Genomic DNA, 144,179 nt, shown 5'->3' with positions numbered 1-144,179 from the left:
GTGAGGCAGACCAGGGTGGTGGAAGGGTGTGGTGGAGCAAAGCTGCTCAATGCTGGCAGCCAAGAAGCAGAGAAGACAAGGCACCAGAGACAGAATGCAAACCCCAAAGCATGCTGCTAGTGACCTACTGCCTCACCTGCCAGTCAGCACCCAGCACAGCAGCCCCCACCCCGAATCGCCAATCCATGCAACGGACTGATTCACTGATCATGTCACCATGCTCATAATACAATCATTTTACCTTTGAATATTCCTGCCTTGTCTCACCCATGAGATTTCAGGAGATACCTCAGTCCAAACAATAAAAGGATCCAAGATTTCACCTAAGGCAGCAAGAACAGAGAAAGTAAATGTGAGACATCTGAATTAGTAGGTAAAAGTTTTATTTTGTGGCTGGGTTGGCAGTAACTAAGGAAAAAGAAAGGAAAACTACTACTTTGATTTTGAGCCTGTGTACCTAATGTGGAAAGGGCAGAGGAGGTACTCCCTGACTAACACTAAGACAGAAGAAAGCGGGGAAACTGCATTCACTTTTGGTCACTTAAAAGTTTGAGTGAAGTCCTCTGTGCTCCCAGTACTCTTGGCATAACCCCGTCATTGAAATGTTCTGTCTCTCTCCATCACTACACTAAAAACTGACATGAAATCACCCTTCTCCAGGTCAGAGACCTAAGTCCACAGGGCCATTCAGCTTCACTGAGAAGGCTCTCTGCTTAGCCGCCTTTGTGGTTCCCAAGAGACAAGTCCTGCAGTGCAGGTCACACCAAGTCTAGAGCCCACGTTTTCAGAGGATCAACATGGTTTCATATATGGTGTCCATCCCACATACACACTCTCATCCTCTTTCCTCTTCTTAACTTAATGATAAAGACTGACTTGATAAATCTCCTTATATTTATACCCCATTTCCAAAAAGAAACAGACGACAGCAATATCTAAAATCTGGTAAGACAACCAAGTCAAAGTAGGTAAGAGACAAAACCAAATAAGCATAGGGGCAAAAACAGATGCAGTAATAAGGTTACCAAAAATGCATCTATCAAAAATCCATACACCTATCATAGGTGGACCACAAGTTTGGCACCAATTTTCTGGCTTTTATATAAAAGGAGAAATTTGATCAGCTAGACAAGTTTAAAGATAAAAGCAAGCAAACTGTTCAGGAGAAGTACACCATATCTAATGCTAACAGACAAATTCCTCCCAAGGGTCCTCATAAAGAGGAGAGAGTAATATAATGAACATCTTTTCAGTAGTCACAGCAATGAGTTCTGTGGGGTTGTTTCTCCCAATTCCCTCAACACAGAAAGAGAACATCTCACCAAAGCACATTTCAGTGAAGCCAATTCTATACTGGGAGGATATGCTAAATTCCAAGTAAGAGAAAAAATTTTGCAAACAAAAAACTTCCAGGTGTAGATTTTTAAATAAAACCATAATTTTAAACCTGGGTTATACACTGGCATCAGCAGGATATTTTCTAAAAAGTTACTGATGCCTGAGCCCTATTCTGAACCTCCCTGGGGGGCAGGCCCTTTACTTCTTAATGATGAAGAGTCCAGACAATTCTAAAGTTTCACCAGAGAAGATCTTACAATGTCTGGGCACTTGGGCCAATTAAACCAGGATTCTGGGAGGAAGACCCAGGCATCAGTATTTTTAAAATATCCCCACTTGAGTTCAATATCCTACTAAGGTAAAGAACCATCACTATAGAAAGATGGATGTACTGGCCTGGCACATTCTTCAGGTGCTGCATAAAACCCAAAATACCTTAACAATGAAGCTAGGGGAGGGTGAACTGTCTTTAATGAAAACAGAAGAACCTGCCTGGTGGTCATCCTGCCACTGTCTGCAGGGGAACTAGGGAAACCTAAAATGAGAGTCAAATCTATTCTTTTGAAAGTATACTAGGATCTACTGTAATGATCAGGAAAACAGCTAATTATGTTCCATAATTTTATTTCCAAGGCACATACTTTTATCAAGATAGGCTAAACAAGTAGTTATTTAAGCCCTAAAAAAACCACTCATATTTTAAACAAGACTACTTTCTAAGGATTTGTAAAATAACTGAAATGACCTGTCACATGTGTTTATCTATAAACCAATGAGAAATCAGTAAACATGTACCAAAAGAAATTTTAGTTTTTGAATGGCTGCTACATGGTCCCACCTAAATATAATTAATATCAGAACTAGGAAGATAGAAAATCCCAATCACCTGTCTATTAAATGGGGTATTGAAAAGAAAACCTGGGCAAGGCCTTCCAGAAGCAAGTTATAGAGGGCTGACGACATTCACTTGTGGACATTCACTGATGACATTCACTTGAAAGAGGGTGGTTTCCACCCCTGGCTTTTATGCACATATTTTATTCTAGATTACCAAACAGTTTTAAAGCATCTACCTACAGTCTGCAGGTATGATCTGGTAGGAGAGGTACTGTGTCTTCTCTTATTGCAAAACGAGGCCATGGACTATGATGTTCTGCATTTTGTAGTTAGAGATGATGGATGAAGCTGGTGTGCTAAGCAATAAGGACCCCCTCTTCCAGAAAGGCATAAGACACCCATCACACACCCACTGGCTCAGGAGAAATCTCTAAAAGAAACTAAATCTTTTTACAGGGCTTCGAGGAATACATGCACTGTACATTCGAGGCCCAGGTCTAGACAGTCAAGCTTTATTCTTTGCTACCACTGATAACCTGTCTTTAACATGAAAAAAAAAGTGTGTGTGTGCATTCCTATCAATTACTTCCCAGCCCTCTGTAACAAGAATAAATGGGGAAAAGTGGGGGTAGAGGTTGCCCAAGAGATGGGTCATGTGTTTACAAAATGATAAGGAAATGATAAGGCCTGCTTTGAAAACTGGGTTTTAGTGTATAGTGTGAAGAGTCCAACTCTCTCGGTTTTCTCTAGAAAGCAACTATGACCAGGAAGATGGACAACCTATTGATTTGTTCCAACTTCAAACTAAGCGTCCCACACTAGGCATTCCACAATTACTTGTGGGACTTGGGGACCTGCGTACAGAGAGGCTAACCACAAAAAAACATGGAATTATTTGTGCTCTAAGGCTATTTAGTCATCCTTAACCCTGCAGAGTTGAAAGCATCATACCCACAAACCGACCACAAGTCCTTCCACTAACTATAGGTCTAGAAGCCTGAAACGCAGACAGCCAGGACACAGTGACTGTCACCACGTCTTCCTGAGACTTCTAACCGCCTCCAGCTAACCCTGAAGAGGGAGTCCTGGAACCTGTCCCAAGGCAGCCCGAGGTCCCCTTAGGCAGGTCCCTGACACAGCGCGAAGGTCCCCGACAGCACCAAGGCGGCCGTCCCAGGCTCGCGACACGCCACTTTTCGGCCCTGGCGCGCCGCTGACCACTGGCCAAAGGGCCCCCAGGCGAGTCCCGGGCTCCTCCGGAGGAGCAGCGGCGCCACAGCTGGGGGCGACCCTGGAGGTCTGGGGCGTGCACGGGGAAGGGCCCGTCGGGGAGCTGGGGAGCCGGGGAGTGAGCCGGGAGCCGGGGAGTGGGGAGCCGGGGAGAGGGGGAGCGGGAAGCGGGGAGCCGGGGAGAGGGGGAGCGGGAAGCCAGGGAGCCAGGGAGCCAGGGAGAGGGGGAGCGGGAAGCCGGAGAGCCAGGGAGCCGGGGAGAGGGGGAGCGGGGAGCCAGGGAGCCAGGGAGCCGGGGAGCGGGAAGCCGGGGAGCCGGGGAGAGGGGGAGCGGAGAGCGGGGAGCCGGGGAGAGGGGGAGCGGGAAGCCAGGGAGCCAGGGAGCCGGGGAGAGGGGGAGCGGGGAGCCGGGGAGCCGGGGAGAGGGGGAGCGGGGAGCCAGGGAGCCAGGGAGCCGGGGAGCGGGAAGCCAGGAAAGCCGGGGAAGCCAAGGAGCGGGGAGCCGGGGAGCGGGAAGCCGGGGAGCGGAAAGCCAGGGAGCCGAGCCGGAAGCCGGGGAGCCGGGGAAGCCGGGGAAGCCGGGGGAGCCGGGAAGCCAGGGGAGCCGGGGGAGCCGGGGGAGCCGGGGAGCCGGGGAGCGGGAAGCCGGGGAGCGGGGGAGCCGGGGAGCGGGGAACCGGGGAGCGGGGAACCGGGGAGCGGGGAGCCAGGGAGCTGCTCACCTGGTCTGCGCAGGGCAGCGGCCACAGCGGGCTCCGCTCGCCATGCGGGAACACCAACTGCACCTGCTTCAGCTCCAGGTGGCCGCGCGCCTCGGGGCGCAGCTCGCCTGGGGCCGCCCGCCGCGCGCGCAGACAGCAGGCCAGCGCGGCCAGCGCGCCAGCCGGGGCCCACAGCCGTGCGCCCAGGGCGCGAGCCGCCATGGGGCCTCCCCGAGCGCGCGGGGACCGCGGGTGAACACTCCGGCCCACCCGACGGGCCACGCCTCGCCCTTGCCCTAGCCCTCGAGTTCTCAAGCCCGCTTTCCAGTCGGGTCCCTGCGCTCCTGAAGGAACAGGCCCCCGGCACGAATGGCGGACACCCCACAGATGGCCGGCTCCACTGGCCACAGCTCCCAGCCCTCTCCCGCCCCGAACTGTCTCTGCCGGCCCCGCAGAGGAGCACGGGAAGTGGAGTCCCCAGGCGCGCTTGGCTGGCGCCCTCAGCCAGCGGGAACTACAACTCCCACAAGGCCGTGCGCCGGGACTCCGCTGGGCGGGGCGGCGGGAACCCTCCTGGGCAGGCCTGGGCGGGGCGGTGGGAACCCTCGTGGGCAGGCCTGGGCGCTGGGGCGGCGGGAACCCGCGTGGGCAGGCCTGGGCGCTGGAGCGGCGGGAACCCGCGTGGGCAGGCCTGGGCATGGGGGAGGAGGCCAGCTCCAGGTAGAACTGAAGGACAGGGAGTGGGACTTTGAATCTGGCTTTGAACTTGGGAAACTTATTCCAAGTAAGTTGTGGGGGGCTGTTGCTGAGGCCGAGCCCAGGTCACCGGTGAGTGGCGACCCTTGCAGAGGTGGGCGCAGTGTTGTACTGCCCACTCTTACCATCCAGCCTTGGCTCACACACTTCTAGGGCATGAGTCCTCGCAATCTCATGTGGGACATTGGTGCTCAGGGATGTATTTACTTACTGTTGGGTCATTGTCGGTGACTTAGGAACAAAGCACCAAGCAGCCTGCTGGCGGGAAAGAAACACCAATTGGGTGCCAACGCCTGTCAATCAGTGGGATCTCCTGGCTAAGGCCTGTCAATCAGCAGGATCCTGGAGTTCAGCCAGCTCGGCCCCCCCCAACTCCTGCGGGACAAGGGACTCTAAAACACCTTTTCTGTCCCAAGCCCTTCCCTTCCTGCTGTAAGCCCCATAAAATTCCAGTCCTGTGGAGCCCCCACGCAGTCTTTCCTCAGACCCTCCTCCTGTCCACTCTGTTGGTCTGATCAAGTTCCACCGGAGAGTGACATCTCAATAAAGCCTTGTTCAGTGGCCTCTTAATCTGCCTCCTTTGGTCATCGCTATTGCCTTACCTTACACTTACATCCAGAATATTTCCTGTGGGAAAATCCAGGCCTTGCCTGTGGGCAACCCAGACCTTGATCTGCCCTGACGCTGGCTTGTCGGTCTCTGTGAATACACAGGCAGCCCCACCTGAGTCTTGGGTTTTTGCCCAACACACAGCCAAGACCACACGTGTCTGGCTCAAGGAAAAAGCCCAAGTTGAGAGGAAAGGTGTTGTGAGGAGTTGGAATAGAAACCTTCCAAGCCAGTCTTTGATCATTCTGAATTCTGCCCTTGAGTCAAACTGGACTCAATGCAAAGACAACTTGTGCCTGGAGCTTGCCCCTGACCTGATGCCCCTGGAAGGCTCTGAGTGAGTCTGGGGGCAGGGTGTCATCTTGTAACCCTGCACATCCTCATAGCTTTCCTGCTGCCCAACCCATGGGCTCACTTTTCTGAGTTGTGTGTTAAAAAATTCTGTTTACTACCAACTGAGTTGTGTTCCCACAAAAGTCCTATATTAAAACCCTAAACCCTAGGCTGGGGACATAGCTCAGTTGGTAGAGTGCTTGGCTCGCATGCACAAGGCCCTGGGTTCAATCCCCAGCACCACACACACGCACAAAGAGACACAGAAGGTCAGAAGGTTAGAACTGAATGTAAGAAATCATTTGAGAGACATTGCAGCTTTGCAGGTGAGCTGAAGGAGGGCACAGGGAGAGGGCAGCCTGGCAGGCCAATAAAGAATAAAAAGTCTTTAAAAAGAAAAGGAAAAACCTCTAAACCCCAGTGTGATTGTATTTGGAAATAAGCTTTTAGGAGGTGATTTAAGTTAAGTGAGCTACACAGGTGTTGGCTCTTCATCACCATGAGTTTGGCTTACAGTTTCAGTTTTCAGTCCAGGTGGAGTGACCTCGTTGCTCTGGGCCTGAGATGAGGTGTAGAGGAAGAGAAAGACCAGGAGGAGGGGGCCAGGTACAGATGTACTCTTCAAGGTCACAGCTCAGGATCCGGGTCCCACCTGCCTACAGTTTCCACCACCTCCCAAACTGCTCATCCACCAAGTGGATTAATCCAATGATGGGTTTAGAGCCCCATGATCCAATCATTTACCCAATGCCCCACCTCACTGATTTGGGGACCTAGCCTTCAACATGAACTTTTGGGGGACGTTCTAGATCTAAACCATATCAGTGCCCTAATAAGAAGAGAGAGAGAATTCTCCCTTCATGCCCATGTACCAAAGAAAGGGCATGTGTGCACCCAGGGAGAAGCCAAGCCAGGAAGTAGCTAGTAGAAATGGTCTCTAGTAGCTAGTAGAAATGGTCTCAAATAGTTGATTATGTGAGCCGGAGCTCGTAATGAGGAGGAGAACCCTCACCAGAGAACCTTGACCATGCTGGAACCCTGATCTCAGATGCCAGCCTTTAGAGCTATGAGTAAATCCATTTGTTTTATGCCACTCAGGTTATGGTGTTTTTTTATGGCAGACTAAGACAATGACTTATTCTGATCTCAGTAAGGCATCCAGGAGATCAGACGGCACCGCTTTGACACTTGTGTAGTGAGATGTAACCTCAACAGTTCAGGCTTTTCTCAACAGTGGGCCAAGATGGTTCAACTTCAGTGCAGAACAGCCTGGTATTGGAGCGCTTCCATTTCAGCACATGAGAACGCCTTCAAGGCAAGTTGTGTTGGCAGTACCTTCTGCAGTAATAGGCCAGGCACCTAACACACACCTTGCACACTAGGCCAGAGTGAGAAAACAGGCCAAACGGGTCTGGGTCCAATGGTTGGAAACTGGGCAAGTGAGAGAGGCTAAGGTCTCCAAAGCCGCCTGTTCTGCCCATCCTAAGGAATCGTTAAAAACTCCCGAGCAGACGGGGACCTGCTCATTAGGTCCTCCCCGGCCTCATCCCACCTGCTCCCCACCTTGTGGCCATCCCACCAAGCATCTCCTGGGCCGAGTCACACAGGCAGGAAGGAGAGAGAAGAGAGCAGGAGAAGAGAGGAAGCCTAAGACAATGACAGCAAGTCAGGACGCCCTCACCTCTTGGGACACCAGGACACCAGCTATGCCCTCCCTCCCTCCCAGGAGAAGCCTGTGTACCCCTTCTTAAATAGACCTGCTTTGTATGCTTGCCTCCATCTGCTGCTCTAACTCCTAATCCAGCTCGAGTGAGAGCAGGACTGTCCGGAACCCGCAGGGACTTGGCGGCATCATGGGCAGGTCTTCTCCTGCGGGAGCAGTGGCAGGGACCGTCCTGCAGAGCAGCAGGGGAGGGAGATGTGTGTAGGAGGCCAGAGCAGAAGGGGTTGGAAATGACAGATCCCATGTGGTGATCAAAAGTACCAATTTTTTTTTAAGAGAGAGAGAGAATTTTTAATATTTATTTTTTGGTTCTTGGCGGACACAACATCTTTGTCTGTATGTGGTGCTGAGGATGGAACCGGGCCGCACGCATGCCAGGCGAGCTCGCTACCGCTTGAGCCACATCCCCAGCCCTGGAAAGTACCATTTGTCAGCCCTGAGCCAGCCCTGGGGAGTTCGTAAATACTGTGTGTGTGCATCCTGGATCCTGGTGTAGTAGTTGATGAGCTGCCATTTAAAAGGAAGGAGAGAATCCTGAAAACACGGTCTGGGGACAGACTGAGGAGGGGAAAGAAACTGAGCAACTGTTATTCTGACCATGATTTTACCACCAGACAGGGATGGGTGGCTTGAGAAACAAGCCCTCCTTCCACCAAATTGTCTTCAGAGATCATATCATGCATTTAATATCACGCAAAACTCAGGTTTTTAAAAGTCGTCCCTTTGGTCACACAGGATGGTAGGGTGTATTTTGGCAGATCATAGGTTCAGAGTGTGACTCACTCTGTTCAGGATCCACCTCTGTGGCCGTCCTGAGGTGGACTCACCCTGGTCACATACTCAAGTTCAGGCCAGGAAAGTCATGGCCAGGTAGCTCTGTCTTCCTCCTCCCCTCTGTTCAGCAGGCTTACTGAACAGAGTGAACTCAACTGTTCGGGCCAGGCTCATGGGTCTGCGAAGGGTGGGGCCGAGAGGGAGGCTGGCAGTAGGGAGGCCACCCCACAGCAAGTCGGCTTGCTGACTAGGGCTGATGTGAGATGACAGGGTCACGTCTTCTGATTGGCCATTTCCCGTCTCCTCAGCCAGTGGAAAGTCCCACCTGCAGCCGCCCTGTAAGGGGAGGGGGAAGGGGAGCCTGCAATGAACACCCCCCCACCCCCCCACCCCTCCATTTCCCTTTGTCTAATCCAGTGGATTCTATTATTCCCTCCCCAACCTCCCTTGTTTAGGATTAACATCCACAAATTAGAGGGAACATTTGGCCTTCGGTTTTTTGGGATTAGCTCATTTCCTTAGCATGATATTCTCCAGTTCCATCCGTTTATGGGCAAGTGCCATAATGTCATTCTTCTTTATGGCACAGTAATATTCTATTGTGTACATATACGCCACATTTTCGTTATCTATTCATCCATTGAAGGGCACCTAGGTTGTTTCCATAGCTTGGCTATTTTGAGTTGAGCTGCTATAAACATTGATGCAGCTGTGCCACTGTAGTACGCTGCAAATCTCAATCACAAGATTAGATAAGAAACAAACATGTCGACTGGTCAGTTTCCAGTGAGGACCACAGTACCAGGCTCTTATTAAGTACTCCATAAATACTTGCCAAGTGGAATTACATCTCTTATTGCTTCCTATATAAATCTCTTTCTGAGGAATTTGTTTTACAGAAAAGTATTTACTTTATCATAAGCATTGAGAAATACGAAGGTTAATTTTCCTTCATTTCTTACGGTTGTCAAGAGGCATGGAGTCTGATTTCAAGTTAACTAGAGCAAATATCTAGAACCTAGCGGTCGTCGTAATGGTGATACCGTGTGGTATCATTCTGAATTAGAAGGGAACTAGGCGGGTTAAGAGGCTGTTGCAACCTAGGAAACCTAGGGGTCATTCATGACGTGGTTGGGGGGTCAAGGGTGACTTGAGTCTGACTTCTCAGGCGGTGCCATTCACCTGGAAAGGTTAGGCAGAAGTTAGAAGTTAATCTTGAATGAGATCCTTGTAGGCAGCTAAGTGACCTGTGACAGCTGGCCGTGGAGTGGAGCGCAGAGTAAGTTTGGGCGAGGAGCATGCGTGTGGGACTCCTCTGCACATAGCTGATAACTGGAATAACAGAAGTGAAGTCTCAGAGCGAGGGAGAGATGGGAGGAGAAACATGCAGGTCCTAGGGCGGGACTCCAGGAAACCACCATTTATGGTAAGGGCAGAGAAAGACCGAGGAAGAACAGGGTGATAGAAAGAAAGTCAAGACGTGGGCGCGCAGGAGGAAGAGAACGTCTTGCTTTTTTTTTATAGTATTTTTTAGTTGTAGTTAGACACATGCCTTTACTTTATTGTTGTGTGGTGCTGAGGATCGAACCTGGTGCCTGCACATGTAGGTGAGCGCCCCACACTGAGCCCCAGCCCCAGCCCAGAAGAAGGTTTTAAGAAATGGACAACGGCATCAGTGACACTGAGGAATCAGGTAATACCAGGCCCAGGATCCACCTAGTTTAACATCAGAGGAATCACATACAAGTGGGAAGTCTATGGGAAGTCGGTGTAGACGTGTCCAGGAAGGAAGACTGAGAGGAGGTGTGTTAGGTGTAGTCGTTGGAGGCTCGTGGTTCACGAAACTAAGGGAGAACTATCTTTTGAAGATAAGAGAAAACTGTGTATGTGTTTAAATATTGACAGCAGGCTGCAGACGGAAGTGGAAAGAGCAGGAGAGATGAGAGGCCAAGTCAGAGGAGCAGTGCGTGGCTTCCCACGGAGAGAGGAGGGGACCTGAGTGGAGGTGCTGTAGTACAGGAAGCTGGGCCTTTGTTCTTGGATGGTCTCTTTCCTTTCTGTAAAATGAGAGAATGACTATTTGTGCAAAATGGGGTGGTGAGTGGTGAACTGACAATTGGAGAATTGAGGTTGAATTAACTGCAGTATGACCAGAGACTTGCCAGAGACCACAGAGAGCCCAGCAGAAGAGTGTTCTCCAGCGTTTTGGTGACAACATCACCAGGGGGTATTTGTTGGAATACAGGAATGAGCGCCAGAATGTCTTACTAGATCTGAGGTGAGAGCCCAGGACTGGACACTGACAGGTGTCAGTTAATTCAGACATAACACCTCTTCAGATGGCACTCTGAGGATGACTGATGGACAGTCAACTGGTCATCCCTCAGTATCTGCAGGGGATTGGTCCCAGGGTCCCGATGTCCCTGGCCTGGGGATGCCAGACTCCTGTACAACCAAGTCCTCATATAAACAGCCTAGTCTTTGCATATGACCAACGTGCATCCTGCCATACACTTTAAAGCACCCCAGATCACGCATAAAACCTAACACAATGTAAATAGTTGTTACACACCTTATTGTTTGGAGATTGATGACAAGAAAATAGTCTGAACTTGCTCTGTATAGATGCAGCTTTTGAAAACAAAGTCTCTCTGCACTTCGGTTGTGAGTGTGCTGTGATTTGGTGAATGTCCTTAGAGGTCCAAATGTTAAAGGTTTGGTCCCCAGAGTGGTGCTGTTGGGAATGTTAGAGCCTTTGAGAGGTGGAACCTTACAGGAGGTCCTAAAATCACTAGAGTCATGCCCTCATAGGGGATGAGCAGACTCCGGTATCTTCCCGGGCTTGGGAGGTGAGCGGTTTGCTCACAGTGCACTCCTGCCATGATGTCTGCCCTCACCAGAGGTCCAAAGTCACGGGCTAACTAATTTTGGACTGGAACTGAGAAACTAATGTGACTCCATTTTTGAGAAACCAGCCTGTACCTCAGAGCAAAGCCTGTCCAAGGAAGGGGGCATGACCCTTGCCCTAGGAAAAACCCACAGAGCACTCCTAGGCACATTCCCACCTGCTGAGCCAGGTGTCCCTGACTCAGTCAGGCTAGGTGAGGGCCCATAGCAACCCCCTAGCAACCACCAATCAGCATGAGACGGAAAAAATACCTGGGATGCCAGATGACCCCCCAGTAGTTTATGGTGGTTGATAACATGTTGAGAAACCATGTAGTTTAGCACATACACCCCTCGTGCCTAAACCAATCAGTTCAAAGGAATCCCTTTCTTGTACTAATCAATCATCCCCACCCAACTTGTTCCCACCAGTGAATGTGCTAATCAATGTTAAGAGTTGTTGTTTGACTTTCCCTCGGTGTGAAATGGTTTGCTGTGTGATGTTGTGACATATAGAGGATCCCCTCAAAACCTATAAAATCTCACTGAACAAAGGACCAGGACTCACTCCCTGGGACCGCTGCGTCAGAAACAGTTGTGAGTCCAGGCTTTAGAGCTTGCAATAAAGACTCTTGTGTGATTGCATCAGATTCGGCTCCTGGAGTGGGGTCCCGCGAATCTGGCATTACAGAACCTCCAAAACCATCAGTCAAGATAAACCTTTTTTATCCCTCTCTCTCTCTCTTTTCTTTTTCTTTTTTTTTCTTTTTTTGGTGCTGGGGACTGAACCTAGGGCCTTGTACATGCAAAGCAAGCACTCTACCAACTGAGCTACATTCTCTCTTTATAAGTTAATTAAGTTAATTGCCTCAGGTATGTTGTTATAATAACAGAAAGTTGACTAGTACAGTCCAGAACCCACCGGTATGGCGTCTGGCGAGGGCATTCTGGCTGCATCATAACATGGCAGGGAGCACCCCAAGGTAAGGGGGCAAGAGAACAGGTGAGTGTGCTTTTATAACCAACCACTGCTGCACTAACTAACCCATTTCCAGAGGTGACCTTAACCGTTCTTGGAGGTGAAGCCTCCTGTCAGGAGGCCCCACCTGCCAACTCTGCTACGATGGGAGTTGAATTCCCAGCACACAGACCTTTGGGGACACATTTAAACCGCGGCCACCTCTCTCACCTGTGAGACTGGAACTTTGTCCTTTGGGACTGCTCTCCAGGGAGCCTTTGTCCCCCATTACCTCACTTCGATGGATGGCTCCCTGATTTTTTTTCTTGAAAATCATTTAGGAATTTTTCTGATGCAAGTGACACAAAAATCAGACTCAAGCTGGTGTACCTGGAAAGAACTGATCGTCCCCACACTTTCAGGAGAGCTGCCTCGTGGCCTAGCTGGAGAGACGTTCAGACGATACTGGGTGCTCTTTCTTTTGTAACCCTGGGCTCGATCTCCCGCTCAATAGCCTTGATCCTCAAAGCTCACTGATGACTCAAGCCTGGCGCCTGCATCGAGCGCCTATGCTGTCTTTATTACTCAGTCTACCCAGAAATGGCAAGCCGCGTCCTCCCACCCCTCACCCACAGAGCCCCGGGCCTCAGAATCAGTTGCCAGATTGAAGACACGCGCTTACTTCTCATTTCCAACCGACCCTGGGGCTGGGGGGACTTAAGTCTACCACAACATGTAAGCTGTGAGGGGTTCAGGCAGTTCTTCGAAGGGGATTCGCAGACTGTTTTTACTAAAAAGGATGAAGGGATGTCAACAGGTGTTTGCAGGCCTCTTCCCGCCTCCCTCCCCTCATCAGCCAACCCCCAAGGCCTTCCCCGGACCAGGGGACCAGAGGACCTGGGGACCAGGCGGAAGCTGCCGACCTCTCACAGCCCTAACTGGGCCTGTCTTCGCCATCTCCTGGTTTAAACATCCTGACTCCCACAGCCCACAACAGAGTGACTTACAACATGGGCGCTTGATGCTGTGCTATTTGGGTATTTGCTGTTTTACATACTGAAATGCTGGTGTTTCTGTTCGTGTGATGCTGTTATTATAGTTTAAAAAATCCGAATTTGAATTTAAGTTTTGAGACATATCAGCGATATGCTCAGTTAAAATTTGGAATCAAATATAAGTGGATTTGTTTAAAAAGCTATCTTTTATACTTCCGTAATTCTCAAGAAAAAGAAGAAGATTGCAACCAAACAAAGCAAAACTCCTGATGCAAGAATAATCCTTATCTATCACAAAGACTTTCCAGCAAATGGAATATGAACAGGACCCGACTGGCACTAATATGGCATTTGCATCAGAATTTCTGTTCATATAGATGACATAGGAAAATGAAGACAATCAGAGATACTTTTTTTTTGAAGCAAAGAAAAATAATAATTGTCTTAGTTCATTTGGGTGCTATAACAAAATACCTTATGCTGGGTTAGTTTTAAATAATATGATTTTATTTATCACAATTCTGGAACATGTGAAGTCCAAGATGAAGGTGCCAACAGTCCTATCATAATCCTATCCCTTTTTTAATCTCAAACTTATTTGACATAGGATTTGTTTTAAATAGCATTTTATTTTTATATTACAATGTTATGTTTATATCTAGTTAAGTGTACGTACATCTTCTTAAGCTTATGGATTTTTGTGTTTGAAAAGCATTAAATATCCTCATCAGCAAGATGGCAGAACAGGACTTCCCCGTGCCGCTTCCTCACAGACATGGAGTTTAAAGTCTGCCCGGTGAGAGTGCACTCCACAGGAGGAGACCCAGGGTGCGGCACAGAGGAGTACAGGGGAGGCAGGACAGTGCTCACTCACACCCCCTTCTGCAACCCGGAGCAGAGCGCACAGAGGGCCCTTCCAAGAGAATTGAAACCATATGTCAAAAAAATAATTACTATGGTTGAAGGGGGAAGTCTGGGGGCTGGTAGAACCTGGGAAACCAGACTTCTTTGGGGGTGATGAAAACATTCTATATTGATTGTGGTGACAGTTGCCATCTCTGCAGACACCGTAAAACCACTGAGTTCTGTACTTTTGGCAAATTGTCTGACATGTGAATCATATCTCAATAAAACCACCATAAAAACTCTAGACAGTGTCCCCGACAAGATCTAATCAGAATTCTGGGTAACTGTTAGAAAAATCCGAGTGGATTAAAATCAGTATGTGGGTTTACCACCTGCCCAAGAAAAGAGCCTTTAAGATGAATCAAAAGGGGCTGGGGTTGGGGCTCCGTGGTGAGTGCTTGCCTAGCATGTGTGAGGCACTGGGTTTGATTCTCAGCACCACATAGAAATAAAGGCATGTGTCCATCTACAACCAGATAAAATATTTTTTTTTAAAAAAAGGATGAATTGAAAGCTTGTCTTCAGACCGTGAAGGGTGTCAGTGCCATTTTTGACTCATTCTTTTCAGGTTCTTTAAGCAGTAAATGAGTTCTCGGCTCTCTGCAAGCTGCCTATAGGAAATTCAACCAGAATGTGTAAAAACAGCCACCAAAATGGGGGCTCAAATCAAACCCCATGCATATATGATTTTGTTGGGTTGAGCCCAACTTGTACCTATGCCTACAATGCTCTAAATAAAATTAAAAGAAATGAAGATGGTGGTGCACACCTGCCATCCCAGTGACTTGGGAGGCTGAGGCAGGAGGATCACAAGTTTGAGCCCAGCCTCCACACTTGATGAGGCCCTAAGAAATCTAGTGAGACTCTGTCTGAAAATTAAAAAAAGGAAAAGTCCTGAGGATGTGGCTCAGGGGTTAAGAGTTCCTGGGTTCAATTCTCAGCACTCCTTACCCCCTCCAAAAAAAAAAAAAAAAACCCCACAAGAATTACACTGTTAAACTAACTTTATTAATGTAAACCAATATTCTGCTTCTATTTAGAGGAGAGGGCCTACTGTGTGCCAGGAGTGTTGACTGCTTTGCACACATCCTATGGAAGCCCCATAAACCTATTTTACAGATGAAACTGAGGCTTGGAGATTTTATGCAGCCATCACCATTCTTGGTGATGCTTCCCAAATTCACATTGCCCAGAAGGGCCAAACCTCTATTCTAGAATTGTGATCGTTACTTTAAAAGAAACACCTGAGAAATGTTGAAATGATTGGAGTGATTGCATTATTTGGTGGCCCAGAGTGAGAGATCTGGCTGGAGAAACTCTGATGCACTCAAGTTAGGTTTGATGTCATCTGCTATGTGGGGACCTCTCAAATTGTCCTTTCTCTGTCTGTCCTGAGATTTTTACCTGCTACGCTGGGGACTGATTTTTATTTTACCTCCATACTGTGGTGACTAGCCTGTTCTTATATCCTCTCCAGCACAGAGATGGTGAGATCAGGTCTCATGGCTTGGACCTGAGACAGGGATTAGAGGGCAGGTCCTTGGACAAGCTTGGTTTTATGAGAATTTTTTCCTGCTACCCAGGCACACGGATTAGGTCCTCCTACGTTAGGGATAGAAGGGGATTTCTGTCAAGGCAGTAGGGAATTTTACATGAATCTCTGTTTGAAAAAAATATGGTGGAGAACATTCCAAAGAAGCAGAGTTTAGACTCTTCTTGGTTCTGATCGGAGGTTGCTGATGATTCAGAATTTTGAAGGTGATTATTCTCAGCCTTTTACCCTGGGGCCTCTGTTCCTCTAACTATTATGGAAGTCCCATCTTTTTAAATTAATGACCCGGGTATGAAATTTCAGAGCCGCTAAAATTGATTTGTCTATTTAGTTACCTCTTTTGAATGTAAAATAAAATTGCATTTGTGTGTAAAATCCCCCAGCACCAATGAAAAGTGCAAGCCTACATTTGCCGAGAAATATCTTTATTTGTCCTCTGGGAGGTCTTAAGCTTTAGTTGGCTTCTATTAAACTTTTATGAGAACAAAACTAGCAGATGACTTTGGCTTCAAATAGGTACTTTTTTTGTTGTTGTTTCAAAGAAAGAACAGGCATTCCGGAAAACAGAGCTCATTCTTTTCAATAAATTATTTTTGCAGAAAAAAATTGGGGTGTGGGGGGATACATGCAGACAACTACCAGCACCCCTACATGGCAGGATATTTAAATGAGGTCATAATTAGGCTTTATTTGATTTATCGAAATGGCGCTTCGAATATCTTCCCGCAGGGGGCCAAGCGCTATCATTATTCATTTCTGTCTTAATGGAAAGTATTTTTTTCTGCATTCTCTGTCCTAATTTAAAATGCAAATGTTCCCAGGAAGCTTGGTGGATAATGGACGCAGAGGGTCCTGGAGGGAATGGTGGCCCTCGGGGTGGGCAGCTCTGAGTGGAGATCCCACTCAGCCATGTGTTTTTAACTTGAAATCAAACTACTTGTCTAAAACCCAGAAAGGGGGGGGAATAGAGAGGGGTTCAGCATTGCAACAGATTTTGTAACATACTCCACCTAAGTTCTTTATTTTTTTTTTTTTTGGTACCAGGGATTGAACTCAGGGGCACTTGACCCCTGAGCCCCATCCCCAGCCCTATTTTGTATTTTATTGAGAGACAGGGCCTCACTGAGTTGCTTAGGGCCTCACCATAGCTGAGGCTGGCTTTGAGCTCGAGATCCTCCTGCCTCAGCCTCCCGAGCTGCTGGGAGGACAGGCATGCGCCACTGCACCGGACTCGTCCACCTCATTTCTAAGGTACACTTGGAGGTTGGAGGAGGGTGAATTGTGAGCTGCCAGAGATGTCCAGGTACTGACCCCTGGAACCCCAGAAGCTGTTTCTTGATACAATACACCTGATGAAGGCGCAGATCTTTCCTTGGGAAGCACTTCCTGGAGTTCCCAGGTGGCCGTAAGAGGATATAGCAGGAGGAATCCCAGAGGGCTTAAGATGTCACACTGCTGGCTCTGGAGATGGACAGAGGAATCTTCTAGAACCTGGAGATGATGGATGCCCCCAGAAGCCTCTACAGTGAACCTGTTTTCGAGTCCTGACCTCCAAAACTGTGAGATGACAAATAGATGTGACTTTAAGCCACTGCATTGGTGGCGATGGGTCACAGCAGCCTGAGGACAGCAATGCAGGCTTTCCTCTCCGTCCTCAGTGACTTGCCAGGCTCCCCTCCTCCATCCTGGCCCTCCTCGGGGAGACCACAGCCCCAGCCTCCTACTCGGGCCTTCAGCTCCTCTGGGCAGCCAACTTGGGAAACTCCAGCTTTGACAAACCTTCAATGTCCAAGATCCAAATGTTCTCATGTGAAGCGCCTCGCCCTGCCTGGGCTGGTGCCCGGGACACCTCCAAATCTTTTTGGGGTTCAGTGGTAGGTTATTTTTTCTTTTCTTGTATTTATTTCAAACCTCAATCTTTTCCCCCCTTTCTCCATCACTGACCTACACTCCCAGTCGGTGGTGGTTTTGAGTCAGAGTGCTCCTTACACTTCAGGTGACCTCCCACAAGTCAACCTCTTCACCTCCGTTTCCTGTTCTGTGGAACTCCTGGGGGGTGGGTGTCTGTCCATGTGCCATGCAGGTTCACGCCAGTGAGCTGCCTGGTACCCATGGAAACATGGTAGGGGCGGGCACCACCTCAACCCAGCACAACGTACAGGAACCAGTGGGCAGTGGGGAGCCCCATCTGGACACTGGGTGCCTAGACACAGGACCTAAGATCTGGCCCAGTTTGAAGAAAGATGGAAGATCTTTTAGGGACTCTAACAAGTACTCAGGTATACTCAGAACAAGCACTGATCAGGAAATTTTTAGATACCCAGATTTGGCTGGGGTATCTAATAAATACCCAAATATACACACACATGAATATGTATGTATATAAAGTTTTTTTTTCTGTTTCTTTCTTTCTGTTTTTTTTTCTTTGATACCCTTGAGTGCTTAACCACTGAGCAACATCCCCAGCACTTTTTATATCTTATTTTCCTTTTTTCTGGTCCTGGGGATTAAACCCAGGGCTCTGTACCTGCAAGGCAAGCACTCTACCAACTGAGCTAGATCCCCAGCCTTTATATTTTTATTTTTTTTAATGTTGAATTTTTTATTTGTTTATATGGTGCTGAGGATCAAACCTAGTACTTCACATGTGCCAGGCAAGTGCTCCACCACTGAGCTACAGCCCCAGCCCCTTATAGTTTATTTTGACACAGGGTCTTGTAAAGTGGCTTAGGGCCTCGCTAAGCCGCTGAGCCCGCTGAGCAAGGCTGGCTTTGAACTTGTAAGCCTCCTGCCTCAGCCTCCGAGTCTCTGGGATGACCTGCGTGTGCCACCATGCCCCACCTATAAAGGTATCTTTATTCTCCTTTTCCTTCTTAATGTCATGGTGCCTTTTAGGTGAAGAATGTTCATGGTGTTGGGAGAGAACAGCAAAGCCCACCAGCCCCCAGCAGTACTCTGTCCATGAGCGTGACTTTGGGGCATAAAGTACTTACAGAGAGATGTGGGATTTCTGTGTAGCAAATGCAAGTCAGGTTTTATTTCCCTTAGTTATCAAAGTCCCATCTTTGGGGATAGATGACCCAGTTTGAAATTCCTGGTCTTGAGGAGGAGATAATCGTAAGCATCTTGTGCGGAGGAGGGAGGACCCTGTGTGACTTTGGTTGTTCTCACGATCTCCTGGGGGTTTCAACTGGGCTTTGTGTCCACAGAACTCTTCTACCTTTTCATTGAATGGCCTCAAATCTCTTTGTTCCACTTTCCTATACGAATAATTCAATAATTGAATTTATTTGATTAAGCATTTCTTTAACTGTTTAAACCATGCTTTAAAAAATTTCATGTTGCTTTTTCATATAAAAATGTAATTAATTTTGGGATTAGATTATTTTGGGGTATAATTTATGCAATGCAAAGTTCACCCTACTTGGCATACTATTATGTGCATTTTAACAAACCCACAAAATTAAACTATAGAACAATTCTGTCCCCTTTTCCTCCTAAATCCTCCTAAATCCTCCCAAGGTTCTTTGGTTGTGAACTGTTCTCACCCCCATTCTCTTGCTACAACTGATCTAGTCTCACCCCCATTCTCTTGCTACAACTGATCTAGTCTCTCTCTACAGCCTCTGCCTGCTCCAGTTGTCATATAAATCATTATTTTGTGGCTTGTTGAATCTGGCTTTCAGATTCCAGAAGTTGAGAGACAAACATATTGTTGTACATTATCAGTTGTTTGTTTGTCCTTTTTCATTGCTAAGAAGTATTCCATATCCCAGTTTGTTCATCCGTTCATTTTTGGGAGAAAATTTGGATTATTTCTAGTGTTGGGTAATTATGAATAAAGCTATAACCATTCAAATACACTTTTTAGTGTGAATGCAAGCCTTTGTTTCAGGTAGATATCTAGCAGTAGGTCTGCTGAGGCATACAGTAAGTGTATAAGAAACTACTACAGTAGTTTTCAAAGCTGCTGTTAAAGTTGGTGTTCCTACCAACAGTGTATGAGTGCTCTACCTCCTCATCAGTGTTTCATGATGCCAAGTGTTTGGATTTCAAACATTCTTGGAAGCTTCCCTCCTGATAATACCAAACATCTCTTGTTTTCCAACTATATAGATTCTCTTGTTACATTTACTGCTACATAGAATTTACATAGAATATAAGCAGTATGCAGATTTAACTTCCATATTTTTGCTGCTAGTTTAACAATAAAATTTATTTTTGTAGGTTAACTGTGTATCCTAAACTGTTCTAACTTTACTTACTAGTTTTAGTAGTTTTTTTGTTGTGTCTCATGGTTTCTGTGTTAACCATCACATCCATATGGAGAGAATGGCCGTAGCTTCTTCCACGTTTTTAACTTCTTTTTCTTAGTTTTTTTTTTGTTAATGGTGATGAACTATAGTTACAGGTTGAAAGTCAGTGGTTAAGTCTGGACATCTTGGCCTTATTCCTGATATTAGGGGGAAGTGATCAAAATTTTAACATGAAGTCTGATATTAGATGTACTTATTTCTTTAGAATCTTGAGGAAGTCCCTTTTAAGTCCCTTCAGTTTTTGAACACTTTTATAATGATGGGTGTTGAATAGTAAGTACTCTTTCTGCATCTATTGGGATGATCATAAAAGTTTCTTTTTAGTCTGTTAGTTTGTTGAATTACATTAATTTGTTTTTGAACATTAAATCCAGCTAGCATTCTTTGGATTTGCAATAAACCCAGATGGATAATGATGAGTTCCCTTCCTATTTTGTTGGATTGTTTGCTCACATTTTAATTTTGTTTTCTATGTTGGTAGGGTAAATTAGTCTGTAAGTTAATTTTTGTAATATTTATTTCATGTTTGCTATTAGGATTATACTGGCCCTAAGATGAGAAGTATTTTCTCCATTTTCTGTACAAACTTTGTGCAGAATTGGTGTTATTTCTTCCTTAAGGGTTTGATCATTTTGAACATAGAAATCATCTGGGCCTGGAATTACCTTTGCAGCAAGTTTGTTGAACACAATTCAGTTGAAAAAAAAATGATAAGGGCTATTCATATTTACATTTCTACCCCATTTCAGTTCTAAGTTATCTTTTTAAGTAGAATCTGCTCATTTCCTCCATGTTGTCAAATCGGTTAGCATAAAATTGTCCTGTGTAGAGTAACAGGAGGGAGACTTGGGAGAGAAAACTGAAAGGACTGGGGCTTTCCTTGCTCCCTTAAGGTTTTAGACTGAATCAAAGTCGTGTCCCTGAATGTCACCTTGGAAAGTCTGGTGCTTATAAAATTGGGCTACCCAACACTCCCTAAGGGCAAGAGACCCGGTAATAACAACCCAGAAATACCATGGCATATGTATTTTTCTCTAGGAAAATTAACTTGAAAGTTGCATTAAGACTCCCCTCCCCAATACCCCATTTAAAGGACTTCATGGTCTTTGCCACCCTCTCTGCACTTTGTGCCTTTAAAAATAAAAATGGACTGGATCCAATCCAGGTTCTTCACTTTGCAGCTGAGTAGGCCCTGATCACACAAAGCAGGTGGGAAAATACAGTAATTTCACAGGAGCAGGAGGCTGAGGTCCTGAGTCTCTGAAATCCAGCGCGAACCTCTCTGCCCACTTTGCAAGCCTCCAGCAGCACCGTAGCCTCGCGAGACTTCCAGGAGCCCGTGAGGAGTCGGGCTCTGCGTGTCGCTGCGTGGTGCGTAGGCAGGAGGGGAGCGGAGAGCCGGGATACGCCCCGCCCACATCCGTCCGCGGCTTCCTATTCGCTGCCGGCCCTCGTGCGTCGTGACATCACAGCGTACACCTTCCCGGAAGTGCGTGTGGCGAAGAGGCGCTGGTTCGGTAGAGTGTTGCACCGTGGCTGCGGGAGCGCAGTGCGGAGAGAGGTCGCTCTCTGCGCGGGGCTGCAAGGCCGCAGCGTGGAGGTCGCGTCCCGGCAGCGTCCCTGAGGTGTTTCTCGACCCTTCCCGCCCCGGGTGGTGGGGTCCTAGGACCAGGGGTCACGGCCAGGGTCCCCGGGGGTTTCCTTAGGCGGAAGTGCAGGTCGCCGCATGTGGCCCGGCGAAGGGAGCTTGCCCCCATGGGAAACGCCGCTCCTGGGTCCCTGCTTTCCTAGGAACTGCGGGGTCCCCTTGCAGTCACTGAGGTCGGGGTCACGTGGGGGCCGGCAGCGGTGGCCTGGCTTGGGGGGGGGAGGAGGACAGGGGGTACAGGGGCGCCGTGGAAGCCGAGCAGAGGGCACGCCGGGAGGAGAGGGGTGAGAAAAGCAGCTAATTTTCACTTCCGAGGAACCACCCCTGAGTCATAAAGTTTCAGGTGCCACTCAGGGTGACCGTGACCCATTGGGGGAGGCCTGCCGTTCTTGCAAGTCTTCCAGTTAAGTTTTCTGGAAGTCTGCCCTAGGTCCTGAACCCGGAGCCAGCTTCTGAGGAGACAGGACATCAGTGAGCCTCGTGGGGCTTCGGGCTACAGAAGTGTACAGCCACCAGCTTAGAGGTGGGGTCCTTCCGGGGGGGTTGCATGGCCCTCCTTTCATTTGGATAGGAGGGGAGTTGCTCTTTGTCCCGTGTTTGAAGTTCCTTGGTGTGCATGTGCTTGCAGGTGGGTGCTTGGGGACCGTCTCTCCATGCTCAGGCACCTGTGTCCGCGGCACCGGCCCATCCTGAGCTGCAGCTGGAGTAGGCTGTGCCTTTGGAAGCGGCGGCTCTTCACCATGAAGGTACAGTCTAAATGTGTAGGTACATTTTCTTTTCACCTGGAGGAGGTCCCATTCCTAGGAATGGGAAGTGCTTTATCCTTATTATTAACTGGAGGGCTGGATTTTAACCTGGGCCATCCGATGTCAGAGCCCCATGTGTAAACACTGAAGCTCTGTTAAATTGCCTTCTGAGAGAACTGAAGGCAGAAGCAAATAGAAATTCCTTTCATTTGTGCACATACAAAATCAATCTAGGAGGGACACTAGATTGATTAGTTACATGCCCAAATCCTCACTGGCCAGTCTTTCAAGTGCAGGATCCAGGAAGCAACCAGTACCTCTATTTTATACTATTTAGGTTCTACTATTTTATACTATTTAGATTGGCTTAGCTCAGTATCTGATGATGGCAGCATCTCTTTGATGTCGCTACTGTTTTATCAGTGTTGGTCCTTCACATCACCTACTGATGGTGTCTAAGCAGCCTGATGGCTGCATTTCAAAGTCTGGGAGGTTTAGTGGTGCCCTTGTGAGTGCGTTGAGTTGTATGTATGTAGAAATGAGCTGAAGGGTGCTTTTCAGGCCCAGCTGCTGGTGAGATTTAAAATATTTGGATGATGGGGTTCCACCCCCAGCTTTCCCTCCAGCTCAACCCTTCCAAGGAGGAGCACCTGTGGGAGTTTTTTTGTTTGTTTTTGTTTTTTAAACTCCACACATTAATTCTGGTGAACAGAAGATAGAAGAACCATTACTTTAAAACTATCATTCCTATTCCCAAGTTTACGTTCTTATTTTTGAGATTGGATGGTTTCTTTTTAGGCACATTTGAGAGGTAAATGGTCCAGAATTTTTTGTTTCTTTTATGTTCTTCAGGTAGTCTTTTTTTTAATATTTATTTTTTAGTTTTAGGTGGACACAATATCTTTTTTTAAAAATTTCTATGTGGTGCTGAGGATCGAATCCAGTGCCTCAAGCATGCCAGGCGAGCACTACCACTTGAGCCACGTCCCCTGCCCCTCTTCAGTTAATCTTGAAGTAGAGGGCTTAAATTTAAGTTTAGTTATGCCCATGACTTTAGTGTGATTTAATTAGGTTGAATGAAAAATGAGAGAGACTCTTGGACCAGTGGAAGTGTATGACCTATACTTTCTGTAAGCTTTCCTATTAACCCTATTGAAAGGCAGAAAGAAAATAATTTTAATAATTATTTTCAGTACATCATATTTTATCCACTGTAGGTGAAATTCTATCATTTCAATATGAAATTTTATACAAATTAGTGAGATATTGTGTATTCTTCTAAGACTTCCAAATTGTCGTATCTTTTAACACACAGCACCATCTCAAAATCAGACTCATCACATTTCAGATGCTCAACCACCACAAGTACCTAGCAGTTGCTGTTTGAACAGCACTGACCTAAAAGGTCCAATTTTGGGTTCACTGAAAATTGTCTTTTTATGCAATTCCAGCTACCAGGTTTTTCATTCCCAGTTACAGAAATTCTCTCAGTGGCCCATTCCTACTCATAGTGCACTTTTTTTGAGATAAGGTTTTAGATATTGATTGCTATAATTTTTTGAACATCTTCTGAGAGTTACATTTGAGTTTCTAAATGCGAGTTTAACTTGTGAATTTTTTTCCCACTAAGACATGAAGTCCTAAGGGAGTTAGAACCTTAATAGTATAAAATAGAGGTACTGGTTGCTTCCAGGATCCTGCACTTGAAAGACGGGCCAGAGAGGATTTGGGCATGTTGTAGGCTGTGATAGAAGTGGCAAGAATGCAGTCTTTCCATGCACTGTTACACAGATAGCAAATTGATCACTTTATTTCTTCCTTGCTGCTTTGTAGAGACTTGGGTGCCCTGGTAAAATGCAGTGTCCAAAGCCTGCTGATTGGTGCAGTTTAAATGCTCTTGTAACAGTTCTTAAATCCTGATAGTCATGTTGCCTTGTGTAAAATCAGTTTTTGCAAGAATTCTGGAGGCTAGAATAGTGTGTTATGGTCATGTAAGATAGGTTTGTCGGGTCATTTCATAGGTTTAAGTTTTCCTTCTTTTTTAGTACAACCATGTAGTCTAATGACGTTGAAGGTTATTTCCCCATGCTAGAGCTGAGGCTGAGTTGTGAATTATAGGTGAGTTTTGCCCGAGCTTCATGGCTAGTGTGCTCACCAGGATTGCCTCAGTCACTGAGGTTCCTAGTCCTTGCTGGGTGATGTCAGAAAGCCTGTATTTGGGACAGTAGGAGCAGTGAATGCTCTTCAAGTGTGTAGGCTGTTGGAACAGATGGTGTTTCTGGTAGTGATGGTCCTGCCATGCAGGGCTCTTTCCAATTGTCCTTCTGGATTATCATCCCCCACCCGACGCTGGCACTCAGAATCCAAAATCAAAGGAAGTAGTTCCTGAAAATTTGATTGGAAATTAAAATTAAAAATAGGTAATAATTACAAGAGTTCTGACACTCTATGGTCTTGAGTCAACGTTGTGAACAAGAATGGTTAACAATCACTATCAGGGTGTGGTAGTTGGAGCAAATGAGCACAATGGAAGGTATACATTACAATTAAATACAGTTGTATCAGATGTCATCTTTGTTGAGTGTGTGTGTAGCTTACAGAGGAATGTTGTGTGTGTCCCTGAGTCTGTAGGATGGAGGGTGGAAGGAATCTGTAAGTCTGATAGCGCCTACTCCTTTAGGTTAATGTAGAGTCATTCCTTTGCTATAATTTTTATGACTGCTGTTCCACAGACAAATGTGCTTTTCTCAATTGTATTTTTTTTTCCTTTTTTATTGGATCTTTATTAGTTATATAGAAAATTGGGGTTGAGTTTGACATAATTACAAAGGCATAGAATAGAATTTGCTCTAATTCAGTTCCCAGTGTGGTTCCCTGCCCTCCCCTCTTCCCTCCCCGTTCCCTTCTCCCTGACCTGGTCTTCCTGTGTTTACTTTTTCTTTCTTCCTTTCAGGCAGTGTCTTGTGTGCACAGATGGTGAGGGTCACTGTGGGGTGTTCACGTACAGGGAGGTCACATCCTCCACTGTTCTCGCCTACCTGGCCCTCTCCTCCCCCTCGAGCCCCTTCCTCTAGTACACTCATCTTTTTTGTTTTGATGGAATCCCTCCTTTTCCATTTCTTTCTCTTTATTCTCCTCCTTATGTTGGACTGGCTTCCACATGTCAGAGAAATGTGGTATTTTTAAAATCCAGAATTGTGAAGTTTTTGGAAATGGTTTAATATAATCAAAATGACGAATGGATTTTTTTGGGTTCTGTGTCTATCTTTCTGAAATGCAGTTTATTGAGTGACCTTGAATTTAAGTTTTCATTTCAGTGAAGCCATCTGGAGAACCTTAAAAATATTCGCTGTCTGTATAAATTTAATTCCGACCATTTTATCAATTAAGCTAGACTCTAATGAATGGAATATTTGTTTTGTATTCTCCTATAGATTCTTTGATAGTGTTTTGCTTTGAAACATGAAAACTTAAGAAAACAGTAGACTTTCCAACAAGACACTCTTTCTAATCGTTACACTGTTGCAGTTCAGTTTATCTGGAGCCCAGGGAGGAATGCTAGGTTTGCTATCCTGAGAAATGGGGAGAGGAGACCATTTTATGTAAGTTGTGTGTATGTACAAATGTAGGCTATCTTTGTGGCTTTGACTGAATGCAGTCAATGGAAGATGGGGCTGAAAGGCTTGGGAAGAGCAGGTGGAAGAGGGTGTGGGGTGACAGAACAGAGGGTGGGGTGGGGGCTGCATGTTGAGTTGTGGTTGGGCTGCTGGACCTCTGATGAGGGTTGGATGTGGTTGGATACTGCAGTGACCCCTAGCCAGCACCCCAGGGACACACCAGGTGTCCTGGAGCACTTTGGAAAGAGGGTCTTGGGAGTTCTTGAGGATGTGGGTTGCAGAGGTTCTGTAGATGGTTCAGGGAGTGGGGCTTTGCCTTGAACTCGATGCTCTCCAGGTGCAGAAGTGACTTTTGGATGACTTGGTTCTTGCCTAGAAGGTGAGAACATTGAGACTATGTCTTGTCCGTCAGTCAGGAGCAGTTCTCAGTCCTTCTAGGGTGTGTCCTGGACAGGGTACCCATTTTGTCTGTGTTCAGACATTTTAGAGAGTTGTCTTAACTGTTCTGGGTCCAGTGTGGGCAGAAATTGCTTTTGTGTTGTGCAGTGAAACTCTTAGGGTGGCTTGGAGCTGCATCACCCGCAGTGTCGGGCCATAGTGGATGTCTTTGTTGGAGGGTTTCATATGGTGTCATTGTCATCGTAGGGGTTTAGTTATAGCCGCTCTTCCTCGTCCTGTATAGCTGAGTACAGGGATTCCAGCGTTCATGTTGTTCTGCGTGGAACATAGAATGGGTTTCAAACAGTAGGCGCAGATTGTTTCTTGAAGGCTGTGGCTATAATGTGTACGTGGAGTGGTGGGCTGGTATTTGTAGTGTCATGCACGAACATATCAACTCTCCACATATTCAGAAAGAGAATTGCCAGAACACTCAAGAGTTTCTGAAGTGTGCACATAAACTCCAAGAAAGAAAGCTTCTTTCTTGGTAATATCTGGATTGATGTTGAGGCCTTGAGCATTGTGGAATTGGCGTTATTTTCTGTGTTGGCAGAGAAGTCGGCCTGGTCTATGCCCCCCCCAGGTCTCAGAGGCATGCTGCTGCAGGCAGGCCATCACCCCTTCTGTGGGCCTTGTTCTCATTTTCACGTGGAAGGGCTCACTTTTGTGATCTCTGCTGTCTCTAGTAGGTGGAAAACCTTGTTCCTCTGGTTGTCAGAAAAAGCATATAGAAATAAACATCTTCTGCCATTCCAGAGTTATTTGTCAGAGAGAATCACGAGCTGAGAATAGCAGGAGGAGCGGTAAGAGATCTGCTGAATGGGATCAAGCCTCAGGATGTGGATTTTGCCACCACGGCCACCCCGTCGCAGATGAAGGAGATGTTCCAGGCAGCCGGCATCCGGATGATAAACAACAAGGGGGAGAAGCACGGGACCATCACCGCCCGGGTGAGTGCAGGAGCTGGCGACACATCGCATGAGGCTTTTGTCATTTTAAGAAGTATGATAATGTTTTTGTTAAAAAAGCAAGTAACAAAAAACCTAATAATAGTATCTACCGAGGGTTTGGTCAGAGGCTGTGTCCTGCCGTGTTAATAGCCATGATGTTTAACTGAGCTTGATCCTTAGCTCTTACCTCCAGCCCCGGCCCCCTCTTTTTTTTTTTTTTTAATATAATTTAAAGGAATGCAGTCTAACTGTAAAAAGTATTGGTAGTTTGTTTAAAAAAGAAAAACAAGTCCATATGGTGCAGTTTTTGTTCTTAATTTTGCTTTTGAAGATGCTGCCCTTCCTCCTCTGTGGCTCTTGTCAACAGCAGGCGTGTGGCTCTCCTCCCACCTTCCCAGTGTGTCCCTGTCAGTGTTGGTCAGCCCCGTGTGGTGGGTTGCACTGTGAGGGTGCTCCTGGGTGTGTGGTCCTTCCTGCGGTCCTGCCGCTGTCCTCTGCGTAGCCCTCCCTGGGCCACGTGCTCGGTGCCACTCTGCAGAGCTGTAAAGTTCTTACCCCAGTGAAGCACACCATGTTTCAGGAACCTCTTCCTTGTTATACCTCCCTTTTTCTGGGTCCCATGTGGAGATCTCTCTTGGTTCTTCCTCTCCTTTGAGTAGGTGAAGCCTGAGCAAGCCCCACATGAATGAAAATGTTTTTATTTAACCCTGAACTCGCTTGGCCCCACTATTTTTTTTTGTACTTTTTTTTTTTTTTTAGTTTTTAATATTTATTTTTTAGTTATCGGCGGACACAACATCTTTGTTGGTATGTGGTGCTGAGAATCGAACCTGGGCCGCATGCATGCCAGGCGAGTGCGCTACCACTTGAGCCACATCCCCAGCCCTTGGCCCCACTATTATTCCATCTGGGAATAGTTTTCTGTCAGAAAATTCGAGACTTTGTTTTTCAGTTTCTGCTATTGCCACTGAGGAGTGGATCCCATTTAGGTTTCTCCTTTGCTGGAAATCTGGTGGTTTTATTTTTTCCATTTTGAAGCCTTTGGGTCCTCCCACTGTGGTGTTTTTAATTCCAAGGAGACATCTCTGGGTTTGGGTTTTGTCCTTGTTGTGCAGGGCACCACTGGCCTGCCTTATTCCCTTGTTAAGGGCCTTTTCCTCTGGAAGTGTCTTCCTGTGGACCTGGGGGAGGTGCCCGTCTTCTGAGAAGGTCCTATCTTCTCTTTCTCTGTCCTTACGTCTTGTATTTTTCACTTTTGTGGGAACATCTTCACTTGATCTCTCGACCTTTGAATCTCATTTGCAACTTTTGTGGCCTTTGTTTTTAAGGGTCTTTCCTGGTGGACAGTCATGCAGTGCTTAATAGGAATACGTGCTGAGAAATCTGATGCTAGGCAGTTCTCTTAATTCTGTGACCCTTGTAGTAGCAAGTACACAAGTACTATAGAAATACCTTGTTTACATTCTATTCTACAAGTTTTTTCTATTAGAAATTTTTTTTTTGGTTAAACTTCCTTAACTGTTTTTGTTATATACACATTAGCTGAGGCTTCTGCAGGGTCAGGATCATCATTGTCACTGTCTTGGTCCTCTGGGGTAGTAACACATGGAGCTGCCACCTTCTGTGATAATCAGGCCTTCTGAAGTGTCTACTGGTATCTGTTTTATAGCTAACTTTTTTTTTTCCGGTACCAGGAATTGAACCCAGGGGTGCTTGACCACCGAGCCACATTCCCAGTTCTTTTTTAATATTTGATTTTGAGACAGGAGCTTGCTAAGTTGCAAAGGGTCTCAGTAAGTTGAGAGGCTGGCTTTGAACTTACCATCCTCCTGCCTCAGCCTCCCGAGCCCCTGATTGTTACCATTTTGAAAACCAGTGGAGCAAGGAGAGGGGCCGTGTATCTTTTCACTTATTCTTGTTTTTGAGGTGTAGGTTCACTAGTGGGCTTGAAAAAGACATGAGATCAAATGTCTAGGATCACAGTTCCATGAGTTGTTGAAAAGAAAAACTTCCCCCCGTCTGTTTAGTGGTACTGAATATTGATTTTTCTAAAACAATGTATTGCAGCTTCATGAAGAAAATTTTGAAATCACTACACTACGTATCGATGTCGTCACTGATGGAAGACACGCCGAGGTGGAGTTCACGACCGACTGGCAGAAAGATGCTGAGTGCAGAGATCTCACTATAAATTCTGTGTTTCTAGGTAATGTGTGGAGATGAGATGTTTTCGTCCAGTCTGTGGGAGTGCCTCTTAAAGCCTGCGTACTGGAATGTGCTTCACTTCAGGTGCTGCGTCCGGTGTGGCTGAGGGTGTCGTTGGCCACAGTCACAGTCCCTGGCTGAGGCTCTGTCTGCGTGGGTTGCTGGCTGGGAACTGGAGATGCCCACGCTGTTGCTTGTCATGAACATTGGGCGATCTATTAGCTGTGAATGGTTGGAACGGTGCCTGGCCCCTCCTGGCCTGTGGCTTCCTAGTTGCATCTGCACAGTGGGAGCAGACGTGTCCCACCTGGGTCTCTTCTGCCTCTGCATTGCCTTGTGCACATGCCTCCTCTCTGTCCTGTCCCTGTTCTTGTGCGGTGGCATACCATGGGGATCACTTTAGTTCTGTTTTGTTGTTGTGCCTCCACAGAGACTTAGATGGCTTCTTAGTATTGCATCTTAGGAATCACCAGTCATCAGGTGTAGTGTGTGGGGTGAGACCTGTGTGTGGTCTTCCGTGTCAACAGAAGTGATGTGAGTTAGGTCAGTGTTTTGAACCATTATCGATACGTCATCTTTTGAATTCTAAGTAAGATTTGTGTCACGGGTCGGCAAGGACAGTTGTAGGCCGAGTGTGGGATCCCTTGCTGACTACCTGATGACAGATGCCATTTCTAGGCCCCTTGGCGTCTGGGCACACCCATGGGTACCTGATGTGCTTTTCTGTCATTTAACTCAGAAAAGCCTCATTTAGTGGGTTTCCCATTTGACAAGTGAAGAAAGTGTCAGAAGTTCAATACAAAGTTCAGATCGGAGAGCCAAGATGGGGCTCGCATTTGTACAACTTGGATTTATGACCGGGGCGCCCAGCGAGTGCACATTTTCTCTTCTTACAGTGAAGGCTTCTCAGGTGGGCTTGTTTTTTCCTTCATCATTCATGCTGTGACTGCACCGAGTGATGCAGTGTGCATGGTTTCACCTAGCTGACCTCTTGTAAGCATAGTTAAAGGGAAAGTGCATATTGTTTTTTGAGATATTTTACAAAACAAAAGCCGTTCTGGGTGCCATGGCTTTATAGCATTGCTGAACCCTTACAGTGTGCCAGGCGCTGCTGAGAGCACGTTACCTGCCTTCAGTGACCCTGGCAGCTCTGTGAGGCGAATCTCGGTGTTGAACCCAGGGTGCTTGGCCAAGGTGCACATCTTCTAAGTGACAGGATCTGGATCCTGACTGAAGCTGCAGGGCTGTGCAGGGGATACTGTTGACCAGGGCGTCTTTATTTATAGGAGATGGAGAACAAACAGAACCTCTACATTCTCTTTGTATTATAAAACCAAAAAGAAATTCTGAAAGAGTTGTTTTGTTTTCATAGTAATCTCTCCTCCCCACTCTGCTCAAATATAGTATGCTCTGTCTCAATCTTATTGAAGAATTGCTCGTGTATATTGCTTTAAGAAACAGAACCAAAATTATTTCCTCCCCTTAATCTGTATATTGGAAAAGCTTGAGTTGCTGGGAGTTAAATTTTCATTTCTCTGATAGTGTCAATCTTTTACTCCCTGGTCAGATTTCATCTTTTTTCATCATTAATATGCATTAAACCAGATCATATCTACCAATCTTGCTTTATTATATGATCATCTTGTTCCCTCAGTGAGTCCAAGAAGGTCACAGTGGGGATCTCTATGCTACATGTTTGTCAATGATTAATGGAAATTTCCTGTGATAAGCAACACAGGATAACCATGGATTATCAAGATTCTCTGTAATTGGCTTTAATTATATTGGTCCAGTGTGGCAGTCTGTTGTCTGTGTTGAGGGGATGGATAAGGTTCTTTCCTCATGGATATGAGTTCAGTCTTTCCTATTATCTCTACTCTTCTTTCATCTCATTTCTATCATCTCATTTCTATCCATGCATTTAGTAAATGTTTATAAAACATCTGTAGAGTACAATAAGTTCTCTGAAACTTCAAGGAGTCAAAGATGACCAGTGAACATTTTCAATGCTAATAGTTTTTTCATAATCCACAGTTGACATAGATAAAAGCTTTCTTCAGTAGGGGGAGTATCTCATTTAAATACCGTACAATTTATATATAATTATTTTATCCCCCTAGATTTCATTGTCTTTTAGAATATCTTCCCAGCGCCTCCCACACTGACTCAAGCAAAGTGAGCTCTCCCATTGAGTTTGAGAAGTATTTGTGATATGATTAAATGCTTGAACATGAGAATGTTGTAAATCAGTAGTAAAATTATTTACCAAATTATTCAGTGGTCACTTAAGTGGAAGTGTAAGAATTGATTTAGGAAACTATTCCTAGAGACAATAGTGCCCCCATGGAAAAAGGCAGTCTTGTTATTCACTGTACCTGGGGTGATAATTGGCATAAAAGATTTTGTTTTGATCAGTGTTACCAAATCCTAGGAGAGCCATCTGATAGGATACAAAGTGTTTTTGCTTTGGTGGAGACTTAAAATTAAGTACTTTTCCTGAACATCAGAATGTGAAATTAGAGCAATTTCATGTCCTTACTAGAATTATTTGAACAGGTGTTCTATTTTTAGAAGGGGTCAATGATCATGGATGCAGCTCCATTTTTCCTGAAATGATCCTTTGATTTGGGAGGGATTCTTTAGAGTTTTGTTGAGTTGTATGTAATTCATTTGCTTCTCTTCAGTATATTTTCATTACACTTTGTCAGTTTCTGATGTGGGCCCCTCTATTCAAAATCACCAAAAACTCGTAGTAAGTCAAATGTATTATCATGGTAGCAAAAAGTGGATCCAATTCATATGGCTTTCAACTGGTGAATGAATAAGTAACTCATAATTCATGCAATGATTCAATACTCAGCAGTAAAAAAGCACAAATGAATGATAAGTGACTAAAATGCATAATGCTAAATAAATGAATCTAAGCACATGACTCTGTATACTATGTAATTTCACTGACATTATATGACATTTTTTAAAAGGCAAAACTAGAGGGACAGAAAAAAAGATCTGTAGTTGCCAGGGTCTGAGGGGATGGAAAAGGGTGGATCACTCGAGGGGAAATACAAATTTGGAGGAATAATAGAACTGCTCTATATCTTCATCATAGTGGTAGTATGTAATTTTATGAAGTTGGCAAAACTCATATAACTATATAGTTAAAATGGCAAATCTTCAACTGTAGAGATTATTTATTGAGATCATTTCTCAATAAACCTGGATTTAAGAAAAACTAATGGAAGAATTAATATGGAATAATTAAACAATCTCCCCAAAACAGGAAAAAAAGGGGGGCAGAAAAATCAAAAATAAAATAAGCATGATGGTAAAGTCAATTACATGAGTAATTACATGAAATGCAAATATACTGAATACCCCATCTAAAAGGCCATGGTTACTAGACCAAGTTTTTAAAAAAACAACCCAAGTGTATTCTCTTATGCTTTAAAAATAAATACATAAAGTGGTTGAAATCCTAAGAATGAAAAAAATATTATCTTGAAAACACTAACTTAAAGTAATTCTATGTGACCATATTAATATCAAAGAAAGTAAACTTAAAGGCAGGAAACATACTAGAGATAAATAGTGGCATTTCATAAAGATAAAGAGGCCAATTCACCAGGAAACTACACCAGTCTTAAATTTTTATATCTGTAATAACAGTTTCGAATAATATGAGCAAACATTGATAGAAGTAAATCAGAAATTGACAAATCTCCAATGGTAGTTTAATACACCTAAGTCTGATACTAGACACAAGAGAAAAAACTCGATAACAAACATGAAAATTTGTACAGAATATTTGAGCAAAATGACTAACCAACTGTATTTACTTGAGATATTTGTAGAACACTGCATCCAATAACTTCAGAATGAATTTTTTTCAAGTGCACATGAAATGTTTTCAAAATAGACAATACATAACACAACATAACATAACACAAGCCTAAACAAACTTCAAAAACTTGAAACCATTAAAGGATATATTCTCATACTATGGTGGAATTAGAGTAGAAATTAATTAATAGAAAGATAACTAGAAAATCTGAAAATGCTTGGAAATTAATCAATGCTTTTCCAAACGACCTAATAGTCCAGAAATCACAATGAAAATTGATAACAAAAATGCAACACATCTGGGGCTGGGGTTACTCACCCAGCATGTGTGAGGTACTGGGTTCAATCCTCAGCACAACATAAAAAAATAAACAAACAAAGGTATTGTGTCCATCTACAACTAAAAAAACCTTTTTTTTAATGCAACACATCTAAATTTATGTGAGCAAAACAATGTAGGCTGAAGAGTGATTTATTCCCTTTCTAAGCTCCAAATTTCTCTGGCTTGCCTATTCTGAAAATGGAATTGGGCCCTTTAAATATTTTTCTTTGCCAACTGGAGCTTTGTCATTAGAGAGCACTAGAAGTACCTTGTAGGAAGACAGTATTTTGCTTCCTGGTTTGGGTGTGTGTGTTAGGCAAGCTTCTCCAGCGCGCATGTTTGTTTTTGTTTGTTTGTTTTTTCCTCCAGGACCAGATTTCTGCAGTGTACAGTGAACAGAGGCACTTTCCCTTGGCACCGGCCTCAGGTAGTTGTATGGCAGTGCCCCCAGTAAAACACCTCCCCACTAACATCTTTTGCTGCCACTCCAGAGGATAGATTTCTAACACATTTTGCCTTTAAGGGACAACATCAAGGCCCCCCCCTCCTGGCCCCCTGCGCCATGCCCCGCACACACTAGTCCACGCCTGCCCCCCAGCGGTAGGTGTAGTGCAGTCTGCACCTGGCCGCAGTGCGGCTGTGCGCACAGGGCTGCTCCGGGGCTGGCAGGGGGCGGAGCCTGAGGCTGCCGCAGCTGGGGACCTCGGAGTAGAAAGGGGGGGGGGGACAAGGAAGGAAGGCCAGGCCGCCAAGTCTCCGAGCCGCCGTTCTCCTTGGATCTGGGGGGAGCCTGCCCCAACACCTCGTCTTCAGACGTTCCCCTCCTCACCCCCCAGCCCTGGCTGCTGACGGGAGGAGGCGGCGGGGGGCTGAGGGGTGCCGCCATGCCTCTGCCACAGTAAAGCGCCCGGCTGTGAGGAGCCGCTCGGTCTCCCCGGTGATATCCCCCAGGCGGCAGGCGAAAGCAACTTACTCGAGCCCTGGGGTATAGGCCTAGCTTATCCAGCTTCCTTCCTCCTTCTCCTCCTCCCCCCCTCCCCCCTTCTCCTCCCCACCCCTTTCGTCCTCCCCTCCCCCTCTCTTCCCTCACCCTTCCCCACTCCGCCATCTTCCCTCCCTGCCTCTCCCCACCCCTCCAGCAGCGGTGGCCGAGGAACAATAACAGCCACCACCACAGCAGCCTGATGCCCATCAGCAGCTTCCCCCCAGCGCCCCCAACTCGGGGGTGGCTCTGCCAGCCCTTGTGCCCGGGCTGCCAGGGACAGAGGCCAATGCGCTGCAACACAAGATCAAGAACTCCATCTGGTAAGAGGATCCTCCATCGCTGGGGTGAAAAAGCCCCGGCATATTTCTGCTGCAAAGGGGGTGGGGGGCGGCGGATGAGGAGGCTGATGCATTCATTGAATGTGGGTTTCCCGACTTGGGTGCAAATTTGTAGGACCTCTGGTGGTGTGAGGAGTTTGTATCAACCCCTGGTCTCCTTAGCCAAAATATGCTTTTACCCAGTCCTCAATTGTGAATGCAGATAAACAAGTTATTTGTGTTTTCCACTCAGTATAGAGAAATATGGGTCAAAATTAAGTAATTATTGCATGATGATAACATGAATTTGTAACTGGGAATGTGAAATGTTTACTCCTTTTTGTAGTCATAGAGGGAGGAAGAAGTGCATTGTGAATTTTCACCAAACAGACATTGTGGGCAAGAATATTAATATGCAGCACAAAACCTAATGTGTCTCTTCCTTTTAGTTGGGTTAGCTGCTGTTTCTGGATGTTTTTGCCTCCTTTATTCTCACATTGAATTTCCTTCTAGGGAGCTTATAATTTACATCGATTGTAAATAAATGCTTCTTTAATATGAAATATTTTAAAGTAGTAGTTTACACTGTAAAGTGAATTTTTAATTTACAAAGTGGGGAATCAAATAAATGTTTTGCCATTTTGTGTAATTAAAAGAAAGAAAAAAGATAGAAACTACAGATGAAACACTCTTTGTTCCTGTGTTTTCCTGTATGAGAATTTCCAATATTTGAGCATTAGATTGAACTCTTACAGACTGGTAGCAGTCTTAATAATTAAATACATTAAATTAAGTTCATCTTCTGTTAGAGCTATTGCAAATATTCTTTGAACCTGAACTTGCATTGTTTTGTAGGATTTTTTTCATTAACTGACACTTTTTTTAGAAGCATAGCACTATTTTTTAAATGGAAAGCAATATTTGGAATTTGGTCTAAGAGATTGCTTTTAATAGAAATTTAAAATAGAATTAAATGTCATGTTTAAAAAAGGCTTAACTTTGAAAATGAACCTTGCAGGTCCATCATTCGAATATCACTACTAAAATAAGGAAAACCACTTACTTTTATATTGCATTTTAAAAACAAACAGAGCAACTGGCATTGCACTTACAGTATTAACACATTTAAAAACAGTGAATTTTTAAATATAAAATTAAGGTTTGTGTTTTAGAAATTTTCATTATTTTCTTGGCATGCATCCATGTTGTCATGATGCTAGTATGAAGTAGGTCAGTGCAGGCTTTACTAGTTTCATACTATGCAGTAGTTGGCAGTTGAATATCTTTCAGTTTTAATTTTAAAATGAAGTGTAAATATTTTAAAAGTTTTTTTTGGCTTGCCATATTGTGGCAACTTGAATAGATCAGATATATACTTCTCTGTTGGAAGGGAGCAGAGAAAGCAGGCTTTATTTTTCAGTGGATACACTCACCCCTTTTTAAAAAATGAATTACCTCCTGTCAAATGAAGAGATGGTTCTTTTCCTGCTTATCATCTGTATTTCCACAAAACCATGTTGTTTTGTACCACTATATGATGTGACTTAGTGTCCCTGAAATCTGTAAATTGAATGAAATACCTTGGTAAAAATTTGGATAGGGACATCCAAGTTAAAGTACTTAAGTCTTTTAAGAAAGGCAGATTTTTAAAAGTTGAATTGGTAAGATATATTTTAATATATTATGTGTACTTATGAGGAAAGAATCTTTATACTTTTAAAATAATTGAATTGTATAGGCATTTAGTAAAATGTTTGTGTAATGAAATGATGATAGTAGAGTGCTTTTTTTAAAGTAAATAATGCAATTTAATTATCCTTTTATAGATAACAGGACATGTACACATCCTAATTATGCTGACTTTAACATGAGAAACACTTCTGAAGTAGAGTGCACTTCAGTTTTTGGTACTTGCTGTGAAAAACTAAATGGCAACAAACATCTTAATCCCCATATATACCATTTTGTATTTTTATTTTAAAATCATAATGACTAGCATTATTAGCATTTAATTCTTAATTTCAAAAATTATTTTTACAAAAATTATTTCCTTGTATTTAAAACTGAAATAATATTAATAATAAACATTATTGAATATACTTAATACATAGTGTCATACAACTGGATTTTTATCATTGGCCAAATAAGTGTATAAAATAAAGGTGTTAAAAAATGAAAAGTCCTTCACTACCATCTTCTAAGAAATATGTACATTCTCAATATTTGAAAAATTTATCTATTTAAGTATATGGGTGTTAAATTTAAATCATTTTTAGTAGATATGACTGCACGTCATTAGGTATCTTATTTCACATTTTTGAGACAAGTCTTTTTTACCAGTTTTTTTGATCACCTGATAGTGTTCTGAGGGATTATTAGTTTTCTATTATATCCTTTATCATTCTATGGTACCATTAATATTAAGGATTAAAATTAGATTCAAAATACATGTGGCATTTAAAAATCATCAAATGAGTTTTTCATTTAGGTTGATCAGTTTTTAAATTACTGAGCTTGCAGGTCACAAACAAGTCTGTACTTGTTCTCCTACTCTATAAATATAAATATAGTTTGTGATGTAGGCCTTTAGTTGTACAATGAGTTATTTATTGTTGTCAAATGTTGTTTTGAGGTTTACCATAAGTAATCAGGTATTTGTGTGGATCTTCCTATGGTGCACATTATTTCCAGACACTTCTACTTGATATATATTTGGCATGTATACAGTACTATTTGTCAGATCTTATTTTTTTCTGCAGCATATTTTGAATTGGTGAGAAAATTATTTCTTTAAATTAATATTCTCATTAAGATGGATTAAAAATATTTCTGCTAAGCATAAGAATTTGGAAGCTAGAATAGCTTTTATTAAAAAAAACTCTTATTCTGATAACTTATCAGAATCACAAAGTTATCAGAATCACAAAGAGGCAACAAATTATAATGTGTTCTAGAATTAGTTGCCTGAATTTGCCACCCATGTAACCTAACCTTTTGAAACTGTTTCCTTTTTCAATAAAATAGAAATAGTAATAGTGCTTACCTTGTAGAGTTACAGTGAAGATTAAAAGAGGTAATTCAAATAGAACACTTACTGTAGAGTCTGGCACATGGTAGTACTTGATAAATGTTGGATGTTTGTTTTTTAACCACAACAAAATTTAAAGAATCATTTCACTTTAATACACCATCTATAAATACGAGGTTATGTCATTTGTTCCTTATTATTATATTACTGTATTTCTTTATTGTGGTGGAAATAACCCTGATGATAGGTTAAGGAAGTGTTTTCCAGGCAATGGAAATATTACAGTCATCCCTTGGTAGTCCTGGGAGTTTGGTTCCAGCACCACCTCACCCCTTCAGATATAAAAACTGCAGGTGCTCAAGTCCCTCATAATAAAATGGCATAGTTTTTTTATATAACCTACATATATCCTCCCATCTGCTGGAAATAATTTCTGAATTATATATAATAACTAATACAATGTAAATGCTATACAAATAGTTGTTATATGTTTAGAGAATAATGACAGAAATAATGTTTGCACATTTCAACAGACACAATTTTTATTTTTGATCTGTGGTTGGTTGTACAAATGCATGTAGGACCTACAGATATGGAGGGCAAAGGCTGCATGCAGAGAGACTAAGTAGCAAAAGTGCAGTAAGTATAGTAGAATATAACAGAAGAGGTTAGAGGTAAAGGCGAGGTAGATTTGTATAGGATTTTGCAGTTATTATAAGCACTTAGACTTATGCTTTTACTCTGATCAAGATGGGCATTATCATTGGAAGACTCTGCAAAAGAGTGATGAGGTGACTGATCCTTTAAAGGCTCACTCAGTTGCTGAGTTGAGAAGGGTAGACTGTGGAATAAGAGCAGTAACAGAGAGGCCAGACTGGGCTAGATTACTAAAATTTTACACTAGGTATGTGTATAAAAGATGAAATAAATACATCAAAATACTAATAAGGACTGAACTTAGGCTATCCTAGTTATCTATGTGTGGTCTTATTTATACTTTTCTGTTTTCCAAAATTAGTCTTTTTGATTAGAGGGATGAACTTGAATATATTAATTACAGTATTATATGTACTATTACTAAATTTGAAACACTCGCCATCAATAAGACTAAATGTTCATAATCTGTCTACAGGAGTACAGTGAGAGTTTAGTTGAGGGTCTGGTGCAGTTTTTCTAATATTCCTCCTCCCACAGTCTACCCCCTCATGTAGTTTTTTATGTTATAAGTAAGTGTATTTAAATTTTTAAATGAAAACAACAAATTTAGTATTTTTGTTTAATGTTCAGTGCTTTTAATAAAAATATATTGAATTTCTTTATGATTTCTCATTGGGAATGAAAAAGAAAAAAAATCAACTTTGGTAGCACTGCTACACTTTTAAAACTTTTTTAACCTCTGAACTTGTCAGATTAGTATAGCCTGACTTTTGTTGAAAACAAAGTAAGGAAAGTCTGGTATATTGATATTTACAACATTTAAATGTGATCCTAAAGGCTTATTCTGGAAGAGTACAGTTTCTTTCTAGAAGACCATTTCCCAAGAGTTTAATTAGCTCAGCATTTATGTTTTTAAAATTTAATTGTATTTTAATTGATAAATAATAATGGCATATGTTTATGAGGAGCTTTATGATATTTCAGTACGTGTATACAATGCGGCATGGGCAAATCAGTTTAATTAACATATCCATTACCTTACATATTTACTGTTTGAGGAAGAGAACATTTAAAATCTGCTCTTCTGGCAATTTTGAAATATATGTCATCTTTGACTGTAATCACCTTGCTGTGCAGAAGATCACCAGAACCACTGTTATCTAACTGAATACCCTTTTTTCTAATACCTCCCTTTTCTTCTTCCAACACCTCTCTAGGACTTATGTCTTTCTCAATTCTTTAAATAATGTTTCTGATTACATTTACTTATTTATAGCATACTGATGTTTTTATTCAATATTTCTTTCTCCCAAGGGGTTTTTAGAGTTTAAAAAAAAAAACAAAACTCAAAAGAACACTGATGAATTTCTTATATCCAAAAAAGATCAGAGGAATCTCCAGTCAAAAAAGAAATAGGTTGTACCCCCACTCACATCCCGGTGTTGGGTGCCATTCTTTGGGGCTATGGTTTCATTTTTATGTTCTTCCTTTGTGAAGGGTTTCATATAGTATATGTATAACTATTTATAATTTTAACTCCGTGTGATAAAGAAAAAAGTTCAGGTACCAATTTGAATACTAGTGGGTAATTTCTATCAAGGTCATATGATTGTTTTGTTAAATAGCAGAGCTTAGTTTTTTGTTATTGTTGTTTCTTTGTTTTTGCCATACTGGAAATTGAACACAGGGCCTTGCCATGATAGTCCTACGAAGGACTTAATGTAATACTTAAGTTTATTTTATATAGTTTTCTACATATCTTATTTTCTTGTTGCACTTTGATTCTACCCCCCATTTAAATCTGGGTTTTTTTCTCAGTTCTTATCATCAATGTTTTTTTTTGTTTGTTTTTGTTGTTTTCTTCTCTCCTTCAGTTCTGTCCTGAAATTGAGGACCCAGTCTTGAGCTTCTTAAAAATAATGATCAGGGTTTCTTACTCAGAAGTCTCCCAGGTGACTTGTTTGTACCAGTAGGTCTACCTAAAACAAAAAGGGATTTTATGCAGTCAAATTGTTTTATTATCCATTTAAATATAATTATTTATTTCTTTGTCAAGAAGTAAATATATTTAAGATAAAAATGAAAAATAATAAAAGAATGACAAGTGTGGGAACCTAATGATGACATATACTTTTTGATTACAGACTTGAGATTCATCTGAAATGACAATGCAATCCCTAGCTATTGCAACAAAAATCTTAACCTCTGAATGAAAAAAAAAAAGAGGGATGTTGAGATACCTTCAATCATCTTTTCTTACTTCTGCGTGAGTACCAAGAGAGGTTGGCCAAAAATATTTTAAAACCTAAAACATACTTTTAAACTTGGTTTTTCTTTAAAATAAGTGCAAATATATGATATGGCCTAGTGTTAATTTACAATCCCTACTTTCTTATGCTGCGACTGTCTTTCAATGTGCCCAGTTGGAACTGAGATGTGCCATAAGTCAGATATCAAAGACTTATTATGAAGAGTGTAAAATAACAGTTATATTTTTATTTTGATTACAAGTTAAAAGGATGACATTTTGAATATATTGAATTATGTAAAATGTATTATTAAATGAAGCTCATCTGTCTTACTTTTTAAAATATGACTTCTAGAAAATTTAATTTACATGTAGAGTTAATATTATATTTCTATTGGTGGTTCTAAGGGATCAGTGAGAAATAAGAGAAAGATCATGTTCAGATTCTCTATTTCATCATTTGGGTTTGATGTTATTCACTGATCCTCTTATGTATTCCAAACCATTTCAAATTTCATGTGGATTTGGGTAAGACTGAGCTTTCATACTAATCGCAGAGAACTTACTTTCCCATATATGTTTGATCAGTGTCCCCCACTAAGTATAGTCTTCATAATAGTGTTTATGATCCTGTTTCTAATTTTATACTGCATGCATCAGTTAAAATGCTGAAGATTCAGGAGGGCTTGCTTTGCTTCAATGTATGCTCTGGTAGACTATATGTTATCCCAAAGAACATATTTTCTCCTCCACTCTCCCTGTCTCCTCCAAGAGGTGCTTGTGATCTTCCAAGCACACTTTGGGAGGATGTTATCAGCCTTACTTTGTTTCAGTGAGAAGAGAACAGTTTCCAGATTAGGCACTATCTAAAAATGGCTCCTTAGTGATGAAAGCACTTATTTCCAAGACTTTTGTTGCTTTGTCAATTGTCTATATTGGCTGTAACAGCCAGGATTTTGCTGTTTAATTATTTAAACCACATAAATGGGCAATCTTTCATATATTATCTCATTTTCTTCTTAAAAAATGAACTATACAATTTTAACTTTGACCCATATTTGTATAGATGAAATATCTGAGACTCAGAAAAGTTAATGGTTTGCCTATAGTCACACAATTAACTTCTGACTCTTACTACAATCCTTTTGGCTATATTCCTCAATTCTGCTGTTGTTCTGGTAAGGAAGTAATTTATATTTCTGAAAACTAAATGGATCAGTGCAGGGCTGGGGATGTGGCTCAAGTGATAGCGTGCTCGCCTGGCATGCGTGCGGCCCGGGTTCAATCCTCAGCATCACATACAAACAAAGATGTTGTGTCTGCTGAAAACTAAAAAATAAATATTAAAAAAGCCAAACAGTGCACTGTGGAAATTGAGATGTATAGGCCACATGTCCCCAATATCTGTTCTGCATTTATTTCAACACACCAAATATTTGACCTCCATGAAAAGAATGCCAAGGTAAATTAGGCAGAACCAGAAACAGGAACTCATATACATGCCATATATTAGTGTCACTTTCAGATGTTTGAGTTTCTTTCTTTGTAAAGTTGAAAGTGGAATAATATTTGTCAGGGCTAGACAAACAGTAGATGCTGGCAGAAGACCTTGCCTTGTATATGACTCACTCCCATTAGTACAGTACACTTCGACATGACTTTTTAATTGTGGGGAATGCCTCAGCCCTACTGGTCATGCCCAGCCTAAACCTCCATCTTCCCTGGATTTAAGGACAAGATACTTGTTTAAATTCCACTTAAGTTATATGATCCCTTTACTTAAAGTCTAATATTTTCTGCATTTTTATTCTATTAAGTCTAAATCCTTATGCTTGATTTTCAAGGAATTTCATAATCTGACCTAAGCACACAAATATGTCATCCTTTATAGAATCCTTTCCTCTTAGCAAAATGAGGTGTCCTTACTGTCCTTTAAACATATTTCTTTCTGCTGAGTCTTTCTTATGCTGTTTAATTCACTTGCCTTTTATTCTCTTTTTAGAATCTGAATCCTATGTACTTATCCAGGTCTAACTCAAATCCCAAGACTCATCTCTTACTTTTAACTCTTTAATCTTTACAATTTGTACCAAAATACATTTTAGCATTTATTTTGTGGCAGGGTAGGGCCCTTGCCACCCTCCCACTACACTAACTCTTACCAAAGAGGAAACTGGTGTTACCAAGAAAGACCTGTTTATTTTTTAGGAGTTCCCACTCTCGAGATCATAATGAGGATCTAGAGTCACCTCCACCCTTGGAGATAGATCCAAGATTGGGGTCCTTAGGCACAGGTGTAAAGGTTGATCCATTGCCTAAACCTCTTACACTGGCACAGAAGATGATGTACACACACACACACACACACACACACACCAAAACTCAGAAAGGAAGGAAGGAAAGGAGGGAGGGAGGGAGGGAGGGAGGGCCGGGAAAGAAGGAAGGAGACCCTTTGAAATCCATTGAGAAATGATATTGTTCTGGTCAACCTGAGAGAAAATGGATATTGTCATTTTCTGACTTACCATATTGTGACCAAGCATAGTGCTCTTATTTTTATTAATTTTTTACTAAGACCTTTACTAGGATTCACCTGGTTTATAACTTTCTACCTTTAAATATAACTGAATCTGCTGAGAGGTCGTGGCAGAGTCTTTAATCCCAGATATTTAGGAGGCTGAGGCTGGAGGATCGCAAGTTTGAGGTAAACTTGGGGAACTGAGCCAGACTCTGTTTCAAAATAAAAACTAAACTGGGCATGGTGGCACACACCTGTAATTCCAGTGGCTCAGAATGGTGAAACAGGAGAATTGGGAGTTCAAAGCCAACCTTAGCAACTTAACGAGGCCCTGAGTAACTCAGTGGGACCTATCTCTAAATAAAATACAAAAGAGGGCTAGGGATGTGGCTCAGTGGTTGAGTTCCCAAGAGTTCCATCTCTGATAGCAAATAATAATAATAATAATAATAATAATAATAATAATAATAATAATAAATGAATAAATAAAATAAAAAGGGCTGGGGATGTAGCTCAGCAGTAGAGCACCCTTGGATATTTGTACTAGGGAGTACCAAAAATAAAAAGAATTTTTCAATGCATATTACTTTTTGTCTAGTTTATTTCATTCAGAATCTCCCTGTTTTTGCTATTATCAATAGTTCTTTATTCTTGCTAATTATGTTTCCAAAATTTATTATCTGTTTTTCTATTGATATACATTGGGTATTATTTTTAAGGAAACCAGGTTATATTTATACAGTGGAAAATTATTAAGCAATGAAAATAAGAAGTACATTTACATTCAACAACTTGGATAAATCTTATGAAAATACATATGGAGCTAAAAAAGCCACACACCAAAGAACACATGTGTATGATTACACTGAATAAAGTAACAAAACAGGCAAAACTAATCCTTGTTATTAGAAGTTAAAATAGTGCCTAACTCTGGGGGAGCGGAGGGAATAATTAGGGGAGCAATGAGTGAGGGCTCATGAAGGTGCATTTGATGTCCAATTTCTTGACCTGGGTTAGGGTTTAGTGGATATGTTTACTTTGTGATAATTCATTTTGCTATACGTGATTTTCTTTTGTCTGTTATATTTAATAAAAGAGAAGTTCTATTAACAGTAAAAAAAAATCAATCTCTACATTCATGGAATAGTTAGTAATCAAATGCCTACTATATGGTTAATATGAGTATAAGGGTTCTGAGGCATGACATGTTCCCACAGTCCAACATTGGGGATTTTTTGTCTATTACAAATAAAACCACCATGAATAGTTGTGCACAAGTCTCAGTGTGGATGTATGCTTTTATTTCTCTGGAGTAAATATCTCGACAGATGTGATTTAATTTTTAAAGCAACTGCCAAACAGTTTTCTAACAGTTTGTGCCATTGTTTGTACTACATGTTACAGTCTGCAGTTCTAAGAGAGATACAATAGTCTTCATCTTTGTCAACATTTGTTATGATCAGTCTTAAATTTTGTCCATCCTACTGTATGTGTAATAACACTGCAGTTTTGATTTACATTTCAAATTATGTTGGATATCCTTTCATGTGCACATTCACCATATTTGTATCTACTTTGTTGAAGAAAAAAATCTTCTGCCCATTCTTTCAAATTGGGTCATTTTTCTTATTAATAAGTTGCAAGAATCATTTGTATATCCTAGATATCATTCTCTTGAGAGATATATGTTTTGCCAATACTTTGTCCTAGTCTGTCAGCTTACCTTTCCATTTCCATAACAATGAATATAGAATAGACAAAGTTTGTTGCTGTTGTTGTTTTTAGTACTGGGGATTGAACTCAGGGGCATACCACCACTGAGCCACATCCCCAGTCCTATTTTGTATTTTATTTAGAGACAGGGTCTCACTGAGTTGCTTAGTGCCTCACTTTTGCTGAGGCCGGCTTTGAATTTGCAATCCCCCTGCCTCAGCCTCTTGAGTCACTGGTGTTACAGGTATGTACCACCACACCCAGCATGAGACAAAGTTTTTAAGTCTGATTTATTTCTGAGAGGAGAGAGAGAAAAAAGAGAGCATGAGGCAGAGAGAGTCTCTGCCAAGCAGCTTTTTATATTTTCTTCCAGAAGTTGTAGAGGTTTAGCTGCTACTTTTAGGTCTATAGTCTATCCCTACCAGTAGTGTGTGAGGGCTCCCATTGATCCACATCCTTGCCAACTTATTATTACCTTTTTGATTATAACCATCTTAATAGATGTGAAGTAGTATCTCACTGAGGTTGTACATTTCCCTAATGGTGCTGGGTATCTTTCATTTGCTCATTGGCTTTTGCTTATTCTCATTGGAGAAATGTCTATTCTAATTTCTTGCCATTTGTCTTTTCATATTGAACAATTAGAATTGCTTATATATTCTAGGTAGTTATATTCTAACTACATGAATTGTAAATATTTTCTTCTATGATTGTATTTTCAATTTCTTCGATGATAGCCTTTAAAAGTTTTAAATTTGATGAAGTTTATTACTTTATTATTTTTTCTTTTGGTGCTTGGGCCTTTGGTGTCTTAACTACAAAGTCATTGTCTACTCCAAGATTTACTTATGCTTTCTGACATTTGGTTTTGGTTCTTACATATATATGTGTTGTCCATTTTGAGTTCTTACATTTATGTCTGTGGTCTATTTTGAGGTAATTTTTATGTGGGGTAGGGTTTAACTTAATTCTTTTGCATTAAAGACTACATCATTTTGAAATATATTTTCATTTGGAATGCAATTCTAGGATGTCAGTGTTTTTTTCTTTCAGAACTTGAAAATATTGATGTACTGTTTTCTGGTTTGCATGGTTCTTGAATGAATTTTGAGATTTTACTCTCACTCCTTTGTACATAATGGTATCTGTTTTCTGTAGATGCTTTTCAATTTTTTTCTTAGCACTTGTTTTAAGCATTTAGTGTATATTTGTGTCATCTTTATCATTTTTCTTGTTCATTGAGCTTTTTGAATCTGAGTGTTCATCAGATATGGAACATTTTTATTTATTATTTCTTCAAATGTGTTTTTCTCACCTCTTTTAGGAACTACCATAACACATATATTGGACTGGTTGAAGCTGTGCATACTGATGCTCTGTTCAGTTCAGTCTCTTTCTCCGTGTTTCATTTTGGAGAGTCTTTATCACTGCATATTCAGTTTGCTGATATTGACTTCTTCAATGTAGAATTTGCTGTTAATCTCATTCAGTGTAATTTTCACCTTAGTCATTGTTTTATCTGAGTTTGAATTAGATCACTTTTATATCTTCTTTTTTCTCCTTTATATGCTTATGCTTTTCCATAGCATCTTGAACATATGATATACAACTGTATTAATGTCCTTGTATAATAACTCTATCACAATGTAATTAATGATCATTTCTATTAATTTTATTTTCAACATGGGTTATATTTTCCTACCTCTTTGCATGCCTCATACATTTTTATTGGATTCCAAACATTGTGAATTTACCTTGTTGAGTATTGGATATTTTGTATTCTTTTAAATATTCTTGAGCTGTCTACAGCTTTTTGCTGAACTATCTTGGAAACATATTTTGTATTCTTTTAAATATTCTTGAGCTGTGTACAGCTTTTTTCTGAACTATCTTGGAACTATCTGAACTATCTAGATTCTGCTAGACAGGAGTTACCTTCAATTTTGGGCTAATTTTTGCCTTTTACTGACTATGTTACTTGATGCCCTTTTATTATAGATTTTCCATTCCAGCTGGTGATTACAAAAATTGATCTCCATGCCAACAATCACCACCACCTTCCATCCTGTTCCTTTCTGAAGATTCTTTCTCTGGCCTTACATGTGTGCCCATTGTAACTTAACCACAGACTTCAGGGGAACTCTCCATAGATGTCTAGAGAGCTAGTACATGTACACACTCTCCCTCCCTCTGCAGTTCTCTACTCTCTCCTTTACTCTGATCTGTGACTTCTAGCTGCATCTGTCTCTTCAGACTTTAAAATCCATCTCTTCAACTCAGGAGATTTTCTATTTGAGTTTCCCTTTTCTGAATGTGGCCTGAAAAATTCTTTCCAGGGAGTAAATTGGGATAATCCTAGCACTCATCTCTCATGCTTAACTTTATCTTAGAGGTCACTCTTATGCTGCTTATTATCTAATATCTGAGAACTGTTGTTTGTATTTTGTCCACTTTTTTCCAATGTTTCATATGCGAGGGTAAATCTGTTGCCCCTCTTGGAGAGATTTAGTCCTCCATAATGTTTAACACTATTCTCTGGCACATCATTTTCAATAGATGAGGTTCTTCCTGGTAACGGCAGCGTTAGGCCTTCTGAATGCTCCTAGGCAAGTGCCTTCACAAGTTTCCAATGGTATATGTTATTATGCTGCCAATTATTTGTTTCAGATATGTTTTTCGTGTCTCATTTAGATTGTACTCTGACATTAGGAACCCTTCATACTTACAATTTTATGTCCCCTCCACCCAAACTGGATGCATTTACCTTTAACAATTACTCAACCCTTACCCCGTAAGAATTCCCTTTGAGGTATTAAAGAATAATGCACTTGAGATTATTTATCTCCATGCCAACAATCACCACCACATTCTATCCTGTTACTTTTCTGAAGGTTTTTAACATAACCTTATATTAAACATCAATGCCACATATTTAAATGCTATGAGTAAAAGCGAATGCTGATTCATCCACTAATTGTATGTATCCTGGTAGAAAGAACTACCACTACCTTATTGTGGCCAGTTGAGAAATTTTCTTCTCATTATCCACCAGACTAGTTAATATGTCTTTAAGGCAATAAGTTTAAAAAATGATACTGATAAATCAAAATATTGAAAACTCTACAAACTAAGCAGCTAGTTCTTCAGTAACTGGAAGCACTAACTATGCATATAAAATTATATCTGATTATGAGTCAAAGTAAATATCAAGAAGATAATATGCAATTAGATCATTTTGCTATTCTGATTTTCCACCAATGAATTATCATTAATCTCTATTCTATAATAAGAAAAATTCTACAACATACCATATTCTATAATAAGAAAAATAAGAAAAAATTAAAACTAGTTTTTAAAGATCTGCTTAAATATACCAGTATCATGTAACCAAACAACTACTCTCCACAACGACTATGTTTTTATTCAACACAAACATTCAGGGGTACATTCCTGGAGTTGAGGATGCATGCTGCTGAGAGGTGGACCTTAAATGCCTTGTTCCCATAGCTTATTTCCTCTCAGTACTATTTATATATTGGGGCTTAATAGTTAATATATGTGTTTAGGTTAATAGTGTAGTATATTTATAATATCATTGGAACCATGAGTTTATCCAACAAATCATTTGTTAACTCTCTCATACATTCTAGGCATTTCCCTAGTCACTGATGTAACAGTAGCGAACAAAACAACTAATTTCCTGCTCGTGTTGGAAATTGTGTTTGAGGTTGGGTTGGAGCAGTCAAGTAGATAAACAAATGTAAGGCAAGTAGTAAGAGAAGTCTAAAGTGGTAAGGCAAGTCTATAGAGAAAGAAAGGCAGGGTGATGGGCTTGGTAGTCATGGCAAGAGGCTCTATTTTGTGTAGGGTGGCCAGGGAAGGCCTTTATCACATGAAATGCTACTGTTACAAAGACATGATAAAGTGAGGGGGTAGTTAGCTAGTCAGATGATTTGGGGAGTTAAGGTTGAGGCAAAGTTGCAAGTGTAAATGCTCTGAAGCAGGGGTGGGCTTGGTGTGTTTAAATGGAACTAACAGAGCAAGAGAAGAATGTTAGGAAATGGGGAGAAAAGGATGAGGGGAGTCACATTGATTAAGAGCAGTTCATAATAAGGCAGGGCAGTCCATAATAAAGTCATGGCTTTTTTTTCCTTTTTTTTCCTGATACCAGAGATTGAACCCCCAGGGGCACTTAAACACTGAGCAACACCCACAGTCCTTTTTAAAATATTTTATTTAGAGATAGGGTCTCACTGAGTTGCTTAGGGACTCACTATATTTCTGAGGCTGGCTTTGAACTCAGGATCCTCCTGACAGCCTCCTGAGATTCTGGGATTACAGATGAGTACGACCAGGCCTGGCTAAGGTCATTGCCTTTTATTTGGAAATGGGAAGCTATAGGAAGATTTTGAACAGAGTGACACAATCAAATTTATATTTAAAAATATCAGTCTAGTTGCCATCAGGACAATAGATATTGGGGAAAATGAGGACAGAAGCAAGGACAGAAGAAGGCTATGGAAATCATTCCGGTGACTTATGATGTGGGTTTGGCCTGTATATTGGCTTAGCAGATGCAGAGGAGTGGTCAGATTCTGGGCATGTTTCAAATGCTTACTTGGAAACAAGGAAGTCAGAAAAATAAATAAATAAAATGCTGTATAATTTATATCAAATTCTAGAAAATGCAAAACAATCTATAATGACAGGAGATGTTTGGAGACAGCCAGAAAAGGTGAGGGGAGGGATTACAAAGAAGGATGAAAGACTCTTTTGATTTTGGTGATAGTCTCATGGGTATGTTCATGTCAAAACTTATCAAATTGTACACCTTAAACATTTGCAATTTATTGTAGGTCAACTATATCTCAATAAAATTATAAAAATAAAGACATAATATTGTCTAATGGACTGGAGTTGGAATGTGAGAGAAAAGAGATCAAAGATGGTTTGTAAGTTTTGGGCTTTGAGCACCTGGATAATGGGAATTAAATTGTCATTCTTATTTCTGAGATAGGGAAGACTGAAAGGAGCAGATTTTGAGAGAAAAATGAGTTCAGTTTTCAACATGTTGTTAGAGATGCCTACTAGATACATTGTATAACATAATAAATACACGGTAGAAAAGAAATAAAGAATGACTCAGTTTCTCTCTATGATCCACTGGTTCTCCAGAAAGCACAGAAGTACACTGGACCAACGGGGACCTCTCATGGCCCCTGTAGACAAATGTTTGTACACACCTTTTTTCCATTGTTTTCTTTATTTAACATTATGAACATGGTGGACTACATTCTTTTCTCTAAGTTTTAAAGATTCAGTTAATTTGGGGAAACAACTGATGGGTTCATTGTTGGAGGTTGATGAATAACTTTAGCAGAGACTATAGTAACAAGCCCTTGGTCACAGACAAATGAGAATGGCTCCACCAAGGATGGGAGCATTGCAGACACTCTTCCTTGGGCTGGCTAGCTTGTGCCTTTCCCCCGCCTTAACTGTACATATCAGTAATTCAGCTATATTATGATTTAAATCAGATTTTGCTCCTCTTGTCAGAAAGTACAACATTTACTTGTTAGTTGATGGGTTGTGATGAAAAGGAGTCTACTCCTTGGGTTTGAAACTTAGCTCCATTACTCACTGGATGTGTGACTGCCTCAATTTACTCTAAAATAAGAATTGGAATAGGACCTACTACTACTGTAAGGTACTATTGTTATGAAGATTAAATGAATTGATATGTATAAAACCTTCAGAATAACAACTGGACATAAAGAAAGTGTTCAAGAAATGTTAGCTAATAGCTTTCTTCTCTGACAATCGGTTTTGACAGTTGGTTCCCACTAAGTTGTGGACTTTTTCGGACCAGGACCAGATATCTTGTCTTTTGATTTTCATCCACTCCCACACCATGCTAGGACTTTGTCCAGCGTCTGGCATGAATGGTAGCACAAAATGAAAGTTAAAAATATGCTGTTGAATTAAATGATTTCTTCCCTTATGGATAAAGATAAGAATCTCAAGATCTTAGCCCGAAGACTACTGTCCATCTCTCTGCCCTCACTTGTCCCCGCCTTAAAAAAAGCAGGCCATAGTCTCCAGTTTACACCCTCACTCACAGTTCCATTCACTTTCCCACTTTCCCCTTTCCTAATCAGAGGGATCTTGGGGTGGAGCTTCAAGGAACCTCTAGGAATTTGAGGGGAGGGAGCTTGAAACCATAGACTAGCTCTCACAAGTCATGGGTGGGATTTGGTAGTTCAGAAAAGGAGGTACCAGACCAGGAATGGGGGATGGGAATGATGGTGAAGTGGAGTAGGCTAGTTCAGGATGGACCAGAAATGAGACATTGAGGAAAGCCAGAAAGGACCAGTTGGTGGAGTGGCGGGGGATGGGTGGGTGACGAATGGAATCACGCGGAGGGTGGCTTGTGAGGGTACAGAAGCAAAGGCAGGTGATTGGACGAGAAAGAGAGTCCTAGTTGCCACGGCAGCGACTAGAGGAGAAGGTCTTCAGTTGAGGAGAAGGTCTCCACTAGAGAAGGACGGGGAGCTCCGGCTCCGTGTGTTCCCCAGTAGAGCCAGTGCATCGACCCCTATATATCCCTGCTGACGTGTCAACCGGGAAAGGCTGAAGCCTTCCCGGGCGCCGCCCCTCCACGCCCCCTGAGCCCTGACGCCCACCGCAGCCTACTCCACCGTGTCACAGGCTCCCTGAGGTGACCACAACATGGCTGCGGCGCCAGGGCTGCTCTTCTGGCTGTTCGTGCTCTGTCTGACCTGGCGAGTGCTGGGCCAACCCGACCCGAGCACTGGCAGGCGCTTCTGGAAGCACAAACTCTGTGCAGACCACGAATGCAGCAGTGAGTGCGCAGGCGGGTGGGCGGCCCCGGGTCTCCGCAGTGGCTCTTCGGGGCTGCATGGGGCTCCGATCCCCCCCAGTCTCCAACCCCGCGGGGTGTGGTAGGGGGTCGCAGGACGACGGTTGGGGCGCAGGAGGGACAAGAGCCTCGGGATCCTGCATGTGTCCCCTCCGGCTCCCTGCATGTGTCCCCTCCGGCTCTGCCGGCGCCCCAGCCAGCCCTCTCGGGTTGCGGGGGGCTTCGACTCCCACTTATTGCCAGCGTTTTATTTTTCTCTACTGACTGAGGCAGGGGTTGGGAAACAGGATTTCCCAGGGACAGCTCTCAGTTTATTCCCTTCCAGGATTCGACTAGGATCTCAGTGGGTGATGGGGTTGCGTGCCGCGCGCCCGGGGCTCCCCACGCTGTAGCAGAGCGCTTTTCTGCCCCCGCCACAGGGACCTGGTCTGGTGCGGTATCAGGGCAGATGCTCTCCAGGGCTCGGTGGCCCTAATCCCAGCGGCACGTTGATGGTGGGGCTACTTGGGAAAGGCTCACTGGCCCCTTTGTCCTTTTGCTGCACTGGGGATTGGGCTGGTTTTGCCTTTTAATAGGGACTAGAGTTTAGGCTTCGGAAGAGCACCGAGTCCAGGCACGCAATGTGTTCCGAGGTCTCGGCCCTGACTCTGCTTCAATCCTGTCATTTCTGTGCATAGAAGCCTCCCTTCATATTTGAGGTAGGGTAGCAGGTGGGCCAGTAATCTTTTGCTTTTGAAAGAGGCCAAGGATCTGCACCGGCCACCTGGGAACTGCAGCCTCTTCTGTGCACAGGAAGCAGACAGAATTGCTTCCCAGTCCTGGATTGGAGGTGGCCGTTGGGGAGGATGTAGCCATTCAGATTCAGATGAAGAGGTTTGTTGCAATAACAATAATAAATACTCCAAGATTTTTATAAGCCAATTCAGTTTTAGACTCAGTCGCTAGTTTTGTTAGAACCTCTTTCCTCTATATATTTACTGGCCCAGAATACTTCTTATGGCCTCCCGCTTGGTTTCTAGTAACCTTGTAACTTGATGACCGTGTTGTCCATAAATTGTAAGCAGTACATATTTTAAAATATTCATGCTAAAAAGGCCAAGAAGTTTACCATTGAGCTCTTTATGCCTAAATTGGTGTTACCAAAAACAAATTTTATAATTTGAATTGTTTGTTCCACTCCAATAAAGAAAAAAGATGTCTCCAATATATGTTAAGCAGTTCCTAGAGGTAACCCTAAGGCTGGAGTAATATACGCTCAGAAAAGCAAAGCAGCTGCCATGATATTTCCTTTCAGTTTTGGGTGAACAAAATCAGGCTTCCAGCATGGTAGAATGTTTGCTATTCTTTGCTATCAAGCGCTATCCTACGTGGGCTACCTGGACAATCTCATCACTGATGCTTCCTCAGTACTAAGACATGGTGTTGGTAAGGTTCAGTGGGGTAACATAACTTGAGAAATGGCCTGTGTCCAAACAGATGTGACCAAACACAACAGGTGGGTCTGTGTTGTGTTGTAGTGAGGTGTGTATGTCAGGTGTCCTTGTGTGCCTTCCAAATAAGTGCTCCATAGTATGCATTATGTTGTCACCTAATATATCACTGATTTGTAAATCCTTAATTTTACCTGATAATTTGGGGAAGAAAACAGTTGTACATTTAATCAAAGCAGATATATTTTGGATAAGAATGCAAAGTACAAGTGAATGTTCAGGGTAGAATATGAAGCTGTAAAGAGATAATCTTTGCTCTGGATCCTATTGGTCTATGTCCTGAGCTCAGGAAGGAGATAGGTTCACCATTTGGCTCCTAGGTTACTTTGAACATATTTGAAAGGCACATTAGCAAGCTAGACTTACGGAATTCCCTTCTCTATACTGGCTCGGTGAGACCAGCACACTTGTAGATGAAAGAGTTCCTGTTATTTCTGAGCAGAATAGACATTTCACATTTTTGTTCTGGACCAGAATTCTCTTCTGCACATTTATTCATGTGGGTGTATGTTGGTTTGCCAAGGGAAGTTAAGTTATTGAAGCCTCTATCATAAATATATTTGGTTATGAAATACTTTGGATTAAAGGCTTCTTTATAAATTTGACTGTATAGTTTAGTCATCCTTTAAATGGGATGAAAACAAGTAACCCTCCCGTATCCTTGCCCAGTTGTTCTCATGGGCGCATGCCAGGACATGGAGGGCAGTGTTGAGGTTTCTGGAGCTGTGTGCTGATGGGGAGTGCTGATCATTAGGCTTAAGTGGGGGTAGATCGTGTCATCCAGCTGGCTCAATGCATTCTTCTCCCGTGTAGAGATGCAGCCACCCCATGAAGATGATTTTCCTAAAGAGAACACAAATAATCTTAATAGAAATCTTCATGAAGAGCCTCGCCTCCTGAGTCATCATTTAAATATGAACCATCCTGAAGAGCCCAGCCTCTTGAGTCAACCTGTGACTGAGGACATGGGTGTCTTAGAAGTGTCTCAGATCCCAAATACTGAGAAAGTAGACCCAGGTAAAGCTTGCCAATTTTTCTCTACAAAGTAGAGGCATTATCATAATGAAGGCTTTCAAGGATATTTGTTGCCAAAGGTACAAAATAGAGCAGAGAGTGATATAGGTACATGTGAGTTCAAAAAAAATCTCTTAAGTGAGAGAAAATCAAGAATAAAGATGACTAGAAATCAAAAATAGGCCAGAGACTGTAACTCACCTAAAAGCAAATGTTTAGCTATGACTAGCTTGTGTAAACCATTTACAACTAAAATATTATTCTTCAAAGGCCTTATGCTCTAAAACTAATTTTCAACCAGACCAACAGCACCAGAAACTCTGGGGGTGGGACCCACAATCTGTGTTTAGCAGGCCTTCCATGAAAGTCTGGCCTGGTACAAGTTAGCTTGAGAATCACTGTTCATAGTCTCATAAATTCTGTGTTTTTTCCCTTTTCTTCTAAATGGAATGTAATATACCTCAAGTCCTGTTTTGACTTGCTTCCTGGACATGGTAATTAAACTTTTTCAAATGCAGTCAATCGTCCAGATCTTTATACTATATACTTACAGGAAGCAGTACAGAACTGCAATCCATTTTAGACTGACACTTATGAATACTTCATCATAGTGCACAGTATCCAGTGGGAGATGAGAAACAATTTTTTTAAAAAATCCCCAATAATGGCATCAAGAGCATTCTACTTTTGTGTTGCTCACTCTCATTTTATCAGTAAATTAGATGATGACTAATTGTTTTATTTTATCCATCCAGTATGGTGCTATGAAGCCATAATTACTGTATTTTGTGTTTTTAAAGGTTCTGGTCTGTAAGCATAGCTATAGCATTATCCTGCACAAGTGCAGGGCTTAGCAGCACTGATCCTGACCCCCCCATCTGCACACAGAGTGTAGGAGAACTCATAGCAGGGGGGGATTCAGTTAATTTGAGAAGGAATAACATATCAGTTCTCCCATTTTCCAGAAGACATTGCATCCATATATGAACACTACTGACTTATGAACTGTGTTTAACTCCATAAGGATCTGAAAATGAATAACGCACCATTAAGATTTGTTATTTTCATGCTCCAAAACTTTCAAGATTAGGAAAAACTTGGCTTACAAAATTAAGCATGAATTATTTCCCTGGCCTTTTAGGTTCCACCACAAAATGATGTCAATCACCTTTATATGTAAAATCTTCCCAAATGTCATTTAATGTCTCTCAGGTGCTGAGATGCTGAGCCAATGGGCAGACTTCACCAGCAGTCAAATTCATAGACCAATAGTGAATGGAGGGCCTGGGGTTGTAGCTCAGTGGTAGAGTGCTTGTCTAACATGTGAGGCACTGGGTTTGATTCTCAGCACTGCATACAAATAAATAAAATAAAGGTCCATCAAAAACTAAAAAAAAATTTTAAAAAGTAGGCAAAAGCTTAAAAAAATAGTGGTGAATGGAATCGGCGGACACAACATCTTTTTTTTTTGTATGTGGTGCTGAGGATCAAACCCTGGCCGCACGGCCAGACGAGCGCATTACCGCTTGAGCCACATCCCCAGCCTGGTCCAACTTCTTAATAACTGCATGTTGGACTCCTAGCTGTTTAATCAAACATACTCCAGGCTCATGTAACTCATACTGAAATTCCACCCCTACAAGCTCTCAGGGCTAACTGGAATTCTACCTCATTCACAGAGCCTCAATGCAGGTCTGTACCCAATTCCCTTTAGTCTCTCTTGGTATTACTGTGTTCTTTTTAAATAGCTGTCATCTGTCCACTCAATAAATAGTTGTTGAGTATCTCTGCCAGGTGCCAGATGCTGTGTTAAGCCTTGGCTCATTCCACCTGTAAATCTGCAAACCAAGACTCCCTCTCTTTCAGCTTTCCTAAAATTTTTAACACAAAGTTTCACCAGCACTAAATCCATGTTTGTTGAATGTGACCCTGTCTATATATCTCTGGTTTTAAAAATTTTCCTTTAGTAAATATTGTTCTGATAGCAGTTGTATGGCCAAGGAAGTAGTGGAGAGTAGACTGGAGATTGTTCATTTTATAATTGAAGGGTCTGACAGCTCTAATTAGGATTTTGAAGTTTTTTTCTCTGTGTTAATTGTCTTTAGGAGAGCCACATATTCCAGACACTGTGACTCATATATTTAGTGAAACACTCGATGAATATTGAAACTGAAGAGAGACAATTATTATTCTATAGCATAAAATAAAATAGCCATTTCCCCTTTCAATTTTAGAGCTACTTATAACAGAAGGTACTCCTGTTGATGATGCTGATACAGAAGACCAACTAAAGGAGATAAAGGTGGAAGAGCCACCAGATGCCACCCTTTTGGACAACATGCTTTCCTTGTTATACTTGCTTTATTTCACTAAGATGGTAAGTTTGACATAGTTTGACATAGTTTCTTCAATTAGAATGTTGATTATTTATTAGTTTTTAAGTGGCTTCTGGTCATGAAGTGAAGAACTTAAAATGTCTTATGAAAATGATTCCTGACCCTTTGAGTAGATAGCTCCTAAAACAAAAGCCATAGGGGTGTGGCTTAATGGCTACTTAGTTTAGCATATGAGGAAGATTTGCTGTCTACCAAGGCTGGACATTTGTACACCTGTAAAAACTTGGTTCTTCCCCTCAGAACCTTTCGTTCTTGAAACACAGTAAGATAATGGCAGAAAGAGAGGTATTTATTTGATGGTAGAACATTATTGTCCATAAATGCATTTATTATGGTTGGAAGGGTGATCAATAAGGTCAGAAAGTAGTTGAGATGTGTTTGAAGCACAGGCAAAGGACAAACAGGAGTGTGACATGTGGTTTGTTGTTGATTAGACAGGCTGGGGTGGAGGATGGTGGGGGAAGCTGGCAGTCAGAAGAAATGTGTTCAGAGAAATGGAAACATGAAGAAAAGGATATTTGGGGAGGCCAGGAGAATGTGAATAGTTGGTGTTGTATAAAGTGTGAAGTTGGAGGGGAATGGTCTGTTGGAGAGGCCAGCAAATCTTAAAGGAAGTCATGAGCCAAAGTAGCATTAGACCATTAATAGTGGGGATCCTTAGAAAGTTTTAAGAATGAAAGGAATTAGGTTAGATCTGTTTCTTAGAAAGAGTCACTTAAGGCTGACCTTTCTAAAGAAAATCATGATCCAAACAAGACATTTAATCTGTCTAGAAGCTTATCTAAGCATTTTAGGACTTACCTCCCCCTCATGGTATTTGTTGATGTTGGACTTTTAGAGTTAATTATAGGAATGAGAAAGCTTTTAGAGCTTGGAGGTGAAGATGGTCCTAGGGCCATTGTGACAGTAATCCTTCTCAACTGAAGTTGTTCCCTGTAGGTTGTGTTATTTCAAGACTTGTGTAAGAAAAGTGATGTTGTTGTTTTCCTTGTAAAATGTATAGATTTTGTAGCCAGGTAGATCTGGTTTCAAATCCCAAGGTTATCATTTAGAAGTTTGGGCAAATAACTAAACTTTTGAATATCAGATTCCCCATCTGAAAAATGTAGATAATGCTTACTCCAATCATAAGAATTAAATGATTTGACAAGGTAAAGTGTCTGGTGAGGTGTCTGGCATTTTGTAGGGTTTTACCCCCAAGCACCCCCTAATTCTCATGTAGGCAGTCAGAGGTGGTATAAAGACAATGAATACCTGGGGAGGAAAGACCACCAGGGTGGAAAAGATGTGATGGGGAGAAATGAATCATTTTTCAGTTGGCTCCAGGTTTGTTCATGGTGGTGGCAGCCACCTGGGTAAGGAGTATGTACAAGCCAGGCAGTTAGAATAATGATATTTCCAGTGATTAAAGCAGTCTTCCACAGTCATAATTTGATTATCAGAATGAATCAACATCACTTGGAAAGTTTACAGCCTCACGATATGGGAAGGATTTTTTATTCATATTTTTAGGTATGCACAGAGCCCTCCTCTAGGTCTGGGTCGGGGTACACGAATGTGGTGCAGGTATGGTCAGTGATTTTGCGGTGATAGGTAAGACATTGACGTGAGTGGCAAAGAAGAGGCACAATGTTACGAGACTGATTTGAAAGGAGCCTTCAAAAAAGCATTTTGATGGCCCAGTATGTACAGGACATTGTGTGAGGACTAAAAGAGTCTAACAGGTGTAAGGCATTATTGTGATTTTTGAAAGCCTTAAGAAAAGGACTTAACAAATATATGCAAAAATTATGAACAAGTCAATGTAAAATCTTAAACAAGTAGTATGATATCTGATAGGACTGGAGAGTAATAGGATCTGATGTGTTTGGGAGATGTGCACCAATCAGATTCATTGATCAATGGAATCTTAGTAGAATCTTAGTGTTAGAAGAAACCTTGGAAGGGTGTTAGTCTAGTTTCTCACTCATTGCTGTAATTTTCTTTACTGTGGCCCTGACGAGTAGTTATGAGGCCTGTACACCAGTATTTCCTAGCATGAGTCACTCTCTTACAAGGCTATATGTTCTTCTGTTGTCTAGTTCATCCTTGTATTGACTCCAAATTTTCCTCCACATGATTTCCTCTATAAAATTGAATTCTTTTCTACATAGAAATCCTTTAAATATTTGAAGTTATATCTTAATTTAAAAATTATTTTTAGTATTTTTATCATGGAAACTTTCAAATAAGAGCAGAGAGAATAGTAGGGGACTATAGGTAACCATAACATACTTTACATTTCAGAATACTAGAAGAAAAGATTGTGAAAGTTTTACCATAAATGATGTTTGAGGAGGTAGATATATTTACCCTGATTTAAACGTTACATAGTGTATACATGCATCAAAATGTCATGTTACCTACTTCAATAATTATAATGTTTATTTCTATGTACTAATTAAAAAATTAATTTAATTAGAAAAGCTTTAAAGAAAAGCATAGAGAATAGTATAATGAACCCACGGGCCATCACCCAACTTAACAGTAATTCCTTGATAGCCAATATCAGTGAGTTTTTTTTTTTAATTTGTTCTAATTGGTTATACATGATAGCAGAATGCATTTTGATTCATTGTACATAAATGGAACAAAACTTTTCCTAGTTGTACACAACACATGTAGTAGTCCTACATGTACCTCAGGTAATGAGGTTCATCTCATTCCACCATCTTTCCTATCCCTATGCCCTCTCGCCTGTCCTACCTCCCCTTTGCCCAATAAAAGTTCCTCCATTCTTTCCATGCCCCTTGCCACCCACCTCACCCCCATTATGGGTCAGCATCCACTTTCAGAGAGAACATACAGCTTTTGGTTTTGGGGATTGGCTTACTTCCCTTAGCCTGATATTCCCATTCACCCGCAGATGCCATAATTTTTTTCTCTTTTAATGCTATAAGTAACATTTCATTTTGTATATGTACCACAGTTTCTTTATCCATTCATCTGTTGAAGGGTTGTTTCCACAAAACTATGGAATGCTTCACAAATGTGGGTGTCATCCTTGCTCAGGGACCATGCTAATTTTTTCTGTATTGTCCCAATTTTAGTATATGTGCTGCCAAAGCAATCACACTCTGAGTTTTAACAAATGTAGATACCCATGTAAAAATTACCATAATCAAGATATAGAACAGTTTTTTCACTAGAAAAGGGGTTTCCCTGGGATCCTTCCCAGTGAGTTCCTTCACCACCTGTTCCAGGCAACCACTGATAACTTTTTTTTTAAAGTATAGATTCATTTTTCCTACAGTACTATTTCATATATATGCCCCTATAAGTGGACTCATATCTAGGAGTGCAATTGCCTCCTACGTTTAATGTATGTTTTTATCTTATGTGATACTGTTGAGCCATGCTAAAAAATGACCACAATCATTTTATACTTCCACCAGCAATTTAGGAGACTTCCACTTGACTTCATCTTCACTAGCACTTGGGCCATTCTAGTGGGTATGTCTTTGTTTTTTGAGATAGGGTCTCACTAACTTGTTTAGGCTCTTGATAAGTTGCCAGCCTCAAACTTGGGATCCTCCTACCTCAACCTTCTGAGTTGCTGGGATTACAGACATGTGCCATCATGCCTGGATCAAATACTTCTTCATGAGCTTGTTGACCATACTGTTTTTGTATGTCAACTCTCTCTGGCTAGCTGGAATCCAGACTTCTCCCAGCTCAGTGCCAACTGTGGGATTGGTTAGCTTATAGTTGTTCTTGGCCCTCACAGGTACTGCTTAGAATGTAGCCCCAAACTGAAAACCACCTCCATGCAGATTTCTGGAACTCTTTTTCTTCGTGCCTCCCATCTTTCTGGTAGTTTTCTCTACATGTTTTTGGCTGCTTAATCTCCTGGAACTCTGGTCTCTTTCTCCTCAGTGAGACTGTTAGGCCCCATTTGGGTTCCCCTTCCCAAACTGAGGTCTAGAGGGTGCCTCAAGGTAGAATGCTCACCTATTTGTTCTCCTGCTCTTAGGGGTGACAGTTGCATGTCCCTTGTGGCTTTCTATCTGAAAAATAGCTCTTTAAAAATATATTTTGACTGGGCATGGTGGCACATGCCTTAATATCCTACTGGCTCGGGAGGCTGAGAGAGGATCACAAGTTCAAAGCCAGCCTTAGCAAAAGTGAGGTTCTAAGTAACTCAGTGAGACCCTGTCTCTAAATAAAATACAAAATGGGGCTGAGACTGGGGATGTGGCTCAGTGATCAAGTGCTCTTGAGTTCAATCCCTGGTACCAAAAAAATATTCCAACTTTCTGGTTGCTTTCAGTGGGAGAACAAGTCTCATATAAGTTACTATCTATTGATTTCTCCTTTTGTTGTAACTTTTTGCAATAATTGAAAAAAAATATGTTTGTGGGACTTCTAGGATATATTGTAGTTTTGGTGAATAAATGACAATCCCCCTGGTACAACAATTTAACCTGTTTTCTCTATTGCCTTTTTTTTTTGGTGGTGCTGGGGATTGAACCTCGGGCTTTATGCATTCTAGGCAAGTGCTGAGCTAACAACCTCAGCCTCTCTCTGTTGCTTTATGTTTCTTGGAAATTGGTAGTCAGGTTTAGGTTCAATTCTGTTTCTTATGAAAACTTAATAGGAAATATTGCATTGATATATGCATGTCCTCTCCTTTGATGTTGACTACTAGTCAACAGTGATGTTGGTGAGATTTGCTAATATATTATAGGTTGCAAAATAGCAATGGTCTGAGTTGCTGGGATTTTTCTTTCTTCATTTAAAGGCTGGGATGCCTACATAAATAAAAATTTGATTATTCTTTTTTTTGGGGGGGTGTACTGGGGATTAAACTCAGGGGCACTTGGCTAGTGAGCCATATCCCCAGCCCTATTTTGTATTTTATTTATATACAGTGTTTCACTGAGTTGCTTAGCAATTCCCTTTTGCTGAGGCTGACTTTGAACTTGCTATCCTCCCTCCTCAGCCTCCCTAGTTACTGGGATTACAAGTGTGTGCCACGGCGCCTGGCTATGATTGATTATTCTTTACACAGATATTTGGTTTGTATAGATAAGGCAGGAAATAAGTATTTGTTTTTTTTTCTTAATTTAAACACTTTTCAGAATAGTAAGGTATTCTTCTAGCTTATCAAATGATACCCAAAGGGACTTGAAATCTTTTTATTGTTTTATTGTTTTTATTTTTGTTGCCATAAAATTAATTAGTTCTTTCATATATTTAAGTTTTTGTTTTAAATGATTTTTTTAAATTATAAAAACCAGGTTATCTAAGAGAAAAGAATGATCCAGAGGGATTCTAGCCAGGTGCTAGACAATGTGATGATATAGGGCCTGTTACAAACTGGAAATGTATGCTCAATTTAAAGTATTTAGATTCAGGCTGGGGTTGTGGTTCAGTGGTAGAGCGCTTGCCTAGCATGCATGAGGCACAGGGTTAGGGTTAGGGTTAGGGTTAGATTTAGGGTTATGGTCAGGGTTAGGGTTAGGATTAGGGGTTCGATCCTTAGCACCATATAAAAACAAAATGTGTCCACCTGAAACTAAAGATACATAAATAAATTTTTTTAAAAAAGTATTTAGATTCATTATACTTGAAAACACTGCAAGTGAACAAAAAATATGAGACTGCCAGTATCCTTTCTCTTGAAGAAACTATTGGAAAATATTGAGGAGGTGGATTTCTGACGAGGAGGTTGGTTTAGAATTGCCATGATTCTTTGTGACTGTTTTGTTATAAATTTAAGGTTTCTCATTTCTTCTAATTTGTCTGTTTCAGCTGTTTACTACATTGCCTGATGAGTATCAACCTGGGCCTGATTTTTATGGACTACCATGGGAGCCTGTAGTTTTCACTGTTTTTTTTGGATTGGTATCCTTTGTCATTTTTTTTTGGAGAACTGTTCTTGTTGTGAGTAAATTAACTTACTTATACCTTAGCACATAAGCACAAGGATTATTTTATATAGTCACTGCCCCCCCCCCACTTTTTTTCCTTTTCAGTTGCTAAAACACAAATTAGTGGTTTAAGTCAAACTAACCTTATAAAATAATTTAGTGTGGGTGCAGTTGGTAGAACTGGTAATTCTTACAGCCATCCTGACCAGTAGTTTCATACATATCAGAAGTCTTAAAAGTGGGATAAAAGATGGGATAGGTTAGATCAATATCCTTTTATGTAGCATATATGTCTAGTAATCTATATTAAAGAAATAACTATGCTTTGAAGATTTTGGTAATGTTTTTCAGTGGGACAGTGTATTAGATTGAAGACTTAGCACAACATAATTCACTTAGGGGTTATTGTATGTTTGCTTAATGGAATAGTAGGCAGATTTATCTATTTCAAAGCTTTGAGGTACAGAAAATGCTCACAATTAAATGTGAAGTGGAAAAAAAAGCAGAAACTAAGATTTAAATGTTGATGAACTGTATGTTAATATAAACACATATAAACAGGGGAAAATGCTACAAAGAAATACAGTAAAATGAGAAAAAGGAGATGAGATAATTTTTCCAGTCTTATATATATATTTTTCCCAGATTTTATGATTTGATCATATATTCAGAAAATACCTTTTTATTTGGAAGTATAGATTATGTGTTGTCCAAAAATCCATTAAATCTTTGGTTCATTAAGTCTTTTTTTTCTGAGCAGAATTAGTCTATCTCTGTGTATGTGTGTACACATATGTATAAGTGTATATATATAAGCTTATACATACTTACGTTTGTACTGTAGGTCATTCTGTTTCATAGTTATTTAACATAATTGGAAGAAAATTATTTTAGGTAAATGGACTTTGCATATGAAAATCCTAACAGTTAACGAAGCCAAAAGCATTGGATACAAATCTTTTCAAATCTGAGTATTCTTTTTCTGATTTCTTAATTATATCAGACATATCATTGTTAAGATAAGTTTCCTCTCCTTGTACAATTGAGTGTAAAATCTCTTAAAAAGTATTCCCTTCTTAAATAGAAGAATCATTTGCCTGGATTCCTGTGAGGAATTTTCACAGTTCAATCTCATTGAACTTTTTCTCAGCTAAAAGGAAAAAGGAAATAGAAGGATAAAGAGAAGGGAAAAACATGAAAACACTTTATATTTCTCTCTTGTTTCTCATTTCAAGAACCCGGGACCTGTTTCTCTTTTCACTAGGTTATGTGGGATCTGGTTCCTAGTTGTTGCTCCTCAGTTTCAGCATTTGACTTTGGAGCTTTAGTCTCTTCCTTAGATGACTGCTTTTATGCTACTTCCCATTTTCCTCTGTTGTCATTTTGAGTAAAAGGTTAGCAAGGCTATGACATTAAAGAAATGCCATTTCTTTCTGTGTTGGAGTTTTCTGAATGCAATTTCCTATTACGAAGATCCCATGGATGATCCATGGACACATCTGAGTATCCCATCACCATTTATAACATTTGAAAGGACAAGTATATGCTAAGTTACAAAGAAATTTAGTGATGTTTTTAAAAAAATTCTGCTTAGGTTTTATTATCAGGCAGTTTATTGCTGTCTTTAGGAAATGATTGTTTTTGTCCTTTCCAGAATATGTTAATTGTCATTTCTCTTGTTGCTTGTGCATTTTCTTCTAGCAGTCTTCCCTTTCAGATTTCTTGCTATATATTTAGTGGTTTGTAGAAATAAGATGATGTAGCCTCTTAGTTTCTAAATTCAGCCAATAGCCAAATTTAAATTGGAGTTCTAAGATGTTTTCTGGTGAGTGAAAGTGGCATATCTTAGTACAAAGATTATGCCTTTAATATTGTTTCCTCAGATTCCTTTTGAATAGTCATTGTTTCTAGACTTTATCCTGGTTATTTAGAATTCTCAAGTAAATGATTTTGAGTACACACACACACACACAAATACACACACATCTTTACTGTGAAATAAGGTACATATCTTAGTGTTTTTATGTCAGAGCCTATTTATGAAATATCACTACCAATTAAATTTAAAATGCTTGTTAACCTTTACTTATTTTTAATCCTATAAATTTATTATCCTGAACCAGAATGTTATTAAATTCTCACTTGGTTATGATTCTGACTGTTGTTTTAAGAATGCTGTTTCTATTGAGCAGATGTTTGACATCAAATTTAATCTTTTTTCTCTCTTCTAGGTAAAAGATAGAGTATATCAAGGTAAATTTTTAGGTTTCTTAACTTGTATTGTATTGGTGTTTGATGTGTGTTTTATGTATGTTAGAAGTAGATACAGTGACTTTTAATGTCTATTACTTTTTTACCTCCTGAAAATTTTACTATTCCTAGGTTGCTAGCATGGATAATAGAGTAGATTATGATGGTTCCAATTCTGAGATAGGAGATAAAGAGGAGGAACAAATTGTGGATAGGGAGATGATAAGTTTTATTTTGGGGCAGATTAACTTTTAATATTGATGTAATGCAGATGTATTACATTTGAAGAGTATTTCTATGCTAATGATTTAATCATGCATTAAGTAATTGAGTAGATAATTTAAAGAATGGTAATGTGAATCAGTATGCTTTCATTTCTGTTTTTCTTTGCAAAGAATTAAATGATTCCATTTTCTGAAAAGAAAGTGTTTTGAGAAGGGAGGAATATCAAGCTACAACACTTTACTGTATTTCCCATCTGTGAAATAAGCTTAAATTGAAATATCATTTTGGATGGGAGGGGTACCTGGGATTGAACTCTGGGGCACTCTACTGAGGCACATCCCCAACCCCCTATATTTAGAGACCAAGTATCACTTAGTAGCTTAGTGTCTCGCTCTTGCTGAGGCTGGCTTTGAACTTGGGATCCTTGTAGCTCAGCCTCCTGAGCCACTGGGATTACAGGTGTGCACCACCGCGCCCAGCAAAATATCATTGTTCTTATATTTTTCTTAAATTTTAATAATTTTATACTCTTATTGCTAATAATAATAGATTGCTTTTTAAAAGCATAATAGTTATGCTAAGAAGTATTTCCTCATAGTACCATATAATATGTCTTTGCTTTTAGTAGATTGAGTAATTGAATTTCATTTAGTGATTGTAATAATCTTGTGTATTTCCCCCTTTTAGTCACTGAACAGCAAATTTCCCAAAAGATAATCAATTTCATGAAAGAAAATGAAGAACTGATACACAAATTTTCAAAGTATGAAGAGAAGGTATAATTTTTTTTTTGTTTCTTTCTCCCTTGGTTCTAGCTTGAATCATTTCTACCTGTTTTAATTTAAAAATCATATTTTAAAATTTTTGTTACATTATTTCCTACAAATGATCCAAATTCTAAGTAGTCATATGTATTAAGTACTGCTTTCTTCTGGAAAGGGTCACTTGTCTGGAAGTAACTTGTATAGTAGCACTATTATTTGTGTATCTTAATTCTGAATGCTTTATTTACATAGATGAGGGAATCAAAGAAACAGGTCCAAGAAACCATGAAACAAAATATGATTCTTTCTGATGAAGCAACTAAATATAAGGTAAAAATCCCTTCTTTGGGGGGAATTACATTCTAAACTCAAAAGTAAATGTAATGAGTGAGTAATCTTGACACCTTTTTTCCCAGGATAAAATAAAGCTTCTTGAAAAAGCTAAAGAATTTCTGGATGAGAGAGCTAAAAGTCTTCATGTTATGTTAGAATCTGAAAGAGAACAGAAAGCTAAGAATCACGACTGGGTAAGAGTTTTGCTGCTAAGTGTTGCTGTAATTTGGCTTTTGAAATATTTTGTAAAATTGGTTAAGTTGAACTTAGTCCAGCTGTTAACTAAAGTAAGATTAGGAGTCAAGGAAGTTGAACCCACTTCTGTGCCCATTTTGTGGAACTTTTAAGTACTGATACAACAAATTATTTTTATGGGCCTAGGAAATATTTTTATTCTCAACCTTGGATAATTTTCATATTGCTTTGCTCTGCCCTTGGAAACATGCAGATCAATAAAAAACTATTGTCCAATTGAACAGTATTTGTTTACTTTTTACTTGAAAGAGTAATGAATTAATCAATTTTCTGTACTTAAAAAAATTTTACTTACATATTTCATTTTCAATTTCTATAAGTTTCTGTAATTACATAAAAGTTGCAAAAGATAGTAGAGTGTGTGTTCTGAAATATCCTACCCCCAAGTAAGCTTGATCACCTAGCTGAGGTAGTATTTATCAGATTTCTCCACTGTAAAAATTCTTTCCAATCCTTTTCATATTATATTCTTTGGAAGTTACCATGCACAGCCCACAGTTAAAGTATGAAGAGTTACGAGCTCAGGATGCAGCTCATGGTAGAGCACTTGCCTAGCATGCATGAGGCCCAGGATTCAATCCCAGGCATTGCAAACAAAGATTGCAGAGTTATGTCCACTTCCTTAAGGAGCGAATATCTTTATAAATTTTTGGGAATTCTTCTGTATGTGAGATTAGTCTATTCTCCCTGAAATTTTATCATTTTTTACTTCAAATAAGAAAATTTTAAAAATGTTCTTGGGAAATTTTTTTCTCTATCACTAGAAAAAAAATTGCTAATTTGAACTGGTTTATTTGAAACAGTAATTAATTAATTTTCTATGCTTTAAAACATTTTATTATTGCATTATGATTTTCTATACTTTGACCTTTTTTTCTGGTTATCTCATAAACAGTAAGGTTGTGGATGCCATGAAATATTTATGACTTCATTTTCCCTCATCTCTTTTAGTTCTTGATTTTTTGCTTAGTCCAAAGCTGGATCCCCTGCATTTACCTGAAATGTAATGGGATGGCTTGACAAATATTTTATTGTGTTTATATTTTTTAGTATATATATGTGTGTACACACACACACACACACACACACACACACATACACACACACACACACACACACACATATATCAGTATTTCTACTGAAATCCTAATGCATATTTTGTGTTCTGTTTTCACCTGGCAGATAATGGAAAATAAGAAATCTATAGAGAAGCTTGAAGATGTCATTTCAGTGAATACTTCTGAACTTTCAGAGGTAAAGCTGCCAACTCTTGCTAATGGGATATTAATACTACATCTTAGTTTTGTTGCGGACCAAAAATTTGAAGTGTGCTAAAATGTGCAAAAAATGAGAACTATATGATGTCTGGTTTGGGAAAGAATAACTTTGTTTTTTCTTTGGAATTAATTCACTAACTGTAGTGTTTTGCATTAGCTTCAAATTGTCCTTAATGAAGCTAAGCTTCGTGAAGAGAAGGTGAAGTTGGAATGCTGTCAGCTTCAGAAAGAAAATACCATGCTTACGAAGACAAAAGAGCAGGTAAAGAAAATTTGATGTCATACATAATGTAAACTAGAGAAGTGAATATCATTATCTTGTATCTTTCTTGGATCTGTTTCTGAGGTAAGGAATATTCATGTAGGACCTTTTCTAGATATGCAAATTTTAAACATGCTCCCTAAATTGAGTGCATATATATGTTCTCCATCTGTTTTGGATTTTTGGATTATTGCTTTTCTTATGAAATGTCAATCAGTTATTAACTTGCATAGCCTCAAAGAAACTTTTTAAAACAGAAAATTAAGTATTTTATGATCCTCTTTTGAGTAGTTACTGATTCACCGGCCAAGGGAAGATTACATGATAAGGAGTCTAAATTTAGGAGACAGTCATATGTGCCCAGCCATTCCTGCTGGAGGTAAATTATTTGAATTGGCAGCAATTTTCTGGGGAATGCAATAAACAGGGTCAACTTCCTGAGAGCTCTGATGTTCTTACTGCAGCTGTGAGAGTTGGGGCCACTCTGCCCTCTTCCTTAACCAAGGTCTCAACCCCCTCGATTGAGGCAGGCCACCGAGGAGTATGGTTCTCTATTTCTTTGTCTAAGTCTTGTAGTCCTGATGTATCCAGTGCAGAAACCCCTCCCTAACCCACAGGAATTCATGTGTTTTGACTTTTCAGTTGCAGCAGGAAGTCAAAGACTGGTGTACATCACACGCTGAGCTCAGTGAACACATCAAATCATTTGAGAAGACCCAGAAAGATTTACTTGTATTTCTTAATCAGAAAGATGATACTATTAATGTGAGTTTATACTCCAAATACATGTTTCATCTCATGAATTCTCCTGAAATCTTCTGAGTTAAAATCGAGAGTCTTCCAACCTTTTGCTTCTTTTCTAGGCTTTGACTAATTATATCACACAGTTGAATCGGTTACAATGTGAATCTGAATCTGAGGATCAAAATAGAGAAGATGAGTCAGATGAATTAACCAATGGAGAGGTAGCAGGTAAGATCAGTCTCAGGGAGGTTGAATCCTTTTTTTGCTTTCCTGTATTTAATTAAGTATTTATACAGATGCCACTTTTCAGCTGGCTGATTTTCTTCTTAAGCTTCAGGGTTGTAGACACATATCACTGGATCTATAGATATGTCTGTTGCATTGGCAGAGGTGGGTTGCTGGGGTATAATGTAGCAATAGGCATGTGAAGAACACTGACTTTTTCTATCCCATTGAAAACTAGTAAGTACACTGCAGTTACAATAGTCACATCCTATACAATACTTAGAGTATTGAACATTGTACAGTAAGAGAAATTTATTTCTTAACTTATGCAGATGATAGTTGATTTTGATACTCATCATCTCTATGGCTCTGTGGTTTTAAGGTCCACAGTCAGTCTTAAGAGTCCGGAGGTAGTTGGAACCATAAACTAAGGCTGTGAGAACAGAGGCTAGAGACTATCAGAAAGCTAGAGAGAGGGAGTGTAACAGTGTTTACTGATGAGGAAAATATTTCCAGATGTTTTCTCCCAAGTTGGATATTGCTTACATAGCAAGTATTTCAAACCACACCTGGTAGTAGATTCAGGGAGAAAATAGAGGATTGAATCTTTCTAAATAAGACACTTACTTGCCCAGGTGAAGATAGATCTGAGAGAGAAGAAAAGCTTTTATCTTACAAGAATAGCATAGATAACATTTTAGTTGTGCAAACTAGAAATTCACCTTTTTTTTGTTTTGTTTTTAAGACAGACACAGTACTTTTATTTATTTTTATGCTGAGGATCAAACTCAGTGCCTCACACTTGTTAGGTGAGCACTCTACCACTGAGCCACAACCCCAGCCTGAAATTCACCTCTCTCTCTCTCTTTTTTTTTTAAATCTAAGCTTGCAATTCTCTTAAAAGTCATTAGTCTAATCAGTTTAGTTATTTAATTGATTTTTTTTTCTTCTGGTGTTTGAACACAATCATTATTTAGTTTGGGGAAGTTAGGAGAATATAGAGTTAAAAGTAAGGAAAGAAAAAGCTAAAGTCTTTTGTTTTTTAGGTGATCGGAATGAGAAGATCAAAAATCAAATTAAGCAGATGATGGATGTCTCTCGGGTATAGTTCTTTGTAAGAGTCCCATAGTGCCTGTGAATTTTTCCTGTGCCTCACTTTTAAGAATACCTCTCTTTTCTGCAATTTTTAGACACAAACTACAAAATCAGTAGTTGAAGAGGATCTAAAACTTTTACAACTTAAGCTAAGAGCCTCGATGTCCACAAAATGTAATCTAGAAGGTGGGTTCTTCTTGAGAAGAAATTGCCATGTTGGAAAGACTTAAAATTTTATTGGAAAGATAAAGAATGGCTTCTTGCTTTCATGCTTCTTACTTTTCTTGGCACTACTCCCTCAAACAAGTTCTTAAGTCCTTGTACACATATAGAGATAAGCTGTTTTATCCTTTACAGACCAAATAAAGAAATTAGAAGGTGACTGCAATTCACTACAGTCTTCTAAAGTTGGACTGGAAGAGGAATGCAAAACTCTAAGGCAGAAAGTGGAGATTTTAAATGAACTCTACCAGAAAAATGAGATGGCACTACAAAAGTAAGATTTTCATTGTTTGTTATTGTTATCACTGTGTGAACTAATAGATAATTTTATCTTTTCTTAAGATTATTTACAATTTCTTCTAGTTGTAATAAGTAGAGATTTGTCTTTTTTCCTTTGTGTTTTTTTTCCTATAAGTTGCATTTTTCTTTCCATTGTCAGTCTTAAGAGTCCTGAGGTAGTTGGAACCATAAACTAAGGCTGTGAGGACATCATAATCAATTGTCAAATTCATATGAAGGCAGGAAGTGGTAAAAAGGTATTAACAGTCACTGATGTGGAAATACCTCCCAAAGTTCTAGACCCTTTCTCTGATCCCCCTATTTATTTTAATTTACCTTTCATTGTGATCAGTTATGTAATTCTAATGTTTTGAACTTGTATCTCTAACTCTGGACCTTTAAAAATACTGAGTGATTTGGAATGACATGTTTTAGTAGAATAAAAACTTCAAAAAGGAATAATATTTACTTATTGATGGTACAAGTTTTGTACTTGAATATCTCAGATGTTCACACAAAATGGAACAGTGGCAAGGACCTTAGGAGTTATGATTACAGAAGTACTTGTTTGGAGTATATATTTATATATTAATCTTCTTAGTGTGGAGCTAGTTATTTTTTGAAAGTTCATTTGAAGTTTTTAATCCACAGAAATACTTGAATTCTCTAAAAATAGGTTGTGTCAGATTTTATTTGTTTGCACCTGATTTTACTCTTCGGCATATATATGTATATATATATCTTGTAAAGCAAAGACAGACCTTCTTACAGACCCAACTATTTTTAGGTATTTTGACTTCTGTTGCCTAATTAATGCATTAAATATTGAAACCTTTTCATTAACTTTTCTAAAATTCTGTGATCTCCAGGTGACCTTTTTAGAATCTCAAATTTTTGTTCAGGCCAGTTCTAAATTCCTGGCCTGTTTCAAAGAAACATTTCTCATTTTATCACTTTTTTTAAAAAGAACACTTGTTTTCTCTGTCCCTACTAGTAATCTGAATGACCTAAATGGCAATTAATTTTCTTTGTAATGCAATTAAATTGTAGCACTATTTTTCTCAACTCCTCCAAAATTCATTCAGTCATCATCTGTGGTTTGTACTCTTTTTACTCATCCCCAGGTACTATGTTAGTTCATGCCTCTGTCATCTTTTCTGTTTCTAACCTAGATCATCTGTCTTCATTCTCCATTTTTTATATTTGTATATAACTTATTTCAAATTCTTAGTAGTTTTCTCTATAGCCGCTTGAGTGGACTTTCTAAAATATAAGTCTGTCCATGTCAATATGTGCCTGTGGTTTATGAAGAATTTGCTTTCTATTTGATGACCTGTTCTTTTTTTCTTCCTTTTATCTTTTTAATAGTTTAAATATTTTTAATTATTTTCCTCATCCCCTGTATAAGCTTGATGTAATCATAAATTATAATGGAATTATAATTATATAATTATAATTTTATTCATCTTCTCATAATTTAAAGGCCATGGTATATATTCTGGATTTAATAAAAACCTGACATAGATTAATAGGTTTATTATTTTTTTTATGGGCTTTAAATAGCTCCTGAATCAGATAACTGTTGTGGCATTATATGTTAGTACTTCGTATACTGTGAACTCCACAAGACATTCATTCAATTTATAAACATATTTAAAGTTTCTGTAGTTCTGCATTCTACACTGTTGGTTTCTTATTTGAAATTATTTTCATTCTATTTGAACATTGTCCTTTAATGATAGATTTGATTAGTGTATCAAAGGTAGTACAAGGATAAACAGAGAATAGTATTTTATCCACTAAATATTGCTACCTTTATAATCTGTATTAGGTTGACATGAACTTCATGATTAGAGTTAAAACCAGTTTCCATTTTTAAAGGATCTTTCTTTTGGCTACTGAATTTTGACTGTTACTTAGTTTTAGCAATTTAAAAATATCCAATTAATTACCATCTGTTTTAAATTTTTTTCTTTAAGGAGTCCATTATCATTGTTGTTTGGTCTTATCCCTACCCTAGTTTCTGTAGTCCTTTCTCTGTTTTTTTAACAGTTGTATTGGGAAGTGCCTAGGTGTAGTTTTCCCCACCCCACCCACTTTTCCTCTTGCAGTTATGTTGCTTGGGACCATTAAACACTTCTTGAATTTTCGAGTCTTTTTCTAAATGTTGATTTTACCTCATTCTCTCTTCTGATTATAATAATGCATATTAGAATTTGATTTCCCCTGCCTCCTACATTCTGGATTTACTTCTTCTGGATATTTTCTTCTGACCTGTCTTAAAAGTGCTAGGATTTATTTTACTTCCCAAATCTGCTGCTAAAATCGTTCATTGAGTTTAGGATTTTAAAAAATTCAGGGTTTAAAATATTATTTTAGTTGTAGATGGACACAATATATTATTTTTTATAGGATTTTTTTAAGAGAGAGAGAAAGAATTTTAATATTTATTTTTTAGTTTTTGGCAGACACAACATCTTTGTTTGCATGGGGTGCTGAGGATTGAACCCGGGCCGCACGCATGCCAGGCGAGCACACTACCGCTTGAGCCACATCCCCAGCCCGACACAATATTTTATTTATTTTATGTGGTGTTGAGGACTGATCCCAGTGCCCCACACATGTGGGGCCCGTGCTTCACCACTGAGCCACAACCCCAGTCCTATTTCAGTACTACAGCTCAAACCCAGGACCTTGAGCCATGTGCTCTACTATTGAGCTACCTCCCCAGACTCCTTGCTCTTTCTCATAAGGGACTAGGGTCTTACTGCTTTCCAAGCTATCTTTAATCTCATAATTCTGCCTCTGCCTCCTGAGTATCTTCGACTGTAGGTAGGTCACCACACCCAACTATTTATTGGTTTTATAGTTTCTAATCCTTTGACAAAATTCATAATCTTTTTTTTCCCTCTTTTGTGGTGCTGGGGTTTGAACCCAGAGCCTTGTGCATGCAAGGCAGCACTCTACCAACTAAACTATATTCCCAGCCCTGAAATTCATAATCTTGACTTTACTTTTTTGACTATATAAAGCACAGTGATTTTAAAACATGTGCGGATAACCCCATTAGCTGGTTTCCTTTTCTGTGGGATTTTTTCTCACAGAATTTTGTCTTATGGAGTGCCTGGTCAGTTTTGATTGGCCAACATTGTTGTGATAATTATAGATGAAATTTGAGGACTAAGACGAAGTTATCTTCTTATAGAAAAGTGTTGAGGTTACTTGAGTAAGATTGTCACTTTAAACTAAGTCAGCAATTAAGATAATTCAAAAATGACTTGTCTTTTCAATGTTTCAGTATTGTTCCTTTTGGATTTTTTTGCCTGTTCATCACTTAAGTGTGCAGTACTTTCTAATCTAAACTCAAAGACTAGGGCTTTTATTAAGGGTCCCTTTATTGGTATCCTCTTTTTTTCTCTAAGCCCAGGAATTTAATGAAGGCTTGGTTCAGACTCATATCTTTGTGTTATCTTTAATAGGAGAAAAGTACCTTAAAGTGCCAGCCTTACTTGTAATTCTGAGATTCCTTTTTCTAATGGATCTTGGCCACATACATATATCTTCACTGACTTTTTAGCTTGGATCCCTTCAAACACAATTTTATATTCTTATAAAGATGTTTTGATTGTTTTTAGTGCTCTCAGACTAACTCTTTGATAATTGGAAACAAAATTCTCTCTGTCCTTCAAGATTTAGTTTTCTCCATATTCCTTCTTAAGCCAGTGGGGAAAATTATTATATTCCTTTAGGCATCATTTATACCTGAAACAGTGAGCTCTTTTATTCTTTAGCATCTTACAAGGTAACTAGTATATTATAGCCACTCATAAAATACTTGCTGAAGAATTAAATGAGAAGCTATATAAGAATATATAATCCCCTTTTTCTATTTGGTATCAGTAATCCTTTTTTACTGTAGTTCTTCTGATTTATGGAAAATTAAGTTTCAAGTTAATTATCTTTTGAATTGGAACTATGGCTAAAGTAGTACAAGGATAGCAGAAAATAGTATTTTTTAAATCATTAAATGTGGCTACCTTTGTGTCAGTAGATGAACATCTTGAGTTTCATGATCAGAGTTAAAACTTGTCAGTAGATATTACTCTGATAGTGGGTCAGTTTGGCTTCTTTTTCTGGTTGATAGACATTATCAAAACTCAGATTTGTCTTTTTGCTTAATTTACAATTCTTTTGAAATAGATATCTAAAGTGTGAAAAATGTTCTGTGGTTAATTGCGTAGCTAAAAGACATATTCTAGAAGATTTTTTCTTTGACTGACTATATCTTTATTATGGTACCAGTCTTGGATTGAGAAAAGAGTTCCTCCATGACAAAGATATACTTAGTGTCCTACCCATGGCAGAAACGAGAAAAAAATTATCCCCTGCTTTATCCTAATATGTTTAATTATGTTAGGTTGATCAGTCCTGATCTTCCACATTGAAGTAAAGTGAGTTTTTATTATCTTACACACAGGAGACTTGCCCTTGGGGCACATGTTGTTTTCACATTTATTTTATTTACTGGTAAGTAGAGAATTAAGAGAAGTTAGAAAATGTAAGTGATTTGCCAGAGTTTGATTTATGAAATTGCAGGTTTGAATTTCTATTTTATGTGCCTAAGCATTTTATAGAATTGGGGGAAGTGATATTCACAAAGAGAAACTTTTGATTTGATAACTGGCTTTATTTTAGGAAACTGAGTCAAGAAGAATGTGAGAGACTAGAAAAAGAGCAGCAGCTGTCAGCTGCAGATGAAAAGGCGGTTTCCGCTGTACAGGAAGTTAAAAATTACAAGTGAGTTCAGTTTCTAAAGGAGGGTGTCAATGTCTAATGAATTAGTGTTAGCTTTCTTTTTAATCTTTTTTTTACATTATGTAGATAGAAGAAAATAGCATGGAAGTATAAATAACGAGAGGATATGAACACATTCAATTCACACAGGAGAAAAAATAAATTTCAACTTAACAAATGAAAAATGTTAACAAAAATTTACTTGTACCCAATGGGCAAGACCATAGGGAACTTGGTCAATGCAAACAGTTCTGGGGGTTTTGTATGTTGTAGTAATTCTTTAAGAAATCAGTTTGCTGTGTGTTATATCAAGACCCACAAAAGTGTGGCATTTGATAGACCTTGGAAATCTTCTATGGATATAATTTGAAAAAAAAGAAAAAAAGTTTTAAGGAGGAAGATATTTCTAGCAGAATTACTTGAGAACACACTGATGAACAATTAAGGAAATTATAATTTATCATTTCAGAATCTCTAGCAATTAAATGATAAAGAAGTTATTAGTATTAGGTTTTTATTTTATTTATTTATTTATTTATTTTGGTGCTTTACTACTAAGCTACATCTTTAGACCTTTTTTTTTTTACTTTGAGACAGGGTCTCAGTTTCATAGGTTCCCACTTAATTGCTGAGACTGACCTCGAACTTGTGATCCTCCTGCCTCAGCTTCCCAATCATTGGGATTACTGGCATGTGGCATTGGACCTGGCCTGTAGTATTAGTTTTGATCACACTGGATTCATATAACTATAGAAATGTTTTTCTTATGTATGATAAAAGTCTTTAAAAAGTATAGCTGATGGAATAAAGGGAAAACGGTCAGAATGTTTCAAATTTTATTCAATTGTTGTAATTCTTAGGCGGAGAATTGAAGAGATGGAAGAAGAATTACAGAAAACCGAGCGCTCATTTAAAAACCAGGTAGTAATTAATACTGTCCTGTAGTTGCAGAATTCTTTGATATCTAATACAAACAATTATAGGCTATTATAATGAGTCCCTAAAAACATTTTTTTAATGTGTTGTCTTTTTCAGATTGCTATACATGAGAAGAAAGCTCATGATAATTGGGTAAGATTTTTTCCCCCTTTTCTTTATTTTTTGCATAGCCTACCGCAACTGAATTTGAATATTTTCTCTTTAATAGCTCAAAGCTCGTTCTGCAGAAAGAGCTATAGCTGAAGAGAAAAGGGAAGCTGCTAATTTGAGACAGAAGTATGTGATTTTTGGTATCTTACTGTATGTTTTATAGTGTTTTAAGGTTATGCTAGATATTATCTATGATTGCTGTTTCATAATTCAGTCCATTCTTTCTCAATATTCAAGACTACTGGAAATGACCCAAAAGATGGCAATGCAGCAATATGAACCTGTGATTGTAAAACCAATGCCGGGGAGACCAAATTTACAAAATCCTCCTCAGAGAGGTAGGGGGCACTTTGTAAAAGGAGCTATTTTATTTCTTGGTGCAGAATGTATGTAAATTACTTTTTATTTCTGTGTGTAATAGTTATGAAATAATCTGAATGATTTGCTAAAGCGGGAGGTGTGGTGGTTGGTGTCAGGGAGAAGGCTGCCTAAAGTAGTAACACGGCATTGTTGTCTTTACGTCCACTGAGCCTTAATGGCTCTTTTGGTCCATCCCCCATGAGTGGTGGAGAATGTTCCCCTCCACTGACAGCAGAGCCAGCTGGGAGACCTCCTTCTGCTACTCTTAATCAAAGAGATATGCCTAGAAATGGATTTGGTGAGCATTCACATGTTGCTTTATAGTAAACTGCTTCAAGGTTTTGTTTTTTTTTTTTTCCCTTTTGAATATTCTAATGAAAACATAGAATTTGGGCCTGTACAATATATAGAAGATAATTTCTTACTTTATCTTAGTGAATGTTTTCTGTAAAATCTGTTCTAGAATAGAAAACATTTTTTTTTTCCTGGAGGTCCCTGTATTATTTTTTTCCTTTAAATTTTACACTGTGAAGTGTAAACCTTTATCTTTAAATTAAATCTCTATGGTGTTCCTTTCCCAAATATTATAAAAGTAGCCTTAAACTTTATGTAGCATAGAGGGGGGATAGTAGAGGATAGGAAAGGTAGCAGAATACAACAGTTACTATTATGGTATTATGTAAAAATGTGGATGTGTAACCGGTGTGATTCTGAAATCTTTGTAATGTTTTGAATAACCAATAAAAAATAAAAAAATAAAATAAAGAAAACTTAAAAAAAAAAAACTTTATGTAGCATACATATTTCCAATATGAAATACTGAGTCTTATTTCCAATTCTAAATAGGACTGTAGTCTTGGTAAGATTGGAAGTCAGGTTATACAGACTAAAGAAAAGCCAACCTACACATACTTCAAGTCTATAGCTTAAAGTTTAGGACCAGTACGTTTTAATTTGCTGTTCTAACAACCCAAGGCATTTCTTTATTTTACTTAAGTCTCTTCATAAATTGTGATTTATGTATTGGGCAACCCATTTTTTAAATATTTTTAATTGTAGATGGTGTGGTGCTGAGAATCAAACTCAGTGCCTCACACATGCTAGGCAAACACTCTACAACTGAGCTATGACCCCAACCCCTGGACAACCCATTTTTAATGTTGCTTTCTAGTTATTGTTGAACCCTGACCTGTCCACCAGTGGTTTATTTCTTCTGAAAAATACATACAAGGGCTCTGATCTTTCTTTCCCAAAGGTCAATGGATGGACCTTTACCTCGTACTCAATGGTCTTCTGAGGCATCTGGGAAATCTGTTGCCTCTGGTAAAGAGACCAAGTAATTTCAAAGAATCTGTAATTGTGGATGCAGGATTTTTATTCTCTTCATGTTAGAATAAGTCTGAATCCATTCTTTGATCTCTAACAGACCCAGGATGTGGTCCAGCTCACATGAACAGCAGCTCCAGAAGTTCTTCTCCAGCTAAGGTGACGGATGAGGGCAAGGTAAGTTCTGTAGTTACTGTGAATCACGTGGTCGTGCAGGAACCTGTTGCTTTCCTACAGTACTTGCTCTTTGCTTTATCCTTCTTTGTGTTCTAGTTGTACTATCCCATTTGTTTTTTAAAAAGCAAACTGTTCCCCAAGAACCTGAGACCCCCTCAGTTTCTACCATTACTTCTTTGACTGAGCATCCAGTTGGAGTAAGTACTTAGAGGTTGAGAACTGAATTGGGTTTTATTCTGTGCATTTCTGGGAAGGATATTCAGAGCATGACACTGATCTTGTTTGCTTTAAACTGCATGCAATATTGAGCTTACTTTTCTCCTTAACTTGGAAATGTGGCTTAAGTGTGTACAACTATAATGAACTACAGAATGTGAAAAGTTATCACTCTAACTTTATATGGTGTTTTGTGTTGAATGTTCTAAGGCAAAGTAAATTCATTAAAAATTATATAATTCATCATTTTTATTTTTGTTTGGAAGAATGCTATTTAAGAATTCCTCCATTCGTGCAAACCCTATTTTGAGTGATTTGAATTAGATTGGTATCAGATTTTCTGAAATTGAAATACTGTTTCAGTGCAACAATGATAATCTGAAATGACCTCTTGAGCCAGTCCCAAGCAATGGTCTCATTTGTTCACATAAGTGCATTCTCTGGTAACTGTGTTGCTATTATATCTGGTAAGTCTTCTGCAGCTCTATAATAAAATAAATTTTTAATTGTTTAGTTTCAAACCCACTACTCATAGGAAATGATAAATCAATATCTCAAATGGTGTACAGTAAATGAAAGTAAATATTAAAGCCTTGTCTTCCTAATTTGTGTATATAGCATTGTGTTGGAAAATACTTCTCAAGTTCCAGTGTATACATATTCCAGGAATATACATCTCTGGAGCAATCTAAGGGCAGCTTAGATAAGACCCCCAAACCCCTTTGTAGTAGAAGATTTAAAAGAGAGCAAAGACCCGTTGTTAGAGAGGAGTAGAGGTGGGAAAGCATGGCTTGGAGGCAAACCTGGGATTGAGATCCTTTAATATGCAGTGTGGCCTTCAACAATTTATGATAATCCATTTGCTTTTGTTCCCTCTTATTTAAAACAAGACAGTCTACTTAAAGATCTCAGAGGTTGAATAATATATAAAAGACTTACTGAAGATACTCTGAATAGTAGCTATTATTACATGGGTACAGAATGTATTTTTCATTTTATTCTGTTCATTCTTAATATGGAAGTGATGAGCTATTGTGATGAAAGGGAAGTGATGGGGAGGGGGGGGACTCCCTTTGAAATAGGTTGTAGTGAATACAGCATGACATACTGGTCAGAAAACACCTCTGTTAATAACCTCTGCCAGTCCTCTTGCCTTTCCCTTTCCTGTGCAGATATAATCAGTAACAAACTGCTCCCTCTTGTGGAATCCTTCTAACTTCTGTAAGCTGTCAGTGGGAATACACAGGAGGGGTGGGTAGAGTTTTGTTGCACTGATGGTGTTCTCTGGACAGGTGCCTGTTTTGGGTTTTAGCTTTTATCGGTGTTGGTACTTTGTCTTAATACATAGGAATTGTAAAACTTTTAACTGCTTTCAAATCTTAAATTGCAGGTTAATATGGCTATGAAAGGGCCCCCTCCTTTCTCAGGGGTACCCTTCATGGGCCCCTCTATGGAACCTCCAATGGGACGGCCTCCACCACCTCCCTTTTGGTATGGACCGCCATTTCAGTTCGGTGGGCCTTTTGGGCCTCGGCCAATTCCTCCACCATTTGGTATGATGATCTGAACAGTAGTGATTGACTTATAAATCACATTCATCTTTCATTTCTATTGCTTGCTAAAACAGTTGGTTGCTATCTCAGGTCTTAACAATGAAAGGATACAACTGAGTACATTTTAACTTTTCCTCCAGTTTTCTGGGATATATGGGACACTACATAATCTTATACTGAGATAGGCAATAGCTATCTCATAGACAAGGATAAGGGGCTATATAGAGAAAAGCCAGAAATATTACTTCTGCAGATATTTGTTGAAAATATGTTGATATGCACTGCAATAGATGGAAAGGTGGATGAGACACATGCCATAACTTAAAATTTTGTCACAGATATGAAAGTCCTATAGCATAAAGTTTGTAATCACCCATAATGGAAGCATAAGCAGTAGGTTATAGAATATAGAAAAGGAAAAGTCAAACCCTCCTTACCTAGAGAAAAGTCAGAGGGAAGTGTTAAAGAGGAGGATTTAACAGTGACCTAATAAATGTTGCTGATTTAATTTGGTGGCTGTGGAAGGCCTTTTCCAGGGGGGCATGCACCTTGATTCTGATGGCATGTGTAAAGTCCATGCTGAAATACTTCATGAATTTTTAATGGATACAGTAATAAATAGTGGGATTTCCTTTTATCAAAATTTCTTTGATGTAGTAAAGTTCTTATTTCATAATCTATCATCTTGTCATGGTAATATAGTACTTCCAAATATAAATGGAGCTCTTGTGAGATAGAAATAATTCTGCAATTATATAGTAGGAAAAGAAAAAAGATAAGCCTGGGGCTAGGTAGAGCCATGTTTAAATCCTCAATATGTTGCTTCATGGCTGGTTGGCCAGGCTATAACCTAAACTTTTTCCATTTCAGTTTGCCTCATCTGGCAAGTCAGGATGTTCACCAGTTGATGTTCTAGGCTTGGGAGAAATTAAAGACTATATTAACATACTTGAAATCACCCGAGTTCAGAAATTTCTGGGTATTTACATAACTTCCTTTTTATTTTCCAGGTCCTTGTATGCGTCCACCAATAGGCTTCAGAGAATATGCACCAGGTGTTCCACCTGGACAATGGGATTTGCCTTTTGACCCTCGTGATTTTTTTCCAGGACCTGCACCATTTAGACCTTTAGGCTCATTTGGCCCAAGAGAGTACTTCATTCCTGGTGCCCCATTACCACCTCCAACTCATGGTCCCCAAGACTATGGGCCACCACCTGCTGCAAAAGACTTAATGTCTTCAGGCTTTAAAGATGAACCTCCACCTACACCCGATTCTCAGAGTAGTGAGGGCTGTTCACAGGCCTTAAAACAGGGCCCATAAAATTAACCTCTGACACTTAGTCAGAAAGTGGACTATGAACTATTCATTGTGTTGAAGGATTATTGGCTTGAAAATATAAAAGTTTATTTTAAATGCCTTATGTTTTTAGAATGAAGCTGCCTTGGCGCAGTATACATTTGGAGCCAAAATATTTTCCCCCTAAATATCCCCCACTTAAACTAGAGTATCCTTCCAACTTTAAAATGTGTAATAAAGAATACCTTTGTTTTAGTTAATGTAGCATATACAATTGCTAAATGATTTAGAATGTCATAATTGTGGACATTTCCTGTGGAAATGCTTTAAGAACATGTATTTCCATTATCCTATTTTTAGTGTATTCCAGTTGATAACAGAGAAATGGTGTTTTATAACCATGATTTTTCTCTTTAAATATCTGGTCACAGAGACTGTTACGCTAAAAATGTTTACTCAAAGATCATAAACTTCATTTTCCTTCTTGCTGAAGTTCTTTGTTGTAATAGTTCATAAAAAATTGTTTATTAATATTTCCCAAATGTCTGTTGATTCATTGGATCGTCATGAGACTTTGTGCCATTGGGGAAGCATGTAAACTCACTCTCAGAACTGAAGATGGTGACTTGGCAGCATATTTCCTGTTGCTCACTGTTAAGGAGGCTGGACCTTGGTCAACTGTGGACTTATACAGAGGAATTTCTTTTACTTGTGAGAAGTCTTGTGGCTCTATTTTTGTAGCACATTCATGTACTTTTTTCTAACCACTGTTCATGTGAGAATGGTTTTCTGAAAATGAGTTTACATTAGTAGCAAGAGTTGTTTGACCTGAAGTTCTACTGCTTTTGCCATTATTGCATTATAACAGTAAAATATAGGGTGGTATGTTGTGTCTATAAAAAGTAAGGAAATGAACCAACAATAAAAATTAATTTAAAAAAAATAATAAGGAAATTTCTTTAAAAAAAATGTACACACACACTCTTCTCTTTCCCATACCTTGCCACTGATTTTCAAGGAATATGATAAAAAAATTAGAAAAGTATAATCCTCTGAGAAAGAATGAATGAAACTCTAAGGCTTATAATGTCTTTAATCAGCAACTATGGGCTGAATTAAATTCTTTTTTTTTAACAGATACTCAAATATATTTTATTTAAAAATCAATTAAAGCAAATCCTGAATCTGTAACTACTGTCTTTAAAACAATGTTCCTAAGAACTAGCTCTCCAGAGCTGTAATTTTAATTACAGCAATTTTAACAGTACATTTTAAGAGGTTTAAGATTTAAATAAAATTATAAAAGCCTGGTACTTTTGTTTACTGCTAGACCATATTCTTCCATTCTTTAAAGTTCTAGAAAGTAATAGGATTGTTGGAACCTAGAACATATCATTGTTCTTTTTATGTCCCCTAAGTATTCTCAAAATAGGGGCAAAAGCTTCAGTGTGAAACAAAATCTCTGTGAAACAAAATCTCTAAACTACTGAAGATGACTCAGAATCAAAAAGAATTTGAGTCCGTTAGGAAGAATTCAATCTACATAGCCTCCATTTAATATCAGAAGCAGCAGCTGTGTGTAAGAGGAAAACCATATAATACCTTATGCCATTTTTAGCCATGTAAAATAAAATTTAAGTCACAAACACCAATTTGAATGTATCTTTCAACCTCTACAGGACACAAGGCAATGCTGAAGTTACTATAACTTCTAATTTTAAAATAGCATTTAAATAAAGGTGATGTCAGCTAGAAAGATAGATTTTCAAGGAAAGGCAGATTTTTTTTTTTTATTCACAGCAACAGTAGTTTTTCCTCTAAAGCCTTTTTTGTATTTATTCTATTAGTAAGCTATAACGCGTTCTACGTAGTTTATCTGAGCAGTTCTGAACCCACCCATAGTTGCCTCTCCTTACATCCATCTGATTGTACCACTTCTATAGCAAAGCCCAAGGTACCTGCCCATATACCGGTTGTGAGAGAATCCTGTCCCTTGATTCAATTATACTTTTGTATCTCAAAAGTTTCAGAAGTCCTCTCCAGCAAATTGTGTTTGAGTTTAGTTACTAAAATCATTTCATTTGTGAAGCAGTAGTGTTTCAACCTGAAAGTATTACTGCTATAGTTGTAATTATTGTCCAGTGACTCATCCCCTCCCACACTAGAAAGTAAATTTAAACAACTAATTTGTGAGATACAGATTGTTTTGTGTTAATTGCTTCAAGATAAAACCACCTTTTTTGGCGGGGGAGGTTTGGTCATTCAGGTCTGAATTAAAGCTAAGCTAATGACAATGTTCAATTTAAGTTTGTTTAATGCTGATGAAAGACATTCATACAAAGCATCCTCTTTTTTTTTCATATAACCCCATTCTTTGGTGGCAGCTGGGGTTGTGGCTCAGTGGTAGAGTACTTGCCTAGCACAGGCAAGGTCCTGGGTTTAATCCTCAGCATCACATAAATAAATAGAGGTTAAAAAAAAAAAGCATTCTTATGTGAAGGATGCTAAATGTTTCTTCATATAAATTATCACTTTGAGGGGCTGGGGTTGCCTGTGAGGCACTGGGTTTGATCCTCAGCACCACATATAAATATAAAGGTACTGTGTAGATCTACAACCAAAAAAAAATTTGTTTTTTTTTAAATTATCACTTTGATATACATGTTTTATAGTCTATGAAAAAACAGAAAGAACAATGTATCAGTTTTGCTACATTTTAATAGTAGATTTTAAGGGAGCAACTTCAACATCAGTAACATCAAACAAAAAGGTACTGAGTACTCCACAGGGTACAGATTGCTGCCAAGCACCTTGGAAAGCATGACATGGAGAGGATGAGGCCCTTCTCTTGAGAAGTTTACAGTCTGGAAATTTTGACTACTCAGAGTTTCAGTTGAGTGAACATTTTATTAAGGCAAATTCTTCATTTCCTAGAACTACTGTAAACTGAACTATTTTTGCACTTGTGAAATTAACCCAATCCAGATGAAAGAAAAGACTAAATTTGGTTGAGAATTCTTTCAGCCTCATAGTTTTATTAACATTCATCTAGTAAACAAAATTAACCTAACAGACAACTGAAAAAGACTAGATGTCTTGAAGTGCAAGGGCTAAAATAACTGTTATTCGTTTTAAAAAGCAAACAGATGGTATTATTAGGGTTTACACTAGTTTAAAAATAGGCCAAGTATTGCATTCCCTTCATGCATTGTTCATTTAAAATAGTGAATATTAAAATACATGGGTTCTACATGTAACCCACAAAAAAGCTCCTCACAAAACTTTATGTTCTGTGTATCAAATATCCACCTTGTGTACTATGAAAGATTTATTTATGTCTCATCATTAAGTTAAAAGTAATGTAAATGGTGAAATTACAATAGGCTAATGACCTGCATATTTTCATATGAATGTCAATATATCTAAATAGGAAATAAATGGCAGTTGTATCTACCTATATTTAAAAAAAATAGAATATCTTTCCAGATTTTGCATACTCATCACTTTATAAAGACAAGGTATGCAGGTTTTAAGGTTTCACAATCAGTTGTCAGAAAAACAGCAGTTGTTCCTGCAGTATCACATTAGCATCTGACTCAATTATATTTAGATGACATGATTTAAACCCACCCAAAAATTTGTAATTATTCTGAGAGAGATGGTTTTAATGTTAACCCTAGAATCATTAATGTTAACCCTAGAAACAATAGCAATGTGATGTAGAACAACTAATCAACATGACTAAAAATATGCTTACTTTCAGAAAAACAATCTGGTCATCTGGAAAAAAATCACAGCTACAATCTGGGGGGCACTCCCCTATAAGATATTGATCTGGTCAAGGCACATTATTTCTAAGTAGAACTATCAGATAAGGGTGAATTTAGGCCAGCTCTAAGGAACAGCCTATGAGATAGACCATAACTGATCCAATTTCCTTTCAAAGCAATCTGGTACTATCCTACCCAATTCAATTCAAAAGTTTGAAGTTAATTCAAATCAAAAGACCATATTGGAGCAAAAGTGAGCAAATGTGTAAACTCTAGCACATTCTTATTGCTGTATTTTAAAGTTTGAAGATGAGCATACCTACTACAGCAGTATTGTTCCAGGAAGCAGGGTAGGAACAGTGGTAAATTAGGAAAAAGACTATTAATTGCACAATTAATAGAAAAGTAAAAACATGTTTCAAAATCTACAATAAACCTTGTATCCAAAGGAGTCATAACAATGAGGTGCTGGACTTTAGTTCTGTGGTACAGCTTTGCAATGGACTCACTGGCCTATAGGTACGGCTCACTTCCTGCCTCCTGAAGGATGAATATGCTACCCAGAACTATGGTGGTTTCTACTGAGTGGTATAATTCACAGAAATTCCACATTACTCATGTCAGAATCATTCCTTGTGCAAAGTTTGATGTAGATGAAGATAAAGTGGTTTCTTGCTCAATAACTGCAATTTCTTTCTTTTAAAGTCAGTGGGTTTCTTGTATTTGTAACCACAATAGAAAGATGATTGTTTAAAATACTTTGATGATTGATTTACTCCAATGTTACATTCTAGATAAGAGGGACTAAGAAGAAACATGAACTAGTAACCATTAGTACAGTATGAATCCTATATGTATGTCACTTACAGTTCTATTACAATTGGCCCAGGTTTAATCGCATCCATCTCCATGAAAGCAAAACACTTGGTGCTGGTAAACCTTTTTTTAGGCTTGTAGTGTTTGAATTCAAAGAAGATAGCTGCACCTAAGGAATTAAAACAAACCACATAAGCCAGAGACCACACATTTCTTATGTGTCACCAGAAGCCTATGATTTTACAAAGTAACATGTGTCAAACAGTCTGATGACACAACTGTTGATAACTCACTGTGGCTGTCACTCCAAGCTCTTCTACCATGTCTGAGTGACATTTCTCCATATCATTTAATTCTACAAAGTACAACAAAATTGTATAGCAAGAATGTAAGTTATGTACACAGGTAGAATCATTAACTACCAAAGAATATAAAATATTAAATACCACAAGAAAAACAGAAGTTACTTAAGTATCAGCAGTACCTATAGAAATGGTTTCAATAAGCACCTATATTACAATAGAAATTTAAAAGAGTTCCTTTGATATTTTATTTCTCTCCCTCCTGAAACCACCATGCCCAGATTGTCCTTTCCATATTCTTACAAACTAACTGCCAGTTATAGTATCTTTTTACCCAATGCATCTTATTGAAAGAAAAAAAATAATTCCTTAACTGTTAGAAAGTAATCATTAGGTTCTTAAAAGGACTTAAGGTAATTATTAGAGAACCTGCTTCCTTAACTCTGTACTATGAGAAATACTTCCCTGTCAAATAATATTTAACCACATTATTACACAACTAGATAATGCAACTGCTAATTCTCATATTTAAAAAAAATTGTTGATTTGACTTTAAGTCAATATTCATAACTATGTGAAATAAGATCTTGTTTTAAGTACACTATCAACACAAACCCAGATAAGTACTGTCCTTAAGAAGTCCTTAAGAAGTCAGTAACTGATAATTACAAACCTTTGGTTAATTTTTCAATATGCTTCTGGAGCTCAATGTCCACATTAAAATGAACATATGTATCTTATCTTCTTGAAGCCACAGGAGTATCTTGCACAGGAGTTAAATCTATGCCATTCAGATCTGGAGAAACAAGTTTCTGCTTATGAGCATTCACATATACAGACAGAAAATCTAGAAACTGCAAAGGTTACAGTTCCTAAAGAGGCATGGAAAGAGCTGAGAGGAGATTCTCAGGCTAAGAGATTCCTATTTGGTGTGAGCAAGTATGTGAGAGTTGTTGAAGTTCATGGGGTATGTGGAGAGAAATGAATATAGACTGGATAGGAGATCTCATGAAGGGGACAAGGAAGCCTTTACATGGCCAAGTGGACAAAACTTGATCTTCATAGTGAAGTGGTAAAAAGAACAAACATGTTTTCCTTAGGGAATAGCCCACTATATTTTTCTATGCAAAAAAAAAAAAAAAAAAAAAATCTGGAGTATATAATTTGCCACAATGGAGCTCTGCCACCAATTTCTAACTTTGATCAAGTATATGGCTTATTTAGAAAAGCCTTTAAACCTAACCTTATCATAATTTCCCTGTTAAGAACCAAAAATGGATGAGAACAGCCAACAAAAACCCTTTTGTTAATGAATAATTTTTCATATATATTATCTAAATTCTGGTTATACTGTTTACAACATACCCTGAATTTACAACAACCAGATGGTACGTTATATATAGTTTTAATTTTCTGGGTTTTAAAATCTCAGTTTAATGAAATTCAACATGGACTCATTTAATAACTCCTCAGTGTTTATGTGTTATTCATTTATGTGTCTCAAAAAGCTCAAAAACAATTTAGTACATTTAATAGTTAAAAAATATTTACATAAAAATATTTCAGTTTAACATATGCAAAGGTAACTTAACATTTACAACATCATTAAATATTTTTGTGTTTTAAGTATACTTTCTGAATGAGTATGCAGTTTTACAAATGGTCTATCAAACAATGTAAATATTTTCCAGTATACTATATATTTGATAAGTGGTAACATCGGAATTTAAAAGTGTACCAGTATTAGTGCTGTGGATTATGTCCTTTAAATAAATCTTTTTCTTTGTGGTCATATTTTTCTTTTAATTAGCACTAATTAACCCATGGATCTGACTTTATTTCTGCAATTGATAAAAGTTCCTCCATTTAATTTCAGCACCGATCTGTTCCTTTGGTGCAAAACTACAGATTAAAATAAGCCATTTGTACTAATTATAGTTATTTCTGTAAAATGGTATAATTTATTCCTTAATCACATCATCATCCCACGGGATTGCTTTCAGGGCATGGATGTTATGGACGCACCCTACTTCCCTGTCCCCTGATTTTCATCTGCCTCTGTAGGACTCACCTATGTAGATACCTCAGTAGCACAGGAAGAAGAGGGGCTGAAGCAGGAGAGATGGGAAAACAGGACATGGGGCTTTGTGTAGAAAACTACACACCCATGGAAGGTGAGAAGTGCTATTGTTAATCTACATCCTGAAGGCTGTAGCTGCTGTTAAGGACAATGTGTATGTTTAGTCCGCACATTAGCTGGAATCTGAAGAGCAAAAATCTATACAAACTCAAAAGCAAGTAGGAAATATATTTTGTAAGTCTTTCAGAACTATGTTCTGTTATGATCTCTTCTAGGATTTTGCCTCATTATAGAATGCATTAAAGTAAGTTGTCACATATACAAGACCATCCCCTGTCAAAAACTTTGTCCCATATGAGAAAAAGCATAATGCAATTTGCCAGTTATTTACCCTTTACACTAACTGTAATATAGGGATCAATGCACTGCCAGCATCTTTCAGACCAATTTTCTCAATCCTGATAGTGAGTAATGTCATTCCCGGTTCTGATGGCAACCTTGGTAATAAAGTACCTGGCAACAGAGAAACCTCAATAAAAGTTAGCTCCACCAATAATTCAGAGTAAATACTTTGACAAACAGAAGATATAGCCTACCTCTTAAGAACTAGCTAGGCATTATGTATTTTTATTTCCCAAATTCATGAACATCTGATTTATACTTTTTTAGAAAAATATTTAATTTTACACATAATATATCTGCATTTCCCAACCATACAATCACCTTTAAGCAGAAATAATAATTTCTATAATAATAGTGTATAGTATGTATAATAAAAGTTTGTTAAAAACATCACTTGAGGAAGCCCAATTATACATAATAGTATAATATGCTCACATAATATTTATATTCCATATGTACTTCTATATTATACTCAGCATCTTAATATGAAGTGGTAGAACAAAGACAAGAAAAGCTTTTAAAATACTTGTTATTCTGTTCTAAACTCTGAGACATTTAATATCAGAGTTGATCAATACATTCTTTCCTTTAGTTACTCCTAATAAAGAATAATTTACAATTTGATATTTATGTTTTAATTTAACTATATAGTCTAACTTCTATTCTTCATTCTATTTTGTATGATTTATTCTCAGAAATTAGTACTATACAGACTGCCATATAAAAGGGCCATTTGTATAACTGAACATTTTCCCCAAAACCAACTAAAATTTTTAAAACTAAAAACCCACCCAGAACAACATGACAACATTCACCCACCAAGAACATATGAAGGAAGAAATCAACTGTTCAGTATGTTCCCTTTTTCGAAACTACCAATAGAGAACAGATGCAAATAATCTGATTTTAATCAAGTATGCATACAGAACCTCAAAATACATTTAACAAAAGATTTTGGTTAATGTTTTTCAAGTTTCTATTCATCAATGTGTTATGCTACTTTTAATGATGAGTTATTTGAAATAAATGAAGCAATCAACACACTATATTTGAAAATACACATTTGATTGATGGCAAATGTGGCTTGAGGAAATTTTGGGAGGTGATGGGAATGTTCTGAACTTGTATAGTGATGACAGATGCAAAACTCTATAGAGGTGTCAAAAATCAATGAATTTTATTCTTACAGAAGGGAAATGTTATGATATACAAATTATACCTCAACAATGCTGTTAAAAATGTATTACTTTCTAATTTAAACAAATATGAAGACAATACAGACAAATGCAAGAATGGGAAGGCCTGGAGGCTGCTTTCCACTGTTGCATTAACAAACCTAAATGAGCTCAGGCTGATAGCATTAAATATATACATAATACCTTTTATGCATCTTCTTTGATTGACAAATGAGGGTACTTTTCCAAGAGGGGCTTATACCTGGACATCTGGGATGAACTTCAGAGAGCTAAGAAACACCTCTGAAATTTTATGAAAAATGTGAATATGTATACATTTATATTTATATACATACATATTCACGTGTATGTATATTATATATGAATTTTTCTGCAGAAAAGTTCATTCTATTATGTAGTACATGGCTGTATAAATATGCTACAGTTTATGTACAAATTCTTGTGTTGATAGATATTTGAATTACTTCAACTGTTTGGATATAGTTAACAAGGCTATTATAAATACTCTTCTGAACATCTTCTGGTGCCCATAAGCACCCATTTCTGAAACAGAGGAATCACTAAGTCACCTGGCATGTTACCTCCATACCTACTATGTAACAACAATCCATTTCCCAAGGTGGTTGTGCCAATTTTTATTCCTAGCCCAAGTGCAGTAGTGTTCCCATTGCTCCACTTCCTCATTAGGTACTGTTTTCTCAGATTCTTCATGTTAGCCAATTTTGGTATAAAGAGATCAATCATTTTAATTTGCATTCCTCTGAAGATTAATAAGGTTGAGCACCTTTTTGAATAAGTCAAATAAATGATTTCCTCTTTTCTGAAGTGTGTTCAAATATTTTGCTCGATTTTTTATTGAGATGTCTATCTTATTGAGCTGTAGGAGGTCTCTATTTTTTTGCTAGACAAATGTCTTACAAATAGCTTCTTAGTAGTTTTCTTTTATAAAGACTTTTTGTTGAAGTAGAGCATATACATTTTAAAATGTACAAATTGTTAGCACAGTTTGCTGAACTTTCACAAAGTGAATACACCTGTATAACTAGCATCAGATCTAGGAAAGATATGATCAGGCTCCTGGGAGTGTCCTTCCCCACACCCTATCCAATTCACTCTTCCAAAAGATAGCAAGGGTTGCTAAATTCTAACACCAAGTATTAGTTTTGAATGTTAAGAATGACTTTTGTCTGCCATGGTTTCTTCTGATTATGATAAATACTTACTGCTAGTAATATCAAATTTCTTAATATCTTCCTTTACAATCAGTGCTTTTTATGTTATATTTAAGAAAACTTACCCCACTCCAAAATCATAAAGGTATTATCTTGAAAGCATTTTATTGTTTTGCCATTCACACTTAATTCTATATGTTCTATATGTCACACAGAATTATTGTCTATGGTGTATAGTAGGAGCTTTAATTTCATTCAATTTCACATAAATACTCAATTGTCTTAGCACTACTTATTAAAAAGACTGACATTTTCCACCACTGATCTGCAGTCCCACCTCAATCATAAATCATGTGGCAATCACTTTCTGAGTTTTCTGTCTTACCGAACTGTTTATCCTCTTATCACTAATACAGTATCTTAATTCTATAGCTGTATAAAAGGTCCAGGAACTGCAATAAAAATTCAGATGAGTTTCAGAAAGAGTCTATCTTTATAAATTACTTCTTCTAATTTATGAACTAGTATATATCTTTACATATTAAAAATCATAACATTTATTTAATAGAAGTTTATTTGACCTAAAAGCCTTCAGAAATAAAGACCTACAGATCCAGGGAAAACTCCTGTTTTTATGTTTATGTTCCATGAAGAATGGATGGCCATGTAGAAATGACTGGAAAGGGGGTGTGAGCTAATGGTAAAAGGCTGCCAGGGTCCTAACAAGCCCTGTCTGGTCAGATTCTTCTTGGCCTCTCTGTATAGCCTTCTTTCCTTCTGGACCTAAGGCAGGTCCTGTCTGGAATGAGGGTTTTTAAGGGAGGGGGGAAGGGAGGGTAAGGGGACAGGAAGGGAATAGCAGGGAGGGTAGAGGAGAGAGAGAGAGACCTGTCTGGAATGAGGGTTTTTAAGGGAGGGGGGAAGGGAGGGTAAGGGGACAGGAAGGGAATAGCAGGGAGGGTAGAGGAGAGAGAGAGAGAGAGAGAGAGAGAGAGAGAGAGAGAGAGAGAGAGAGCTTTCTAGGTTTTATGAGAGAAGGCTTTGGGAGAGAAGGGTGAAGGACAGGAGGGCAGGAGGAGGGCAGAAGCTTTGCTTCTGAGGTTGCTTTCGGGATTCCAATCTCCTTCAGTTAGAAGTTCTCAGCAGGCCAAAACCCCACCCTTTGGGCTATCATATTCTGATCTGACCCTGCCCACCTTCCCCCTCTCCCTCCCTCCTCCTCCCTTTCTCCTTTTAAGAAGGGAATGTGTAGATCTTTCCATCTTCTAAGATCTTCTTTGATTTCTCTGTTTAGGGTTTTGTAGTTTTCATTGTATAGATCTTTGACTTCTTTCGTTGATTGTCAAGTATCTTATTTTTTTTTTTTGAGGTTACTGTAAATGGGGCAGTTTTCCTCATTTCCTTCTCAGAGGCTTTGTCACTGATATACAGAAATGCCTTTGATTTATGGGTGTTGATTTATATCCTGCTCCTTTGCCAAATTCATTTACTATTTCTGGAAAGATCTACCTTGCTCTTGGGATAGGCAGAATTAATATTATCAAAATGACCATACTACCAAAAGCACTATATAGATTTAATGCAATCCCAATCAAAATCTCAATGGCATTCCTCATAAAAATAGAAAAAGCAATCAAGAAATTCATCTGGAAAAATAAGAGACCAAGAATAGCTAAAGAAATCCTTAGCAAGAAGAGTGAAGCAGGGAGTATGGCTATATGAGACCTTAAACTATACTACAGAGCAATAGTAACAAAAACAGCATGGTATTGGCACTAAAACAGACTGGTAGAACAATGTTACAGAATTGAGGACACAGAGACTAACCCACAAAATTACAATCATCTTATTTTAGACAAAGGTGCCAAAAACATGCACTGGAAAAAAGATAGCATTTTCAACAAATGGTGCTGGGAAAACTGGAAATCCATATGCAACAAAATAAAATTAAACTCATAACTCTCACCATGCACAAAACTTAAAATGGATCAAGGACCTAGGAATTAAGCCAGAGACTCTGTGTCTAACAGAAGAAAAAGGTAGGCCCTAATCTTCATCATATGGGTTAGGCCCCAACTTCCTTAATAAGACTCCTATGGCACAAGAATTAAAACCAGGAATCAATAAATGGGATGGATTCAAACTAAAAAGTTTTTTCTCAGCAAAAGAAACAATCTGTGAGGTGAACAGAGAGCCTACATCCTGGGAGAAAATCTTTACCCCTCACACATCAGATAGAGCACTAATCTCTAGGGTATATAAAGAACTCAAAAAGCTAAGCAGTGAAAAAACAAGTAACCCAATCAAAAAATGGGCCAAGGACTTGAACAAACACTTCTCAGAAGAGGATATACAATCAATCAACAAATATATGAAAAAATTTTCAACATCTCTAGCAATCAGAGAAATGTAAATCAAAACTAAGATACAACTCTAATCAGAATGGCAGCTATTATGAAGACAAACAACAATAAGTGTTGGCAAGGATGTGGGGAAAATGGCATACTCATACGTTGCTGGTGGGACTGCAAATTGGTGTAGCCAATCTGGAAAGCAGTATGGAGATTCTTTGGAAATCTGGGAATGGAACCACCATTTGACTGAGCTATTGCTCTCCTTGGACTATACTCAAAGGACTTAAAAACAACATACTACAGGGACACAGCCACATCAATGTTTATAGCAGCACAATTCACAATAGCTAAACTGTGGAGCCAACCCACATGCCCTTCAGTGGATGAATGGATTTTTAAAAATGTGGCATATATACACAATGAACTTTTTAAAAAGAGAATAAAATCATGGCATTTGCAGGTAAATGGATGGCATCGGAGAAGATAATGCTAAGTGAAGTTAGCCAATCCCCAAAAAACAAATGCCAAATGTTTTCTCTGATATAAGGAGGCTCACTCATAATAGGGTAGGGAGGAGGAACATGGGATGAATAGATGGATTCTAGATAGGGAAGAGGGGAGTGAGGGAAAGGGAGGAGGCAGGGGATTAGCCTCCTAATGAATGTGGAATGAAGGTGATGGACATCATTATCCAAAGTACATGTCTGAAGACACAAATTGGCTGTCAACCTACTATATATACAAACAGAGATATGAAAAATTGTGGTATATATGTGTAATAAGAATTGTAATGCAAAAAAAAACCAAGTACATGTATAACGTGAATTGGCATGAATATGCTTTATACAAAGATATAAAAAATTGTGCTCTATATGTGTAATAAGAATTGTAATACACTCCATTGTCGTGTATTTAAAAAAATAAAATCAATAAAAGAAAAAGAAGGGAATGGGGAATGGGTAGGGAAAAACTGTGGAATGAACCCAAACTAACTTTCCAATGCACATATGTGAATATACTATAATGAAACTCATCATTTTGAATATCTATAAGATACTAATTCTTAAAAATGTAAATAAATAGATCAGTAAAGTGGATCAAAGGGAACAGTGAGAGGGAGGATGGGGAGGGTGAAGGGACTGAATTGGAGCAAATTATATTCCATGCATTTATAATTAGTCCAAATGAATCTAATGTCAAGAATAACTATTATGAACAAATGAAAAAAAGAATAATGACTTCACTGTTTTTATAAAATGCATTCTCATAAACAATTCAATCAAGAGAAATGAAAAAAGTAAAAGAGAACGTACAATTAAACATCTCACCAACCATAACAATTATTAAGTCACTCTTCCATCTTTTTCCCTAATTTCAAGATTACTCCAGTTTCCTTTTCCTTTTGATATTCTTTTCTTTCTCTCAACAAAGGTTTATTTTCTACATAAAATTCTTATATTTATTTTGTTGAATTTATAATAAGGTCCTTGATATTATTTAATACTACAATAAATATTATAATAGTTCATTTTCTAAGCAACTATTACTTGTTTGAGATAGAATTGATTTGTCTGTACAGATTTTATATCCAGAAACCGCATTATCTTATTAATGAGTTATGAATAGGTTTTTTTGCATATTCTCTATATATTCATAAATATGCAAATAAAGAACATCCCCCCTTTTATATTTCATTTTTCTTATCCTAGTGCAGTAGCTAGGGCTTCCAAAACAATTCTGATGAAAAGAAGTAATAGACACTCTTGTTTTGTTCAAATTCATCATTAAATGATTTTGGGCTGTAAATGTCATGTAGCCATGTTTTATCAAGTTAAGGATGTTTTTCTGTTCTTTGCCAAGAATTGTTTAAAATCAAGGCTGTATTTCAAACTTAACTGAGAACTTTTCCTGCATTGTTGACAACATTATGAAATCTTTCCCCTTAATCTGCTAATGTGAACTACCTTGATAAATTCTGCTAATAATATATTTTGAAAAATCACTCATTGGTTCGTGGAGATTTTCTGAATTATTTTCTACAGCATCCTGTGTATCATAGTTTATTCAGTCAATCTTCATATGGCAGTTACATTATTTCTAACTTTTTATCATTATAAAAAACACTTCAACAGAGAATCTGGTATATATGCAAGTGTTTCCCCCTCTTTTTCCTGTATTTTGCGGGTGCATCTTCAGAGTAAATTCTCAGGAATGGGATTGCTAAGGAAAAAATATGTACTTATATATTCTTAGAGAATGCTCAATTTCCCTCCAAAGGAACTGTACCATTTTTCTATTTCCACCAGTGATTAATAAGTACCTATTTCCCCTAAGACTCACCAACAGTAGCTTTAATTTATGTTTTTTATTAAAAATAAAGTTGAGTATCTTTTTATATGTTTAACGGGTATTTTTAAATGTGTGTGTGTGTGTGTGTGTGTGTGTGTGTGTTTGTGTGTGTGCACATGCATGCACACTCGCTCATGTTGTCTGTTCCTCTCATGTATTCCACTTTGGTTATTACAATTAAAATTTTTCTTTATATATTAAGAATGTTGGGTTGGGATGTAGCTCAGTGGCAAAGTGTCTGCCTTGCATTTGCAAAATCCTGGAATCGACCCCTAGTTCCAAAAAAGACCAAAAAAAGAACCCACCCTACCCCACCCCCCAAAACCCCCAAGAATGTTACCTCTTTTATGTCTTACCTCTTTACTACCCTTTTTTTGACAGTCAAAAGATGATTGCTTTACAGCTTTCAAAGTCTTTTTGATGTTAAGATTATTTTTTTCCAAGTTGATATTAAACTTGTTGTTACTTTGGGGTGAGTCAATTTTATAACCTGTCATCATCTAGATCTTTCAGTTGAAATGGTAGGGCTGATGCTACATTCCTTACCAACAATCTTTTTGCCTGAGACTACACAGTAAGGTTTAATGTAATCATTATGCTTCGAATAATTTAATATGGAGGCAGTGATTGCAAGTCTGAATTTCTTGTTTAATTCAAGGTAGAATGTCAAACATTGTGCTCCATGATGAAGGAAGCTGACTATAATTAAGATCATAGATTACATAGAAAGGTGCCTATTTAAGGTGTTTCAGAATGGTCTATGATGTGCTCTCTCTCTGCATGGTCAACTCCTACATACTCAGTGAGTCCTAAATCTGGCTAGATTTATTGAACTCCCTCAGGCCTTCTTTTTGCCAACCTATGACATTGGTGCACATCTCTAATCATAATCATGTGCTTTTGGCTCTGTCTTGCTGACTACACAATAAGCATCCTGAAAGATGTGGGAACTGTTCCTTTTGTAGTATGCACAAGGAATAAACAGATCTTTGTTGAAGAAATATTTTATTGAATGAATGACTGAATTTCCGTTCTAGAGGTTATCATGCTCTAGTAAACAAATGGCTAGAGAATCTATATCAATGAGTGAAGAAATAATAAACATAAAAGAAGATCAAATACTAAAATAACACCATACCATCTATAGCTCTTAGGTTAGATGAAAAAGGGTGCATGTTTTTGCATCAAAGATAAAACCATGATAGTTGTAAATTGAGCCAATGCATTAAAAGGAAGATTTCTAAGTGAAGAATTAACATATCCAATTTCATAGTGTAATATGAGAACAAGTCAAGTAAATTCATAAAATCTGAAGACTAACAAGGATAAGAAAGAAATCACTACACACAATCCAGTGTAAACTGTGCTATTCCAGCTAGATCATCTGCTCACAGATCTAGAGCAAAGATCAGAAGAAATGTTTTTCCACATGCAATTGCTATGTAAATAAGAAATAGCTAACACTTGTGAGCATTTTTGATGTGCCACGTACTGTCCTAATATCATTTTCGAAGCAAAACTCAAACACAGTTTGCTGTAATTAGTAACCCTAATATTACCAGTAGATGTATGACTAGTTGGATTGAATGTTTGCATGTGAATACCAGATTTCATGTATTTTTGAAAATATCATTTCAATCCATTATTTAAAATAGTAAACTATTATACTTTTTATTCACCGTATGGTCTATTCATGCATCATCTCTATATACGTAGACCCAGGGTACACCTATTTTTATCCCCAAACTCTGAATGATAGGGTTTCAAAACATGCTCCCAGAAAAGGTGGAAGAAATATGCATGTCACCTGCTCCATGTATTCTTTTCATCACATCATCTTCTGGACACAAAATGCAAAACTCACACTTATCTTATATTTCTACTAAAGCCTAATTTTAATGACGGCATGAATTACTAAAATCATCTACATCTGCATTGCCTATTGTTTTCAAATTTCAATCCTACGGTGAGTATACACTTGTTTCTTCCTAGAATAGTGTATTCACCCATCCCCCTGTTGAAAATATCCCTGATCTTATCACTCATTTTATACTTTGCCCGATCTCCTAACATCCCTATGGATATCTATTTCCCCAAGTGCCTTGTTGTGACTGACTCTTCTTGTGTGCTGACATTCCCATTTACACTCCAATGGAAATTCATTGGATTGCAAAAAGGGCCTTTAGTCCAAATCCTAAACTCACTCTTCTTCCTTACCCTAGTCTGGAATCCTGCCTACTCTCTCTATTTCACTGGAAGTTCTCTTTTACATTCAGTAGTCCCAGGTACAAGATCTTATGCCATTGTATATGGATTTACAGGATTCATCTCTGCAGAACATAATTAAAAACTATGTATCCAAATCAAGGGCCCAACACCCTTTTGTGCTTCAGATCTTACCTACTTTTCTATTTTCATACTTACATTTCACCTTACATTCTTACAAATATCCCAGTTGCCCAATACCCGTATTCATCCAGCAGAATGACTCCTAACCCAAATCGAACATGATATGACCCTTAATCATACTCTGTTCCCTCAATCTATTTTCACATAACAGCAGGTCCTGAGTTGATCTTGCCACACAGGTATGTAGGGAATCCTACAGCTGCTGAGAAGCTCAAAGGTAGATGCCGAAATGCTTCCTGGAGCAAATGTAGGCAGCTAGGTAGGACCTGTGAGGTCTCTTCCATGGCCAACAACCCAGTCAGGATGAAGGGATGTGGCTGAATCAGCCTCTCTCTTCTCAATGCAGGGAAGATGGACACAATCAGGCCTGTGTGGATTGCTGATCCCAGGCTCCTAGGGTATATAGAGCTTTATGTATTGTGAAAATGTCACAGGAAGGTGGGGCAGCCTCCATCTCATGGGACTCTTGGAAACAACTGTTAGGACAAAGTGGTTGCCAAGGCAGTGACCTCATTCACTTCCCTGAAGGAAGTGACCTCACCTCACTTCCTTGGTGATGGAACTCTCTGAACTTGGGATTCAGGAGGCAAGGCACCCAGAGGCAGTTCCAGTCTCAGTGGGCTCACTTGTTTGTCTGTACCAAGGCCAGAGTCATTCTTTCTTGGCACCTAGTGATGTGTGGATAGCCAAATGCCTTGAATGGTCTGAACAGGGACCTTTCCTGAGAAACAAGTGTTGGCTCATTGCAGGCTCCTGACAACTACACAGAGACGGCCAAGGAGACAAGAGCTGAGACAGGGCAGGCCACAGCTGGGGCACATATTTTCACCCACTACTCAGAGGACAGAGTGGATAGATGCAGACCAAATACAGGGGCGGTTTGTGTGTCTTAGTGGGTGTGTGTTTCAATTTGTCATTTTGTCTTATGTTCTGAGAACATGAAGGAAAAAAGTTTTTCTGTTGTTGTTGTGGTTGGTTTGAAATGGACTGTTGACTAGTGAGTCTTTCTATGTCAGTGGATCCCACTGGGTTTGTGTTTACAGAGAGTAGAGAGAAGAAAGCAGCCGTGAATGTGTCCTGTCTAGTGGAAATCTTTGCAGGACTCCTCATGGCCAATTTATGAATGGACTCCTGCTTGCCTTGCAGATGGGCAACACCTACCAAGATCCAAAGTTCCTGTATTCTTCCTGAATTTTGGCCACTCTCTGAAGGGGTTTCTGGCTTTGTGTCCAAGGTGTATATCACCTTCATGCTGTGTGACATGCCCATGGACTGTATTGCTGAAGGGAATGCCAAGCATCTCTGAAAACTCAAAAATTAGCATGACTGGTAAGGATCTCTCTGGAGAATCCCTGCTTGGATAGATCGCAACCCAAGTTGCATGATTAGGAGCTGTCAGTGCCACAGTGTTCAATTAAAGCCAAGTTTTTCTCCAGGCTTCTTTCTTCCCTATTGTTCTGTTCCCCTGAATGTCAGGGAGGTGTTTGCCTTGGGGCATTCCTTGGGGAATCCTCAAGAAAACAGTTTCAAATGGAAATGAAGAGGCCTAATCTGTGTCTTTGAGGTAAAGTGCTTTGTAAAAGCTGTGTCTGAATCAGACACTTGGCCCTGTGTGTGGCTGTGAATTACATTCTCAGCACCCCAGGAAACTCAAGAAAAATCTCATGTGTCCATCCTAATCTAAAAGGTTGAAAAAGAAGTGTAATATTGGATGAAGTCTCTTGCCTTCCTCTGGTCAGGCTCCTGACCCGTATAAAGTAAGAACAGGGATCCACTGGGTCAAATGAATTGTTGCAAGACCTCCAGTAACTAGCACACAGGTGTTTGGGTTTTTTCATGAGTCCAGTACACATAAAGAATCTACCCCTGGCAGGCAGGAGGCCTCTAATTTGAGAAGCAGAGCAGTATTAACTACAGGCCCATTTTATCTCTTTTATTGTTAAGGTCTGTGAACAAGTCAGATTGGCACCTGTTATTTTGCCAGAGAAATGTTAGAGTCTGTAAACAAGTCTGCAGGGTGTCTGGCAATATGCCAGAGGGAGTGGTTTGTGAAGTAACAAAAGCAAGCCATTAAGTGTGGAGATTCCTTATTGGTTGACTCTTGTATCTATTTTATGCTAATTAGATAGGCTTTGTAAAATGTGTAAATACCGCTCTTATTCTACACTAAACGGCTTCCAATCCTGCTGTATCAATGTACACAAGTTATTCATCACGCCCAGTTATTTTGCTGCAGCCGGACTGCGGCAGATAGTGGCCCGTTACGGGGAGCCCCGGGACACTTGGGGGTAAGTGACGAAAAAAGCTGCCCATCCATAGATTCGATGGGAGCAATCTTCTCGTCCCTAGGCAGATAGGGCGAGAGGAAAAATGGCCATTTCGAGAAAATGGAGAAGATTGATACAGTATGTTTGCGTCTTGTTTTGTCTTGAAATGTTGCATTGTCTTTGTGACGAAAATATGGAAGGGGTGAGAAGTAAATTGATAAGGGAAAAAGGCACCCCAGTGGAACCAAGAATAGTTAGGGCATGTGTTGATAAAATCCCAGAAACTCTAGTCAGAAAGAAAGAGAAAGTTCAGAAGAAGAAGGATTATCAGGAAAAAAGTTACAGCAAAAAGCTATTACTGAATACTTTTCAATACCGGAGGATATGTGAATCAACAAGGCAGCTGCCACCTGCCCAAGCTGATCATTGCGCAGCAAGAATTTTCCAAGGGTCAGTTGCCGGCTCTTCCTCGCCCCCCTGCCTGGGGGGAGCAGAACGCCACAGCGAGCCCAAATCTAGACCTGACCTGGAGGCACAGTCTTGCAGGCTCTTGCTCCCTGTGCCTGGAAGCAGTTTGAGTCTGGGACTCTCCCCAGGGCCATCTGGGGCTGCCTGGAATGCTACAGCTGGCAAAAGATGCTACTGGCATTCCTGAAGTTTGATCATTTCCAATGCCAGTGACTACATTGGTTCTCCCACACCTGGAAGCTGATGAATAATGAACACTATTAAGGCTTGTTTCAAATGTAAAAAACCTTGAAATAATGTACTAAATTGTTCAGAAGGTTGTTTTCTTAGTGAAATGCTACAGGATATTCTTTAGCCATCCGGAGTTCCTGCCTTCATCCCAGTGCCGGTGAAAACAAAGGTGAAAGAATTTACAGTGTTGCTGAGAACCCAACGAGACTTCGGAGCTGTTGCTGTTTCTACTGCTACAACTTAAGCTAGCTGCCTGCAGAACTTACCTGGACTGTGATTTACCTGGTCTGTGAGTTAATCTATCGAGACACTGCTTTATCTGGACTGAGACAACAAACTATAATTTACAACAAATTGTAACTTGATATCTTTACAAATGGTGTCATTGCTGGTATAATTTTTCCAAAGGCTTCTTGCATGGAGCCATCAATTGGCTTGGTATTGTGACATTTTGTATCCTCCCTTTCTGTTTCTAGCAGGTTATTTATGGTGTTTCTGTAAAAAACACTATGGTCGTTATTTAAATTAAACAAAAGGGGGAAATGTTAAGGTCTGTAAACAAGTCAGATTGGCACCTGTTATTTTGCCAGAGAAATGTTAGAGTCTGTAAACAAGTCTGCAAGGTGCCTGGCAAAATGCCAGAGGGAGTGGTTTGTGAAGTAACAAAAGTGAGCCATTAAGTGTGGAGATTCCTTATTGGTTGACTGCTGTATCTATTTTATGCTAATTAGATAGGCTGTGTAAAATGTATAAATACTGCTCTTATTCTACAATAAATGGCTTCCATTCCTGCTGTATCAATGTACACAAGTTATTCGTCACCCCCCAGTTATTTTGCTGCAGCCGGACTGCGGCATCCTATTTCTCAGGAAGGGTGTCCAGGCTACCAAGACATTTGGCAAATGATGGGCATGAGAGCTTACTTTGCACACCATCTTAGACTGCTCCCCCTGTGCAAACCCCCAGCCAGAATGTTATGATGAGTGTCTGTATGGAAGAAGATGAGGGCCATGTGGGAGTGTTTTTGTTAGAATAGCGGTCTTTTGTGTTTTGGTTGGAAAAAATGGCTGGGTCCACCTCAGCTTGAATTCTGGTGTGATGCCATTAGAGACTGAGTTCTGGAACTGATCTCAGAAAACTATTGCCATGAATTGAGTTGGGATTTTACAAGGCCAGGCATTAGAGGAGCCTTTGGAAATTGAGATCTAGGCCGAGGGTGGCTTTCTCTACAGCACTGGGAATCTCAGCCAGGATTTCACATGATTCTGCTGTTAAAGCCTTCTCAGCTATAGTTGAGAGTCAAAACTCACATGAACCTCATATTTTAGACCCCAATGGGCCTGGATTCTTGTGACCTTTCGCCACTCCTTGAAAAGTCTTGTCTGTGTGCGATCTCCAGAGCTTTTACTGAAAGCAGATTCCTCAACACCTAATGGCTCCTGAATGAATCAAAACCCACAGTGCCAACTTCATCATTCGTGAAATATGTCTAGGCTAATACCATGAAGTTTTTGAGAATTCCATGAGCAGAAATCCCTGGAGAACATTTAGATATCCTGCTGCTCATCATGACTGAACCAGCGAGTGCCATTTTTGACTGAGTGGAATTCATGATCAGGGTGAAGAACAGAGATGCCAGTGAGTAGGAGCCAGCAGGGAACTGGGCGTGGAGCAATGGAGTCCAGGTGTGTGATCCAACATCTGTGGTGGGCCCCTGTGTTTCTGTCAATGGCTTCCAAATGACATGTGACTGACAAGGTTCAGCCAGCAGACCCTAAAATATAAAGGCATGTTGTTGTGGGGAGAGGATTTGGTGTGATGCTCAGAATCAAGTTGCTATGCTCAAGTGGGAAAGATATATGGGATAGCAGCCCAGTTTGTGTATTTTCCTTCAGACCCTGACTCACCCCACGTGACAGAGCTCCCTCCAGCACTGTGTCCCGGTTGACCTCTTTGTATTTCAAAAACAAACACCAATTTTCCAGGGAAGCTGCAAGAAATGCAATTAAAACTGGAGGGTGAGCCAAAGGCTTCACAATCCACCCAGGGAGACATTCATACCCCAACAGCCACAGTTACCTACAAAGAGAGGATTCAGCTCTGCTTCCTCCTGTTCATATTGGAAAATATGAACCCATGTCCTCCTGTCACATAGACTCAGACCAAGCTTTGATGGTCTCACTACAAAGGAAGCTAAAGCACAAAGCTATATTTTTAGTGCACAAATGTCAGAGGCTGATAGTCAAGAAGTCATTAGGCCAGCAAAGCTCCCATGTTTGGGGAATGTTTATCCTGTCCTCTACTTTTGGGATCTCTTCTGCCACACCCAAGTTTGTGAGCTCCTCAGAATTTCCAATTCCAGATATGTATTCACAGATTTTTTTCCTCTTCTCCTCTCATTGTGTCTTATTTGGGGTGATAGTAATGTCAAGGCATTGTGGTGGATGACAGTGGAAGATTTTTATGTGCTACATGTTCGCATATATATTAGACTCATTTTCTGTTTTGCATTTGAAATATTGAATCTCTGACACTAACCCATAACCTACTAGACTCTGACTCCTTATCCTAACATTGATAAAAATAATCCTAAAAAATAGAAGTAGAAACGTTTGATAGGAGGCATGGTGTATACTTGGATTTGCCTTTTTCTTCATCAGAGATACATATTATAAAACCTGTCACACATTTTTCTCATTTTACTTCTCCATGAATTTTCAAAATTAACAAATATGTAAGTTCCTGCTTCCCGGTCTCTGTCGCCTGGGTCACAATGTATATTTCTATATACATATATATAATCCTACTGCTATCACAGGTATATTCTTGAGAGTACTCTCACTTTGAAAAATACGAATTTCATGAAGAGCTCACTGCCCCCCAATACACTGAGGTAGCTGACAATTCAAGCTGTGGTGTGCTTTATACTTCATCAAGATTATACATGAAACAATGTAGAGGAAAATAAATATTTTGGGTACATATGTGAAGGATATATATCCCATTATGAATTTCAATTGGCATACATACTATTATATTTTAATGTATTAAAATATATATATATATATATATATGTTGGATTTGCAAACATGAAATATATATGTCATATACTACCTTGATTCTTTCATGTCCATCTGTGTGGATTTATAATCAATTTTTCACAAGATATTTCTCAGAAATATTCATTTTCTTGACATAGATATTCATTTCTGAATACTCAAAATGAACTTCAGAGAATATTGAGTACTAACCCTAATATTTCTAAAGTAAGTGACTCAGTTTAACATCGATGAAAGTATATTGATATGGAACATGATGTGTATTTTGAAGTAAATTTTCATTCAAAATTGTTATATTCCTCTTTCTTCAGAAATGGTACATCATAGGATGTATCTTTTTATCCACAATTCACAAATTGATATGCATATGATTTACTTTCATTCACTCCCTCTATCAGGACCCATGTATATTTCCATGTTGCTTTACTTGCTTTTTCATGAGATTTCTTTTATAACACATTACTTTTGAATTCCATCATCATTTTCGAAGCAAAACACAGTTTGTTGTAATTAGTAACCCTAATATTACCACTAGATGTATGACTACTTGATTATTATAATAGCCATTCCAAAAGCACTGTACAGGCTGCAGGAAATTTACTTGATTTATGCATTAAATCCCTGAGACAAGTTTATGCAAAGTAGCCAGTGTAAGAGTGTTGTGTAATGATATCTTGGGAATAAATAGGGATTTTATTTTCTGACTTCTATTGTGAATGACTGTTAGAAACTATAGTCCATAAAATCCTAGAAAAAGAATGCAAATTTATTTGTTTGCAATTTACAGATATTTGCACATGCTCAGTTACCTTTGCATCTAAAATTGGAAACTTCAGAACATAATAACTTGAAAAAAAATTTGTTAAAGTTGAAAAACTCAATGCACAAACAAATTTATTTTAGAAGCATTGGTAGTTGTGGAGTTATTACTGTGGTCAGCAGAGTTGGGACAGGGCTCTGGAAGGTCTAAAATCTCACTCAGGGTATTGGTGATTCACTTTATTTTACACTACTACACCCACAGTACAATACTGCCAGCAAGAACAGTTGAGAAAATATGCTGATAATGTCTTGAGATGAACTGGCACCTTTGACATTTGGCTACTTCTTTTCATTTATCCCAGCTCATGAAACTGTTGGGAATATATTCATCATACCTAGAAAATCAGACATTTTCTGTGCCTTAGATACATGTGGACCACTTCTCCCACATTTTTCTTTACTGAGGGTTATTCTGGCCTTTGGAAATTTGGTCCCAAATGTGGTACTTTGCTCAACATAGATCTAATGCCCAGTGTAATCTAGCATTTTGTACTGATTAAAGGTAGATATTTTCTAAATTGTGCAATGTTTCTTAGTCAGTCTACTCATTTTTTTTTACTTTAAAAGAAGACACTTATAACATTAGTTTTTTGTTAAGTGTATTTATAGGTGGAAGAATGATCCATAATTTTAAAATTCTTCTTTATTTTCAGCATAATTTTCTCCTTAACATCATCTTTTTTTTGTGTTGCTAAGGTTGTAACCCAGTACCCAGCACATTATGCACACATGAATTGTGCCATCAGTCCCAATTTCTAAGTTTAAATTGGTGAGTCTCATCCATTCACGTCTAATGTTATTTTTCACATGATTGAATTTAGATAGACCTTTCTGTTGCTCTTAGCAATACCAAAATGAACATAAATATGAATTCAAATTTTGTTCATGTTATGATTTTTTGGTCTATATTATTGCAATATAGTTTATAATATACATTAGTGTCACTCTTTTATAGAAAATTAATTTAAATTTTTAAGTCTTGGAAGATACTTCTCAAATTCTACATCATTTACAATGTTACTATGTAATCATGAAAATTTTATTCAGAATGCAACAAAAGAAACAAAAAATGCCTAGGAATAAGTGCACCTATAATCAGTCATATAAAATTGTACATATGGTATAAGAACCCTGATAAGACTCTAAAGATTAGAAGATGAGATTCTGGCTGCATGTAAGAGCTTCTTGCCAGAATTCATCTTTTTCTTTTCCACAGACAATGAAAGAATTGACTTCTGAAAAATGTTGGAAGTGTTGAATAGAATGTTATTCTGATAAATTGTAAAAAAAGTGTTTATGCAGTGAAAATTTAGCTAATTTTACTATAGGGTATAAATTTTTCTTTATCTTTTAGTTTTAATTTTTCTTTTGGTTCTCTGGAATTTCTCTACCATATCATTGATGCTTTTATTTTATTGAGAAATAAAGGACTTACCATATCAATGGTACAAATTTGATATTCATCATCTACAGAAACTTTGGAGAAATGAGTTTGAATTCAGGAAACACAAGAAAGAATAATATACAACTATATCATTAGGGATCAAATAAGAAGAGTGACAAAAACAAAGACCTTGGGAATCATAGTTTACCTTTGCAATAATTAAGAGGTATTGATAGAATGAGTATGATGAAATTTAACTATCACTTACATTCAATGAAAACTTCCAATCAAATGGAAATGACTTAGCAAGTTATTTATTGTATTTCTACTATGATTTCAGTGTTCTCATAGGTGATTTTCCTTGATGAGAGTCACCTGGGATCTTATAGCCCTCTGAAATGTGCAGCCAAATCCAAAGTCACAAACACAATAATAATATAAATTTCTTATCATTAGGTCTTTTTATTGTAAAGATTAATATTTATTAGGTAGATTTTTTAATATTTAATTGATTTGATCTTACTCTGAAGGTATACTTTAATAGTTTAAAGCAGCACACAAGCAGAAGATTATAGAATAAGTAAGAATGCAAACCTCTCTCTCTCCCCTCATGTGCATATAATTATGCATCACTTAATGACAAGGATATGCTCTGAGAAATGTATATAGAGGTGACTTGTCATTATGTAAATGTCACAGATCTAGATGGCACAGGCTACAACCTTCATAAGGTGTATGATATATTACTCCTAGGCCACAAACCCATACAACCTGTTACTTTGCTGAATATTATAAGTAATTGTAATACTATGGTATTTGTGTGTCTAAGAATATCTAAACAGAGAAAAGGTATAGTAAAAAACATACAGTATAAATTTTAAAATGGCACATCTTTATAGGCTCTTACTTTAAATAGAGCTAGCAGGATAGGAAGTTGTTTCTGAGGAGTGGTGAGTGAGCAATGAATGAATGTAAAGTACTAGGATGCTACCATTCATTACTGTAGACTTTAGAAACACCTGACAATAAATTTACTTTAAAAATATTTTCTAAATGTTTAATATCTCTAGCAATTAGAGAAATGCAAATTACAACTACACTGAGATTACATCTCACTCCAGTCAGAATGGCAATTATCAAGAATACAAGTAAAAATAAATGTTAGCATGGGTATGGGGGAAAAGGTACACTCATACATTGCTGGTGGGACTGCAAATTGGTACAATCACTATTGAAAGCAGTGTGGAGATTCCTTAGTAAACTTGAAATGAAACCACCATTTGACCCAGTTATTCCACTCCTGGGTTTATACCCAAAGGACTTAAAATCAGCATTCTACAGCTGACCCAGCCACCTCAATGTTTATAGGAACTCAATTAAGAATATCCAAGTTATGGAAACAAACTAGGTTCCCTTCAACAGACGAATGGATAAAAAAATGTGGTATACACAATTGAATATTATTCAGGTATAAAGAATGAAATTATGGCATTTGCCACTAAATGGAAGGAACTGGAGAATATCATGTTAAGTAAAATAAGCCAATCCCCCCAAATAAACAAAAGCCAAGTTTTCTCTCTGATATGTGGATACTAACCCATAACAAGGGAGGGTGGGGAGGGGAATAGAAGTCCATTGGATTAGACAAAGGGGAATGAAGGGAAGGGAGGTGGAATGGTAATAGGAAAGACCATAGAATTAATCAGGCTTACATTTCCTATGTTCACATACAAATATATGACAAGTATAATTCTACATCATGTACAGCCACAAGAATAGGATCCTAACTAGAATAAGTTATACTCCATATATATATGTATATATATATATATATATATATATATATATATATATATATATATATATATATATAAAATATTACAAAATACTCTCTATTGTCATGTATATACAAACAGAACAAACAAAGAAGGAATAGAAAGAAAAGAAAGAATATATGTGCAAAGTTTCTGGCAGTAGTAAGTGTTCCACTTACTACTAAATTACATAAATTAATGGATCTGCTTTTGTTAAAAAATAAATAGTATACATTGCATGTGTATTCCTAAATCACAAGATTGTTTTAATATTTCAATATAATTCATGCAATGTAAAAAAGTATTTTATTTCTTCAAAAAAAATTAAGCTTGCTTATTGTGATCTTTTACTTTATTAATTTTTAATCTTTTCAGTTCTTTTGTAACACATCTTAGCACATACATTATAGATCTGTACAAAATATTTTTGTTTTTTGTATTTTTATATGAACTTTGTCCAAACCTTTTTTTCTTTACTTTAAAAAATTTTGTTAAAAATAAGATACAAACATGCACATTAAACCAAGACTACACAGGATTCAGATCATCAATATTTCTATCAGATCATCAATATCTCTATCTTCCTCGTCCATATATTGTCCCATTAGAAGGGCTTTAGGGGGCAGTAACAGACATGAGACTGTTATATTGTAAAAATGGGTTCTTCTGGAATCCTCCTGAAAGGACTGCCTGAGGCTTCTCTTGTGGAAGTGTCACTTTTCAGAAATAAGTTTACACTGGTTTGCTTAGTGTGTTTCTTTTTTTTTTAAAAAAAATGATGAATTTGCTTGTAAACAAGTAATACATCATCAACATTGCTCTTTACTGAAGAAAGCCTTTGGGTGAAGAAGTCCTTTGGTCTGTAAAAGCTACTACTACTAACCTCTCCACTGTGAATTTTCTGTGCTCTTCGGTTTACTTTTCTATTTAATTTTCTTCAAGTATATCACTAGGTGATAGGAAATTTTTAGCTCTATTATAATCGCATAGGACTATCAATCTATTATTAACTGTAACATTACTTTGCAGCACATAATTGTATATAAATTTAAACTCTTTTGAGAAGATTTTATTCTATATTCTACATTGATTTTTTTGGGGGGTGGCATATAAAGCAGGGCTTATTTGAAAAGGGGTAACATAGACTTTTCCCAGCCATAGCTGGTATCCCAGTATCCCAAGAAGTGAGGGTGTTTTGCTTTTTTATATGTCCTAGGCTTCCTTTGTTCTCCTGCTCTCTTTCCCTTATCTCTTTCCTTCCTGCTCAGATGACTAGGCCCACGAAATGCTCAGTGGGATGGCCAAAGCTGGGAAACAGGTGGGCTTAAGGGGGAAAGGCAGGATGGAGCAGCCCAGGACACATTAATTAGCAACTTTATAACTCCTTGTAGGGAGGGGTAATTCCTGGGACAGGTTACCTTAGCAACAGTTTGGATCAGGGGCAGGTTGTCTTGATTGGGTGGAGAAAGGGCTCTGAAGACATTAACATTTCAATTCCTCCATTCTCTGAATCTGACCCTTGCCTATGTGGCTTCATTCCCACTTCTAATTTTAGGAACTCCTTACTGCTGTAAAGAGAAGGGGCAACAACTATTCTGGCTGCTTTGAGCTGTGAGGGGGCAAGGTGAGGTGGTGCAAGAAGTTTTGAAGTTCCTTTTTAGAAGTTGGATCAGATAGGTAAATGTCTGCCTGGGAAAGGACTGGTTGTAACGTCATCCGAGGATGGGCGTTTCTATGAGAGATAAACAAAAAGACATCAGTACAAAATAAATGTTGCAGCATCTGGAACATGTCAATGAATATCATGGTGACAGAAGCCAATAATCTCTCACCAGGAGGTGTGAGGGCTGAGAAGTTGTCCCCACAACAAGGCTGGAGAGGACAAGGCTTTTATTTGGGAATGTAAACCATTAACATTGTCAGAGTTATCAGGGATATGTAAATACAACATTTATTTTTTAATGTCACAGATGTCCATCCTCATAAGATGTAGTTAAGCTACTTAATGTCATCTGATTTTGTAAAATATCTTTTTTATTGGTATAACCTCTGTGTTTACTAGTGACCCCTTTATTCTGGTACTTAGAGCTAGATGATTATATTAGAAAACCTTAATCCTATCTATGTAGATGGTTAGGAAGATCTGTAGGCCTTTAACTAAAAATCTTCTGACTTAGCAGTTTGACTTGATATTTATTAGGCATTCCTTCCTAAGAATCTCTCTTTTGTAGCCTCTAGTCTTACTTATTCTTCAGGACTAACACAATGTATTTCTTAAGTTACATTTAACTACTATTATTTTATATATTTTAATGCCCAGAAATGGCTGTGCTTGTTTTAACTGTTTTTGCTAGGTGTTTAAGATGAAGCAGGTCAAACTGACTTTTTTTCTATCTATTGTTAAGAGTCATCTGAGTTCCCATGGGCATCACTCTTGGGGGAACTTGAAAGCAGCTTCTTAATTCTGCTAGTGCCATTTGCAGTAGGATGGGTCAAGGTCTGGCTCACCATGTGACTTCCCTTGGAAGCATCAGTGATGTTTCTCTTCTCCAATGACTCCTCTTCATAGCAAGTTCACCGATTGGTTTTCTGGTCCTCCAGTCGTCTCATTAATCTCCCTGAGCAGGAGGTTATGTGGCCCAGAGTTTCAAAGCTCTTTAGAGAAGTTCCCTGTTCCCTGGATTCAGACTGACTTGGAAGACAAGAGCCAAATATTGCTTTCCTTGGCCTTTTAAATTTAACTTTAATTTTTAAGTCTTGATTTTAAGCAGTCTCACTACTCTTAAATCAAGAGTACCAGGCTTTAATGTTAATGCCTATAACCTTACAGTCTTTTACCCCTTTTATTAATTTGGGTCTGTACTATCCTGCACTGTAGGTAATGGGTCTTTATCTTAAAGTAACCCAGGTTGTGTCTACATAATTTTTTGCATTTGAATTAGACAGGTTTATGTAACCAATTTTATGACCAAAACTGTTTTTAATGTTAATAAACTGAAAATGTATCTATATAAAACTGAAAAGAAAAAAATGGAAGTCTTATTATTGATGCTAGATTAGTCCTCTATTTATGTTAAAGAACACCATGCTTAGCTACCTCATTTGGCATATCTACTTTAAGAACCAGACTATAATTATTGCTCACCTATGGCTACTTACAAAAATGAAAATTGGACAAGAGCATTTAAATGCCTAGTAGATAATTAATAATGTCACTGCATAGTAAATATTATAGTAAACATACATTGGTAATTTGATATATATACACACAAATATGCATTGCATATTATAGGCTATAAAAAATAATAATGATAATTTTGTTTTTACTTTGTATTACCAAGATTCATTCAAGTTAATATTATTTTATACAAATAGATGATACTATCTCTATTTTTATAGATAAAAAATCTAAAGGTCAGTTACATTAACATATTTAGTGTTATTTAGCTCATAAAGGTAAGTATGATATAAAAACTCAGGTCAACAGGCTGGGGTTGTGTCTCAATGGTAGGGCTCTTGCCTAGTATGTGCAGAGCCTTGGGTTCTATTCTCAGGACCACATATAAATAAATAAAGGTATTGTGTCCAACTACAACTAAAATAAATAAATAAATAAACAAACAAATAAATAAATAAATAAACCTCAGGTCAAATTGAATCCAAGGGCAATCTCCATTTTATTATACCATATGTTCCAACTATAAGTATATGCAATGTTACTTTATTGGAAAATAAGTATTGAAGAAAAGATACTAAGTGAATTATTATAGCTAGAAAAAAAAATTACTACATAAAAATATCTGGATCCAAAAATAAACATTTGACATTTGTTTTAAAACTTTAATCATATATCTCTGATATGGCAAAGGTGTCCCTAGAAGAATAGAACTTTGTTCATTAATATTCTAAACTAAAGTGCCATGAAAATTAGTTTTTAAAAAAAACCAAAAGGATAACAAAATTTTATTTTCTCCACGCTCTTCAATTTTAAAGATAATTTTCTTAGTTAATTTTAATTACACAAAATAGTAGGATTTGTTGAGTTTTATTTATGTCTGCATGTAGTATAATGTATTCTATTTCATTCCCCCCACACATCCCCTTTCCTTCTGTTTCTCCTTTCCCAGAATCTCTATCCTCTGTTACATCTGTCTCCCTTCTATTTGCAGGAGATCCTTTAATCCCGCCTTTTTTTCCTCTAGCTTCCACATAGAAAACATATGACCTTTGACATTTTGAGTCGGGTTTACTTCACTTAGAACATGTTCTCCAGTTCTGTCTATTTTTCAGCAAATGACATAATTTAACTCTTTTTTAATGGGTGAGTAAAGCTCCATTGTGTATATGTAACACATATTTTTATCTTGTCATTGATTAAAAGACACCCCAGCCTGGTTTCATATCTTGTGTTATAGTTTGGATGTAAAGTGTCCCCCAAAATCTCACATGTGAGACAATGCAAGAAGTTTTGGAGGAGAAATAATTGGGCTGTAGCCTTAATCTAATGATTGAGTCAACACCTGATGGGATTAACTGAGTAATGATTGAAGGCAGGTGGGTGTGGTGGGAGGAACTCATTCACTGGGGGCGTGGCTATGGGGTATGTATTTTATATCTCCAGATAGGAGACTCTCTCTGCTTCCTGGTCATCATGATGTGAGCTTCTTCCCTCCATGATGTTGAGCTTCACTTTGAGCCCAGATGAATGGAGCTGGCTTTCTATGTACTATGACCTCTGAAACCGTGCATGAGCCCTCAAATAAACTGTTCCTCCTCTATAAGTTGTTCTGGTTAGAACTTTTAGTCCCAGCAATAAAATAGCTGACAAAAAAAACTTGGTTATTGTGAATTTTACTACATTTTTTTATAGTGTGCTTACTTTAATTCTTTATGCTAAATACTGAGAATATGGTATATCTGCATCTTATGGTTGGCCCATTTCTATCTTTTGAGGAAACTTTACACTAATTTCTATATTAGTTTTACTAATTTGCAATCTCAGCAATATAAAGGAACAATATAAAACAAAACCAACACATACTTCTAAAAGACCCTAGGTCTCAAAAGACAGTCAAGACAATAAATACATTTAAAAAAATGTTTGGAATAAAAAGAGTGAGACAAATATGTATCTGTTCAAGTGTCCATGGGACATTCAGCACACAAAAGTTTAACAGAAAAAAGCCTTTTTTTTAGTTTAATAATTTATTTTCCTAGAACTCTATGTCTTGTTTGTTCTCAATTTGAAAAACAGAAGAGAATTATACTTTGCATATGTATAATATGTCAATAATATATACTCTACTGTCATGGATATTTAAAAAGAACTCTCCCCCCCAAAAAAAGAAAAGGTTCTTGGGGAAGATTAGGGATTATTTCCATAGTGATTGTCAAAAATTGTGATTACTATATATCAGTTGTCAGTTCCCAATTGTCTTTCTTTCTGTTTGTTCTTATTGTATGTATTATGTGTAAGAGTAGGAGTCAGCGGCTCTCAATTTCTTCTTTTTGTTGTCTATTCTCAGCTGATGTTCTCAGTAGTAGGAAATGTGGTGGGTTGGAGGGTTTTGTGAACTTCATTCACAGCAAACGGTCTCTGTATAGAAAGGGGTTACCAGAGGTGGAGGTCCTAGAGGTTGGGTTTGGGTCTAGTTCAACCCCTGGTGCTTTTTGTAATGATGTTTGGTGAAACTTTTAAACCAGCACTCCTCCATACCCCAGGTGCTTCTGGTCTGCACTGGACATTTGCATTACTTGAATGTCCCCTGCATTCAACTCAAGTGGTGGACAAGCCAGTTCTTCATGTCTTTCAACCTCCCATGGCTCCCATATCTTGGCCATCTGGATTCAGTCCCAGAGCCCACTTTTTCTCACCTAATCAAATCCCTTGTCATCCCCAACTGGTCCTGCCAACCACAAGATGCAAAAAATGAAATATACCTAGGATCTCTAGGGTCTGAGTGTCTTAAATTCACCTGAATACAACACTTTCCACACCTGAATTTCACCTTTTTTTTTTTAAATCACACTCCAGGTCACCTCACAGATCTTTGCCAGTTCAGATTTTTGGGCCCAGCTGGAATTAAACAGGTATGGGCACCTGGGTTTGGATCCACATGCACTGACCCTGCAGGTCACTGGGAGAGGCTCAGCATTTCTCTCACATGAAAGCAAAGTGCAGCCACCCACAGGATTGGCTTGACAATGTTTCAGATCACTGTCATCTCCATTTCAAGACACACCTCGGTGCCAGCCAAAATGCAGGTTCTCTTAGTCTCTGTCCCTCAGACCAGTTCACAGTGGATCTACATTGGCAGCAGCCAGAGCTGGCAGTGTTTTTTGTTTGTTGTTATTGTTGTTGTTGTTTATTTTTTGTTTATTTTATTCTATTGAACCCTCTGTGTCCCTTGGTTGTTCTGAGAGTTAAAAGCTAATAGGACTTTTTGTTTGGTCTTGTTTGTTTTTACTGATTACAAAGAGAAGCTCCTTGTCCTCTTTCTCAGTCCCTTGCCACAGAGCAGTTTGGAAAGTTACCTTCTGTACTCTGCCAACTTGGCACCCCTCTTCTTTCTTCAGTAATCTTTTTTTTTAAATTTGTTCTAATTAGTTACACATGACTGTAGAATACATTTTGATACATTGCACACAAATGGTACACAACTTCTCATTCCTATGGCTGAACATGCTGCAGAGTGATAGTCATACATGTAGGTAGGGTAATAAAGTCTGTCACCATCCATAGTCTTTTCACCCTCCACCCCCTCCATTCCCCTCACTCCCCCTTGCCCAATCCAAAGTTCCTTCATTCTTCCCTACACACTCCCCATTATGGACCAGAATCCACTTATCAGAGAAAACATTCAGCCTCTGGCTTATGGGGGTGGTTGTTTATTTTGCTTAGCATGATATTTTCAAGCTCCATCTATTTCTCTGCAAATGTCATAATTTTATTCTTTTTCATGGCTGAGTAACATTTCATTGTGTGAGTATATATATATATATAAATATATATGCATACGTGTGTGTATATATGTGTTTGTATGTATATATATACATACTATATATATTATATTTATAAAATATATATATATATATATATATATATATATATATATTACATTTTCTTTATACATTCTTCTCTTGAAGAGCATCCAGTTTTGTTCCATAGTTTAGCTTTTGTAAATTGAGCTGTTATAAACATTGATATTGACATGGCTGTGTCCCTGTAATATGCTGATTTTAAGGTCTTTGAGTATTAACTGAGGAGTGAGGTAACTAGGTCAAATGGTGTTTATATTCCAAATTTTCTAAGGAATCTCCATGCTGATTTCCATAGTGATTGCACCAATTTGCCATCCCACCAGCAACTATGAGTGAGCTTTTCACCCTACATCCTCGCCAGCAATTATTGCTGCTTGTATTCTTGATAATTGCCTTTCTGATGGGCATAAGATGAAATTTTAGAGTAGTTTCGATTTGCAGTTCTCTAATTGCTAGAGATGATGAACATTTTTTCATATATATTTTGGTTAGCTGTATTGCTTCTTTGGGGAAGTTAAGTTGTTAATTTCTGTGGTCCATTTATTAATTTGATTATTTTTGGTTTTGGTGTTAAGTTTTTTAAAATTATTTATTCTAATTTGTTATACATGATGGCAGAATGTAATTCATTTTATATTACACATATAGAACACAATTTTTCAAGTCACATGTACACAAGGTATTTTTATACCATTCGTGTTTTCATACATGTACTAAGGTAATGATGTCTAACTCATTCCAACATAATTTCTACCCCCTTTCCCCCTCCCTCTCACTCCTCCCCTTTTTTCTATCTAAAAGTTCTTTCATTCCTCCCATGCTTCCTCCCCGCCCGCATCAGCATTATGAGTCAATATCCTCATATCAAAGAAAACATTCAGGGATTGGCTTGCTTCACTTAGCATTATATTCTCCAACTCTATTCATTTACCTGCAAAGGCCATGTAGCTATCCCACTCCTTGGTTTATACCCAAAGGTCTTAAAAACAGCATACTACAGGGACACAGCCATATCGATATTTATAGCAGCACAACTCACAATAGCTAAACTGTGGAACCAACCTAGATGCCCTTCAGTAGATTAGTAGATTGGGAAACTTTGGTATATATACACAATGAAACATTACTCAGCATTTAAAGAGAATAAAATCATGGTGTTAAGTTTTTTGAGATTTTTATATATCCTGAAGATCAATTATCTATCTGAGGTGCCTGTGGTAAAGATTTTCTTCCATTCTGTAGGTTCTCTCTTCATGTTATTGATTGTTTCCTTTGTTGAGATTTTTAGTTTGATTCTGTCCCATTATCAATTCTTGACTATACTTCTTGTGCTTAAGGGCCTTGTTAAGGAAGTCAGGTCCTAGGCCCACTTAATGAAGATTTGGGCCTACTTTTTCTTCTATTAGGTGCAGTTATCTCTGGTTTAATTCCTAGGTCCTTGATCCACTTTGAGTTTAGCTTTATGCATGGTGAGAAATAGTGATTTAATTTCATTTTGCTACATATGGATTTCCAGTTTTCCCACCGCCATTTGTTGAAGAGGCTATCTTTTCTCCAGTGTATGTTTTTGGCATGTTTGTCCAGTATGAGATAATCGTATTTATGAGGGTTTGTCTCTGTATCTTCTATTCTGTACCATTGGTCTACATGTCTATTTTGGTGTCGATAACATGCTATTTTTGTTACTATTGTTACTATAGCTCTGTGTTATAGTTTAAGATCTGATATTATGATGCCTTTTGCCTTACTCTTTCTTCATGGTAAGAATTAACTTGAGTATTCTTATTTCTGAGTCTCTTATTTTTTTCCAAATGTATTTTATTATTATTATTATTTTTTTTTGGTCTATGAAGAATGTCATTGGGATTTTAACAGGAATTGTATTAAATCTGTATAATGCTTTTGGTACTATGGCCATTTGACAATATTAATCCAGCCTATCCAAGAACATGGGAGATCTTTTCATTTTCCAAAGTCTTATTCAATTTCTTTCTTTAGTGTTCTGTAGTTTTTATTGTATAGGTCTTTCACCTCTTTTGTTAGGTATGTATGTATGTATGTATGTATGTATTTATTTATTTATTTTGAGACTAATGTGAATGGTGTGGTTTTCCTAATTTTTCTTGAAGTGGATTCATCACTGATGTATAGAAATGCATTTGATTTATGGGTGTTGATTTGATACCCTGCTACTTTGCTGAATTCATTTATTAGTTCTAGAAGTTTATTGGTGGAATTTTTTTGATCTTCTAAATAGATTCATGTCATTGGAAAGTGGTGATAGTTTGTGTTCTTCTTTTCCCATTTGTATCTCTTTAATTTTTTTCCCTATCTGACTGCTGTGGCTAGAATCTTCAGAACTTTGTTGAATAGAAGTGGTGAAAGAGGACATCTATGTCTTCTTGCAGTTTTTAGAGGTAATGCTTTTATTTATTTATTTAAAGAATAATTTTGGCCTTGGGCTCAGCATAGAGAGCTTTTACAATGTTGTGGTATGTTCCTAATATCTTAAGTAGTCTTTAATTTTATTTTAGAGGTAATTTGCCACCTTAGTTAGACTTATTTTCATTTATTTATTTATGGCTACTATGTTTTCCTCATTTCTTTCTCAGAAGATTCATTATTGGTATATATAAAAGCAATTTAATTTTGTGTGTTGTTTTAATATCCTGCTACTTTACTAAATTTATTAGTTCTAGAAATATTATTAGAGGTTTTTGTGTTATAAGTATAGAATCACAACATCTGCAAAGATTGATAATTTAACTTTCTTATTTCTTATTTATATCCTTATTTTCTTCTCTTAAATAATTGTTGTTTGGGGCTAGGGATGTGGCTCAAGCCATAGCATGCTCGCCTGGCATGCGTGTGGCCCGGGTTTGATCCTCAGCAACACATACAAACAAAGATGTTGCGTCCACCAAAAACTGAAAAATAAATATTGAAATTCTCTCTCTCTCTCTCTCTCTCTCTCTCTCTCTCTTTAAAAAAATAATAATTGTTGTGACTAATTTTTCATGTAGTATATTTATTAAGAGTGGTGAGAATAGACATCACTGTTTTGTTGCTGATTTCAGTGTGTGCTTTAAGTTTTTTGCCATCCAGTGTGGTGTTGAATTTGGGGTTAGCTTATGTAGCTATTATGATGTTGAGATTAGTTTTATGTGTCTAATTTCTTCAGTTTTTTTAAACTTGAATTCATGCTATATTTTATGATAAAATTTTTCCTGCCTTTATTGAGATGCTGATGTGATTTTTGTCCTTATTTTTATTGATTAAACTCATACTTTTTGATATATATATTGAATCATTCTTGCATTATTATAATAAAACTAACTTTTTCCTGATGTATAATCTTCTTAATGTGCTTTTGACTGTTGATTACCTTGATTTGTATTAAGAACTTTTAATTTATGTTCATCAGGTATAATCTTATATAATTTCCTTTTCTTGATTTAAATATGATTTTGGTATCAGTATTACACTTGTCTTACAGAATGAATTTGGGAGTATTTTCCTCCATTTACTTTTTATGGAATAATTTGAGGAGCATTAACATTAGTTTTCTTTAAAGGTATCATTTAATTAAGCTAAGAATCTATCTAGTCTTGGGCTTTATTTGTTGGAAGCACTTTTATCAATAACTGCTTCAATCTTACTGCTTATTATTGCTCTCTTTAGGTTTTCTATATCTTCTTGGTTAAATTTTGGGAAGATCTGTGTGTCCATTTCTTGTAAATATTCCAATATATTGGATTTAAACTTGTCAAAGTAATCCCTAATCTTACTCTGAATTCCAGAGTTAATGGTGGTGATATCTTCTTTTTCATCTCTAATGTCAATTTGGGTCTTCTTTCTTTCTTTTTGTTAGTTTGACTAAGAATTTATAAATCTTATTTTTTGTTTCAATAAATAACTCTGTTTCATTGATTCTTGGAATTTTTAAATTCTCAATATTTTTTGCTCTAATCTTAATAATTTTCTTCCTTTTTATGGCTTTGGAATTTATTTTTCTAGGACCTTGAGATATACTATTAAGTTGTTTATTTGGAATCTTTCTGAAGTTTTTAGGCAGACATCCATAACTATAAAGTTTCCTATTAGAACCACTTTCAGAGTGTCCCAGAGATCCTGGTATGTTGTATATCTATGCTGGTCTGATTCTAGAAATTTTTAAATTTCTTTCCTCATTCCATTGATAATATATTTATCATTAAAGGTGTATAGCTCACTCACCTTGTGTTTATATAGTTTTTCTTGTTATGATTTCTAATTTAATTAAATTATGATTTGATAAGCTGGCAGAAACGGTATCAGTTATATTGTATTTGCTATGACTTACTTTGGGACCTAAAATGTCATCTGTTTTGGAAAAGGTTCCATAAGAAGCAAATAAAAAAAGAGAATTTAGATGTTGTTAGGTGAAATATTGTACAAATACCTGTTAGGTCCTTTTGACTCATCTATATATGTATTTTAGATCTTAAGAGTCTTTACTATTTTACAGCTAGATGACCTATGCATTGGTATTAGAGGTATGGTATAATCACCCATTATTGTTGTATTTAGGTGTTACTGAGTCTTTATACTGAGTAGCCTTTGTTTTATTTAATTAGGCTCACCAATGTTTGGGTCATAAATATTTACTATCATTATATCTTCTTCAAGAATTTCTCTTTTTACCAAGATAAAAGGATTTCCTTTATCTCTTCTAATTAATTTTGATTTTTATGTCTTCTATATTAAGATATGAGAATAGCTACTCCTTTTTGCTTTCAGGATCCATTGAATGAAATATCAGTTCTAACATTCTTCTTTCAGTTATGGATGTCTTTTCCTAAGAGATGAGTCTTTTGAAGATCACATATAATTCACATCTCATTCTTTAATCCACTCTGCCACTCCATGTCTTTTAATTGAGTTGAGACCATTACTTCCAGTGTTATATAGAGAGATGTTTATTATTTATTGCCATTCTTTTCTGTTTCTAATATTCAATGCAATCCTAACTCATATTTGATATCAGCTCTTCTAATGAGATTTGTCCATTCCTTGGCTTGAGTTTGTTTTTAACTTCTTTTGTAAGTAGTAATTTTTAAGTATTTTCTGTAGTTCTTGACTCATAGTCATAAATTTTCTAAATTTATGCTCGTGTTTGAATGTTTTTATTTCTACTTTGATTCTGGAATATAGCTTTTCTGTATAAAGCAATCTTGGTTCACAATTATTTTCTTACAATCACCTCATTCTATGTTCTCTTATATTTTTGAGTTTCTGCTCAGAATTCAGAAATTGTTCATATTGGTTTCCTCTAAATACAACTTGATGGTTTTTCTCTTTAGGCTATTACAACTATATCCTCGTTCTATATATTTGATTATAATTATAATGTGTCATGGAGAGTTTTATTTTTAATATTATCTATTGGGGTTTCTGAATACCTCCTGTATGTGGATATTTATTTATCTTATTCCCAAGTTTGGAAGTAGTTCTGTTATTATTTCTATGAAAAGTTTATTTATGCCAATAGCCTATATTTCACATCCCTCATTCATGCCAATGATTCTTTAAATTTGGTCTCTTAATATTCTGTATATTCTGGTCATGGTATCTTATTTTCTTTACTATTGATTAAGTATTCAATTTCTTATACCTTGTCTTCAAACATAAAATTATGTCTTCTACATGATCTAATATATTGTTAACTTTCAACTGAATTTTTAATTTGATTTAATAAATCTTTCTTTTCCAGGATTTCTGACTGGCTCTTTTTCAAAATACCTCTCTCTGTTTCTATTGAGGTCCTTTTTTACTTCCTTTATTTTATCTCTTTCTTCATTCCCTAGATATTCTTTCAGTTCAATGATCATTTTTATCAAAAACCTTTTGATTTATTTATCTGGCATAACATCCACATTAGTACCTGTGTATTTACATAGTGCGATAATTATAAATTTTTGGAGGTGATTTCTTGGACAGTTTCTTCATATATTTTGGGATACTCTATTTAGACATATGTTGATATAGACTGCTCTTCTTCTTTTATGTGAGGTTTTTTAGTGAGTTAGTATCTTTATATTGTAAGCCCTACATTGTGGATATTTCTTAATTTCAGCATATCTGATTGTCATAATGAAAGTGTTACTTTGAAAGCACCATAGTACCACTTTGAAAGGAAAGAGTAACTGGCAATAACAGTTGTAAAATCATTCATTGTTCAACATATGCTATAAAATTTATTAACAATGATTTTTACAAGTTTAATGACCAAAGAGAACCAAGAGTAAAAATAATTTAGAATAAAGTGTTAAGGATATTATAATAAGATGAATTAGAAAGAAAAAAGGGGTGAAAAATAAAGAATATGGAGAGAAAAAAGAAGGAAAGTGGTGGGGAAGGGAAAGGAGGCAAATGTTTAAATGAGGAATATATAAAGTATGAAGGAGTGGGGAAGGCAATGGAGATGGAAAGGAAGAAAAGAGGTATAAAGAGAAAATACAATTAATTGATGAAATATGTAAAATTGGATGGAACTTTAACACAAAATATGGGAACACACTAGGAATCAATTAATACCAAACAGTTAATGTAATATCAGTCATATAGAGATTCTGACTTATTCTTGCTGAGGTTTTTGAAATAGAGGCCTTTCTTTCCAGGGTTTTGATTTCACAATTTTCTGTGAACAAGACTGGGTGATACCAAAGTCATTTTATTTGTTCTAAGCTCTGACCCAAACTTGTTAGAGGAGTTTTAATGCTAAGATCCATTCTCTCCTTGTTAGCATTATCTGCTTAAAGCACATTTAGGGTGTTATAGCTCAGTTGGTTGCTAGAAATGGCTTTGGTATTGGGTGTAGGGTTGGGACAGCAAGTCTAGCAGGGACACTTGCAAATCCTCTCATCTGCTCTGCTTACAGACAGGCCCAGGTTGCATTCTACCCACTCATTTCAACAGCCTCAGACAGTGTGTGGGGGAGGTGGTACAGTGCTCACTGCTTTTTGTCTGACCCTAATTATTCTCAGTCTCCCCATCAGCTATAATCTTTTTCACAGAGTTCAAACCACCAAGTTCAAATGAAAACATCCTTCTCTTCTCCATATTACAGTCTGAATGAGTGGCCACCCTTAGTTTTTCTCTAGTTTGAGCTGCAGTCTCATTTCTATACTCAGCCTGATTCACAGTATGGACATTCATCAATCCAGCAAACAGCGGAGCTTAAGTGTCTGGTTGGTCTTGAGTATTCAAAAATAAAGCAAGTGTGAAAAAAAATAAAGGAAGAAAGGAATAAAGCATGGAAAGAAGGAAGGGAGGGAGGGAGGGAGGAAGGGAAAGGAAAGGAAAATCACAGAAAGAAAAATTTAAAAATAAAAAAAATAGTAAAATAGGAAAAACAAAGGTAGCCTGTAGGAATTCCTAGTCTGCCACGTGGAAAGTTTAAACAAAGAGTCTTTTCAAGCCATTGCCTCTTCCCCCTTATCTCCACTGGGGAGTGTCAAGGTTTTCTCCTGTACTGGTGCAGCTCATTCTTTCTTAGTTTATCTTCTGCTTAGATTATGAATTTACCAGTATCTGATTTTCTTAAACTAGGTGTGAGAATTTCTTTCAACTCATTGGAAAGGGGATTTCCTTCCCCTACTCAGTCACCACTTTTCAGATGCTACTAGCATCTGTTGCTTTTATTAATTCTTTTTCTATTCTAAATAATGTTTTCAGTTTTCACATGGGTTGCTGGCCTTCTGGGCTTCCTATCAGGGTTCTTTCATGGTTTGCTACAGCAGATATGCTATTTTAATTCACTATCAAGGAGCTGCTATGACATTATGGGTTCCTCTATTTTTTCATTTTTTTCCTTCTAAACTTTTTATTTAAACATAGAAAATAGGTCTAATGACATTTGTGGCAGCATATTGGTAATTTTTTTTCAGAAATAACATACTCAGAAGGAACTCTATATTTTTTCTTGCAGTAATGACAGTAGCACTTACTGGACTAATCGTCCTATCATAAGAATTACTATCTCTGGAAAACGTTAACCAGCAAATGTTTGAAAGGAGGCAGAAACTGTAGATGAGCAACAATTGACAGAAAATAACACTAGGGGAAATTCACATTTAACGAGCTTTTTTCCCCAAAGGTACCCTCATGTCTCACAGGGGTGGTAGTGAATGAACCTCAAGCCTGAGTGGCAGTCTTGCTATGCTAAAACCAGAATTTGAAGTTGGAGTAGCTAAAAACTGAGAAAAGTAAAAACTCAGAAAAGTAAAAGCCATAAAGAAAGAATTCTCAAAATTTACATACAGATACTCATTTAGTCTTTGAATGATTCTTTTATAGTAAAAAAATAATAGCAACAACAAAATAAGCAAGAAAAGAAGTCCAGCAGAAATTTTATTAAATTATGCGTATGCTGTAAACATAGTTTGAAGTACAAATTCTTCCATGTTCATGACTTCACTAAAATCTTTGGCTTTAATAAAGTCCTCAGAAGAACATGTCAGGGGATTAAGTATTATTTTCCTGACTAAGTATTAGTTCACTGGACTAAGAAGAAAGGCAGATTAGATCACCCTGACAGTCAAGAAGATGTTCAATAATTTAATTGATTACTAGGAAAAAAAAATCTCAATACTCTTCATGAAAAAAGTAAAACACATACTATTTACCATATATCATTGTCCATAATATAGGTATCTAGTTGAAAATTGTCAGTAATAAGCCAAGGTTGGATGTTCTTTCACATATACAGATGTTAACACACAACATTGGGGTAGGGGGTGTTGGAGTAGAAAAGATGTTCAGTGGATTAGACAAAAGGAAATGACAGGAAGGGATTGGGAATGACAATAGAAAAAAATTAAAATAAAAAATTTAATTATAAAAATGCTAGTTATGAGAATAGCCAATAATATATAATCCATGTATTCAAGATTATTATTTAAGAATTAATCATGATTGCTGGGTGTGATGGCACATATCTATAATCCCAGAGACTTAGGAGGCTGAAGCAGGAGGATCACAAGTTCAAAGCCAGCCTCAGCAAAAGCAAGGCACTAAACAACAAATTGAGGCCCTATTTCTGAATAAAATACAAAATAGGGCTCAGGATGTGGCTTAGTGGTCAAGTGCCCCTGAGTTCAATGCCTGGTTCAATAACAATAATAATAATAATAATAATAATAATAATAATAATAATAATTATTATTATTATTATTATTAAAGCTGGGCATGGTGTCACACACCTGTAATCCCAGCATCCGCAGAGGCTGATGAAAAATAAATTTAAATCCAAGAGCATCCTTCTTACCTTTAAATGTAAAAATAGAAAATAAAAAGAACTATGGATGTAGCTCAGTGATAAAGCACCCCTGGGTTCAATCGCCAGAACAAATAATAATAATAATAATAATTAGTCAATATTATTCAAGTTTTAATCATCAACAATATTTATTTAAGAAGTTATCAAGAGATAATAAAACAGTTAATAGAATCAAACCTCAAAAATATCAAATACTGGAATTAGCAGACAAGAACTGAAAACAAAATTTATAAATATATTAATTATTTTTCACTAAGAATAAACATAATGAACCCTGGACAGTGGTGCAATTCTGCAGTTTCACTGATTGGAAGCCTAAGACAGGAGGATCACAAGTTTGAGGCCAGCCTGAGCAACTCAGTAAGACCCTGTTTTAAAATAATAAATAAACAGAACCTAGAGTAAAGATCAATGGTAGACCACCACTGGGTTCAATTCTCAGTTCTACACACACACACACACCACACACTCAAAAATGCATATAATGGGTCAGAAGAGATATGAAAACTATACAAAGAAGAATCAAGTGGAAACCCTAGCAATAGAAAATACAATATTTAAAATAAAAAAATATTATAGGGGTTTAATGGAGACTTTTAAACATGAGAAGATTTGGTGAATTTGAAAACATGTTCATAAAAAAAAAAAACATACACTATGACACACACTGAACAACAGTTAAACAAACTGAACACCAATAGAACAAGTACAAGTGGGAGAGCATAATTAGAATTCCAGAAGGAGAGACAAGAAGGGATGAGGAAGGAATATTGGCCAGGTTTTTCCCAATATCAACAACAATTTCTAAGAGTTTCAAGGAATACTACCAGAATAAGCATGAAGAAAAATACACTTAAACACATCATATTCAAACTGTTGACAACTCAAAATAAAGAAAATATATCAAGAGCAGCCAAAAAGAAAAAGCACATTATATTCTGGGGAAAAAAATTATTAGAATGAAGGTTGACTTCTCTTCAGAAATAACAGAGACCAGAGACAACAGAATAACATGATTAAAAATACTAAGAGAAAAAGAAATCAACCCTTAAGTTTATAGCCAACAAAAATATTGAGTGAATTTATTGCAAGTAGACTTGCAATGTGAGAAATATTTTAAAAAAATGTTCTTCAGGTTGAAGGAGAATGGTACCAGATGGAAATTGGGAACTGCATGAAGGAATGCATAGCTCTGAAAATTAAAAATATGTGAGTCAATACAAAAGATTATTTCTTTTAAAATTATGTTTCTTAAAACTCAATTAACTATTACTAGCAAGAACATTCATTACCAAACACTGTGGAGGTATTAATCTTTATGGAATTAAAATATATAATAACAACTGGAAAAGCTGGAGTAAACAAACCTATTCTTCTGTAAGTTTTGCACGATATATGTAGAAAAATAGGACATTAATTTTAAGTAGACTGGAATATATTGTTAGCATATATTCAATCATTAAGAGAACAATGTAATAAAAAAGAAATAGCTAAAATTTCCAAAGACACGGTGAATTAAGCTACTAAAAAAGCAAAAGTCAGGAAAAGAAGGAATAATAAAACAAACAACAAGTAAAACAATTAGCATCAAGATGCCCAGCTCATGCACAACTCCATTATTGGTTACATTAAACATAAACAAATGAAATGCTCTAATTAAAACCAGAGAGTCTCAGACAGAATAAACAGTACATTGGAATTAAATACTATCTAAAAAGAGGCACATTTTTAAATATAAAAACAAATCTAGGCTAAATTCAGAAACTGGAAGTATACAAAATGCCAAAAATCATGTGAAAGTTAGACATATAATATTACAAGTCTCTATCATTTAATTTATGTGGATTTTAAAAATATGCAAAACAAATTATGTTGATAGATATCAGAGTAATCTTGCTTATGATGGTAGTGAGAAACTTACTGGGAAAAAAACATAGGAAACTTACTTTGGTGACACAAATCTTCTGTACCTCAACAGGAGCTGCAGCGACACATATTCACACATTTATCAAAACTCACAAAACTGCACATTTAGGTTCTGTGCATGTTATTGTAAATATACATACTTCAATTAATACACATATGAGAAGATGATAAAGCAATTGTATGAAACAAATGCAATAAAAAGAGCAGTAATAGTCAAAAAGCAATTCAGTATAAATTTACATGTTTCTGAGAGCTCATAAGAAAATAGATGAGGCAATCACCAAAGGACATCAATTAAAAGAACAAGGAATGTTTCAAAAAATCAGAAATTTCTGCTGTACCTTAACAATGTAAAGTAAATTTGAGTTAAAAAAATAAATAAAAACCAGTGAGAAATTCTTGCCAGAGAAAATCTGTTGGGAAAACAAACAAAAGTGAGAAGAAGCATAAGCAAATTTTAATGAAATGTTAGCTGAAAATAAGTTTCAATTGATTTAATGCATAAAGTACCTAAATTTTAACTACATCTAGATACTCCAAAATTTGGAAAGTAAGGCCTATAACAAAAAAGCAAAAATTCATATGAAATATCTCTCAATTTTAAAAACATAGTTATTGTTATTTGATTTAGTCATTAATTACATGTTTCTACAGTGATGAAAAATAAGATGAAATATTTCACTCAATACTAATTACTAATGAGTTGTATCATTATTTTTGGTAAATAATTTCTTGTGAGTTGTTATTCATTTTTATATTCTCTTTCAATTATTTCTCCTTCAAGTTAAAAAATCTTAAAAGATCATTTTAAATAGAAGATATGCAAGTACAATGAAACAAATTTTCATTTTTGTTATATCTTTCCAAAAATCACAAATTGTTCATTTTTTCAAGTCTAAAAAATATACGTATCTTTCCAAATTGTTTTTTGATTTGTTTTGTTTTGTTTTTCTAATTCTCCTATAAATGAATTAATGAAGTTAACCCCTACAATTTTTAGAGGAGAGTGATTAACCCCTTCTCACTCCACATGACTCTGGTGGATAAAATACCTTCTCCTTGGACTCAGGAATCGACACATGAGTAACCCAGCAAATTCAAATTTTCCCTATGATTCCTCAGGGAGTGCTTTTAAGATTTCCTGGTATGACTACAAGGAAGGAAATTCTTGTGTTCATGTTTGCTCAGCCAACAGATATAAATTGAAGTTTCTTTGGTCATATGTGGCTATGTGGAAAAATATGGTCAGCAAACATACAAAGCAAAAGAGTTGAGAAAAGGTGAAGGGAAAACATATTAATAATGTTTAGTGAATTCTGAGTCCATCCCCATCTTTCCTTGTTCTGTAAGTTCTTAGATATCATGTTTTTGGTTTATTGGGCATTATGTTAGTCAGTGTTTCATGGCTGTATCAAATACCTGAAATAAAGAAAGTTAATAAGATAAAAAATTGTTTTTGCTCATAGTATTGGAGGTTTCAGTTCCTTATCATTTGGCACCACTGCTTTGGGCCTGTGGCAAGGCAGCACACTATGGCTAAAACGTGGACCAGTTAGGAAACTGAGAAAGAAAGAGGCCAGGGTCTCACTAGCCTCTTGAAGGACACAAGCCCATAACCTAACTTACATCCACTAGTATCCCATCCACCACCTCTAAGAACAGTGAGCTGAGGACCAAACCTTTAACATATGGGCCTATAAGGAAATTCCAGGTCCAAATTATAGCAGGCCTGTTTGAAGTGCATTCTTATCATTTGCTCTAGGTAAGTCCTACCCACCATAACATTATTACTAAGAATCAGCTAACCTAGGTTTAATGTCAGTTCATAGCCCCCTCCTAACAGTAAAAACAAAACAAAACATGGGCAATTCAGTAAAACTTGATAGTTTTTTCTTCTTCTTCTTATGAGGATTAATGTGAGCATTAATTTAATGCTCAGCACATTGCTACCGAAACAGCAATAAATGTTCATTTATATTACTAACCTCATCATACCATTATCTTACCATTACTTCAGGTCATAAAATAGTGTTTAAAAGTTAATTAGACCATAATTTAATCAAGGGTTGTGCTTTATGATAATAAGTACACAGGGTTTTAGGGTTTAGGAATCCTGAAATCTGACATCCCAGATGTGAAGAGACATGCTTCACCATCTTTCTGAGGTTTCTGTACATTTATGTGCCCACATATCTCCACATAACTTTCAGAATATCAGGACTGATATAAGTGAAATAACTATTAACATTTTAATCAAATTAAAGTCTTTTACTACAGTCTATAATTCAGAAATTTCATTTTGTAGGGTATTTTTAACTGATGTTTAAATACACAGAACAATATCTAAGATATTTCAGAAAATAAATATTGTATAAAGCAGGACCCCTACTAAAAATTAGTGTATCACTGTCAATTTACATTTTACTATGAAAACCCAAATTCAGGGTATATAAAAGTAATTAATGATGACCTAAAAACTCAGTATTTTAGAGTTAGCACGTTTGTTTCGATAACTACTAATATTATCTTAATTATTTAATGCATTAAAATTGATAGTGGGTTATTAAAAAATATCCAGACATACAAATAACCCAAAGTATAATATTTATTCAAAAATAAATATTATATTTATATATAAGTTCATTAATTCCAATTCTGATTTTTGCATTTTCATCTATCTAAATTTATAACATGACTTTTTTTTAAAAAAAGTGGCACAATTTAGTATATTCTCTTTAATATTAAATAACAACACTTTGGAATTTTAGAATAACTTTCAAATGCAAAATCACTTTATCAACTATGAGGCACTAACACTACCACATTATTAGTATGAGTATTCTTTTAAACAAATTGTTAAATATAAGGCTATCCTTTGACAAGCTGAATGAAGGAAATGAGATTTACAAGTGAAAATACAAAGAAAGAGTATTTGTTATTATAGTAGTCTGAGGCTACACTAAGACTTCTTTTTTTTTTTTAATTTTAATATTTATTTTTTAAATTATCGGCGGATACAACATCTTTGTTTTGTATGTGGTGCTGAGGATCGAACTCGGGCCGCACGCATGCCAGGCGAGCGCGCTACTGCTTGAGCCACATCCCCAGCCCACACTAAGACTTCTTTACATTTAGATACAAAAAATTATACTTTACTAATGTCAAGATGAAATCCCATGTATCAAAAACATTACAGGATAAGATATTCTACAAAGCAACCCAGAATCAACATAAAGATAGAATGGAAGCAAAGAATGCATGATTACTATCTTCAATATGAGAATGAAAATAGAGCTATTTGCCTCATGTTTTGAGAATTTTTAGAGAAATATTTTATGAAAAAACAAGTTGAAGGATACTGCCATTGTGAACAAAAGAAATGGTTGTGATACTAGTTTGCAATGGTAGAATGCTACTTTCATGGCTAATTTCTAGAGTTTGTGTTTATTTTTTTTCTCATTCATATTTCAGAAGAAGAACATTTAATGAGTAGCCACTAGGTTTGAGCTTCCCCCTGAGCATACATGAACTAGGTATCAATGACATTCAATTCACACAAGTGTGAGAATATCATCATTAATTACCCTTATTTGTAGATGGAGAAACTTCAAGAAAACAAAAAGTGTGTCCAAATTCAGACAGTTTGCAAATAGCAGAATCATGGCAAGTATGTCTGATTTCAATGTAAGTTTTAACTATATCACTGTTTTTCTAGGAGCATGTATGTGTGTGTTTATAGGAAAAAAAATTCTCTTAAATAATAATGAAAGTGCAAGTTGCTTTATAGGATTTTCCAATTAAACACCATTTCCAGTCAGATGTGGATAAAAATGTGAGTCTATGTCTATATCATTAATTTTCATCATTCCTTTCACCCTCATTTTCACACATGAACATACTATGATTTACAGTTTATATGGTCTTTTAAAAACAATAAGTAGTAAATGTGTCACTTCCTGTTTTAAAACAGTTCATGTACTGATATAGGTTCACTATGGTTTGATTATTAAACTCCTCAGTGCAAAATTTTAATTCTGGTAACTATGGAAACAGTTTCACAATTCTAATAAAGCATGTTATTGAACTATGCTAATAATACAAGCTTTAAAATGTTGTTTAGTACAACCAATTTTAATTGTGAAACTTTTCCTCCCTTGGAGTAAGATAAATAATAAAATTAATGTACTGAATAGTATGAATTCTATGAATCAGATTATGATACAGATATAAGAGTGATTTTCTATCTCATCTGTGAATGTACAAAAATATCTTTTGTGTAGTCTAATAAGGCAGCATATGTTAGCATAACCTACTCGTTTTTCAACAAATATAGTATTCCAGACTTTCTACCCAATAATAAAACTCCCAGATTTTACAAGACTCATGAGCACATAGCCAAAGTGTCTTTCATGGTAAAGTGTGACTGTGTCACTATGCTCATTGTAAAGCTTCAGGTCCCATCATGGTAGAAACCAGAGTCTCCTTTTATTCCTACAAGAAATTCAGATCTTGAACCATAAAGTGGAAGCTCTGTACTGAGAACAAAATAAAAAATTTGGGCCAGTGGACCCCTCTATGGAGATAGTCTATCCACAAATATGAATCAAGTCAAGTCTCTCCAACTTTTATATGCATATAAGTCACCTGAGTATCCTATGGAAATTCAAATTTTCTTTGAGAAGAGCTTGGTGGGACCTATGATATTGCATGCCCATCAAGTTTCTAAAATTATTTACACTGTTAATCCAAGGAACAAATTCTGAATATGAAGAATGCAAGACATTTACTCATGGGCTGTTAGATGAGTGAGAGAGAAACACCTATCTTGCCCAAATCATTGTTCAGTTGGTTTCTGGAGTGGTGGGGACCTTGAATACCAATTAACATAATGTGTGAATGTCCTAGTGCAATGGCTTTCAGGACACTTTCAATAACTTATTAGCTTTACTGGTATCAGCACTATTGAATTAGTAGTTATTGAAAAATAATGATTTAATTTTAAAATCTTCAAGATTCTCTAACAACCTAAAAATTTTCTTCCATTTAGATAATATTTTTTTCTCTCTACAGGTATGCATTTACATATATTTATACAGGTGCATAAACATATTAAGTATTATAAATGTGTATATAATGTTCATATGTATGTGCATATGTATTATGTGCATGTTTATATTAAATAAGAGCATTAAAAGCTATTATTTACCAGATAGACTGTAATCACATTCATTTCTGTCATAAGTGATGTGTGAACCACAATCAAGATTTGAGAAATTCCTCAGAGATCAGATCTGAAGCACAGCCATTATGAATTGCCCATGCATTGAAATTTAACCTCTTATCTCCATGGAATACTCAAGAAATTAGTATTTGGTATTATTGGATCAGAATTTAAATACATGATTTAGCCATGGCTTTAAAGCAATTTAGATTGTAAATTATAAGATATCATGTACCCCAATTATACTACATAAATAATGGATGGGAAGGATAAAAGCAGAGAAAATTATTGGACCAGTAGTTTAAAAAGATCTAATTTGATATAATAATAATAATAATAATAATAATAAGTTCTATAAGGAAATCTCGTCTACATCACTAAATGAATTAAAATTTTTAAAAAATCTGCTAAGTAAAATAACTCTCTGATGGCTCATAAATGTTCCATAATTATTCAGAGAAATTCATATTTTCTAAAGAGATAATTAAGATGCAATTATATTTCAGTGACCAATGCTACACCATTGCTAAACTATTCATGAAATAGTTTAGACATTGTCTATAAAGTAAACATGCATTGCACTATGTATTTCCAGTGATTGGGGATATTCATTTGAATTATTAAGTTTAATTTATATGAGCAGTGGACTCAGGGATAAAAAGCTGAGTAACAAATATATGTAGTTGCTTAGTGAGACATAATACGGAAATGGACTTTTTGGCATTGCTAAATGAAGGAAGAGTAAGCTTTAAAAAATTAAATGTAATTATTTTCATAAGGGAAAATGACCTTAAAAGTACTCCTCTGAAACATTAAATAACTAATGAAAATTCATGTTAAACAACATGGTTGACACTGCAATAGTTTTAGTCTAAATAAATTTAGTTCTAGTTTTCATTTTCTGTCTTTTCTCTGCCTCCCTTTTTCACATGTCAAACCACTGTAATCTGACCTTTGTCACACCACTAAAATTGTCAGAGGCCAAAAATAATATCTTAATTGCCGTGTTGAATGAAAAACTTTCCACTCCATTTACTTCCCTGTAGCACACCTTCACTAAATTCTGTTCTGCAGAAGCTTCAGAAATTCTACTTATTTAATTCCCTAACTACTTCCTTATTTCTTCTACCTATCCTCATCTTCCTCTGTCTGTCCCTTGAATATAGCTGGTTGCCTTTTCTGTCTTTCTGTCTTCTTATCCGACTTTGGTGGTTCTCAAACTTCTTTGATTCATGATACATTTGAGAGTTGAATGAGTTATTATTCTTCTCTTCTGAGTAATAACTATTCTCCCCTGAGAAAAACATACAAACACACCAAACATCAAGTACAACTTCAGGAGATTCATGAAGCCCCAAACCAAAATACACCATGTCTGAATTAAGACTCCCTGCTCTGCACATTTCACACATTCACATTGCTGTTGTGATTGTGCATAAGCTGACAAATCCTATGGTTTCTTTTTAGCTCAGTCCAACAGTTCCCAGAATAATTCCAACTTTCAATTAGCTCCTTTGGAAGGCTGATGATACCTAAAGTTTAGCATAAGTTAATTTGCCATAGTCCCTTCTGAAAATATCTATTCTGTCATGGTCAATGGTCCCATATCTAGTTAGAAATGTATTCACGTTTGTTATATCCTTCTGCTTCACAACATATTATAGAATGAGTCACTTGGTCTGTTTTATTTATTTTTCTTTTGTAAAAATCTTACTTAGTTTTGTTTGCAGCTGTCATCACTATCACTAGGCTCTGATCAGGATTTCTGCATCTCCTAACATCTCCTTAATGATTACAACAGCATCTCTCCTCTTTTCATGACAGTCTTCTCCTCAGAGCCAGCAGATTGAATCAGTTTGACTCATTTAACAAGCTCTACTGTTGCCCATGGTCTATGGGGGGAAAAGAAGAAAAGAAGGGAGTGAGGGATACAGAGAAAAAGTGAGGAAGGAAGAAATGGAAAGAGTGAAAGAAAGACAAGTTGAATGTCAGGCATCTATCTAATTCATGTACTAGGTACATCACGACATAATTTACACAGACAATTTTTCTTCTAAAAACTAGTACAGGAAATTTAAGTCAAATATCTCTGTTTAAAAGATTGTGTTATTTCTATTGGATCTTAAGCCTTAGCAAATTCCAATCTTACCACAGTATATGAGTCTTTGTTAGCAGAAACAACTAGACAGATAGATGTCTGAGTTCCCGGCAGTCATGTCTAACTTCTTTATATCTTGCTCATTTTTCCTATGCAAAAAACTTAGATATTCATTTTCTTCTTCTTAGATATAAAGGTGATCATATGATTTAGGTTTTTTTTTTTTTGGTGGGGGGTACTGGGAATTGAACTCAGGGGTACTCGACCACTGAGGCACATCCCTAGCCCTATTTTGTATTTTATTTAGAGACAGGGTCTCACTGAGTTGCTTAGTACCTCACTTTTGCTGAGGCTGGCTTTGAACTCCTGATCCTCCTACCTCAGCCTCTGGAGCCACTCGGATTACAGGCATGATTTAGTTTTGAACAAAGAAACCAAGGGTCTTCTGGACAAGAATTTCCTCCATGGTAATGAGTTAGAGGTATGTAACTATCCTCTTTTCTTTCTTACTTACTTTTCTGCTTTGGCCATTATATACTGCCTGGAACCACAGCAATTGCTATTTGACCACAAGGTGATAAGCCCAAAGGTGAAGATCAACACTTTTTTATGTTTGAGGGAAAAGTAAACACTCTTCAACATTGAAGCTTTTGAATTCTTGACAACATCCACAAATCTTCAATTTCCTTCTGGATTGCATTTTGAGCAAATAAAAATAAAAAAACTAAAAAAACTGTATTCTTAGTCTTTTAAACAATTGTTAATGGCTTCTTGACATGTAGCATAAACCATAATAAATGATATTCCTTTCTAATCTGTTGTAATTCTCACTGGTGTACTTATTGGCAGGTAGAATTAATATCATTTCCCAATCGTAATAGGTACATCTATATCTACATTGTTTTGTGGGACAATTTTCTGCTCATGTTCTCATCTTATATTTATGTTTCTGAATGTCTTTTATCTCCTTCTTTGGTAGGCAGTCAGATCTCACCTCTAATCTGTCCTGTTATTGGTCCCTTGTATGTTAATAACAGTCCATTGGAGGAGGTGGGGAACACAATACAATGGACAAAGGGATTTTTAAAGTTCTATTTGCATAATTATAAATCCTCTTAGATTCTGTTTCATCCAGGTTGAGGATTTTATTCATGTTTCCCCAGTTCTAACAAGTGCCCTTATTTGGAACACTAATGGTGCTAGAGGAAAACATCAACTCAAGAACTTGAGTCATTCTTTGGGTTTTATTTCAGATTTTCTTATAAGGTATTTGTTGTTATTTTTGTTTTTAAAGTGTAAAAAGTATTTCAAAGAAATTTTTAATATATTTTCAAAGAGAATTCATTTCAAGTATGTTTAATATGACACTATTATATTTTAAATGAAGTATATTTAATAGAAAATTCATTTTCTCTGAAATAATAGGGGAATCTCTGGTCTTTGGCTTTGCATCAAAAGCACCATCTGATGTATCTTTAATTTTGCTTCCCCTTACTCTACAAGACAGGACCAAGTAGGTAAGCTTCCTGTCTATTTCCATAGCAAGTACGCATATTCTCTTACAAGATACTTTTCACTACATTGGAACAGCCATTTAGTTTTTTCTCCTTCACTGGATTTTAAACTCCTTGAAGGCAAGGATTTGGTTTCATTTATTCTTGTATCACCCATACATACATGGCACAAAACCCTGTTTCACATTTACTAAAATTAAAGTTAATTTGCTTTAATTTTACTTATAAATGATGATATAAAAATATTTTATATCTAATATATAAGTAGTCTTAAAAATTGAAGCTCAGACATGTTCATATAGCATTCCATAGTGTTACTCATTGAACAGCTTTTGAAGATAAATTTCTCATTTTATTCATATCCCAGAATTTTATGACTATTCAACACTGATAACTTTTAAGATGGTTAGGGTAGGCATAGATCTGAGTGGGCAATATTATCATTCACCCAGGGAAGACTATTTAGATATGGCAGGACTTAACCTTCCCTGGAGACCACACTCTACCCCTGAAACACATCACCATCACCAATTCCTATTTTCTCTTCTCGAAAATTACAAACCTCACCTCCCGCAAGGTATACAATTCCTGACAGTCTGGAAATCAGTAGTTATAAATTCTACTTCTAACTTGTAATTATTTGGTCCACACCCTAAAAAGATAGACTAGGTATTATAAAATGGCCTTTATTTGGTCAGTAGAAATATTTCTCACTGAATACACAATAATATAGTTAGATATGCAAGGTTGTGAAAGCCTTTAAGTTGCTTTGTAAGTCATTCAAAAAAATCTTTTTGATCACTGTTCAATGATTCACATGATTGAACTATATTCTACCTTAGCTTATTATCCCTAACATTAATAACACTTGATTTTATGCATATTTTTTTAAAAAAATTCATTTCTGTTAGAAAGAAATAAAAAGGATAGCAGGTTGTCGAGTGAAGACTGACTGTCGGATCTTGAATTCTTATCCCTTTTCTGTGAACGGTTCCTATTATTAATGTATATTATTACTTCAAGTATGTCAGAAAGGGAGACAAACAGTCAGAGGCAGGGATTACTTCCTAATTCACTCTGCCTAGCCAGCAAAATGTAACGCAAAATTATTCAGGGGAAAAATACAATTTTCTGTCATCTCTGTCATACACTGATAACAAAGCAACAGGCTAATATGTTTTGATATTTTTGTCACTCATTTATCATGTGACCTTTCATGCTATCATTAATATAGCTGAGGGACAGAGCAGATACACTAAAATAAGGGTGTGGAGAAGTCAGATTGCTTCTCTAACAACCAACGGTCAGTCACAGCAATTTATGCTTTTCTCCAGTATAGCCCTGACTGAAGAAGAGGAATTGTTATTAAAATTTGATATTACTGTCTAGGTTCTGCCACCTAGAATTTGCAACTTTTAGCAATGATGGGAATACTGGAGGGTTAATAAATTTCCCTTTGAATTATAATATTAATACAATACAACATGCCTTTTCAGATATTCAGAGCATATATATGAAAAAATGCATCCTAGACATTTGAACATTGACTATTAGTCATATTCTGATTTGGTAAATCTAGAGAGCGCATTAAAATATTATTGCAGAAATTGCTCTGCATTTGTTCAGTGGAAAAAAGTGTTGATATTTTTAAAGTATAGATAATCCAAAATAATTTGTGGTACTGGAACACCCAGAAGTTTAATTCATCTTGTGTTTTCTTTGATGATAAATGATACCTGGTTTAAATTTGCATGCAGCCTAACACCATTTCTGACAATGGTCTGGTTTTTATGTTGCCCGTAGAGGCTGGACTGTTAAAATTCCAATATAAAACTAATTTATACTTGACATTAATGAGTTAAGAAATGTTTTATATAGTACATCAGGGCAGGAAACGAACTTTACAGGGTTATACTAAAATCAAATTATGTCTGAATACTACCATTATGTACAAAAATGAAAAATCTTTCCCCATTCATAGCTAAGTGCTAATACAAAACTCAATGTTTTTAATGTTTATATTAAGCAACCAGTTTGATTTTTATGAAGAAACAATAATACGAAACAAAGTATTAAAAATTTTAAAATATTCATATCTTCTAAAGGTTATGAAATAACTATAGGTTTTTGTTATACAATTATTAAAATTAATCTGAACTATCTTTTATTAAACAACAACAAAAATAATGATTCTGTCATTATAACTTTGAAAAATATATTTTAAATACAAATAAATCAGAAAATGACCTTTCTATAAGGAAAAAAAAAAACAGGAAGAAGTAAGGGTGACAGTTTTATATAGAGAAATTGTTAAGTAGGTCCCAAAGAGACTGTGAACATGTATAGTGATCCTAAATCTTATTATAATATGTATTATGTAGGCTGCAGAGCAGTTTTTTAGAATTGAAATTAATCATTAATCAGATCAAACAACTAGCTTGATTTTTTAAAAAATCATTTTATTTTGCTTATTTTATATTTATTATGGCAAAATAATTTAAACTACATACTTCTAAGCAACTTTGTTTAAAATTAAACAATCATGTATGCCTATTTTATTGGAAAATATATTCTACCTGTACTTTGAATTCTATTAGGAATATTTTATTGTATTTTTATCACATTATATTATTTAAAATGTATGCATCTGTGAAAGTAAGTTTATATCATGGGCAAATGTAGAGCATTTTAATAAAATAATATATCAATGTATCCATATTAATTAATAAGGAATTTCAGAAAATTTTTAATTTTATAACTCATGAAATTTATTTCATTGGTAGCTTCTAAAAACTTCATTAGCAAATACAAACTCTTTAAAATAATTATGTAAAAAAATTATAGCATTTGATTTTTATCAGATGACACATAAAATAAATGCCCTTTAATATAATGTTGAAGCCTCACTTTGTATCCTTTCATTATACTGTACTCAAGCAAGGATTTGCCAAGATGAACTTTCATATAAGTTTTCTATCAAGAGAAAATAACTTTCACAAGGGAAGTGAGCTCCAATTATTGGAGGGTCAGAGCAAATTCAGGATATGCCTCATTCATCCCTTGAATCCTGTGAACAGATTATTCACCAAAGTGAATTTTACAAACTTCCACTTTTTCATTTATATCACAGGAAGGAAAGAAGCTGGTTATGAGAAGAAAGTAGAATAGGTTAGGGAAAAGACAATGAATTGGAAGGGTTTTATTCTCAGAAGATAAATATCTTGCATGTAAAGCAAAGACATCCAAGGAAATTTGTAATGAGTCATTCCAGAAGGGAATTCTAAATGGCTTAGTGTCTCAGGGATGCAAACTTAACACATAAATGCTTGCCTAATTGCCATTTAAGACAAATTATGGAAATAGATCACCATTAGCATAATTTAAAGGAGTTTATTATTTTTCCACATACACAAATCTCATCAAATAAAATATCATACTGATTTTGTGACAATCTTCAAAAAGCTACATGTTGCTATATATACAAATATATTTTCCCCAACCCCTCTATTGGAGATAGAGCACTGGATGGGGAGGGAGGAAAAACTAAATAGAGAACAAGATGCTAAGTTAAGCTTCTACACATAGCTATGGAGGAAAAAAATATGTGTTCTGCTTTTATTGTAATAGTAAAATTATTATAAACCTATGAAATTATTATTTTTTAAATGGTATGATAGTATGCTTAACAGAAAACCATGATTTCAAGTCTGGTATTTCTGTTTGCATGTAAATATAGCTGGAGTCACAAACAAAGCCAGCAACCTCACATACTTGCCTTCAGTTGTAAAGGATGCAAAGCCTGCCTGCTACCAATCAGCAAGTGGTTGCTATGGTTACAAGGTCAGAAAATATGCCTTTTCCCCAGTTGTCCAAGGCTTGCACATGTCACTTTTGAAATTATGAATTTTATATACAGGTTAGGAGATGCATACCAAAGAAATAAACAGTGAACTGGACCATAATGACAACTAATATTCAAAAGTCCTTGGATTTTTAAATATCTAGGCATACATATTCTGGTATTTTGAATGGATTGGATTTTGATTGTTACATATTTTTTGAATTTTTTTTCATCTAATGAAATTTCAGTCAGTAGCTTCAAATTATATAAAAGTATTACAAGCAAATATCAATAAGTTGTTTCAAAAAAGTGTTCTCCTTTTTGATTCCAAAAATTATCTTAAATGGGAGCACTGGAATATTATGAAAATATAATGTCATGGAAATTGTAAATAGAGTGTAAAAACTGCTCTATGGAAATATAATTGTTATGTTTCTCTGTAAACATGGTGTTCAAGCTATTGTTAAAGAGGAGTTTTTTTCTTTTTTTAAAAGATAAACGTTCCTGTGTCCATCATGTTAAGTTTGTGAGTTTTTAAAAATACATTATTTAAAGACAAATTGCATATTAGCAAATAATGAAAAAATAACCTTGTTTGTGAATCAATGAAAATGTGTTGGGTAAATTAGTCACAGACCTCACAAGGGAATTAATGCTTTGCATTATATAAAGCAAGACAAGGGAATTTGATAATATATGTTGGCATTATTTTTAGGAAGAAATTTCCTTCTATAATAATTTGTTTCTAATATTCTATTAGTAATAATGTGATATTTTATTAAATAAATTAAGTATAGGTTTTGTGTTTTAATTTACAGAAATGATCTTTATTCCCGTACAGGGAAATATGTGCCATTTCATAAAAGCTAGGCAATTTTTTTTAATGTAGAAGATTTGCTTAAAGTGAAATGGTTCAATATTATTTAGAAAGTACAAAGTAGTTTCAATACAAATGTGGTTTACCTGTGTAAATATACATATTTTTATTAAAAAAATCTTTATTTCTATGAAATATGAGATAATACCTTTCCATTTGAAGTACGACCAATGTATGATTAGAATAATATAATTTCACAAATATCTCACATATTAAAAATGATTCTCAGGTGATTAAAAAATATTATAAGAATTGCAACTTTATAACAGATATTTTCACAAAACAAACCACTCATTTTGCAGATCTTTTTAATTTGAAGTAGATTCTACATTGTATTAATTAATACTAAAAGCTTTCAAATAGGCCTAAAATACAGAGAAAACAATGTTGCCTTTCTTTCTCTCTTCTTTCTTTTCTTTTTCCTGGATTGCTGCTTTTGTTCAAATGAACATTTCTCTTTCTCGCTTTTTCTCTCTCCCTCTGCCCCCCCACCCCACCCTTTTTCTTTTAGGTAAGGAAAGATTAGTCCTTACCTGATAACAATCCTTCCCATTTTTTTTAACTGAAAGCAGCATTCAAATGAGAAACTAAGTACATTTCTTTTCAACAGGCAATTTACCCCATGATGAGATATGCTTTCACTTAATTTTCTTTGACATTCTAGCATCTAGCAGCACAGCAGGTATCTGGAGGTTAGGCTTCAAATGAAGGATAACTACATTCTTACATTAATAGATGCCATTGTATGACTATGTGATATTATTGTAGCATTTAGTTCCTTTAATTGTGCTTTTAAAATTATACATGATAAGCTGATACAGACAAAGAGAGAAAAATATCAAAATCAATTCAGTTGTCATTATTTGTACACATCTGCCTACATATACATCTAGCTGTTCCCCAGGCATATGTTTCTGAGCAATTAAAAAATGTTTAACAGTTTGTTTGTATGTCACAGGGCTCCAAATATTTAAATTTCACTGAATTGACACATTATACATTGTATTTCTTTTGGGGACAGAAAATACTCAATTATAAAGCATCATCATATTGCATTTCTCAATATTAGGAATTTCAATTTTTGAAATTAAAATGTAAATAGATTTTCTCACCAAAATTATCATTTGAAGTGCATTTAGTTTACATAGCAATGTTAATGCTGTTTTTTTTCTTTCTTCTCTTTATAGAGTTTCTCTAAAAGACTGCTTTATGCTATCTTATGAGCCTTTTCCCCTTTTAATGGTGACCTTTCTGTATGGCCAAATGAGTCCAGGGTATATGTCTTGTGCCCTGTGTGCAACCTTGCCCATTAGCCAGTCCCCAAACCTTTGATGTGAACCATCAGCCCTACGATTTCTGTGGTTCATTCATTTTTGTGTTTCTCTAACGATCTCTGCCCTGGCTCTGAATCCTGCCTTTATTGTAGACAGAACTGACAACAGGCAACCTTGTCTTTCATTTCCTTGATGTACTTTGTACTGTGGTATGGCTTTTGTTAGTATTGATGCAAACATTACCATAAACCACCACCTAGGGACTAGAAACAATTGACTAACTGTTTTCAAATCCAATACACTTAAGTTGATCAGACGCAAAGTTTAAGTACAGTTAGCTATAACAGCACCAATTCTGTGTGGTCTCAGTCTCTCTAGACTACAAAATAAAGGTCAGTGGAATGTGGATGCTTATGTCAAGACAGTCTGCAATGAAATTTATTCAAGATATGAATATTGGGCGAAGAACTCATTCCTTCACTTCCTCAATGTAGAACTGCCAATTCTATTTCCTGGTTTATTTTAAATGATTTTCTTTTTATCTACTTAAAAGCTCATTCTTAGTAAGAAAAATGGTCTGGCATTTAGAAGAAGCAACTTAGGAGTGAGTTCAGACTTTGATGAGATGTGCATTTCAAATTGACAAATGTTAAAATTTTTCACTTAGATTCTAAATTGCAAGCTTATCATCATTGAACTTATTGTAATAACTAAATGTGCCATTGCATGCAGAAGAATTACAAAGTTAACTATAATGTAAATGCAAAACCGTGCCTGACCCTTATTATATAAGGAGCAGAGGCAGGGTCATTTTCTTTTAGAGACTTGTGAGACTCTAGATTCAGGCTTTGTAAAAAGGACTATTCAGAGTCAGTTTCTCATATGATGCTTCAAAGATGTCAGCCCAATCTTTGAAGTTTCTTCCTAAAATAATCAACTGAGAAGTTTGGAATATAAAAACAAAAAGATTAAGGAAATGAAGTCGATTTGAGGCATTTCACAATCTATCTGTTAATCAAATTCCTGAATATATTATTAAATAGTCTAATGCTTTAAAATTTCCATAAATAAAAGGTGAATCAGGGTCTTTTGAAGAATATATATATATATATATATATATATATATATATATATATATATATATTAATATTTCTTTGAAAATTAATTTTTGGGGGTATAATATTATAGCACAAGAAGTTTTCATAAGGATATAGAGCAAGTGAGTTTCTATTTTGAATACAATTCCCTTATCTAAGTCATGCAGCTGTATGATGTACACGCTCTGTGTTTTTTCAATTGATATGTATAGTTTAATATCTTCTATTTTATTGTTTTCTAAACCACAATGTTTTCTAGAAATAGGAAGATCGTTATGCAACTAATATTAAAGGTAAGCTTTGAGTCATAAAATGAGATTTTATAGTGGATTATGATACCATGTCTGACATTAATATTGTAATAAAGGGTTTTATATGCTTTATATGCATCTACAATATGTATTCTATATATTTCAGTAACAGTTTAATTGTTCTGTACATTTGATTTTAGCAAAATCCGAATTTGTTTCATTTTTTCCAGGGTAATGTTTTTTTACATTAGAGAATATGTGACATGGAACTACTAATTCATAGAATAGTATTTACATTATAACTAAATTTGTTGAGGCTTACTAAGTCATTCTTCAGTAGACAGATTCACCAAGTTCAATTCACATCATACAGATACAAGATGATTTAAACCATGAGTTCACTATGTCATACACTTCTTGACATCATTTTATTTTTTAACCATCTTCCAATGGACCATGTAAGATGTATAGCAGTTGATGGTTTAGGTGACTGAATTTATGTAGAGAATGTCTTGGTGAATTGCTAAATAACTGTATTCTGAAATAGATTTGGTAGGTTAAATGTGACTGTTAACCAACCGAAAATGTTTACTTAAGAGTCACATAATATACGAAAATTCTTGAAATGATTATTACTTGTGGTTAATAATCTGAGAAGGCAAAGCAATAATTAAAGGCCTTAACAATAAACAGCTGTATTAAATGCTTTATAGTTAAATAAAGCATCATCATTCTAAGATCTATTGTTTTCCCTGGTGATATAGTGGCAGTGATAACATTTTAGACTAATTTCACAAATGGATTAAAGTAAAAATATTTTAGTTCAATTATGCATTTATTCTGTTTAATATGTGTTTTTCAAGTGATTACTTGAGTATGATGATTCACTTACAAAATACACAGAAAATTAAGAGTGCTATATACTTGGTCTTTAGAATTCTTTTTTTAGTATTTGGGGCACATGAAAGAAGCACAGTCTGCACTTTTGTTTTTCTTTTTTCAGAAACATAACTTATTAAATGTCCAGACAAGTTTATGCTACAGAAAACATGACATTTTTCTAGTTTTGCTAAATCATGTGAGCCTACAGAATAGCAATAGTATAATAACTCCTGCAGATATCTTCCAAAAAAATTATGCAGTACATTTAAAATCATTTCTTTATATGGAAGAGATATTTTCTCAACACTAGCTTGCTGTATATTCAATAATTTGTATGAGGTTTTAAATTTACCTTTAAA

General features: G+C 37.3%; 2 protein-coding genes and 1 non-coding gene across 3 annotated transcripts; 2 read left to right on the top strand and 1 right to left on the bottom strand.

The window, feature by feature from the left end:
- The first annotated feature begins 34,904 nt into the window (after positions 1-34,904).
- LOC143389514 (transport and Golgi organization protein 1 homolog) lies at positions 34,905-76,508 on the top strand. The gene is made up of 13 exons (XM_077108375.1): positions 34,905-34,985; positions 56,765-56,907; positions 62,720-62,812; positions 66,330-66,407; positions 66,494-66,604; positions 68,100-68,204; positions 68,847-68,969; positions 69,068-69,176; positions 70,220-70,275; positions 70,364-70,454; positions 70,626-70,764; positions 75,465-75,566; positions 76,424-76,508. Exons 1-13 carry the CDS (start codon positions 34,952-34,954, stop codon positions 76,506-76,508), a joined length of 1,269 nt encoding a protein of 422 aa, XP_076964490.1. The 5' UTR covers positions 34,905-34,951.
- Positions 59,933-60,039, bottom strand: LOC143389728 (U6 spliceosomal RNA). Its single transcript, XR_013090159.1, has one exon. It is a non-coding gene; the product is annotated as a U6 spliceosomal RNA (small nuclear RNA).
- A 713-nt stretch (positions 76,509-77,221) lies between the features above and the next one.
- On the top strand, positions 77,222-81,938 carry LOC143389612 (transport and Golgi organization protein 1 homolog). Its single transcript, XM_076842555.2, has 4 exons — positions 77,222-77,310; positions 78,439-78,515; positions 80,122-80,284; positions 81,295-81,938. The coding sequence occupies exons 1-4, from the start codon at positions 77,292-77,294 to the stop codon at positions 81,606-81,608; spliced, it is 573 nt and encodes a 190-aa protein (XP_076698670.1). The 5' UTR covers positions 77,222-77,291; the 3' UTR covers positions 81,609-81,938.
- Positions 81,939-144,179: the final 62,241 nt, after the last annotated feature.

Source organism: Callospermophilus lateralis, unplaced genomic scaffold, assembly GCF_048772815.1.
Source record: "Callospermophilus lateralis isolate mCalLat2 unplaced genomic scaffold, mCalLat2.hap1 Scaffold_63, whole genome shotgun sequence".
In the NCBI taxonomy this organism is placed as follows: domain Eukaryota; kingdom Metazoa; phylum Chordata; class Mammalia; order Rodentia; family Sciuridae; genus Callospermophilus; species Callospermophilus lateralis.
Note: the sequence above shows the minus strand (reverse complement) of the source record. Positions and strands in the feature narration are given on the sequence as shown.

Coding starts and splice junctions, on each gene's coding strand:
- LOC143389514 (XM_077108375.1), top strand. CDS start 34,952: ATGCGCTGCAACACAAGATCAAGAACTCCATCTG. Junction 56,908..62,719: donor TGCTTTATTTCACTAAGATG/GTAAGTTTGACA, acceptor TGTCTGTTTCAG/CTGTTTACTACATTGCCTGA. Junction 69,177..70,219: donor AACCAATGGAGAGGTAGCAG/GTAAGATCAGTC, acceptor TTTGTTTTTTAG/GTGATCGGAATGAGAAGATC.
- LOC143389612 (XM_076842555.2), top strand. Junction 78,516..80,121: donor AGGTGACGGATGAGGGCAAG/GTAAGTTCTGTA, acceptor CTTAAATTGCAG/GTTAATATGGCTATGAAAGG. Junction 80,285..81,294: donor GCCAATTCCTCCACCATTTG/GTATGATGATCT, acceptor TTTATTTTCCAG/GTCCTTGTATGCGTCCACCA.